Source organism: Ochotona curzoniae, unplaced genomic scaffold, assembly GCF_017591425.1.
Source record: "Ochotona curzoniae isolate NIBS_2020 unplaced genomic scaffold, NIBS_Ocur_1.0 contig_2699, whole genome shotgun sequence".
NCBI lineage: Eukaryota > Metazoa > Chordata > Mammalia > Lagomorpha > Ochotonidae > Ochotona > Ochotona curzoniae.
Window position 1 is genome coordinate 10,286,892 of NW_024465561.1, and position 144,179 is coordinate 10,431,070.

The window sequence follows — 144,179 nt, forward strand, 5'->3', positions numbered from 1 at the left end:
TCTCATGAATGTCAGGTGGGTTCCTGCCAGGTGAGGTCTGGGGTCTAGCCTGACTCAGCCTGTCACTACTCCCCCGGCCCCCAGCTCTCTACATAGAACAGCAGGTATTGCAGTCCAACAGAGGCAAGCCCACAAATTCCCTACAGAATCTGCCTCCGGATCTGGTTCTCTCATTCTTGTGAGTGCCATGACCCAGTCTGATGGGACCCACCCCCAGCTCCAGCACTTGTGGGAGAATACTGCAGCCTACCCCAGCGAGGTATGCCCGCCCCACCCCTCCCCCCACCAACAGAACTATGCATGCACCAGCTGGTGGCAGGTGATGCCACTTAACCCAGCTCAGCTGTCCCATGTGGGATGGTGCCTTGGCCTGACCCAGACATGCCCTCCAGTTTCATCCCACTAAACCATTGTCTCAGCTCCCTTGCCTATCTGAAAGTGTAGTGGCCCAGTCCATGGAAGACCCCAAAAGTCTTGCTCCCCCATGCCCTTAATCTCTCTTACTCCAGTGTGACTCCAGACCACATACCTGAACAATTTGCCATCCCCTCATCTGCAGACTGGAGTGGCATGTCCTAGCCTGGCATTCCCCATCTTTCCCACATACCTTCCAAAAAAAAAAAAGGATAGGCAACTATGCTGGCATGCTAGGTAGTATAGGTAACACAAATTTGGCAGAATGTCTGCCAGCTATTGGCTGCTTTTCTCCCAGCAGCATACCACTTGCCCTAGCTACAAGACAACTTAGACAGTTGCCTTCAGCTGAGATATTTTAGCTTTTTAAAAAGATGCATTTATTTCTGTTGGAAAGGCGGAGTCACTGAGAGAGAAAGAGAGACAGAGAAATCAATCTTCTATCCACTGCTTCACTCCCTAAATGATCACGATGGTTGGAGACGGATCAGTCCAAAGCTGGGTGCCAGGAGTTTCTTCTGGGTCTTCCACATGGGTGCTGGGGCCCAAGGACTTGGGTCAGGCTCCACTGCTTTCCCAGGCCATAAGTAGGGAGTGGAATTGAAAGTAGAGCAACCAGGATTTGAACCAGCACCCATATAGAATGTCAGTGCTGCAGGTGTATGCTTGGTTTACTACACCATTTGTCCCTAATCTTTCCCCTTTTAAAACAATGTTCTGTCTTTTAAATCCAAAAAAAAAAAAATGTAACTCACAAAATTCCAAAGAATTGGCCTTTTAAAACACAAACTTAAAACAGCACAGAACTTAATACCATGGTTTTTCTAAAAAATGTCAGTAGTTACTAATCTATTTCCACAAAAACTATGCAAGAAAATGCAAATGTAGAATGGCTGTCATCTCTGAAATAATCCCATTTTTCCAACTTTTTTTTAAAAAAGATTGGTTTATTTTTATTGAAAAGACAGATTTAGAGACAGAAAGATCTTCCATCCATTGGCTTACTCCTCAAGTGACCACAATGACCAAAGCTGAGCTGATCCAAAGCTAGGAGCAAGGAGCTTCTTCTGGGTCGCCCACATGTATGCAGGGTCCCAAGACTTTGAGTTGTCCTTGAGTGCTTTCTCAGGCCACAAGCAGAGAGCTGGATGGGAAGTGGGGCAGCAGGGACACAAACCAGCGTCCATATGGGATCCTGGCTCATGTGCAAGGAGAGAGGATTTAACCACTAGGCTATTATGCCGGGCCCTGCCACTAGTGCTTCTTACAGAAAAAGCTGCACACATTTGGATCAAATAAGTTTTCTCTCTATAACTGCCTTCTCTGAATATTATAAGCAACTAAAAATTATAATAACTAAGAACTGATTGAACCGATTAACAAAAGTTTATGAGGTCAAACAAATTATTTTCTTGGATACTTAAATTTACTTACCTGTGTATTGGTTGAGGGAGGGATTCTCTCGCTCTTTTTGGATGTGTGAGCACTACTGGCTAATAACCCACATATATTCCTCAAACACACGTTGATACCCTCAGCAAACACAGAGCTGGAACTTGAATGGCAGCCCTGTGGGGTACTGCAACTTTACTTGCTGGGCACACTGCCAAGCTTGGCTGGGGCCTCACTCCTGGTCTCTACTGCTGCTGCCACCAGGAATAGCAGAAGAATCTTCATCTTAATTGAGCCAGCTGCTTTGGCCACCCTCAGATGCACTGCAGCCGAAACAAAATTTTTAAAACAGATAAAGACAGAAATGAATTAGGTGAACTTTGTGTTGGAGCAAGGCACCTTCGTCTGTGCTGTAAAATACGTTGTTGCCAGTGATACTGGCTTACGCCTTAACCAGTTAGGTCTGAATTTTGGTGACACTTGCTGTTTACCTGGAATCTTTTTATGAAGAGTGTGTGGATTTCATGCTTCTGGCACCAAAATAAACATATGCTGTAGTCACATTTTCCATGAACTTTTTGAGGTGCTTTAGTATTTCCTTGGTTTCTCTTGTCTCATTTACTTGCATGATTTAGCAATACCCAGTAGGGCAGAGAGTCCATATCAGTGTAGACCTTTCTGCTGAGCCCTGGGCCACTAAACTCAATTTCTCACAGAATCTGGACCTTCTGGGAATACTTCAGACATTTATTTTACACAACCTAATTTATCACAGAAGCTATGAGTTATTTCAACCCTAAAATTTTAATACTATGACTCTTTGTCTTTATTATTATTTTTTTTTTTGCTTGCACCCCCATTCTCAGGAAATTCAATTTACATAGCACAATGGACAGGGTCCTTTGGAATTGGTCAGCCTTGCCAGCCCAGTTTCTTTCTAGTCCCTCTCCTCCTTTTCTTATGCTCTGTACTCCTGGACCACTGGGATCCTCCACATCTGCAACAGTGGGCCTGTTTTTCCTCTTTCTGGCTCAGTTTAACTGGATCTTGACTTTCTAGGGTGAATGCCATTTCTTCCCAAAGTATTTTCAGAACTTCTAGAACCATGCCTTCTGGCCTGATTATGTGATGCCAGCGTGAGTGGCTTGGGTTTCATCTTTTGCACTGAAACATGTTTTAATGAGGAAAGTCACACTGCCCAGGGGATTCTTATCACCCTGCACAGAGAGCTGGGAAGACTGCAGTGTGGAGTGGAGAAGCTCCCTGAAGCCATTCATACTCGGTGATGTGTTGTAGAAACTGAATTCTGTTATAATCTTAATAAGAATGCTGAGTTTGTTTGTACCAGGCGATTAGATTATTGGCAGACCAACTTGAGTTATTGGAGACTTGGTTTATGCTTGGTTTAGAGTAGGGCTATTTCCACCCCTTACCCCTTTAGACCTGGAAAGAATCCCTGAGTTTTGGTGAGTTATTTCCATCGCTGATTTGCTGGGACATGAACTCTGGTCTACTCTACCATGCTCTGGATGGGAAACAACCTCTCTGGGAAGTCTTTGCACCGTCTCCATTTTCTTCCTGTTTAGGAATAAGCCAGGGAGCCTGAGGAGGAGTTCGTAGACAGAGCTGGTGGCTCCTCTGCTGCTACTTCCTGTTGAATATTGTCCTCTCCAAGTCTCAGCTACCCCACAGTTCCGGACTTCCTTCTCTCCATGTCAGGTCAACATGATCCCAGTTTTCAGCCTGGACCTCAGTGCTGCAGTTGTGAAATATGGGTCTCACTCTCAGTAATTTTTCTGTTCCAAAACCAGTTCTCTTAAATGGCCACACTTCACCTGTGTCTTTCCTTCCAGCATAAATAATTGCTATCTGTGGGGATCCCACTACTCCTAGGACTGGAAGTCTTAAAACATTAATGAAAAGCATATAGATCATAAGAAGCTGAGTGTTTAAATTTTGTGTTATCGAAAGTGACATAAGAAAATTCTGACCTACCAATCACTTATTCTAATTCCCATTCTGTGATTTTTATCTGTGAATTTTCTATGTAGAGAATAACTCAATCTGGTACCCCTCATGAATTCATACTCGATAATGAAGGCATTCTAGGTGTGATAGATCAGCAGCTTCCCTTTCTAAAAGTATCTGATGTAATGGCAAACTTTACAGAGGAATTGCTGATTTGTCTCTGAAACTGTTGATCTACACATTGGACACAAAGAAGTCAATTACCAATTTCCTCATCTCTTGATCTGCTTGTCATGTTAGACTGTTTTTACTTATTGTTATTCTAGTTTGAAGACTTCTTTCTGCACTCCCTGCCCCTACCATTTTGCTTCGTTCCAGAAAGCCAGACTCCTCTGGCTGGTTGGTATTTGCTTCTGGTGGTGCTGTTTTCTCCTGCTTTTCTTGGTCCCTACACATGAACTGTCCCCAGGCTAAGTATTTATACATGTACTTTTTCTACCAACATTCTCTCTTTCCATGATAATGTGTAGTCTCGTGTCTTTCAATGCCATCTGTATGATGACATTTCCAAATTGCATCTCTAGCTCAGATTTCTCTCTGTGGAGGTGTACACCACCTGCTTGCCTTCTTGATCATCTAGGTGCCTAACAGCTATCTCAACCCATCTGTCTAAAGGAACTTCCATTGCTCCTGCCACCACCTTCCGTACTCTGCTGCCTTTCCTCTGGTGATAACTCCATGTCTTTCTCAGGCTCATCCTTGACTACTCTCTGGCAGCAGCCCTCATTTAGTCTTCAGCCAAACTTGTCAGCTTTAGAAACCTAAGTATTTCCTAGCCATCATACACTCTAATCCACATTCCTGAAGAAGTCTCCTAATTGAGAACTCCCAATTTCTACCTTTCCCCTCTGTATTTTTGTTCAGAAATGATTGTTTCGAAATGGAAGTTATATTATGACCTCCTCTATCCAAAATACCAATTGCTTCTCATCCATCAAAGTAAAACTGAAGTCTTTGCAGTATCTCAGGGCCTACAAGTTCTGTTCATGTTGCCTGCTTACCACATCCCTTCTCACGCATTTTGTGCCATGTTGGTGTTCCTGAAGAGGCTAGGCACACGTCTGCTCAGTGCCTTTGCAATGTCCGGAATGCTCTTTTACATATCCACATGGTTCACTTCCTCATTTGCTTTAGATTTCTTTTTCAAATCAGTAGCAAGATTGCCATTTTACTGGATGTCTCTCCCCAAGATGCATCATCAGCTGGCATCTTCTATATTTTACTTCTCTGCTTATTGTCAGTGTCCAATGACTAGACTGTAAAATCCACAAAAAGGGGTTTTTTTTCCTTGTATGTCTGCTTTAATTATTCTAATTCTGGAATATAAATATGGATTTAGCACATAGCATTATTCAATGGAAACTTTTTTATGAATGGACTAATAACGATGTGACAACAGAAACTCTATGGTTTTTAGGTACATAGAACTGGGTACCAGAAGAGATAATTCCTGACAATTGTGTTATAATTTACCATAAAACAGGAGCCAAGGAAGCTGAACTTCAACCAAATTGACTGTCAGCTTCCTTGTCAGTTTCTCTTCTGTCTTGGTAGTTTTACGGAATGTGTTAAGTCAGTGCGTTTACTTATGACTGCATTTCACTCTCCCATGTGCGCAGTAGAGATCCAAGCACTTGGGCTAGCATCTGCTGCCTCCTTAGATGCCTTAGCCAGAAGCTGCGTCAGAAGTAGCAGGGGCTAGGATTGGCATTCTGATATGGAATGTCAGTGACTTAACCCACTGCTCCACAACATACTAGCCCTCAGAGAATTTTCTTGTGTGGCTGGGCCACCCATTGCAGGACTTGGTTCCCCTGACAATTACTTTGCATTTGTCACCCTGGCATGTAGTGCTTCTCAGAATCCCAGCAGCCCCATCATGGAACAGTTGGGCTGCTCTGTGTGAGAGCCTTCTGGCTTCTGTTGGGCGAATCTGGACTTGGCTTCCATGCCACAAAACACTGACTTCGTATGGTTAATTGCAGGCAGCAGTTGGGAGTGGTTATGCATTTGCCTCTTGTGCAGGGTGATTTTGGTTTTCAGAAATGATTTGAAAGTAGCTGTTGTAGAGAAAATTTTGTAGTTATCCAGTAATTTTATAAAATAGTTGTATTGTTACAACATTTGGGTTGATTTGGGGTTGAAGACCACTAGTTTTTAATCTCTTCAGATTGAGGATGCTATAGCGCTTCCCAGATCTTTCCTACACATTTTGTAAGCTTATGATGCACTGTGTTTGAACTACCCCTTGAATGTGATTATTTTACATGGTTTTGTATATTAAAATTGACCAAGACGTCTCAAAGACTTGATTTAGTCTTCAAACATGATTAAACCTGTGTTTTAATGTTAACTTAAGATACTAGTGTAAAACCACCAACTCTGTGTTCACTTTGTTACTGAAAAATTTGTCCTAAAGCTGTTCATTTCCTCTTGAAGTCCTTCAGTTTCCAGAGCGTTGGCCCCTGAGCTTTTTCTAATGCTAATCCCCCACTTGCTCCCCACTTTTTAAAGATGATGCAGTATTTTGTGACCCCTGGTGAAGCACTTCTGTGCCCTCTGAATCAGAGATCACCCTAGTGACTGTCCCCTCCTCTTTGTCCTCCTCTGGGTGGGGTTCAGGAGAGGCCTGAAATTTGCTCCATTGTGACCTCACTCCCACGCTGGCCTGAGCTTGGCAGGTGCTTCGTTTCTGTGTCTAAGTCTTTTCTCTGAGAACACTTCAATCCCTCCAAGTAATCGAGGCATAATTATAACTATCACGATGCCACCTCCAAGGACTGGGGTGAAAATTAATGAAGTGCTTCTCACATACTCTCAAGCACCTTCAGGATAACTTGCTACTTTCTCACAAAGTGGTATTCATCCCCCGCCAGGTGGAAATTAGAGGAATAATAGGGCAAGGCTTCTCTGAGTGGCTGGTCAACCAGCAACCATCTGCTTCAAAATCATTTGCAGGGATTGGGAGGGGGCATCCTTGTTGAAACACAGATTCCCAGCTGAATGCAATTCAGTCCTGAGCGAGGTGGGGCTTGGGACCTGGCTGGAATTCCGCCTCCTCCCACCCAGGTGATGCAAATGCTAATTGACATTCAATGAAGAGGAAAGAGGAGTTTTGGTGCAGGAAAATTGAGGGGAGGCCTCAGGCTTTGAAAGGAAGGAGTGTGCCAGGCTGGTTAAGGACAAACACAGTGAAAGCAGTGAACTTAGCTTGTGTTTAGCACTGCTGACAGTGGAGGAGTCAGCCAACTTGCTTCCCTGGGCTTTGTCTGCCTCCCAGCTGGACATTTTAAAGGGAGAATAAGGCAGGGGGAGGTGGAGGCTGAGGAGAGTCCCAGAAGGGAAGGAGCACACAGGGCTGGCCGGTGCCAAGGCCATTAGCAGCTGGGCCTTCCCCAAAGTGGGGTTCTGTCCTTCCTGGAGCCTAGTTGCTGGTGGCTGTTTGGCCTTCATAATGACTACTTTTCAAAGGAGGGGCTCCCCTGAGATCCAAGAGAGCCAGAGTCTCCAAGAAGCCAGCCCATTGTAGTAAGTACTGGGAGGAAGAAGCTAAGGGGCCGGTGCCAGGTGCTGACCGGAACAGGAAAGGAGCTTCCAGGCACTGTAGCCCTTCCTTGGACATGACTGCTAGTGTGATCTTAGGCAGCTAGTTCAGGGTCATGAGCTTGAAAGCCACACCTCCCTCACCTATGTGGTCCTTTCTGCCCACCTGTGAAGCTTACCTCCTCATCTGGAACCTGAGAGGGGGCAGTGTTGCGTTGTTGTGTAACCATTCCCCTCACAAGACCCCAAAAAAGGCCCATGACAAGGTCACGTGGTTCTATCGCTCTTGCACTCTGACTCTTGGCCCACCCAGTACTTGCTTGCTCTCTGGTTTTCCATGGACAGACTCCAGGGACAGGTATCCCCTGATCATGACCCCTGTGTGTCTGCATTTTTCACCCTCTGTTGGCTGCTTGGGCACATCGGTGAAGATGTGAATGCTAAGATGCTTTGTATTTTTAATTGGTGTACTTTCAATAGTTCTAGGAGAGGTAAGGCCTAACAGTAATGGAATATTGACAAAGAAGCCAGGAAAAGGTGGATAAGTTATAGCTTTGTAAGTATGTCTAGGTTGTTCACTGCATACCTCTTAGGATAATTTCTATTTGGGGGAAGCTGGAACATAGGTCCTCAGTTAACAGATAAACTTCACTTGTTCCTCTCAGGGTTTTCATTCAGATTGGATTGCCGCATGGACTTGTCATTTGCTAATTTCTATTGGGCCCTGCCGTCACCAAACTCAGTTGATACAGCATACACTTGTCTGGTATGATCTCTCTCGCACACCACAATAGCTGGGTCATCCTGGGAAGGATTAATAGTTCTGTGTGGTTCTCGTCTTTGAGTCTGAAAATCACTTATTAAGGTGCCCAGCGGGAGAGTCTAGAAGTTGGGTGGACTAGAATGCTATGAGATGGCGAGGTGAGGCCGAGGAGGCTTACCATAGCTCTGCAAGCCTCAGTTTCCCCCTTACACCACAGAGACAAATGACTGCAGGTACATCCTCCCCCACCTCCCCTGAAGCCTGACATGATTGGCATGCTGGGTGGAACAGACCAACGGGATAGAGAATGCTGCTGGCTCTGCCAGGGCTGAATGAGACAGGAAGCAAGTAAGGGTTGAGAGAATTCTGCAGCCAACAGACTCACAAGATGATCAAGTAGGGGCTGAAACTTTCTGAGAGGTAAAGCAACCCCAAGCCCTGTGTTAGCCTGCATGCTGCTGTAGAATACCCAGGACTGGGTACCTTAGGAACAGTAGCAGTTGGTTTGTGTCATGGCTGGTTCTGGGGGCTGGCAAGTCCAAGGGTGTAGATCCGGAGCCTTGTACAACCCATCCCGTGGTACAAAGGCAAGGCGGTGAGTGAGAGACAGCAGGAGGAACTCATCAGACTGTTTCTAACTGCTCTCATGCCACATCCAGAGCAGTGTGCTTGTGACAGCAGAACTCTCTTGATCTGAACTTTGTCCCAGTGTGGTCACATGGCAACTGAATTTTGGCACGAGTTCTAAAGAGAAGGAATATTCAAGTATAGTCCTACAGAACTTCCAGAATTAGTTGAAGGAATTACTCTAGAAACTCCCCAAAGCCAATTCCACTGGGTAGTGAAAGAAAATAGGAGTTTATTTGTAATAAACAGAGCCCTGAGTCAGCAGCTACCACTCCATCCATCTCCAGTCTCACCGAGGGATTGAAGGCAGTGTTAGTAGGTTACACTGAGGGTGGAAGGGGTCAGGCTACAAAGGGACTGGCCTTTTATGAAATAGTGTGTTGCTTTGGATGTGGCAAAACGGGGCTCTGGTCTGTGGGTTTCAGGGTGGATAGGGTACAACCTTCATCAGGGCTTGTGAGTTTCTACATTGGGAGCGTCTTGGGTCTTTGTGATCCAGAGTTTTGGCTCTGGCTTGGCCCTGGTGTAATTCCCTTAACTGATGAGTTACTTTTCACAGAGGAACTGCAAGTGGAGTGAGGGTTAAGGTAAAGTTTCTTTTTCTTTTTATTTATTTATTTAAAAGATTTATTTATTTATTGGAAAGTCAGATATACAGAGAGGAGGAGAGACAGAGAGGAAGATCTTCCTTCCGATGATTCACTCCCCAAGTGAGCACAACGGCCGATGCTATGCCGATCCGAAGCCAGGATCCAGGAACCTCCTCTGGGTAACTCACACGGGCGCAGGGTCCCAAGGCTTTGGGCTGTCCTCTACTGCTTTCCCAGGCCACAACCAGGGAGCTGGATGGGAAGTGGAGCTGTCGGGGTTAGAACTGTCATCCATATGGGATCCTGGTGCATTCAAGGCGAGGACTTTAGCCGCTGGCCATGCTGCCGGGCCCTAAGGTAAAGTTTCCATTGAAGGTATCTGGTGGGGCTTGGCTACAACAGCAAGCCACCATGGCAGGAAGCAGCAGAGCAACGGGATTGTTCCCCTGCTAGAGCACCCTCTCTGTTGCCCTCTTAGTTGTGGCCATGAAGGCTATTGGAACAGGGAGGACCTTTCATGCCACAGACTTCAAGGCCACAAAAAGCTTGGGGTGAGGGGGGCCCTGGAGGAGAGGCTTTGATGTCCCCTAGTGGGGCCACAGTGGTGCTTGTTCTCCCTGGTTCAGTCCTGCTGGTTGGCTGTGAAACATAGGGAAACTCTCTTGGTTTCCAGGGAAAAAACAGCTGCTGCTGCCCCACAGTGACAGTCGGCCCTAAGGCACTGGCTCTGAGCCTGACGCTGAGCGTGGGCCATCTCCCGTGGGTGGGGGAGCGTGTGCTCTGCATGTGGAAGGACAGCAGACTGATCATGTGTGTCCGGGAGAGGGCTAAACCCAAATGTTCACTGCCCTCTCTGGGGAGAGTGCAGTCTTGCACACTCCGGGAATGCTTGGCTTTGGCCGATGAAATGTGAGTGAAGGGCTGGCCGGATTTCAGGGCAGACACTTTAAATACTGAATCACAGCATGCTGTGGATCTTTTCCCTCTGCCAGTATGCTGCTGGCAGAGACCCCACAGGGTTGTCCCTGCAGCCTTGGCCAGCGTGAGGAAGGAGCAAGATGGAGGTAGAGAGGAGAGAGAGAGAGAAAGGGAGAGAGAGAGAGACAGAGAGAGAATATAGAATGGTAACCTCCACAGGTTCAAACCCTTGCTGTCCTGTGCCAGCACTGCAAACTTTTGTAAGGGCTGACAGAAAATTCCTTACGGTTTATGCAACCTATGGATTCTGCAAGCTCTGCGACTTAGCTTTGCATCCAGAGATACTAAATGAACACACGGTCATGGCTGGCTGTTTGGTGAGATTTGATTTCCACAGCAGGCAGGGAGCTGAGTTGAGCCCTGCTCTAAACTGCCGACATGTGGGGCTTCTGTGTAACCCCTACCGCAGGGATCTCAAAGTTAACACACACCAGATCACCTGTGTGGCTTAGTAGGTGAGGTTGCTGGGCCCTGCCTCGAGGTAGCCTCATGTAGGGACAAATGATACATATTCCTTTCCATTCATTTATTAATATAGTTCTAAAATTTATTTATTTATTCTGAAAAAAAAGTTTTATATAAAGAGGGAAGGCAGAGAGAGGTCTTCATAGATGGCCACAATGACCAGCACTGGGCTGGCTTAATACCAGGAGCTAGGCGCTTCATCCAGGTCTCCCTGAATGAGAACTTGGGCCATCTTCTGCTGCTTTCCCCAGACCAGTAACAGAGAGCTGGATTAGAAATGGAACAGCTGAGATTTGAACTGTTACCCTTGTGGGATGCTAGCATGGCAGGCAGTCACTTTCCCAACTACACGATAATGTGGGCACTAAGGGGGCACAGTTCTAACTTGTTCTCAGAAGATGCTGATGGCTCTGATTGTTACAGCCCTGGCCTTCCTTGATTGATGTATCACATGTAAATGGCAGTAGCATCAGAACAGACCTCAGTGGGTTGTTGTCCTAATTAAGCGGGATAACCCATGGACTTGTAAGTTCTCAATTGACAATGATCATTGATGGGTGTATATGGATGTAGTCACAAACACAACAGGTTTGCTTTGTTGTCACAAGATGAGGAAAATTAAATGAAAAGATGGGCAATGTTTTAGATGGAAGTTCTTCATTTCAACCAAAATGCAGGGCAGAACTGATTTAAATTGTGCATAACTGTGACTATTCACTAGGAGAGGGGCTGCCATGCAGAACGAAGGAGCTCTGCCCTGTTGCTGAGAAGGTGCTCACTAGTTATCTGGCTTCTTTGCGGGCAAGAGAATCAGCATGCTTTGATTTGTTCAGCTAAGCATCAGAAGCAAAGCTCCACCTGTGGTCAGGATGGCTCGAACTGCTAAGACAGTTCAGCCCTGAGGCCCAGGGCATGTGCGTTGGGTGCGTATGACAGCATGCTCCAGAATCCAGCGGAGACCTCAAACTGGCCTGGACACGTATGTGTGACCTGGGCTGACCTGGAATGAAATGACTGTGTGAAGGATGAATGAAAGGAAATGCTGTGTGTCCAGGAGGATGCCTCGACTTTGGGGTGTCAGCAGGTATGCTGTTTAGGTAAGTAGCTTCTAATTAGCTTCTGGCGCCCGTGTGTGGCGTGCATGTTTCTTGGCCTCTGCATGAATTGCTTACTTCTTTGTCAAAGAAGTGAAACTGAGCGTTCTCCCTGAAGCTGGACATCCTGCAAGGGGTGAAAGAGTTCAGATGATTGGAAGCAGTTGTGCTCCTGTGTGAGTGATCATGACCTTGGTGAAGGAGATTGCCCTGTACAGGGCCCCCTTCACATGCCTGGGGCTTGCCCTGCTTTTACAGTCCTTCCCATCATGCTTTATTGCTCCCTCTTGATAGGTGAAGAAGCTGAGTCCTGCAGGTGGTGAGAACACAGAGGTCATTGTCTCAGTCACATGCCACACTGTTTGGCACATGGCACAAGAGTGCTTGTTTTGTCACCATCCATCCACCATCCTCAGCTCCCAGGAGGCAGTTGCTTCGCTGCTGTCTTCTTGAGGGTGTTGATTGGATGGAAGGAAATGTCAATCATTGACTGATTGCTGGAGTGCTGGAGTGCTGCTCCAGTTCCTACGTTCCTGGCTTGGGCCCACCATCCTGGGGGCAGGGATAGTAATTCTGGGGGCTTTTATCTGCTCTCCCTGAGCTGGGCCTGTTGGCCACCTCAGGCAGGTTGCAGGCACACCTCTGCCCTGCTGAGGCAATATCTGTATTTCTTCCAGAACAGCTTCTGGGAAGCCTCCCCCACCCAATCCTCACAAGAATCTGGCTTGTGGGTTACAGAGGAATGGACAGATCCAGTCCTTAAAGCGAGGCTAAGAGAGGGAAGAAAAGCTGCTTACCTCATGGGTGGCTGGGGGCTTCCCCTCAGGAAGCCAAGGATGAGGAGTCTGCCATGCACGGTCCCAATCTGAAGACTGCTCAAAAGCAAGGGAAAGAGGATCTTTCATTGGGAGGGGGCAGGCAATTTATGTTAGTGATTTTATGATTGCCAAGAATATTACAGCCATATTAGGATAAGATGCATCATTTAGCTTCTTCATTTATTTATAAGTCACTGTTGATAACCCTGTCTTTGAAGCAGCCTGAAGTGCAAGCTGTAAATTGGCAAAGGATATCCTAGCTTCAAATGGCATAGTGGCATTTACAAACCCTTTGCCTTCGATCCACATTTGCTTTAGATGCAATGAGAACTAGGGAAGCTTTGGAAAAGCCATCTGGTCGACTCTCAGTGGCTTATGTTTCTCATTTGGCCTGAAGCTGGGACTTGGGAGGGGGTGTGGGAGTGTGGTGGGCAGTTCTGCTTCTAACCCCATTCTATCCATATGCTATGGGAACCGACCTCCTCCCTGACCTGTCTCATGGCTTCCTTGAGGCTCTGAGTCAGGCCATGTGCCTGTGGAATATCTGCTGCTCCCCAGCCCCCCAAACTGTCATCCATCTTGTGAGTGCTGAGCACAACCCACTGCTCCTTTTCTGTTTTTTCCATCTCCAATATACTTCAACATATGCATTCATTCATCTATTCCAAAATTTCTGTTGGCAGCCTGCAGCTGTGGAACACAGTCCAGGCTCAGGACTGACTTGAGGTTCCCGGACTTCACTGTAACTTTTCTGTCTTTTCTTCCCCTGAAGTAGCATTTGTGTTGCCCTCTCCATATCCCTTTGTCCTGACCACCTCAATGTACTCTCTCATCAGCATCCAGTCCCTTACCTCTCTGCCTAGGGGTTTTCTCTGTTCCTGGAGCCCATGTTTTAGTCTATAGCAAGTGCTAAGGAATTCTCATCTCTGCCCTGCAAGCAGCAGACCTCAGGTCACAGGGATAAACACTACAGTTCCCTCGCCTTGCATTTGCAGTTCTACACTAACTTTTGATGTTTGCTTGGAAGCGTTAAGCTCAGTTGCCTACAGAAGTCCTGGCTTGTTATATAACATTTACCTGTTGCCTTCCCTTTCCTGCCACTCTATCCTAATGCCCTACTAACAACATCTCCTGGAATCCACTCGTCAAATCTACTTGGTCCTGGATCTTTGTGTCTGGGTTGGCTTCTGGAAAAACTCAAGCTAAAACAAAGTGCCAGATGCTGGTAGCTTCAGGAAGCAGGTGCTTTTGGCTCACAGTTCTAGAAGTGAGATCAAATTACCAACTGTTCTGCTGATGGCTCTGGGAAGAATCCCGCCTTGCCTCTGCTACCCGCTGGCATTTACTAGCAATCTTTGGCATCAGTTGTGTCATGGGGGAGGTCACTCCTCTCATGGCCATCTTTTTCTTATGATTCTTCACTTTATTTTCCCCGTGTGTCTGTCTGTCTTGGTGTCCACATTTTTTTCCTCTGGGTAAGGATTAGGGTAGACCCCAAAGATTTCATTGTAACTTATTTTCTACATGAAGGCAATTTTCAAGTGAGGTCACATAGGTCGAGGTACTAGGCCCAGGATTTCCACATGTCTGTATTCAACCCTCCTCTTCTGTTTGCGTCTATGCTGTTAACATCTGCCTCTGTTGTTTCACCATTCCAATGTAATAACATTGTTCTCACAACTCCCTCTAAGAGACATGGACAAGCCAGCTTCTTCCACACCTCCACGGCACACGGAGAAGCTTCTCAACAGAACCTTACCTATCTGGGGCTGCATGTGTGCATCATGGTGCTGAGAGCATGTCCAGAGATGACACACCTGTGCCCACGGTAATGACAGGTACAGGGCATCCTGAAAGTGCTTGTTGCATGTGGTCATTGAACTCAATGTAAGAAAATGCTCAGGGAATGGATTATCTTAAACTAGTTTTGCAATTAACTTGGGCATTAACTTCCTTTTTGAAAATTATTGGCATTCTTTCTAGAAGATGCAATTCTACGTTTTTGTCTTGGGAAATTTCAAGTTCAGATCTTTCGTGATGTTCTGGACTAATGAGTGTGGTTCTTACTCTGCAGGTAGCAAATACAGGGGCAGCTGCCTGGGAGTGTCTGGGGAGGGAAAGACTCCACATGCCTGGTTTTTCAGGCCTTGTATCACTGACATTGTTCCCTGTTAGCTCTATCTTTTTTTTTTTTTTAAATTTCAGTGTTAGAGGAAGGTGATTGTGGTACCTGATCATGGAATGAAGCTCTGGGACATAGTTTTGGGTCACTCCAGGATGACATCTCAGAATAAACATGCACAGCAAGTGTGAGCATTCTTACAAAAAGTTCATGGGAAATGCACAGTTTCTAAGCTGTTAAAACTTATTTGCAAATAATTTATTTGCAAATAAGAGAGAAGGCACACACACACACACACTCTCTCTCATCTGTAGGTTAACTCCCTAAATATACACAACACTGAGGCCAAAGCAAGGATGTAGAAACTCCTTTTGGATCTGTCACGTAGATGGGACTCAACCACTTGGACCATCATCTGCCATTTCGCAGGCACATTGGCAGGAGCTGAAAGTGTGAAATAGCCTAGGCTCGGAACAGCAGTCTGATAAAGATACAAAAAGTGGCTGAACCAATTATTCATAACATCCTCCTCAAATAAAGTAAATTTTTTCTTTCTTCAAGTCAAATATGTTTTTTGCTCAAGTTTTCCATTAAGTGACTCTGAACAATTCTGCAAACTTGACCATTGTTTGTTGGAATGCTTAAAGGCAAGTATCACTTACTTGAGTGTTTAGTGGAAGAGTTTTTCTGTGCTTTGTTTTAAAATTTTTTATTTATTTTAATATTTATTATTTTAGTATTTAATTAATATTGTCCACTGAGAGACATGGACAAGATGGCTCCTCCCACTTGGTTGTAAGAGGGCACACATGGGCTCACTTGGCACAGCCCCAGAGCTGACAACGTTTGTATCCAATTTTGCAGAGTGTAATGACAGAAGAAGAAGAAGAAAGAGGAGAAGAGGAAAAACATGTCTTTCTCCTGAACAGACTGTTGAAAGAATGGACGTCTTCTTCATCCTAACAAACCTGGGTTTCTGGCAGTGAGAAAGGCTCCTGGATCTTATGTGGGTATGTGCGTGGCAGATATTGAGAGTTGCTCTATACTAGTGACACTCATATTCCTGTAAAGGACTCGACAGGGTAGACATTACTCTCCCATTTTAGCTAGGAGAGAACTCATGCCCCTGTGGTTCAGTGGCATGTTTGGCACTGCATGGAGAATGAAGGTGGCAAATGCAGCAGAAGTAGGTGGCAGCAGTGTCTGAGGGAAGGGGCAGACTACACAGCAGACCTCAGCACAGGCTGCCTGGCCTCTCAGCCCCTGTTGAATACATTCACTGCCTGATTCAGGCAGCTATCCACAGAGTTGTGCTGGACCCACATGCAAAGCTCTCATTTGAATTCCATAGCTGATGTCCTCAACAGCAAGCAAATTTCATAAGCCCATGGCTACCAGCAGAGAGCACATGAAATCAAGAAGGAGCAGTCAAATCGGGGATGCAGAAACTTGCAGTCCTCACACTGCCTCATCTCAGGGAATATAAATGACATCCAGAAAACAGTATCTTCTCTGTGTCTCTCCTTCCATCACCTGGTGCTCTGCCTGGGATAAATAATTTACTCTCCAGCAAAGAGAATCAAATTTGATTTATAAGCCATAGCTTAGAAATATAAGACAAACTTACAAAAATATGCCAATATAAATCCCGGGCATCCCAGGGGTGTTTATCGTTTTATGCATATGGAGAAAACGGAAACAGAAAGTGAAGCCTTTTTAATCTGTGTTCATTGGAAAGTGCTTTTGAACTACTGGCATTCAGGACCCCGTGGGGAGGCGGGAATAGCTCTGAGCCACAGACGGCCAAGTTTCCTTCAAATTTTTTTCTGCCTCCATGCATTTTCCTGGTCTTTCTTGTGCTTCCATCTGTCCTGAGCCTTTCTTTGTTTACTTCCTATGTAATCCTTCAAAGCCTGGGTCAGTTGCCACCCCTGGGTTACTAATGGGTCTTTCAGATTCAACACTCTGCTCACTGTCCTTGGAATCCACCTCCTTGTCCTGTACCTGGCACGCACCATGCGGTCTCCACTGTGGATTTGAAGCCACGTAGCCTCAACACTCTGCCTTTCTGGCGTGTTCAGAGAAGGCCGCCTGCCCAGCTCTAGCTGGCTCAGCCACAAGGCTGGCACCTTTGCTGACTCTGACTCACCTGCTGAGTTAGATAACAATCGCCAGTCGGGGAGGAGAGAGATCAAGCATTGTTCCAGGAGTCCCTCGGTGGGGAAGAGGGCAGTGACCAATCAGATATGTGGAAATAAATAAAGACCATCCAAATGAGAATAAACCAAGGCTATTTATTCTGAGCTTGTTATAGCAAGGGAGTCAGCCACTGTCACTTGTGTTTTGGCAGAGATTCAAAGGCAGGAGAGGAAAAGCTTTTTATACTGGAAAAAGGGAAGACTTCAGGTATACCCTGACTAGAGGCTGGTAGCAGGGAGTGGTGTGTTCTGTGTGATTGATCAGGGTGCATTTTGGGCTTTTTATCGAGTAGATCCTAAATTGGAAGTGGGGACAAAAAATGAGAAGAGCTGTCAATTATTGATCAAATCCTGCTTTTGGGGCCATTTATTATGGGGGTTATTGTTGATTTTCTGGATTGGATGTCACGAACAGTGTCTGACTTCTTTCAGGTCTGGCCGACAGGACACTGGCTTCCTGGGGTGCTTTCTGAATGGGATGTGGGGATTTCTTGAACCAGCGGCTACCCACTGGGGGACAGTGTTCTCTTTTGTATGTGTTCTGGTCATTGTCTGTTTGCAAATCTAGTCTCTCAGATCAATGCTTAATCCATTTCCTTTGTGCTAGGACATTAGGGTGGGCCAATGGAGCCCAGACTCATAGGAGAACATTGGTCCATCTAAGGACCAATGTGCAGGTTATTGCATAGATCACAAAGGACACGGGCAGCGGGCAGCATGGGCAATAAATAAGCTAGAGCCTGGAAAGTGATGCTATTGGTCCAGCCCAGGGAGAGAAGAGGAGTCATCCCACAATGCCAAGGAGAGCACTTTCACAAACTCTTACCCATCTCTCAATGCATCTCTTGGCCAACTTCCCTGCTAGCATGCAGGGAGGACACTGGCAGTGCTGCTTCCCTTCTGTGTATCTCCTTCCTTTGAAGGCAATGCTGCAGGGAGCGGTCCTAAGAGAGGACAAGAAGGGTAGTGGTTCTTATGTTGTGCTGGATTTTGAAATCCCCAGAAAATCATCGAGTCTGAAGTTGGTGCTAAGGCATAAAGGTGGTTTATTCAGGTTAACCTAGGTCTCCCAGCCACCTCCCCCAGCCCAGGGCAGGCTGCTACAGGATCCGCAGGGAGAGCAAAAAAGAAGGAGAGAGAGAGCGAGAGCCCCCCAGTTGAATAGCCCAGTGTACTTATACATTTTAGGCTATTAATTATACAGTCATGATTAGCAGGCTTCTATTGGTGGATTTGAAGCAAGCAACTTTCAAAAAGTGCAAATTAATGAGCTATAGGGCAGCGAATCTTATCAAACACCAGGAACGGCCTTCCTGAGGAGTGGTCTGCCTACGTGACCTGCCAGGTGTCCTGTTGGGTGTCATGTAGACTATCAGGCCTATAGTTCACACAGCCCCCAGCCAAGCCATTAAGGCAGGAACTATAAAAGGCAGAAAGCATCTAGGTTCTTCACTCATACTGGTAGTGGGTTCAGACCACTTTTATCCTGCAAACGGCCTTGTATTTGAGTGGATACCCATTATTATTACTGTCCAGCATCCATTCCCTTCTCTTTTGGAAACAGAATCCATTTTTTTTCCTTCAGTCTGAGAAGAGGGATGGAGGACATGAAGGAAGAAGAGAGAAAGTGAGTGAATAAGAGGGGAATGGGGAGAAAGACTGAGCTACATTTCAGTATTTTTAGGCGAGTGAGAAATGCAGACTTGTCCAATCTGTGTTTCGTACTCTTGGCCACAGTGACTGGCTCAGAGACTGCATGTGACTGAAAGCAATCCAACCACAACAGAGCCTGGGAAATGGGCAGGAATAGCTAGGCAAGATGACTTTCCACCATTGACATTATAACCTAGCAATATTTAAACCTGATGCTCCTGGAAGCCACCAACCACAAGAGGAAGCTGAGTCAGCACATAGGCAGTCCATGGTGTTCTTGTGAGAGCTCTTGGGTCCTCCTTTATCTGAGAGCCCCTTGTCCTGACTTTTTAGTTTGGAGAAGCAAAGTATATTCTATTCAGAACAGGACATTTCCAGTTGAGGTTTTACAGTTTTCTACTATAAGAACCCTGACTCATACACCTGTGTTTGGGTAAAACAATGGCACAGAATTCTATCCTTATCTCATCTGAGGCTGTACCTTCCTTGAAGACCCTGCCACCCTTCTCTTACTCTTTCCTTTTCTGTCCTACAGGCATTGCTGGTGAGCAGTGGGTACCCATCACTGGGAGAGGCTATGTGAGGACTTGATCGCTTCCTGGCAGGGATGTGATGTGGAAAGACGGTTTTATGAACTCCAGTTTTTCTTCCCCCTGAATCTTAACCTTTGTATCAATATCTATGTGGACCTCCTCTGTCTCTCAGGTGCAGTAACAGTGACCAATCCTAAGTGCTGAAAGTCAACATTTTATCCTGTATCAAGTATCGTTCTAAGCACTTCCATTTTTTTTGTGTTGGGAGGCGGTGGCTTCCATCCTCTGCTTCTAGAGGATTAGTGACTTCCTCAAGGCTACACAGCTTGGAGGCAGTGATGCACCTTCTGGGCTGTGTGCGTCTGAGCTCTGATGCACCACACTTGCTCTCATTGGCTTTCACTCCCCATGCATACATCTGCCTGATATCTGTGCCCCTTGGATCCTCTGCCCACTCAGTCCTCAACCCCTATGTCTTGTTGGCTGGAAACTGGGCCTTAATGGAAGAAGACAGTGAGGCCTGAGGAGGAAGACCAGTGGTATATGAAACAGCAGCAAGGAGGGTGAGGGCTGAGTATAGGGGCAAGAGAGAGAAGGTCTTTCTCCTGAAGGGGAGATCCTGAAGGTTTGGGACCTTGAGAGACGCAGGAGAGGAGGTGGGTCATGTGGGAGCAGGAAGTCTGTGTGTTTCCTGGGCTGGATTCACAGGGGAGAAGAATTTAAATTGTTGTTATAAGTTAGCTTTTGACAAAGACTGGGACTGTATAGAGTGGGCCGCATGGATCAGGAAGATAAAGGATCTAAAATCTGTTTATTTCATCCACTACCCTCCCCTCACACTTACCTCTCCACCCACCCATCTATCCATCCATTAACTCACTCATTAACTTATTTAGCCATATTCCACCCACTCATCCACTTAATTATCTATCCATCCACCTGCCCATTAATCCGTGCCTCCCTCCATCCTTACCTCCCTTCCTCTCCAGGCTGTAGGGTTCCACCTCTGTAAGTTAATGTGAGCATTTTACCAGTAAAAAAGTGATAACATTGCAAGGGTAATAAAAATGGAGGCAGAGGAGGAGAACATGTGTGGCTCAGTAAGCCCCGATAGAATGTCTTGGCCTCCAAATATTCTCTCCAACTTGTGAGGGGCCAACTTTGGGGGAAAGAACTGGAAATCTCTCTTGGCTCTTGGTCATTTCCCAGTCTGGCTGGAATCAGGGTCTTTCCTAATTGTGTGCTATGCAATGCTGAGGGCTGCCCCAGCTAGAGGAGACATTAGTTATTTATAGAAGCTTCTATCAGGAAGCTGAGTTTCCTACATTCAGAGATGATGCCCTGTGCTTTCCAGGAGCAATTACACTAATGGAATGAGAGGCCTCTTTCACTGGATAAAACCAACTCCACGGTTAGAGCCAGGGGTCAGTTCCTTTTCTATCTGCTGGATGTGAAGGGAGATGGCTTCATGCTCATGGTCAGAGAAGCAATAGGCTTCCAAATGGGCCTGTCTGCACAGGCTCATTGCTTTCAGAGAGACAGTCTTGGCTGCAAGTTCCCGAGAATGATAGATTTGTGGCAGGGCCAGTCACAGTCAAGCTGGTTTCATAGCACTTAGTGAGTGCTAAGTAAATTCTTGATGTCTTGAACCAAAGGAACTTCTCTGATTTGGTTCCTTGAAATGATATTTAAATAAGTGATCTCCAAGGTGAAGCAACAAAAGCTGATTGTGAAAATGGCTCTGATACAGGCTACTAGAAAGTTACAACTCAGAGAGATCTGGAGAGTCTACGGTTCTAAGCAAAACTCTTCCTCTCCATGAACTATGTTCTTAGATGTAAAGTGGGACAGTAAGAACTTCCTTTATGTGGCTTTGGCGGAAGTGTGCAAGACCATGTGCTGAGTTAGGCACGCAGCTTTCTGTGTCTAGTTCTGATGCCAGGACTTCCCATGTAAGGCTTGTGTTCCAGCATGCTTGTATACAAACCCACTGATGGCTTTACCTAATTGCTAGTGAGGTAAACAAAACCTAACAGCCTCCAGGCAAAGCAATCTTGTGTCATTTGGATCAAGTTTTCTGTGCTGCCCTGCTCATCTCTAAATGCCTGTATTATTCCTGCCTAGTACTCAGTATTCAGAATTCAGCCTCCTCTCATGCTGTTCTCACTTCTCTGTTCATCAGCATGCCATGGCCCACACACATAAGCAGCACCTATCATAGCCCAAAGTCCTTCCAGGCACTTGTGAAGGTACAGTGTGGTTCCCAACGTCAGAGGAGCTGTTGCCCACTGCTGATTGCTTGTCCTGTGTGATCTGGTCAGACACGGATCTCGGTGGCTGTGAAATGTAGCACAGGGGGTTCAGAACCTGGAAGCAAGGCTCCTCAGCTCTGCATTGTCACAGCCAGGCCCAGGGCCCCTAGGAAGGCCTGCCTTTGTTCTGGCCACTAGAATTGAAGGAATCTGATGGACTAGATTGTTCTTGGAGGTGCGGGCTTCATAAGATGGGGACAGAATAAAATACCAGGGTTCTGTTTCAAAGGGGAAGGTAGGAGCACTGTGCATGCCCTGAGCATGGAGCTGCGAAGATCCATGCAGGGAGGGAAGATGGCTGTGCTGACATCCTTTGTTGACTAGTGTCGACAGGTAACTGTGGAGAAGATCAAAGGGCTGAAGGAGGACTGTGCAGTGCATCAGATAAAAGCAAAGGAAGGTAAGAAGGCTAGCCTCATGTAGCAGACATTGCGACAGGTTCAATGCACTCACAAAGATCTCAAGATTGGCCCGGCATGGTAGCCTAGTAGCTAAAGTCCGTGTCTTGCATGTGCCAGTATTCCGTATGGATGTTGGTTCATATCCCAGCTGTTCCCCTTCCCTTCAGCTCCCTGCTTGTGGCCTGGGAAAGCAGTCAAGGACAGTCCAAAGCCTTGGGACCCTGCACCTATGTGGGAGACTTGGAAGAAGCTCCTGGCTCCTGGCTTCAGATCAGCTTAGCTCCGGCCATTGTGGCTACTTGGGGAGTGAACCAGCAGACAGAAGATCCTTCTCTCTGTCTCTCCTTTTGTGTAAATCTAACTTTCCAAGAAAAATAAACAAATCTTTTTAAAAACAAAAGGATCTCAGGATTGTCCTGGTAGCAGTTGTTATACACACGAGGACCTGAAAGCTCTGGGAGGTGTACTTGGTGCTTGAGATCAGCCATCCAGACTCTTAACCCTGAGTCCCTGGCTCCAAGGTGGCATCTTCACTGTCCACTGGCCTCCTTCTGTTTTTCCTGGAGGTGAGGCCTGAGCTTCTGCAAACTCTGATTTCCACAGGGCCAGTTGCATTTCTGTCTATGTGGACTATTCCCTCAAAGGTGTCCCCAGCCTGGAAGAGACTGCTGGCTGCTAGTGCATCTTCCAATTATGCCAGTACATCTCTCCTAAATCCCCCTCAGTGGAAGGGGGCCATGTTTTCTTTGTTTGGATCTAAATCCTGCTGCTCTATTGATTACTATAATTCAGCCCTAATTGGAGTTCTGCAAAGCACATGCACAGATGACAGCAAGCCTCCAGGCAGCACAGCATCCATTATTAATACGATGGAGCTGCCCTTCACCCCGCTCTCTGCCTTTACCTCGGGGAGCTCAGACCTGTCCAGAGTGTGCTTTCCCTATGAATTTGTCTCTTCAAAATATTTGTTTCCTCTCAGAGCAGAAAAGAGATGTGAATCACACACCTAGCATACCTTCCTTCCCTTGCTTCTCTGCTGGCCCAGGGAGCCCTCATGCAGTCCATTTTCTGGTTTTGACTATCAGGAGAACTCTTATGCCCCCGTCACACCAAGAGACTGGACTTGGTGAATGGCAGGACTAGAGCGGAGCCCAGACAAGGTTAGGAACTGCCCAGGCTTCAGAGAAGCAGGTGGGACAGGGATCCAGAGTTTATACTTGGTCATTGATGACAGTGGCCTAGAAAGAAGCAGTCATGTTGGGCCAAATACTTGTGACAGTGAAGTTGTGATAAGGAATGGAGCTATGTTTATAGGCTGAAACACAATGGTTTCAGGTTATAAGGACGTGCATGGGTAGTCTCGCTGCCTAAGAGCTGGGAGACAAGCAAATGGTTTCACAGCCAGCTGCAGAGGGAAAATGTCAGTGCACACATCCCACCACTGCAGTTGGGAGCTTGCTTGGAGGGCAGTCATTCTGGTTGTTGAGTCTGGACCAACTGAATATCTTTCTATGTGGGAGTGAGCCCTCAGGGTATTGGAGTCAGGAGGAGCCCTACAATGGCCATGTCCAGCCAGTCCACTTTGAGTGGGACAAAATGAAGTCTCAATGAGGGAAAGATGTAGCCCTGACTCACACTTTATTCTTCCTACTCAGATAGAGGAACTCAGGAGGCCACTATGGATTTGACCCAACAACAATGGGATAACTATAGGAGCTGCTCATTCCTGAAAGAGGACAGGGATAGACTGGACCTGGATGTGGACTGAGCCAAGCGCCTTCCCTGGGGGCTGATTTTTCCAAAGCTGAGTAGCTCACTCTTATTAACAGTGGTTGGTGGGAGAACACATGCCCACTTGCCATGCTGCTTTCAAGCTCTCTGTGAATGGAGAAACTTTAGTTATTGGCACGCTCTGGCAGCATTGAGGACCTAAGTGAGGTGAGATGGACAAAGCCCCTGCCTCCTGTAGCTCACATCAGAGAGGGGAAGACATACCATGAAGTCAGCACAGGCAGACAAGGTTTCAGAGAGCCTGCAAATGGGGATACATACAGCCATGCTGGGACACATGGCAGGGAATGCCATGGAGGAGGGGCTCCGCTGAGACTTCTGTGCATGTTGGGAACATTAACATCCCCTGTGTTGTCAGCTGTCTTCTGGAAGGGGTTGGCTGCAAGGGCCAGCGCAGAGCTCATGATTTGGAATCAAGGATTAGACATGTCCACCAGCCAGTTGTATTAGGTATTTCTCTCCTCTTTGTCCTTCCCTCTCTCTTTTCCTGTCTGATTTTCTCTCACCCTATTTCAGAACTTCTTCTGCAGAGGACACAAGTGACCTGGAGAAGCAGGGACCAATACTTGTGCCTGTCTTCTGTCCTCAGAGACTGTGTTGTGGGGGAAGATGTGATGGAGGGAAGGAGATATAAGTGCTGGTGCCAAGAGGAACAAGGACTGAGACCCACCCCTGTGCAACACTGAAAATAGCTATCCTCAGGGACCTTCCTGGGGGACTGTGAGCTGCTACGTGCCTACTGCGACAAGCAGCTCATCATGCCCATCTGTTCCCTGTCTTCTGCTAGGAGACAGGGTGGCTGTCTTCTAAATCTGCTCTTTCAGGCCCCTGGTTGCTGAAGGAGGACCTGGAAGGAGCTGGCTTTCTCTCTACATTTGTCTCCTCTTTTGTCCAAGCTCCTCCATAGTGCAAAGCTGCCAGGGCCTAGGATCAAAGTTGAAAGGTGGGTTCCAATCTCAGGGCAAAATGGTGTGAATGGTGGGACCTGAACCAACCTGGGCCTGTGGGTGGCCATGTGGGTGGTGTACACATGAACTATGCAGCCGTTCATCTGCCTCATGCATGCCCGTACCTTGCTTCCAGTGGTGTGGAAGGCAGGGCCTGAACCAGTCTGGGCATGTAGGTGGCCATGTGGGTGGTGTACGCATGAATTATGCAGCCCTTCGTCTACCTCCCATGCATGCCTGCAACTAGCTTCAGTGATGTGGATCCTCATGGAGACTGACCCTGTGCTCCCATCCATTCTTCCGGTACAACATTTCAACCATTTGTTCAAACGTTGAGCCTCTTCTCCCTCCTAATGTGATTCTCTCAGGGAGTGGCAGAGCTGTGGGTGGAGAGAGCAGTGAGGACTGTGTCAGTGTCACTCACCGTGATGCCTCACCTCCCTTCTGCAGATGGAAAGCCTCACTTTTCCTGCTCCTCCACACATTCTGGACCAGGACCACAGACCTGTCAGCTCTACTTTCTAAAGGCCTCCTGGATTCTGGTCAGGTCATTGAGCCACAGTTCCTGGCTTAACACACAGCCAGTCACAGCTCCCTGTGTCTCCTTGGGTAGTTTCTATTAGCATTTTTGTGCCTCCATTTACCCAACTGAAAAATAGGGTCATCTATGTATGCCTTTGTTGTGGGGAGGATGGTGAAGGCAGGTGAAGTCTACAGGATAGTGTCTGGCAGTGTGTGCAGCTGTGTGTCAGCTGATGTCATCACACGCCCTCTCGTTTCTGTTGTTGCTGCCCCTGCCTTCTCTTCTTTTACTTGGATTATTGCAATAGCCTCTCAGTAGGCCACCCTCCCATTCCATGTCTGTCACTTCCCTGCAGCTCATCATTCTCGTTGCCTCCAGAGACTCCAGATTCTCACCCTACTGTATTTGCTCTATATGTCTTCAGGACAAAACCCATATCTGGATCCTTGCACATCTCTCCCACTCCAGTACCAACTCATCATGTGCTCACTGTCCTGGTCTGGTGGCTGTGCCCTTGGGGACATAAGGAATCCATGTTCTACTTCAACATCATCTGGCCCTTGAGTCAGAATCTTCACTTAAGACCAATATAAGTGGGTGTTGGTCTGATGAGCACAAGGCACTTTCATTTAAGCATTCCAGGACGAAAGAACTTGACAAAATAAGAGTTTGAAAGAAAATGTACCCCATTTTTATTCTTGAAAGGACTTTTATGCTGTATCAGTTAGAAAACATCTTGGAACTAACTGACCGTTGATTCTTCTCACAGTGGCTTGCACTTCCACAATCTGTCCTTCCTCTTGTGGGTCCCCTTGTTCAGGGCATCCTTCCCTTGTTGGCAGGTGACTATCTAGGCATGCGTAAGGGCAGACTCAATGTCACGTCCTCTCTAAAGTCTGTTCTTGTTACCATGAGACAGCATAGAAGGCTAGGAATAACACTACATGTGAAAAAGCTTTCAAGGATTAAACACCATTTAAATAGATGTATTATTTGAGAGAGGGAGCGAGTGAGAGAGAGAGAAAATATCTTCCATTTGCTAATTTGCTCTCCAAAGAGCTGCAACAGCTGTAGCTGGGCCAGGCCAGAGCTAGGAGTCAGAACTCTGAGCAGGTCTCCCACCCAGGTGAGAAAGGCCCAAGCATTTGGGTTAACTTCCACTGTCTTCCTCGAAGTATTAACAGGGAACTGGATATTGGAAGCAGAGCAACTGGGACTCGAGCCGGCATCAGATATGGGATACTGGTATGACAAGTGGTGACTTACCCCATTGAGCTACAATACCAACTCTGGTTAAAGATCACTTGAAATCAATTTGTTTCAATTAAAAGCTAGGCTCTTATAACTATGATTTGTGTGTCCTTAGAGTAGTTAATGTCCCTGGTTCCTCATCTGCATAATGGAAATAGCAACAAACAAATTTCTTTTTTTTTTTCCTTCCTTCATCTTTATTGGGGTATGATAAAAACTGTGTGAGTTGAAGGTATACAATATAAGGTTTTGACATAAATATACATTGTGAAACAATCACTGCAATCTCATTAATGAACATAGTCATTACCTCACGTAGCTACCTTGTGGTAGGGGAGCACTTAACATGTATCCTCTTGTCAGATCTCACACCTACAGGATGCCATAGTCACACTCTGCACTTGCTCATCGTGCAGACTGGAACTTTGTACCCTTTGCCCAATCACGTCTTTCCATTTCCTCATCTTCCCTACTCATGGTAGTCACCATCATGCTCTCTGCTTCTGTGAGTCTGGCTTTAGCAGATTCCATACATGAGGGATATTAATATAGTATTTGTCTTTCTTTTTGAAGATTTATTTTTATGTATTTGAAAGGCAGAGTTACAGAGACAGGAAGAGAGAGAGAGAGAGCAAGCCAGTCTTTCGTTCACTGCTTCACTCCTCAGATGGCCTCAGTGGCTGGGGCTGAGCGAGACAGGAGCAGGAGCTTGGAACTTCTGTCTCCCACAAGGGTGCAAGGGACCCCTTGTGCTATCCTTCCATTTCTTACCCAGGTGCGTTGGCAGGGAGCTAGATCAGAAGTAGAGCATCAGATCTAGAATGGCACCTATGTGGCATCTGAGGTTTCACTTGTATTTAACTGAGGTTTAACTATATGTCAGGCTGAGGTTTAACTTGCTACACCACAATGCCAGCCCCCAGTAGCTTGCCCTGTTTCACTTAGCATATTGCCCTGTCCATCCATGTTGTCTCAAATGTCAGAATTTCTTTATTATATATGGCCATATGACATGGTGCCATGTATAAGCTACATTTGCTTTTTCTATTATCTACTGATGGACATGTGGCTTGTTTCCGTTTCTTGGCTATTGTAAATACTGTTCAATGAACATGGGAGTGTAGATAGCTCATCAACATCCTCGCTTCATTTCCTTTGGCTATAAACCCAGAAGCGCAATCGCTGGATCAAAAGGTATTTCTATTGTTCATTTTTTCAGGACCTCAATACTCTTTGCTATAATGGCTGTAGCAATTTGCATTCCTATCCACACTCTGCAAGGATTCCCTTTTCTCCACAAACTCATCAACACTGCTATATTTTTTCTTTGGATAATAGTCTTTCTAACAAATGTGAGGTGATACTTCATTGTGGTTTCCATTTGCATTACTCTGATGACTAATGATGTCGAGCAGTTTTTCATACAACTTTTAGCCATTTTGTATGTCTTCTTTTGAGAAATGTCAATTCAGGCCCTTTGCCCATTTTAAAATTGGATTTAAAAACCTTTTATGCTATTGAGTTGTATGAATTCCTTATATACTTTGGATGTGAACCCATTACCAGACAGATGGTTTGCAAATGTTCCCTACTGTTCCATAGGGTGCCTGTTCATGCTGTTGATTGTGCTTTTTATTTATCATTATTATTATTATCATCATTTTATGATACAGTTCCTTAGGTCCTGAGATTTCCCCTATCCTCTTCCCAAAGCCCCACCCCCCCCACACTAAGTTCTCCCATATCATTACAACAGCACAGTTCTTCATAAACAGCCATTAAGTCCATCATTGCAGGCATGGACAACGGCAGAGTCCAGAATCCTATTGTCAAGACACGTCCGACAGCTTCACTGTGAGTCCATCCTCGACGTAGAGGATGTAGAGATGCACACTGCACTGCATCCTCACATCTGGACATGTCAGTCTCCATTACACAGTCACTATACATCCCCTCAACTAAAAAGCCACAGCAAAATCAACAACAGGAAGAAAAAAAATCACAATGTCATGAAGTTAAACAACATGCCACTAGATATGATAGTTTCCATTACACAGTTAGTATATATCCCCTTAGACAAAAAGCCACAGAACAAAATAAACAACAGAAAGAGAAAAAAAATTTACAACCATGAAGTTAAATAACATGCTAGTGAATGACTAATGTATTGCTGAAGAAATGAAAAAGAAAATCAAGAACCTTCTTGAAAAAAAATGATGCTACTGTATGATCTATGAGTCATTGAAGAATTTATTGAGAAAAAAGTGTTTTGAAGAAATGAAACTAAAAACAAAAACATCAAAATCTATGCAATACAGTTTCCATTGAAACTGTATTGGTGAAATATATCTGTATATTTATATATATAACTGTATTGGTGAAATATATCCTCTGATCGGAAAAAATAGTTGGATTTTGTGGTTTTAATCCTCTACTAGTCTATGATGTTTCACTGGTGAGTTTAAGCCATTTACATTCAGGGTTATTATAAATAGGTGGTAATTTGGTCTTGTCTTTTAATTTTTATTAGTATTCTTATTATTTTTTAAATTGTTGATGATCTTTACATACTTGATTAGGGTACAAAGGGTTAAGTTCTTGAGGAAAGTCTGTAAGAACATTGTTTCCACATTCTCTTTTTTCATTGTTATATCTGTGGGAAGAGAGGAGATAGAGGGAAAAGCCACACCCTGACTCCCAACCATCCCAGGGTCCCCAATGTGGGGCACGCTCTGAGAGCACTGCTCAAGTGGTTTTGATAGTCCAACAGTTCTGAATTGCTGCCATTCTCACCACTCCAAGCACAATGAAATCTCTCCAGAATCCACTGGCTGAGAGTCCATTTTAGAGTCTCCATTTGCCCAGTTATTCACTGCCAACACTTGGCTGGAATAGTTGATTAATTTGTTCTGTCTTCCATCCTCTGTTATGGTACCAGGTGTCCTCTGCAGGTTCTAATGCACTGTTGATTCCTCCATGTGCAACTGACTGTGCTGTCCACTGTTTTGTCTAAGCCACTGAGGAGGCCCAGCTCTGACTCATGCACGCCACGATTGGACCATGGACCCTGCAATTTTCTCCATGGTCAGAGTTCTGAGTCCAGCGGTTCAGTTGCAGGATCCCTAAAGAAACTTCATCTGAGGAGATCCCAGACCTCATTCTTCTGTGTGCTTGCCAATACAGGGTCCAGCATAGTCTGTCACCCTAATCAGCTTACACACACACTGGTGGCTGCACATGCCGAGTCAGTTCTGTCTCCAGCCCTGTCCTCTACACAAACCAATGGGTGTTGCAGCCCAGCCCAGTCCCACTCACTACACACCTGGCCATGTAGATCAGTGGGAACTGCATCCTAGTTGGGGCAATCTGCAATAACCTCCACCAGACTCACCCCCTGCTCTGGTTCCTGTGCTAGCCAATAGGTAGAGCAGACTGGTCTAGTCTGTCTCACATCCCATTCAGTTCTCATAGATGTCAATGGGCATTGAAGCTTAGTTAAGCCCAACCAGTCTCAATATCCAGCCCACACATATGCCAGTGAGTGCCACTCTGTCTGGCCTTGCCTGTCCCAGTCCTGGTTCTGATGCTCCAGTCAGAGTGGCAACCTAAGAGGGAGGTGCCCACTGTTTCTCTACTGGGCCCACTCCCACTGCCGGATCTTGCACTATCCATGTGGTTTTGCAGTTCAGCTGGACAGAGTTTGTCCTCAGTGCTAGCATCTGCCAGCTGATGCTGTGGCAAAGCCCAACCAACCCATACCTACTCTGACTTATGCATGCACCAGTAGGAACAGTCAACCCAGCCTGGCTTTCCTCTAATCTAGCTCACATGAGGCCAACAGGCATTGTAGCCCTGTGCAGGTTGGTCTGCCCCTAATCCTAGCTCTCAGGCTCAGCAGTGAGCCCCATGCAGCCCCCTTACTGTATTTGCTTCCTTACTCCCCAAGTCTCACATGTGCTGATTGAGTGCTGAGGTCCATTCTGGCATGGACCAACTCACCTTGGCATTTGACTGCTGGGTGCTGTAGCCCGGCCTGTCCTCCTGCTGCCGCAGTTCCAACATACACTGATGAGGGCTACAGCCTAGCCCAGCCCAGCCCAGCCCAGCCCAGGCAGCCCCCAGTTCTAGCTCTAATGTAAACTGGCTGGTATTGTGGCCCAACCTGGCCTGACCAATACACCATTCTGGCTCTCAGATTTGCCAGTGGGGGATATGAACTGGCCTAGCCTGACTTTCCCTAGATCTGAGCCAAATATATGCTGTTAGGTACCATTTCCTGGCCTGGTCTGAGCTGCTCCATGTCTTGGTTCTTGCACTCATCTCCAGGGACTGTGTCCCAACAGGGGAGTTGCCAAGTTCCTCCATCAGAACCTCTCCCAAATGTCAGACCTCATGCATACCAGTTGGGCCAGCCTTACTTAGTCCTCCTTCTGTCCTATCAGGAACACTGGCCTTTCCTGATTGGACTTTACTCTGTCTGGTTTTTACTGTTGGGTTTTATAGCTTAGCCAAGGCTGGTCCACACCCAGACACAGCTCATGCATGGCTCAGCAGGGACAGAGACCTAGCCCAGCCCATTCTACACCCATCCTGGTTCTCACAAGCTCCAGTGGGCTCCGAAGTCCAGCCTAGTTTTGCATACCCCAGAATTAGTCCACAGCCATGACAAGAGAGACTGCAGCCATGTCAAGACCAGACCGCAGCCTACACTCTGGCCTTTGCACTCACCAGTCGGAAGCACAACCCAGCCAGCCTGTCCCCTTAGTTCCCCAACCAGGCCTGTTCCCAGCCACTGATCTTGCATGTGCCAGTGGTTGCTCTGACCCAGCTTGGCATAACCCCCTACCTGTCTTGGCCTTTGCCTTTGGATGCTACAGCCTGGACCTGTTCAGTCTGCTCCTATCCCTGAATGTTGCAAACCAGCAGGTGTGGTAGCCTAGTTCAGAATGAGTTGCATTCTAACTTGGTTTATGCACTTGACAGTGGGCTAAAGTCTGCTCAGTCCTGTGTGGCCTGCCTTCTTCCAAAACAAGCCCAGGAGTTTCCCAGATTCCCCCACTTGCCTCATTCCCAGACCCATATCTCATATATCCCATCACAGCCTGCCCCCTCTGTTACTACCTTTGTATAAACTGGTGGATGATGTAACCTGGCCAGCTCTGCACCCTGTTCTAGGGTGTGCATGTGGGTTCTGTAGCCCGTATCTGTCCAACCTTTTCCCAGCCCCAGTACCTCTAAGTGTTGGCAGATTCCATGGTCTCACCTAGCTCAGTCCCTGACCACCCCAATTCTTAAGCTATGCAGCAGGACTTGTATTTTTCATGAGGTAAGGTCCACATATCCCCTACAGAATCTAGGTTCTCATGCATGCTGGTTGGTGTCATGGCCCTGCATAATATGACCCATCCACTGTTCCGACAGTCATGTACCAGGATCTAGCCCTGCCAGACAGTCCCCCAGCCCTAGCATTCATGTTAGCTGGCATGTGGTAGTCAGCAATGTTCCATGCTAACAAGTTCAGCTCAGAACTCCCATGTAGGCTGGAGCATCGGTTTGACTCATAAAAGTCTCCAGTTTCTCCCAAGGATGAGATTTTTTTTCCAGGGATGCTGCTCAGCAGTAATTCCTCACCTGGGCATGAATCCACACGTCATCGCTCTTCCTCACTTGTCTGATACCCCAATCTCCCTGAAAATCCTCAAGTCCCAGTTCCCAGAGCATGCCACCAGGTGGCCCAAGGGTTGAACCTAGTGCTATTGACACTGGAGCTGTCCAGCACAGAGCCATCCCTGCTGCCACACCAGCTGGGTGGAAGCAAAAGGAATCCTTAGCAGGGCCCATGAGGAAAATGTGGGATCCAGGTGACCCCAGGCCGACTCATCCCAGAGTTACCCCTGCCTCTGGCGCCAGCTGGGTAGGGGTTCATGCTGTTGATTGTTTATTTTGCTGGTCTCAGCATTTTGTAATAATGATTTATTTATTTATTTATGCAAAGTAGACCATGGGACTGAGAGTGAGAGAATCTTCTACCCACTGACTTGCAGTAGCCAGGGCTGGTCCAGGCTGAAGGCAGGAGTCGAGGACACCACTGGGGTTTCCCATATGGGTGGCAGGAACCCAAGCACTTCTTCAGACACATTGGCAGGAAACTGAATAGAAACTGTGAAGTGGCCAGGACTGCAAGTAGACATTCCAACATGAGCTGTGCCATGACGCCTGACCTGGGCACAGACTTTTAGTCCAAAGCACTTCTGTTATTGATGATTTCAGTGTGCTACCGGAAATCATTGCCAAGACAGAATGTCAAGGTTTCCCCTACATTTTATTCTTTTAGTTTTATAATTCTGGGTCACACATCTGTCTTTATTTTGAGTTGATTTTTGTATATGGGGTAAAATTAGGTCCATTTTATTTGTCAGTGTGTGAGTTTCCAATGTACATATCATCACCACCATTCCTTTGAAAAAATAATATTTATTTAAAAAGCAGAGCTGAGAGAGGAAAAGACAGAAAGACCTTCCATTCTTTAAATGATCATGACGGTGAAGGCTGGGCCAGGCCTAAGGAAGCTGCCTGAAACTCCAGGCTTCTCACATATATAGCTGGCAGCCAAATAACTGGTCTATCTTCTGCCGCTTTCCCAGGAGCATAGGCAGGGAGTTGGATCAGAATTGCAGCATTCCACGGGCCCGGCAGTGTGGCCTACCGGCTAAAGTCCTCGCCTTGAACGCCCCGGGATCCCATATGGGTGCCAGTTCTAATCCCGCAGCTCCACTTCCCATCCAGTTCCCTGCTTGTGGCCTGGGAAAGCAGTCAAGGACAGCCCAAAGCTTTGGGACCCTGCACCTGTGTGGGATACCTGGAAGAAGTTCCTGGTACCCAGCTTCAGATCGGCATAGCACTGGCCGTTGCACTCACTTGGGGAGTGAATCATTGGACGGAAGATCTTCCTCTCTGTCTCTCCTCTCTGTATATCTGACTTTGTAATAAAAATAAATAAATCTTAAAAAAAAAAGAGAATTGCAGCATTCCAGATTTGAACTAACACTCAAGTGGGATGCTGGCATTGCTACCTGTTGTCCCACAATACTGATCTCATCCACTGCCCTTTTTGAAAAGATTACCCTTTGCTGCTTGTGTGTTTTTGGCAACTTTGTCAAAGGTAATTGGACTGGGGTTAATGTGCTGGCTCAACTGACTTATCCTCCACCAGCAAGTGCAGGCATCCCATACGGGTGATTGTTCATGCCCTGGCTGCCTCACTTCCCATCCAACCACTTGCTTGTGACCTGGGAAAGCAGAGGAGGATGACTCAAGGCTTTGGGGCCCTGCACCCATGTGGGAGACCTGGAAGAAGTTCCTGGCTTCGGATCAGCTCAGCTCCAGCTGTTGTAGCCATTTGGGGAGTGAAAAGTGGATAGAAAATCATTCTCTCTACTTCTTCTTCTCTATATAAATCTGCAAAAATAACTAAATCTTTTTTTAAGGCAAGTGGAATATCACTATGGGCTTATTTCAGAGCTCCATTCATTGTCCTACATGTCTATTTCTATGACATCACCATCATCTTTAGATTACACTAATGTGTATGTGTGTGTATATTTCCTGATTTTATATATATATAAAACACACATATATAAACATATAAAAGCATGTATATTATATATATAGAAACATATATAAAACATGTAATACCTCCAGCTTTGTTCTTGCTCATGATTTTATGAACTTAGTGACTCTGAATGAATTTTAGGATTTTTTTTTCTATTTCTGTAAAGAAAACAAGTATGATTTTTATAAGCATTATTTCATGGAATCTGTAGACCATATGGAGTAGTATGAATCTTTTGACAATTTTAATTCTCCCAATCCGTAAGCATAGGGTGCCTTTCTATTAATCTGTATTTTTCTTTAATATCTGTATTAAATCATTAGTTTGGTTTAGTCCTAAATATTTTACTGTTTTTGATGCTAATGTAAATGGGATTGTTTTCCTCATTGCCTTTACATGTACTTTGTTGTTTGTGCCACTGATTCTTTATTGATTTTTACGATTAATCAGTTGATGTTTTTGTCCTAGAATATTTTGATGGAGTGTTTGGGTTTCCTACACATAGAATCATGCCGTATATAAACCTTCCTGACTCAGATGGCTTTTATTTTTCTTGCTGGTGTGTTTGTTGATCAACAATTCTCAGTACCAGACTGAAGAGCAGCGGCGAGAGAAGGAAGCCTTTCCTTATACTGGGTCGTGGAGGAAAGGCCTTCAGGGCCTTCTCGGCAGTTAGGCTGTTAGTAACGGGGTTCTCACATGTGGTCAACGTTCGTTCCTGTCCATGGGTGATTGCCGAATTCTGCTTCATCCTCATCTACTGAGATGGGCAAGTGGTTTTTATTTTTCATTCTGTTAGCATGTATATCATATTCACAGTTGAATATGAAACTACAGATTCCCATTGTGTTCATTATTTTCTATCTGCCTCACCTGTTATTTTTTCCTATTTCCCTCTTTTGCTCTGTTCTTTCTCTAATGAATTTTTACAGTTTGTTTTCTCTCTGTCTTTATGTTTGTTTCGGTGGTTACCTCAACATTTGTGGGAAATGCAATAGATCACTTTACGTTGATAACAATTGCATACGCCATTCCTCTGCAAACACTAGACTCTTTTATTCTCCCTCCATACCTTGTGTTCCTGCAATCAATGGATGCTTCTCTCTCTTTTCAAGGCTTGTTTAATTCTCTGAAAGGCAGAGTGGAAGAGAGAATGAGAGAGGGAAAGAGTAGCCATAGTAATCTTAGGCCCAAGTGAGGAGCTGAGAACTCCATCCTGCTCTCCCACATGGGGCGGGGGACAGGTGCCCAAGTACTTGAACCATCATCTGCCATCTTCCCAGGTGTATTAGCAGGGAACTGGATTGAAAGCAGAGCATCTGGGACATGAACCAGCACTGCTGTGTGGGATATCATGGGTCACTGGTGTGAAAAGTATAGGCTTAACCTGACATGCCATAATGCCAGACCCAGAGTTTTTCTGTTTGTATTGCATATCCATTGATGTTTTTATTTTTTAACTTTTTTTTAAAAAAAGATTTATTTATTTATTGGAAAGTCAGATATACAGAGAGGAGGAGAGACAGAGAGGAAGATCTTCCTTCCAATGATTCACTCCCCAAGTGAGCGCAACAGCCAGTGCTATGCCAATCCGAAGCCAGGATCCAGGAACTTCTTCCAGGTATTCCACATGGGTGCAGGGTCCCAAAGCTTTGGGCCGTCCTCGACTGCTTTCCCAGGCCACAAGCAGGGAGCTGGATGGGAAGTGGGACTGCCGGGGTTAGAACTGGCACCCATATGGGATCCCGGGGCGTGTTCAAGGCGAGGACTTTAGCTGCTAGGCCACACTGCCGGGCCCTATTTTTTAACTTTTAAAACAAGATTTGTAGATGTTTGCAAGGAAAAAAAATCTCAACTGAATTTGATCTGTGGTAATGAAACAAGATGGAAGAATCCACCATGGGGGGGGAGCGGGCTTTGGCGGGGAGGGGGAAATCCAGGTGCCTGTAAAACTGTGTCACATGATGCAATGTAATAAAAAAAAAAAAAACAAGATTTATTTAAGGGCCTGGCTCCATGGCCTAGTGGCTAAAGTCCTTGCCTTGAATGTGCTGGGATTCCATATGGGTGCTGGTTCTAATCCTGGCAGCTCTACTTCCCATCCAGCTCCCTGCTTGTGGCCTGGGAAAACAGTTGAGAATAGCCCAAAGCCTTGGGACCCTGCACCTATGTGGGCGACCTGGAAGAGCTCCTGGCTTCGGATTGGCACAGCACAAGCCATAGTGGTCACTTGGTGAGTTAATCATTGGACGGAAGATATTTCTCTTTGTCTCTCCTCCTCTCTCTATATCTCTGACTTTGCAATAAAAATAAATAAATCTTTTTTAAAAAGATATGCTTATTCACTTGTCTATTTATTTGAATGAGCAGCAGCAGAAAGAGTAAGAGAAAGCATACTTCCCTCTACTGGTTCACCTTCCCAATGGCTGCAATGGCTGAGGCTGAGCCAGGCCAAATTCAGGAGCCAGAAACCCCATCAAGGTCTTCCATGTAGGTGGCGTGGCCTCACGTACGTGGGCCATTTTTCCCTGCTTCCCAGGCACATTAACAGGGAACTGGATTGCAAATGGAGCAGCTAGGACTCAAACTGTGGCATTGGGTGTGGGCATCCCAAGTGTAACATAATCTGATGTACCGCAATACCATCTTTTAACTCTTATTATTTAATAGTATATAGGCACTGCCATTACACTATTACAGTACTTTGTATATTTGTTCTTACCAGTGTCGGTGAGATTTATGACTTCATATGTGTTCACATAGCTGTTTGGCAAATTTCGTTTCATTTTGAAGAACTTCTTGTAAGGAAACCCCAGCCATGACAAAAACAATCAAATTTTGTTTATAAAAATTTTATTTCTCCTTTAAATAAAAATTATTTGAAGGGTAGAGTGACAGGGAGATGGAAGACTGAGTTATTTTGAATTCATTCACCGAATGCCTCCACAGGCAGGGATAGGGCAGGCCAACGAGGAGCCTGGGGCCAGGAACTCCAAGGCCTTGTGTTTGTGGCATGGACTCAAGCACTTGGACCATTATCTGCTGCCTCCCAGAAAGATTAGTAGGACAGTGGGTGGGAAGCATCCAGAGATTCTGGGTCCCAGCCACCCTGTATGGAGGCAGGTGTCCAAAGCGGTGCTTACCCCACTATGCCACAATGCCTGCCACATGTTCTTTACTTTTCAAGAATAATATTTCCATGGATCACAATCTTAGGTGACAGGCTTTTATCTTCCTCTTAGTACTTCAAGGGTTTTGCTGGAGAAATATACTACCATCTGTAACAGCCAGGGCTGGAGCCAGCTCAAGCCAGCATCCAGGTGTTTTATACACATTCCCCCACAGGCATAGCAGGGGCCCATGTGTTAGGGTCATCTGCTACTTTTTTCAAGATAGGGAGTTGGATTGGAAGTGGCGCCAGAGCTCGAAAGGGCATCCATCTCGGATGCTGGCATTGCAATTGGTGGTTTCACCTTCTACAGTACAACACCGTCCAAGACTTAAAATTCCTTGATGTTTGTTTCTCTCTTCATGCTTTGGGGAGTTTTTTTGTCATCTTTTTCAATGCAAGTTTTCTACACCTTCTGTTGCTCTGTTCCTCCTAAGAAATGCAGTATGTGTATGTTGGTTATTTTGAAGTTAAGTCCCATTATCTTCCTTCAGTTTTTAGAAATTTACTCCTCTAACTGGATACTTTAAATGACATAACTTCAACTTCTCTATTATTTTTCTTGGTGTGCAGCTGCACTTGCTGTTGAAGTTATTGCCTTTGCCATTATGTTTGTTGTCTTTTTCTGCTCCAGAAGTTCTATTTGCTTTTCTCTCTCTCTCTCTCTCTCTCTTAATGATTTGTTGAAGCCCTCATTTTCTTTTCCTGATTTCACTGGCATGTCTGCCGTGTTCTCTTTTATCTTGGCAAGTTTCTTTAAAATGATGATTTTTTAATTCATTGTTTGGAAATCCAGTTTTCTTGGGGTTTATTATTGAAATTGCATTGTGTTCCTCTGGTGGTGGCATGTTTCCTTGCTTTTTCCACATTGTTTGTTGCCTTGCATGGATTGGTTTCTGAGAACTGCAGAAAGCAGATGTCTCTTTAATACTCTGGTTTCAATGGAGAAAAGATCTATGGTGAGTAAGCATGAACGTGGGTGAGTTGTGAGGTGGTACTGGGTCCAGTGGCTGTGAGGAAGCCACAGCTCTGGTAGAGGCATAGGGGAGCTGCAGATCTTGAGCTGTGCTGTGGTACTGGGCTTTGTGGCAGTACCAGCTCTGGGAGCATGGGCGTGAATGTGGGGCTGGAGGGGAGAAGCGTGGGTGCTAGAGCTCTGGGGTGGTGAAGGTGGTGGACTCTGCACGGCTCTGCCAGCAAAAATGATGAGAAGACTGGGCACCAAGTCTGCGGGATCCTCCTGCTCTCCTTTCCCCCATGTGGGAAGCTGTTGCTGAGTCACTGAGCTGTGCCAACCTGGAATATGGGGCACTGCAATGACAAGGATGCATCCTCCTTTCCTGCTGCCATCTTTGGTTTTGTGCTTCTTGGGGCTGCTTCTTGGTTGTCCTTGCAGGCTCTCCGGAGCCGTTTGGGTCTCTGGGTAGTTACTAACTCACTTCAGTGCAGGAAGGAATATTGAGAACTCCTAGTCAGCCACCTTGCTGTCACTCACAGGGTTTCTGAGAAGACTAAATGTGTTAATATATATAAGACACTTAGCTCTGTTCCCGGCACTGTAGTGAGACTTAAGTGCTTTCCATATTATATTATTTAATTAATGTTCTTCTGGTCCTGTCTCTGCTTCCAGAAAATTGAATGACCACGTCTCCTTGGCAGTCAGTGCCCTTTTTCCTGAGTCCCAGCATGAGGTCTGCTCATAGCAGAGGTGTGGGCAGCGGTTGTTGGAAAGATGCAGACAAGGGCCTCAGCAGCCTGCCCTTCATCCCCAGGCTCAGGGCCACCTGTGTCTAGGTGAGCCTCTGCCAGGAGTTGTTCTTTCCGCCCCATGTTTGTCTTCTAAGTGTACAGAGAGCATAAGAAAAAGTGCCTAGAACCTACACTTCTACCCTAGAAGGAGGGCCCACATATTTTCCTTTAAGTTTTAGTTAGGAAGTTTTCCTCACATAGCCCAGGACCCGTTGGGACCTCCATTACCTTTATAGTAAAGCCTCTTAGGATTTTGCTGTAGGCTTGCTTGAACTCCGGGACTGCAAAGTTCCTTTCTCCCTGTAGGGACCTCTACCCATTGCAGCGAGCTTTTCTGAAGGGTACCACAACTCCACTCAGAGGGAGGACAAACCCTGCTCCTACAGGGTCCCTGACACTTCCTGCTGAGCAACTCATTCAGCTAGTCTCGGCAGCCTGAGTGATCACACCTCGAGGTACTGCTGTCAACTCAGTGCCCACTGCAAGGGAGAAAGTGTGTAAATGCCTAGAAAGAGCCCGCTTTGGACCACACAGAAGATAGGGAGTGAGTCTGGAGTCAGCAGAGCAAGCAGCACCTGTGATTCAGGGTGTGGTCTAGGTGCTCAGTGAAGGGGAAGCCTGTCTAGGCTGTTCAAGAGCCAAGGGGATTCAAGAGAGGCAAGGAGCTACAGCAGTGGCTCACCAGCCCTGGAGGGGAAGCTAGAGCGGCAGAGGCCACCCCGAGCCCACCTCTCCTTGCTCCCTACAGCTTTCTCCAGTGCACATCACCCCTGTTGTCCTGGAGACCCTACTTCAAACACCCCTTGCCCCGACTACCTTAGATTCACTCTAGGAACCCTTACCCTCCATCACTGCTCACCCCTGTGCCTCTTTACCCTCAGCACTGCTTTGAGACCTATGGGATGGAGCTGCTCTGGAGGAATTTGCCCGTCCAGAGTCATCTTTGGAGGCAATAGAAGGTGGTGGGATGTTGCAGTGTGGGTGCAGTCGACATCGTGGGGAGAGTGGAGGACCCATGAGGAGAGACATTGGACTAGAAGATGTGTGGGAATCATCTGGAGGGCTTGGGTATGTCAGCCTCTTTCTGGAGAGGAGGCATGAGTGAAGAATGTAGAATACCATGAAAGCCAAGAGAGAAGATGAGGAAGGTAACAGAAAGGGGAGAGGAGGTGGGAGGAAGACAGGAGAGAAGAGACCTCAGGTCTTGCAATAACCTTGTGTAAAGGAATCTTTCTAAAGGAATGTTAACATTTTATTTATTTTTGAGGATGAAGGAAAGTGAGAGATCCTCCATCTGTTGGTTCACTCCCGCAATGCTGGCAACAGAAAGGGTTGTTAAGTCAAAATCAGGAACTTGGAACTCGTTCAAGATCTCCCACGTGGTTGGCAGGGACTCAAGCTCTTGCTAATTGCTTCCCAGGATGCAAATTAGTAGGAAACTGGATTGGAAGTGGAATTTAGAACCAAATCTGGAGACTTGGATATGGGATAAGGGTGTCCAAGCATTGGATGTCATTAAATGACCAGATCCTTATTCTGATGAAAATGGAATTCTACTTTGAAAAGATTCCTGAAACCAATTCTACTTGCAGCCTAGGACTTGGTAGAAAGAATCTGTTTTTCCTTTTGCGTTTGCAAACTTGTGTAGAGAGACATCAAACATGTCCCTTTTGAGGCCACACAAATATTTCAATAACATAAGCACTGTGTGGATGCTGCTCCTTGACTCACTAATCTGTGAGATTCAGGGTAATATATAGACAGGAATATCACACTGCTGTGTTGCAGAAGACCTGACCCAGCAAGAATTCTCTGCTTATAACCTCCCTCTCGGAATTTGGGTAGTAGCATTCCTGGAGATCTTGAAGTCAGAAAAGCAACTGTTTCTTCCCACCTTCATTTTGGCACATTAGGAAGCTGTGACAAAGGTCCAATTTCTCTAAAGCAGAGCAGGAATATAGACGAGTGTTTCTAATGAGAGTTAACACATAGCTCTGACAGTAGGGCAGCAGGACAGCAAGCTCCTGTAGCAGGATGCTGTGCCTCCTGGGGGACCTGCAAAGTGAAGATGGCAGGAGAATCTGGGTTGCAGTTTTATTCCAGTATCAAGTAAGTTGGCGCAGCTGAGGTCCTTAATCTGCGGCTGGCACATCTTTTCCCTGGCTGTTGTACAACTTGTCTGGGAACTCAACACAGAAACCTTTCCAAGTACAGCCTCTGTCCAAAAACTGGAGCTGGGTATTGTGCTAGACCCTGGGTAGAAGAGCAATGGACACAAACCGTATGGTAGTCTGATGACAACAACAGTTATAACCCTACAGAGATTCTAAATGATCAGCTCTAGATTGGCACTGACATTCCACCAGTTGGAGTAGGAATGTGTCTTTCATCTGAGGTTATATCTGCTAAAAGGAGGACCATAGGGATAGGAGAGAAGAGAAGAGCATTTTTATAGGATAGGCCCTATAATGTCAGAGCCATGCTGATGAACCATTGAAAGAACTCAAATGTGTCCGGACAATCACCATGCAAGTTGATCTACAGGGGATGAGGAGACACTCGGGATTTTTGTTCACTTGAATCCTCAAACATTTTTTGGCTAATGCAGTAAAACACCTTGGGAGATTAGATGAAATGCAGGCTATTGGGGCACAGAGGGTTAAGCAACTGCTTGTGAAGAATGCATCTTATGTCAGCAAGCCCTTAGGAGTCCCAGCTACCTCACTTGCACTCTAACTCCCTGCTAATGTGTGTGGGAAGTACCAGTGGTAACTCCAGTAGCTGAGCCATTTATGTTGGAGACCAGCATAGGCCTGGTTCAGCCCCAGCTTATGTTGGCCATTTGGGGAATGAAACAATGGATAAAAGTTTTCTCCCTCTTTCCCTCTTTCTCTGTCAGTCTGCCTTACAAACAAACACATTCTAAAAAGCAAAAGCAAAGAATGGATGATTGTACAAAATTAAGCAACAAAATAAAAAAATCAAAAGAGAAAACTTGCTTTGGCTAAAGATGAAGACGGTAATAGTAATTCTGATGAGGAACCTGATGACGAATCTCTGGATAAGAAATCAGTGTGAGATAGATGCATAAAAATTGAATCAAAATGTGATAAAATCAGAAACATCAACATCAAGATGGAAAGATCAAGAATCTAATTGTGTAGAAGATGTTAAAGCAAAAATGCAAATGAATATAGAAAAAGGTGGTTCTCTTCCAAAGTGGAAGCAAAATTCACTAACTACGTGAGAAATTCTTACTGCATGACTGGCCAGGAGGCTCTTCAAGACCTCTGGTAGTGGAAAATGTCTCTTTAAGAAAATGGTTTAAACTGTTTAAATTTTCCATCTTATTTAATTTCTGTAATAGTTGATTTGTACTTGCCCTTTCTATAATGCAGGAAACTTTCCCTACCATGTTGCTAATTGTTGTCAAGGTTTCGTTGCCATAAGCATGTTGTCCAAAGTGCCTGTTTTGTTCTGGAAGATGGAACTCTACCCTTTGCTTTGAAGTAGGTGTAGAATGTTAGGGTAGCACACAGAAAATAACAGTGGTCAGACTCAGAAATGATTGGGAGAAAAAACATGTGTTTTACTAAAGGAAAAAAAAACAGTAATTCTTTAAGATCCCCCTTTAGTTTCAGCAGTTTCCTTCCCTTGCATTCCTTGAATATCTTTCTCTGAATATCTTTCTCCTTCCCTGGGTTTTCTTCTCCCTCCTTGCTTTCATCCTGTATCTTTCCCTTCATTACAGTGCAACATTGCAAGCAGATCTACATTTCCCTTGCTAACGCTGACATTTATTGGGGCAAAAATTGTGGTGTTTCAGATGAAGCCATCACTTGATATGCCAGAATCCAATATGAGCCCCAGTTTGAGTTCTGCCTGTTCTACTTCCAACCCAGATCCCTGCTCCTGCGCGTGGAAAAGCAATGGAAGACAGTCCAAGTGCTTGGACCCCTGTCACTCATGATGGAGACCCAAGAGGGTTCCAAATTCTGATTTCAGGCTGGCTTATTACCTGCCTGTTGTGGCCATCTAGAGAGTGAACCAGTCAGTGGAAAAATCTCTGTCTCCCTCTCTGTAGCTCTTTCAAATAAATCGATCTTTCAAAAAATGAATTTGGAATTGTTTAATTCATTTATTTTTCTTCCGAAAGACTCCTGCAATCAAGAGTGGGATAGGACAGAATGAAGGGGTGAAATGAACCTGGAATTCCTTTTTTACCACTGAAATGGAGGGAAAGTACAGAACCCCTGGTCTCTCCCAGCCTTCCTTCCTCCAGTGGAATGTCACCTTTGACCTTGACAATCATTGGAATGAATAGTTGCCATTGATTATGGGAGCTATCACTTGGGGCTCCTTCACATGGTTCAATACTGATGGAATTTCAGTATGACCCTGGCAGTCTTTCTACCCTCCTCTCCTACACTTGAGTTCCTTCCATGGGTCTTCCAGGTCTCTAGTATCAAGTAGATCCTGGTGTCTGCCGGGTCCTTCCCAAGGCTGCTGCCCATGGAGATGCACAAGGTTTCCACCTTGGGCCTCTTCCCTTTGCTGAGTTCCCAGTCCTGAGCAAGCTTCCTTTGCTTTGATGTGCGAGCAAGAGAATGGAGATGAATAGGGGTAAGTGAGGGTGAGATGCACATCTCAAGAATCTGCCTTGCAAGAAATTTTATGGTTTATCTCTAAAAAGAAAATCAATAAAACATTAATGCTACCTTTAGAGAAGATGAAAAAATGAACAAAGTCTGCTTTCACTATCTTATTATTTGGGTCATGCTTTACAGAACCGATTACTTGCTCCAAGCTGTGTGGACCAAAGGGAGAGCTTGGCCAGTCACTGCACTTGGCAACCTTGCCAACTCTCCCAAGGAGGCCAAGGATTGATCCTCTTGGCTGGTGGGCAGTGGCCACCACTCCAGTCTGGTTCCTAGGAAGTTAGCCAAGTCATCTTTCTGTGCGTGGACTCTGGTTTAGCTGTGACAGTCATTGGCTTTCTTCTGGACAAGTGGCAAGAGTTGAGGCTTGGAAGGTCACTCAGTTCTTGGCCTCTAATAAAATACAGGTGTTGTCAGATTAGGTAGATATGATAATAGTCTTGTGTTCTAAGAAACCGAATTCTAAGCCGCAATAGCAGGTGCGCTGCATTTGTAGTTGCCTCCACAGTTCACTAAGCACAAACATACTCATGATCTCATTTGTGTGTATCACAGGCAGCTAAAGCAGAGGGTATCAACCCCACTCCTCAGACAAGGAAACTAGAGTAGAGATGAAGCAACTTGCCTGTGGCCTTCTAGCAAATTACAGTCATCCATTATTCTTACATATCTTGGGGGAAGACATGAGGGATTGGTTCCAGAATGCCATCCAAACTCCTATGCCAAAACCCGTGAATGCCCAAGTTCCTTATATAAAATATGCAGTACTGGCACATAACTGTACAATCTTCCATGTACTCTAAATCATCTCTAGATAACTTACACTTAATGCAATGTAAATGTTCTTGAAATATTTGTTAATCCGCATTCTTTAGAAAATAATGACAAGAAAACTAGTGTGTAAGTATTCAGTACAGATGTAACCGTTGTAGGCCTAATTGAAATTCTTTGTTCTGAATGTTTTTCCCATCTGTGGTTGAACCCACAGATGCAGAAACTGTGAATGCAGAGGGCCAACTTTACTGATAAATGTAAGAGTCAAACTCAGATCCCTGGCTCTTAGGCTAGTGAATTTTATATTAACCTCATAAATTTTGTTTGGTCAATGGTAAGTATAAGAAATTCATGAAGAGGAATTAATCTTTAAAGTAATACATTAACATTGATGAATAATCTCCCGGCATAAACACTAAATGATACACCCTAGTTCTTGAAACAAATCAGCAATGAAACAAGCAATACCAAAAAGATAAGTACATCTATGTGAATTGTCATGGGTACAAAAAGATGGATGTGGTCCATTAAGATTGCTCTCCTTGGGGCCAGCATTATGGCATCGCATGTTAATCCATTGCCTGCCTTCTGGTTGAACACTTTAAAAAAAAAGATTTATTTTATTTTTATTGGAAAGGCAGATATACAGAGAGGAGGAGAGACAGAGAGGAAGATCTTCCGTCCATTGATTCACTCCCCAAGTGACTGCAATGGCTGGAGCTGTGCCGATCTGAAGCCAGGAGCCAGGAGCCTCTTCTGGGTCTCCCACATGGATACAGCATCCCAAGACATTGGGTCATGTTTGACTGCTTTCCCAGGCCACAAGCAGGGAGCCAGATGGGAAGTGGGGCCACCAGGATTAGAGCTGGTGCCCATACGGGATCCCAGTGAATGCAAGGTGTGGACTTTAGCTACTAGGTTACCATGCCAGGCCCAAAGAGTGCTCATTTTACCTTACATTTGTTCTTACAGAAGCACCATTCCCACTGTATTTTGCTTTTGGTAAGTTAGTGCTTTGAAGTGGAAGATTAAAAGTAACACATACAATGAAAACTTTCTCAATCTGTTCTCCAGCTATTCAGTACCCTGTTTCTATCCCAGTAACTAGCCAACGTCACTTGTTTTAAATGTCCTTGAAGAGAAAACAGATATACATGCAAATCTTTGTTCATGATCCCCTTTTGTGCAGCGCATGTCAGCATACTACTGTACTTACTGCCTTTGTTTTGGATTTCACTCACTGTACTTGAGACTGTTCCCTGGCAGTGCATAATGGGTGCCTCTATTCCTCACTATGGTTACAGCATGCCCTGGTGATGAACCTTTACAATATTTTCAGTCTGTTGCTATTGTAAGCAGTGTTTCAATGAATAAACTTGGGTGCTATTATTCATACAAGTGGGAATTTTGGGATACCTGGCACATGCATTTATGATTTTGAAAGATACAAATTGCCCCTAGTAGAGGTTGTGCCAATACATACCCAGGGCAGCAATTACTTCCCACGCTCTCAGCTCAGCTCCTTCTAAATCCTGTTGCTGGGTGCTACCTGCATCATCTTAATAAAACTGGAGCAGAATGGACAACAATATTACTTTAGCTCCTGGGAAGCTGAGATGGTGAGCGACTCTCATAAGGGTCACTAACGACCCTAATGTTGCAAATCTATGAAGCTCTCAGTTGCTCTTAGCATTGTGGACACTGATGTTTCTATTTCACTTAGTGGATAGTTTATTTTTCCTCTTCCTGGCTATTAAATGGTTGCTTATAACCTTGGCTGCATAACAGAATAACTTGCATTTAAAAATTTGGTGCACAGCCCTAGACAATTTACCATCTAGGCAGAGCCCAGTTCTCAGCAGTCTGAAGCCTTCCACATGGCTCTGACGTGCCACACCCTTCACCCTACTGTGTGGCCCAGGAGGACTAGGATCCTCTTGGACACTTCCTCTTGCCTCCTTGATGCAGCCATCATTCTGACTATATGGAAAGCTCCTGACTGGTCTGTGTGCTGATGCTGTTCCCATCTTCTAGCCCAACACACGGCAGCTGGAGTGGTTGCTCCAAAGGCACCTACATTTATAGCATCACTCTTGCTCCCTCCTGACTGGATGAACTCCTGGTTCCTGCCTGGCTCTTGTGTTTCTTTGCAGCCTCCATCTCACCATGTTCTCCCTCACACTTTATTTTCTAAGTTCCCTCATGTATGTTACTCTTCTTTCCTGCTCCCAAGGTACTTCTAGTCTTGTAGATCTTATAAGTGGTAGCTCAGTCAACTTTTGCTGACCATGAAGGCTGGGCCAAGGCAGACCTCCCTTTGGCAAACTCCTAGTGAACCAGCTGTCTTTTGTTGTTGTTGTTGTTGATGGTGGCTACACATTTATGATTTCACACTGTCTCGTGTAAACTTTGGATTAAAGTTTCCATTTGGTTTTGGACCATTAGATTTGGGAAGACAGGAATTATATATATATATATATTGCCATTGTATCCCCAGGGCATTGTAAAATCTCCAGCATTAGGTAGGAGATGCTAACACATGCTAAAAAACAAAACAAAACAAAACAAAACAAAACAAAAACCCAAATGAACGGTTGGGATAATCTCTAGAAGGAAACATGAGGAGTTACATTATCAGATGAGTTCAGAGTGGTCCTTGACTGCCTTCAGTTCAGGAAGAGGATTCCAGAAGCAGCTCCATGGATCTAACCCTGGAGGGGATATTTGCTCTCCTAGCATCACCAGCTCAAATCAGCTGGCAGCTCCTTCAGAATGAGAATTATCAATGAAAATCATTTGCTTTTAATAACTTCTAACAGCACTACATAAATACTTGAGAAAATATGGAGGAGTGTTTACAGTAGCTGCATCTCCTAAGGGAGATTTACAGGACTATTAAAAATTATTAGACTTCTCCTGCAACAGAGCAGCTCTCACAAGCAGCACTGCACGGCTTCAGACCCAGGCTCTGCAGAATGTTTATTTTTCATGTTTTCAAAATACTATATTTCTTCCACCATTAAATTTTATCTCAGTGGCGTTGTTATAAAGCCCCAATTTCCCCAGCTCTTCTGATCTTGCAATTCAACTCCAAAATATGCTGCTTTAGAAATCCTCCAGAGACCATTCAGATTCAGGGCATGGCCGCAGGGTCTGCAATACCATGTGAGACTTCTGAGGTTTGTGGGGGCAGACGTGTGTGTGTGTGTGTGTGTGTGTGTGTGTCATGGATTTCCTTATCTACCACTGACTGGGGCTTCCGAGGCATGAGAACAAGGAAGGAGGGGAGGGAACCAAGACCCTAAGGAGCATCTGAGCCTAGTGTGGCCCTGCAGATACAAACCTGCTAGTTTTTCCCCTCCTTGAGGGATTACCGATGTGTGCAGAATGTGTACTTGCATCTTTCTGCAACACTGCCTGCCTATTTGTCCACTTCCCCTGCACACCCCAGCCTTGTTAAGGACAGATGGTGGTTTTGCTCTTGAAGGGTTGACTCCTAATGAAGCTCTGGTGAAAGGGTGAATCATTGTGTGGTGATGGTCTAGACTTTCCTGCAGAGAAGGGGCTGCTTGAATCAAGTCAGAAGAGGAAGCCAGCAGTGTGTTGAACTATGCCCAGGAAGAAGGCTTGGCGATGTCTTTGTTACCAGGATTTCACGTTCGCTTGGTCAGCTCCTGTGAAAGTTCCCCAGGCTTTGTCACCCACATGTTTGGTTTTTGCTGTTCCCTCTGCCTGCACTGCCTTCACCAGGCCTTCAGTCCAGCTGAGGACATCAAGCACCAACGCCACTCCTCTGACTGCTGAGAGGGGCTCTTCCTCCCAGGGTGTCCCTTCTTCTCAGATGTGAGAGGCTGCATGTGCCTTCCTGCAACCTCCAGGCTCTCTGAGAACACCTCAAGCACAGCCTCATCATTTAGAGGGTGAGAGTCAAGGCCAGCATTGTGGCATAGTGAGTTAAACCAACACCTGTAATACCAGAATCCCACTTGCGTGCCAATTCATGCCCTGGCTGCTCTGTTCTGATCCAGCTTCCTGCTACTGCTCCTGGAAAAGCAGCAGGAGATGGTCCAAGTGTTTGGGTCCACGCACCATGTGGGATACCTGGATGAAGCTTCTGCATCCTGAGTTCTGCATGATTTAGCCCTGGCTGTTGTGGTCATTTAGGGAACAAACCAGTGATGGAAGAGCTCTTTCTTGGTGTCTCCCTCTCCTTGTATAGCTCTGCCAGTCAAATAAATAAGTAAATCTTTAAAAAATATAAAATAAAAGACAGTAAAACTCCCTGACTGAGGTGTCTGCAGAGGCCAGGCTGGTGGAAGTAGAAAATGACAACAGTTCTGAAAGGCTGGATGAGCCAGGCACCTTGTTTCCTCGAATCCCTTACCACCATGAAGAACACGAAGGGATGTTAATCATATTTTCATATTTTCCAAGTGAAAGAGTAAGCCAGATTCTTTCCCATGTTACCCAAAAATTTAAAACCTTGCAGTCCAAAACAAGAAACAAAAAACAACCTACATAAAGCTGGTGATTAGATCTTACAGCCTTTGGACCTTTGGACTCATTTTCCCCTGCCCCAGATATTTATACTATCACCAGAGTCCTGTTTTAGAGGCTTGGGATCCCAAAGCCAACCTCAGGCTGAACTAGCATCAGAGTCAGGGAAAGGCTGGGAGGTGAAGGAGGGAACAAGGAAGCTGGTAATGGGCATGGGTGCTGGGGTCTGGGTTTCTGCAGTTTCTGGAGTGATCCTCCCTTCCAGTCTCTTCATTGGGTTCTCTCAGTCACTCTGTGATAATCATTTATGCTATTTAGAAGCCCTTCCCGATATGGATAAGGATCTGGGAAGAGATGAGATGATGCACTGGGACTGGGTCTAGGAGGTTGGGTTCTCTGTGCTTCCATCTCCCGTTTCCTAATGGAGGAGCTGACAGTTGGTTTGCCAAACCCATTACCAGCCATAGTTCAGAAGTTTCTGGAAAGTCCAGTGACATGCACCTTTGCTGGCCTGCTGCTCTAATCTCTGTCCCCCAAGTATGGAGAGCATTCTGGGCTACCCTGGCGGCCATCAGCACCCACCCCACTAATTTGTTAAACCCCACGAGGGGCAGGAATATCTCTCATAAATTGCAAGCATCAACAGGGAATAGGCTCTCAATGGCAAATCAAGAGGAGGGAAATGGTTTATTTAGTGTAATCCTCCTTAAACCAGACACATTTTCTACATATCCCTCTGGTCCCATTTACAGAGGAAGTGAATGTGACTGGAATAGATGAGAAGGGATTCCGTTGCCTAGAAGCCTGTGTGGGGAGTAGTGCTTAGAGCCTGTGTCTATGGCTCTGTGGAGGTTCTTCAAGGGCTCTTCTCAGACTAGGTCCCCTTCGAGAACACTTAGCAAAGCCTATAGAGAGTGGATGGGGAACTCACCTTGCTGTCCTCAACACCCTGGAGGCCTGATGGTAGAAAGGTGCCTCTGGGAAATGTGAAAAGGGTTTTAGCCACTAGGGTATGAAAGAGGTTGGCAAATACATCTATACAGGGAAGGCAGTTTTCCTTGAGACAAAAAGTCCCAATTCCATGGCTGAGATTTCTGGGAGAATCTTTTGGCTGGGGAACAGATTTGAGGGTAAGGAGATAGTCTACAGTGCAAAACCACCTCCTATAAACACAAGGCTGCTCTCAACTCCGCCAGTCATTTTTGGAGTGCCCAGAGCAGCTGGACCACAGCACAGACTTGTCCTGTCCTTCTCCATGTTTTCAGGATGTTCTCCAGGCCCTATCAGACCTGCATCCTGACATCATCTCTGCTCCCCTGTCTGACCTCCACACTGGGACAGGACGTGTATCCTGGAGCTGCTGCACTCACCTCTTGGTCAGGTTGCACTGTTCCCCACAGCCAGCTGCCTTCTCCTCTCTGAGATCTATGTTCATATGTTCTCACCTCAGAAGGGCTTTCCCTGAGCCACAAACTCCCATTTTATTGCAATCAACCAATACTACCCACAAGCTGTGCAACCACAGATTTTATCAACTGTGGATCAAAAGTTGAAAGAAATTGATCCCATATTGAACATGCACAGATTCTGGAAGGCAGTTATGCTTACCACTATACCACCAACGCAGCACAAACATGCACAGATTCTGTTTCTCTTCATTCCATAAGCAGTACACATTTACATTATATTAAACATAATCTGAGACAACTGAAAGTCTACACAAGGATCCGGAGTATGTGTGTAATACTACTTTACATAAAGGATTTTATGATCCTCAGATTTTAGTGTCCGTTAGGGATTCTAGAACCACCCACCATGGATAATGAAGGAGTGCTGTATTTTCCACATGATCACATTCCAGCTCAAAAATCTGATTTAATTTCTACTGTGTGTTCCTCCTCTGTGATAACATGGACCTCATGTTTTGATAATGTGCAAAAACTTCCGTGTGTGGTTCAGTACCCGACACTTAGTGGCCACTTACAAGATAGCTACTAAATGGAAAAGTGAGTGATTTCAGGAGTGTGTGGCCTCCAGGCAGTGGGCTCCTGGACTTGTGCTTAGGTAGGAAGTGCCTTCTCTAGTAGGTGGAAATTTTACTCTCATGCTTCCTTGAGATGGTAATCTCCAACCATCAGATTTCTCCTCCTATTGCAGGGCTGACTCAAAGGCTACTCTGTGTCTTCCATGTCTTTTACAATGCGATTCCACAGCCCAGCTGTGCAGGTAGCTGTGTATGACTTTAGTTTGACTGCTTCTCCATCCTCCGACTCAGCCCAGCTTCTGTAACATCAGCTCAGGTGCTCAGGATGGGTGTGGGGAGTCAAGAGCTTAAAGTGATAGAGAGAAAGAATGATTAATCCATGTGCATTCAGGGCTGACAATGAGTGAGTACATCTCACTTACTGAATAAGTTTTATAAAAAAACCCTGCTTATTCATGTCTTCAGGGAGGGGAGTAGTACACAAGAAGCTTAGGGACATTTTTGAACCTGGAAAACATAGTTCTCACATTTTATCTACTGAGATTCCTACATTTTAGCTCAATCTTGCCCATGGTTTCTCCAGATGGAGCATGGTTTTTTTTTAAGATTTATTTTATTTTTATTGGAAAGGCAGATTTTACAGAGAGAAGGAGAAACAGAAAGATCTGTCTGCTGGTCCACACCCCAAGTGGCCACAATGACCAGAGGTGAGCCGATCCAAAGCCAGAAGCTTCCTCTGCGTCTCCCACAGGGATGCACGGTCCCAATGCTTTAGGCCATTTTCAACTGCTTTCCCAGGCCACAAACAGGGAGCTGGATGGGGTGGAGCAGCCAGGATACAAACTGGCTGCCGTGTGGAATCCTATGGGTACACGCAAAGTGAGGGTTTTAGCCACTAGGCTACCATGCCAGTCCTGGAGCATAGCTTTTCTTCAAGAACTTTCCTTCTGAAAATTCACATCCCATGTCATATTCTGTGGCAGTTTAAGTGCTTTCTGAGGATGACTTTTTAAATATATATATATATTTAATTTTGATAATCTTGCATAGTTAATGAGGGCACAAAGGGTCAAGGGTTACAGGAAAGTGGGTAAGACAATTGTTTCCACACTAATATCATTTTCCCCCTGTATCTGGGGTCAGGGGAGAAACAAAGGGAGAGGTCCCACCTAACCTACCCATACCAGGTCCCAGAGTTGGGGCATGCTCCAGGGGTCCTGCTCAAACAGTTTTGATAATTCAACAGTTCTGAAATGCTGCCAATCTCGCTGTTCCAAGCACGATGGAATCTATTCAGAATCCACTGGCTGACATAGTCCCTTCATGGTTGGGGTTCTGAGATCAGCAGTTCAGTTGGAGGGATCTTCAAAGAAAATTCATCTGAGGTGATCTCAGACCTGATTCTTGCGTGAGTTTGCCAGTACAGTATCTGATACCGTCTGTCGCCGCATTCAGCTTATAACATGCTGGTGGTTGCAATTGCTGGGTCAGTTCTGTTTCTAGCCCTGCTTTTCACATGACCCATTGGTTGTTACAGTCCAGCCTGATCCTGCCAACTTCATACTTGGCCCTCATACAAATCAGTGGGAGCTGCAGCCTAGTTGGGGCGACTCCCCAGAACCCCCACCAGGCCTGCCCCCTACCCTGGTTCCCATGCATGCCAACATGTACCGCAGGCTTGTTCAGTCTCTCCCACATCCCATTTAGCTCTTACACATGTCAATGGGCATTGAAGCCTAGTTCAACCCAACCAACCCTACTATCCAGCCCACACACATACTGGCAAGTGCCTTTCTGTCTAGCCACCCCTGCCTCTGTCCTGGTTTTCATGCTCTCCAGTGGGAGTGGTAACCCACGAGGAAGGTGCCCACTCTCTCCCTACTAGACCACTCCCACTCCCGGATTATGCACTCTTCAGGTAGTTATGCAGTTTAACATGACAGAATTAGCTCTCAGTGCCAGCCTCTGCCAACTGATGCTGTGGCAAAGCCCTACCAACCCTCACCCACTCTAATTTATGCTGATAGTAGGAACTATCAGTAGGAACTATGAGCCCAGCCTGGCTTTTCCCTGATCTAGCTCACCTGAGGCCCACGGGTGTTGTAGCCCTGCCTGGTCTGGTCTGCCCTATCCCAACTCGAGTTCTCCAGTGTGAGTGGCTGTCCAGCAGGGGAGCCACATTCCCCTGGCAGCTTTGCCCCCTCCCTCCCTTGTTCTCATGTGTGCTGGTTGGGCATTGCAGCCACATCTGGTACGGCTCGCCTCACCTTGGCTTTCTATAATGCGCAGTGGTTTGTGTTGCGACCAAGCCTGGCCCAATCCACACTCTATGCTGGCACTCAGATTCGCCAGTGGTTGATGTGAATGAGTTCAGCCTGGTCTGCCCCCAACCTATGCCAAATGTCTGATGGTAGGTATCTTTCTCTGGCCTGGTCTGGCTTGTCCCCTATCGTGGTTCTTGCACTCACCTGTAGGGATTATGTCCCAATAGAGGAGTTTCCTGAGCTCCTTCATCAGAATCTCTCCCTATGCCAGATCTTATACATACCGGTGGATCCACGGGCCAGCCCTACTTAGTCCACTTCCTGTCCTGTCAGGAACAGAGGCCTTTCCTTGTTGGCCTTCAGTCTATTATGGTTCTTACTGTTGGATGTTTCAGTCCTGTCAAGGCTTGTCCATACCCAGACACTGTTCACACATGGCTCAGCAGGGGCAAGAGACCTAGCCTAGTCCATCCTACATCTACCCAGGTTCTTCAGAGCACCAGATGGTGCCAGAGTCTAGCCCAGTTATGTGCACCTAGCCCCAGTCCACATTTGTGCTAAGGGAGATTGCAGTTATATCCAGACCAGAGCACAGCCGCTACTCCAGCTCTCACACTCACCAGGGGGAACCCCAACCCAGCAAGGGTGTGCTTTCACAGCTCCACAACTGGAACTATTCCTAGCCCTAGATTATGCACATGCCAGGGGTTGTGATGATCCAGTTGGCTTAGCCTTTCCCAGCCTTTGTCTTCGATGCTGTGGCCTAGTATCCCTGGGTCACGCAGACCAGTTGGTGTTAGAACCTAGCTTGGTATGACCTGTGCTCCATCCTGAATTCTGTTCTTCCTTGTGAGTTAAGATTTGCTTGGCCCTGCCCAGTCCGCCCCCTTCCAGGTGCAACTCGGCCCATCCCACATCCCGTCTTAGGATGCACATTTGGGTGCTGCTGCCTTGACTTGCCCAGACTGTTGTCAGTTCCTTTACCCATAAGTCATGGCAGGTTCCATAGTCACATCTAACAGCCCATCACCACCCCAAGTTGTGAGATCACCAGTGGGACTGGTATTTCCACAGGGTTGGGCCCACACTTCCCCCATAGAATCTACACCTGGATCTGGTTCTCTTACGTGCCAATTAGTGTTTTGACCCAAGTGTGACCCATCTCCTGTTCCACCACTCAGTCAGGTACTGGTACCTAGTCCTGCCAGGCAGGCCCCCAGCCTTAGCTTTCTTGTGGACTGGTGTTTGGCAGTCAGTGATGCTCTACACTAACAGCCCATCTCAGGATCCCCATGTGGGCTGGTGAATCAATCTGGCCCAAATAGATCTTATGGACACTCCCCTCCAAACCATCAGATCTCAGTACCCACACTTGCCAGAAAGTTCCATGACCCCATCACTGGGAATTACCCAGGATTCATCCCTTACCTACACTCACACTGGGCTTATCCATGCATGTCCCCAGGCAACAATTACATACCCTGAAAACCCCAGAACTCGCCACCAGGTAGCCAGCAGGCAGAATCTGGCATCACATAGGCACATTGGTCACCCAAAGCCTAGGATTTGGTCACTGTGTGGTAGCAGTGACCATGTCCTGAGTCCGCAGCATTGGATCCGGCTTGGCTGGGGTACCCCCTGCAGCAGCTACACTGCAGGAAGCTCCTTTCACCCCAGCCCCACAGCCGAACTGAGGATGACTTTTGAGTGCTGAGGAGATAAGGATGTTTGGTGAAGAAAAGAGCTCCATTTACATGTCCACAGAAAAGCCTTGAGTCTTCAGGTGGAAACCTTGGTTATATACCAAGTGAGTATTGCTGACAGTGGTTTGGAGGGGCTTATGGAAAGACAAGAGGTGCAGCAAGAAATGGTCACCCCTGGGGATGCAGTGTGAGCCTGCCAGCTGCTGGGGAGGCTCTGTCAGGGCCTCAGTGAATATTTGTAGTCTTACATCCAGACCTACTTCACCCACCACCTGATCCGTGAAGCTGTGGAGCAGGTGATGTTTTACATACAAACACCAGATGAAGATTCACAAAGGATACCTACCTCTGTAAGTGGATGTGGAATTTGACAAGATTTGTATAGGGACTGCCCTTCTCACAGCAAGACCTGCTTGGGTTAGTCATCCTCTAAGATAGAATCAATAATACTAGGTAGGAAAGAGGACTATTGTGTTTTGTTACAGAGCCAAAGTTATGTTAGCAACGGGAGTTGTTGAGCTCTGACAGGTCTGAGATTATACCTTATTTACAAGATACAGAGTCAGCTTGCCACAATTTCGCAGGAGGCACAAGGCTCCTAGGCCAGAGACAAGGAACTTTATAACTCAATGGAGGGAGCAGTTTCTTGTATTCATTTCCTCAGCTCCAATTCTCACCTGGTAATGTGAGGGAGCCAGGTGACAGCTGCTTGCTCAGTGCATGTGTTGTTAAAGAGAAGCTCTCAGCTGAGAGAACCTGGATCTTTCGTCATGGGCAGTAAGCCAGCCTATCCTGGCTCCATAGGGTGCTAGGCATTTTCTTTATCTTCCAGAAAAAAGGCAGCCAGTGCCTCTGTTCATCAGACATGCAGAAGCGTGGGAGACCTAATGAGGATCTAATCTCCTATGTCAAGCCAATGAAGACTTTTGCAGGTTGTCTTGTGAAACATAAAATGTGACTCATTTTATGGTGTGTGGGGGGCTGGTAAACAGGCAAAATACACTAGACTAGTCCAGACTCAAAAGCGTCTCATGCCTTTTCTAGCCAGCAGTGGGAAAAGGCAGAGGAAATCGGCCACACCTGGAGTTGTGTGTCTACCAGCCATGAAGAAACAGCAGACAAGGGGAGGAGAGAGAAGGAGCTGTTCAGATAGCACCGAGGCACACTTCCTGAGGACAGCAGCATCTAAGCCCATTGACACCTGGAGAGCTCAGCCGGCTCTGGAAGCAGATGCAGTGCTTGCTCTCTGCATGATCATTTCGAGAGAGCCACAGAATCCCAGGAGAGACTGGGGCTTCTTCATCTCCAGAGCTGGTAAGGCAGAGAAACACTGGCAAATGCCCATCCAAAATTCCACATTTGATAGCCTCCACCATCTGTTTTGTTTATTTTTGGAAGGCATTTTTCACAGTCTGACATAGAGCTGGCTGTATGGTTTATGAATCCTGCTCTTGGGGTCCTATGACATTAAATGGCATTTACCAAGGGCCATTGCCCCAGCTCAGATAAAGGAAAGGGGTACAGGATGCTGAGTGGCCTCAGCAAGGGAACTGCTGGTCACACTCAGCTTGTAGCTGCATGGGGAGCCCCAGCTCAGCAGCAAGCAGCGTGTACTCCCATCCTGCTGCAAGCAGTGTGGCATGCCGGTAGAGTGACATTTCTTGTCAAGCTGCTTTATAATAATCCTTAATAACAAACAGCCCGGGCGTTGCAAGTGGTGCCAAATGGGCTCTGAAGTGGAAACAGTCTCCATTTCTGAGCATGGCAGCTTGCTTCCTTCCTCTTCCCAGGCCACCAAGAGGATGGCAAATGGATGAACATTCTTAATTGCTTTGCCTGTAGGGCAAATGTTGTTAGTAAAAACTGAGTTATTTCCATTTGGTGTTTTGGAGCTGGTGTTTGCTATCAGTAGCGTTGTAGGCATGAGTTCCGGGAGGAGTGAAGGGACCAGCAAGGGTAAAGACACAAGGCAAGCCTTTGGCTAGCACAGGAGGGCAGCCCTGCGGTCAGGCGATGCTGTGGCTACAAGGGGCTTCAGTTTGTTGCTCTTGGCAGGCTTTAGCTGAGAATTTTCTGATTTTGTGTCCAGAGAACTTTTATTTACGTGACACAGAGACTAAGGCGACTGGGTTTCCACACTGCCGTGTCTCTATTTTTTTTTTAAGATTTATTTATTTTCATTGGAAAGTCAGATATACAGAGAGGAAGATATTCCTTCCAATGATTCACTCTCTAAGCAGCTGCAATGGCTGGAGCTGGGCTGATCCGAAGCCAGGAGCCTGGAGCCTCATCCGGGTCCCCCAAGCGGGTGCAGGGTCCCAAGGCTTTGGGCCATCCTCCACTGCTTTCCCAGGCCACAGCCAGGGAGTTGAATGGGAAGCAAGGCTGCTGGGATTAGAACCGGCACCTGGTGCATACAAGGTGAGGACTTTAGCTGCTTGGCTACCATGCTGGACCCTTGCTGGACAATTTATGAGAATGATTCAATGCATAGCAGCCTCTTTGAAACTGTCCTCATTTGCCCTATGGGGAATAGGACCTGCTCGGAGCCATCCAGGCAGCTGGGGCAGTGCTGAGGTCTCCGTCAGCAGACCCTAGGATCTGTGCCTTTGAGACTAATGTCAACATTTGGGCACCCGGTAGATAATCAGTGCTCCCGTTTGATGGAGAATCAGATGGAAACATCCATGTGCTCACGGTTTCTCTGGATATGCTGAATTTCTCCGTTCCCTGGAGCCCATGACCTGCCTTGTCTGAGACTGATCCCTCTGCAGCGTGCCCTCCGTGGACCAGGCAACAGGGACTGTGTTGTGGACTAAAATCTATCGAGGCCTCAGAATGCATAAATCTGAGGGGCGTATCTCCCAACGCAGGAGACTGTATAAATGAGGAGAATGTCTTGAGGCCATGTTTAGAAACAGGAAAACTGTTCCCCTGTTTCTGTACTTGGGGAGTCAATACTTTTGTTCCTTTTTTTCTTGCTTGTTATCAAGAGCGTTTTGCTCATCAAGGTAGTATTTTCCTTCTCATCAAAACAGGAGAGGAGCTATCCAGAAATCTATTTAATTTCACAGTGCAGGAAAAACAAACACTATTTATTTATTAGCATAATTAGGAGAACAGACAAAACACACCTCACATGTGTTTGAACATTTTATTGCTGCAGATATTGTCTTTCAAAATAGTTTAAAACGAAGACATGAGGCTGAATTCATGTCCTCCAATTACCACCTGTACTGGTTTCCCTGGAAAGGTGAGGGATGGGAGAAGCTGCCACATCTGGGTCATATGCACTTTATTCGTGAAGCTGTAATAGGAATTTTACCAGTTTCCATAAAAGTGCCATTTCAGAGCCCAACAACAAATGAGCCAAGGCTCCAACAGGTGTGAAGTTCGGTGGCAGCATATGCATGACAGAGCAGAGTCGCACCTCAAATATTTAAGATGAAACTCTTTGATAATGGCATGCAAGCAAAGCAGGTGTTAAATTACTGCAGGATTTGTGCTGTCATCTGTGAATGCTCTTGTGTGCTACTATGACATTTCTTCCACAGCAGACTGAGTGGTGATACAATCCTGTTAAGTCCAGCTGGGCAGGCCCTGAGGCCTAGAGGCTAGAGGACAACAGAAAAGTGGGTGTAAAAAGAGCCCCTTCTTGAGGAGTAGAAGTGATGAGCATGCCCCTGGCCATTCAACCTCCAGGTGTACCAAGGGGAGAGCACGAGCTGCAAAGGCCAGGGATGGTTTCTATGATGCGTGTTGATCTTGGGTGAAATCCATGCCTTCTTCCAGTAGAAGGCGCACTGGTAGCCTTTGGGATATTTTCTCTGTTCTTCATGAAGGCAAGCTGTGATGATCAAGTGGGCACCTGCCATGCTCCCTGCTTGAGGGGAGGGGCCCAGGTGGTTTCTGTCTTGGGTCTTGACTCTTAGGAGTTGTGAGGCAGGACGGGACAGAATGATTGGGTGATGATCTGCCAGCTATCTCTGATCGCCTCGGTCCCTGGGATGGTCTTGTTCTTGTTTTCTTTTTCGCATATTTATTCATATGTCCCCTTGACTGGGGAGTTACTTAATATGTTCCCATTAAATTCTACCGTTTGTTTAAGTCAGGAAGAGTTGATTTCCTCTGCTTGCAATTAGAGAACCTTGACTGATACAAAAATAACAACAGCAGCAGAAACAGTTGCAGATGTTGTTTATGGAATGCTAAGAGCTTTACAGATGTTACCTCATCTGATGTTCACAACGACAATCTAAAGTAGATGTTATGTTTTGCTTATATTATGGGATTTGCAGAGTCATAGGCAGCCCGGGCCAAAAGAGTCTTTAAAACTATGCTTCTGACCTCAGTGAAGCTCCACATATTAGTTAAGTTTCTTTACAAAAGCATGACCAATAAGGTACATAGATTTAGGTCAGATATAAGTAGGCATGGAGTCAGGTATACATGCAGATTCCTCATGAGAATGGATTCCTGTGATTATGATGGCCAGGAAGTTCTGCAGTATGCTGTCTTGCAGTTGGATAACAAGGAGAGCTGATGAGATAATTCAAGTTTGAAGACTTGAGAGTGTGGGGAGATTTTGGTGTTACTGCAGGTCACAGATTGAAGGCTAGAGAAATGGGGCTGCTGGAGTGAATTTCAAAGTTTGAAGACTCAACAACCAGAAGCTAAATGCCCAAGGACATCTCAGCTCAAGAGCAGATTCATTCTTCCTTCACATTTTGTTCTATCCAGACCCACAGTGAACTGATTGTTGCCAACTTCCATTGCTGAAGGTTGGACCTGTTAATCTGGTCCACTGATTCAAATGCTAATCTCTCTTTAGAAACACCCTCATATCTGGGCAAACCTTAGCTGAATCAAATTCACACACAAAATTAGCTATCATGACATCTTTTGGGGATTCTGACTTGATCTGCATAGTCTTGTTTGGTAGGTTTACTACTTGGCTCAAGTCCCAGGCTCAGGTCAAAAGCAGCCTACAAATTAGTTGTACGTTTGGAAACAGATGGATCTAGAATCCTGGAAACCAGTTGGGTATCCAAGGCCCTATGGGAATGGCCAGGTTCAGAGGGTACAAACTCAACTGTCTATAGTAGTCATGTAATAATACAGAATGAAGTGAATCAGGAGAGAGAACATAAGATTTGTACCATAGGGAAGAGTGATTGATTGTCTCCAGGACCAATAGCATTTCAAGTCCTCAGAAATTGGGGACGTATGGGATCCTTCCATTTAAAATGAAAAGAGAAATATTTTTCATAGAAACATTAGGAAGGTACTCCATTTCCTAGCAGGTAAGCTGTACTTTATTTCCTATTTCTAAGTAATTGTTTTGGTAGACAACAGTTGTAATTTGGGCATTTAATATAAAAGTCTGAGTTTTTCCTTTGTATTTGTCTATTACATCAAATTAGCTCAGATCTGCTAGTAGGTAGGTTAGAGTGAGGTCCCTTAAAGGTGTGGAGACATGCGATAGTTCCTGGAGCAGCAAGAGAAGAGATGAGAATGAAAACACATCAGCAACTTCCCTGCTTTGTTGGACTTGCCATCCACACAGCATGCTCACTTTATCCAGGCGATGACCATGACTTAGAATGGCCTGTCCATGGAGTCACCTGGACCCTCAGCAGCAATTTTAGCTGTTTAGATGAACCAGAGGATGCCTTTCTCATAGGCAAGACAGTGTTTCTTTCCGCTGCCCCACGCCTGCCAGATGACCTCATTTTATCTCAAAGGCAGCTTGTAACCCCAAGAGATGATACTCCACTTCCACTCTAGGGGCGATGATGGTGTGCTGTCATCCCTGCCCCAAGAGCCAAATAGCCTCAATTATTTTGGGCGGTCTGTATTAAATAAAAGATTCTAATCTAATAGTTGTTCTATGTAAATTATTTTTGGAGTCATTTCATTTGAATAACATTTGCATTCACATTTAAATTCTTGCCTTGGTCTGCTTTGTGTTGCTATAACCATATACCACAGATCAGATAATTTAAGCAACAAAATTTGTTTCTTGCAGTTCTGGAGGCTGGGGAGTTGAAGGTCAAGGAGCTTACATCTTGGTGGGGGGCTTCTTGGCTGTTTCATCCTCTTATAGAAGGGCAAGTAGGCACAGCATATCTGTGTGTTTATAGATGCATATATGTGCATGTATGCAAGGGGAACAGGGTACCAAAGTCATCCTTTGGTCAGAAATCCACTTCCACAGGAATTACCCCCATTGTCATGATAACAGCATTAATCCTCTCTTGAGAGCTCAACCTTCATGCCACATCACCACTTAAAAGCCCTACCTTCCCAACCTGCTGCTTCAGGGCCTGTGAATCTTGGGGGGACACATTCAAATATTCAGCACACAGCAATTTCCAATTTTCTGAACAAGAAGTTATTATCAAACAAAGTGAGCTTTCTTCACTTTCCTAGCCATTGCCACTTTTTTCCATTCCCAGCTAAGTGGTCTAAGGCTACATTGGTGCATGCAATTCTAAGGTAAAAATTAGTTGTGTTATGGATTAAATAAGGACTTGACTATCCAAGCTTGGGCAGATATTTAAAACTCAGACTCATGTTGGGACCATTTTTGTAGCACATCAGGTTAAATTGGCAATTGTGATGTTGGCATCTTATATTCAAGAGCTGATTTGAGTTCTGGCAGCTCCACTTATGATCTAGTTCCCTTCTAATGTGCCAAAAATAGGAGTGGAAGACCTAAGTGCTTGAACCTTGGCTACACATGTGGAAGACACAGCTGAAGCTCTAGGTTCCTGTCTTTGTTCTGGTCTAGCTTGGCCTAATGTGGGCTTTGGAGGAGTGAACTAGCAGATGGAAGATCTCTTTCTTTCTGCATGTGTTATCACTCTGCCTTTTAGGTAAAATAGTAGTTCAAAAGATTTATAGTTTAAAACCTAGATCAAAGATTAATAGTAATTATTGATGGACTGGCATGGAGACTTGATCTTATGATTGTGGCTAGGAGGAGGGGACAGTGGCAAGCCTTTGGGTCGTGGATGGCTTACCCTCAGAAGACAGTTATTGTGAGCATGTTCGTAACTTAATCCGTATTTGGCCTAGTTTTTCTGTGTTTCCTTTGTTCCTCTGTATTTGGTGTGCCATTGCCAACCTCCACCAGATGCCAAATTAGTAAAGGCTTTCTGATCCTGAACTGTGAACTAAGCCCAGACAAATCCTATTCCTTCCCAAAAAGCTCCTCTCAGATATTTTAGTTGGCTTAATGAAAAACTGACTGATACCAAAAATGGGCATCCAGAAGAGAGGTCGTTATTATTAAGTGCACTAGTGGGGGTGCCTGGAGAATTCACTGATCAGTAAAGGTTGGGAGAGTTTGGACTAGTAGGCTGGAGAAAACCTAGATGCTAAAGGTAAAGTGTTGGAGTGATCTTGTTGAGGACTCAGAAGAATGGAATGGACATGTGGATGGTAAAGGCAATGCTGATAAATTTTCATATGGAACTGAGAATTCCCCTGGGACTTGGACTAAAGGTCACCCAGGTGACATGATGGCAAAGAACTTGACATTTTTTTTTTTTTTTGTCTCTCTCCTGAGACTGAGGATGGCTAGCCTTAACAATGGTGGAGTGGTTGGCTTGGCAGAGTGAATCTGAAGGCAGCAAAGTGTTCAAGCTACGGCATGATTGTTCCTGGCAGAGGGGAGCATGCAGAACAATTTGGAAAATTCACAGCCTGGCCCAGGACAGAAAGAAGAAAAAATATACCCATGGCAGAAGGCAAAGCTGAAAGCTAGAGAGGTCAGTTCTGGCATGTTAAAGTGCAAGATAAGGAGACTCTTCCTCCAGGTAATCCAGAGATCTTCCATGCAAGTACTGCCATCAATGACCCATCAGAAGTTTAGATATGCAGCTTTGTTTCAAAGATCTCTCCAGGGGAGAATTTCTCTGGGAAAGAATCCTGGGATACCCTCTGGCTTAGGAACAGTTCTTGCTACTTCAGGCTTGTGGAGGCCAGGTTTGACTCCTGCTGGAGGCAGACCTTGACATTGTCCACATGATGCGGATTTGTAGGTAGGCAGAATGTAAGAGCTATGGGTTATGGCTGCTTCTACAGACATTTCGGAGGAAAGCCTGGGAGGCTAGGAAGAAATGATTGGAGCACCTGTGTAGCGCCATGCATAGTGAAGCCATGAGAAAGTGCCAGCAACATAAGCCACCTGTTAAACAAAGCTGCAAGAACTGGGCCAGGCCAACCTTGGAAAGTCACAAACAATAGCCTTTAACTTCTGAGAGAACTCACGCAGACCTCACTATCCCATTGGGCTTCAGATTTCAAAATGTAAATTAGCGGCAGACATAAGCATTCAGTCAGAGGTAAACCAGCGGCATATGCTTTGTTTAGGAGGTAAGGTGAGGGTCCCACCTGGAATTTCAAGCGTCTGCATCTTTTCAAAAAAACTGATGTTTTTCTTTTTTCTCTGTGAAATGACTAAAGCGCAAATTTCAGTTTTAGACACATACCACTGCAGGTTGTATTTGGATCTTGTATGATGTGTGGTCTGGACCCGCCCATTGTGACCAGTGGTTATTCTTTGAACCATCTGCATTATCAGCAGGGCAGGATTCTTGATCTGAGATGGAAACACCTTTATAAGACACTTTTGAGGCAAACAATCTTTCAATTGTGTTTATATTAAGCAACAACTGTTTCAATGGCAGTGGTTTCTAAATAGGTTATGCCAGCTGCAAGCAGCAATGGGTAGGGTTATCTGATGTAGAAGATCTTTAACTTGGGCGTTTAGGAGGCTTTAGTCTGTATACTGGGCCCATTATGCCATAAAATAGTTGGAGCCATTTTGAGCCATAATTTGATGCTGTTAGAATTCCACAAAGGCCCTAGTTTTCCATCACAAGAAAAACCAGCATGAGTGATTGTGCAGGCCATGCTTGTGCCTGACCTCAATTGCCCCTGAGTATTATCCTAAGGGGACCTTTGTTTCAAGAAGCTCTTGGGGCTCCTAGGAGGAAAGGACAGTTGATTCGGTAGCATGCACTTTAGGAAGCTGGGCATAAGAATTTGTCACACTGTTAGATGCATTTTATAGCTCTCTAAATGCTAAGACTTTCTTGAGCTTTTATGTAGGCTATGGGCACACCATAATTTTGAGTTCTTAAAACAGAGTTGCAAATGATAAGGGCTGTATACTGAGAGGGAAAGCCAGCATGTATTCACCTTGCTAATGGCTGAGACCTAATGCTGTGGAATAGTGTTTATGCAGAGTGCTGAGGGTGAAATTGGCACTGTACTATAAGGGCAGGAGCTTCTCTGTGGAGTTTCTGTGGAGGCCCATTTACAGGAGGTGAAGACAAGGACGAAGATGAAGAAATTTCTCTGTATTCATGTAGTGAGCTCTCTGTGGAACCAAAAGGGACCATTTAAACTCAGCCCCCAGCTTTGTTTTTCTTTTAACTAGAAAACTGAAATTAATGTAAAGAAAAAAAATTACGTGAATGGATAAGGCTGAAGAAATTCCACACATTTAAAGTCACCACTGACTTATAGCTAATCACAATTATGACTATTTCAGTGTGTGATCTCCAGAGTTTTCATGTGCATCTGCATAGCAATGATGACCTCCTACACAGCTCTGTATTTGGCTTATTCTTCCCAGAAGCTCCTTCTGTCATTGCACATTTGTGCAGTTGTGGTTGGACTTTCTTCTATGTGTTGGGATAAAATTGGACTTATCCCTGTCTTGCTGGAAATGTTGATGCCTCTCAGCTTTCAGAGACACAAATAACTCTACCATGGTAATCCTCAGTCATGGCTCACTGCCCCTTTCTGATATTCTCTGTGGAATAAGTTCCTGCTACCAGAACTGATAAGGCCAGGGACATGCAGTTCTGCGTATACTTGGCACTGCTCTGGGGGCAGTGCTGGCAGGCTGGCCATGATGAGAGGCAGGACCAGAATCCTTGGCCTCCAGACACCGATAACTTAGGGAACTAACTGCTCATGTAAAGAAGTCTTAGCTGTTGGCAAAGAGGCATCTGTGACTTCTGGCATCTGCTGCCTGCCCAGCTACCTGTCTTTCTCCCATGTCTACTCCTTCTGAGCGCTGCAACAGGCAGGAGCTCCGCATGTGTCTTCAGGCTGATCACATGTGTTCATAAATGATTTGTCGTCTCCAAACCAAGGGAAGGACACAGAAATCCAGTTGTATATTGGCTTTCTACTGTTGCATAACAAATTGCTACAAACTTGGCAGCTGAATACAGCCTACATGCAAGCCTCATCTGTGTTGTAGCTCCAGCCTGGGCCCAGATCCTCCCTTGCAAGCCTGTCTGTGGAAGGTTGTTGCAAGAATTCAATTCCTTGAGGGCTGTTGCACTGAGGACCTCAGTTCCCAGCCAGCCTTTGGTTGGAGGTCACTCTCCTTTCCTTGTGACGTGGGCCTCTCCCACACAGCAGGTTGAGATTAAGTGAAATTCTTGAGTAAAATTCAAAAAGAAAGCAGAGTCTGTGGGTAGCCCGGAAGTCAATTTCTGTGATCTAATTGCAGCATGTACATCTCACCACTGTCACCTTGGATTTTTTTTTTTTTTGTGGTAGAAGTGGCACGCAGGTCCTGTCCACTCCAAGGGGAGGGGATTACACAAAAGTATGCACACAGGAGGTTGAGACCACTATGGGCCAACCCAGGGGAGTCTGGCACCCATTGATGAGAACTCCAGCTGAGCAGCTTCTCCCCCTGGAACTGGCTGCCTCACTATAGGCTGCCATAGCTCCTTTGATTTCATTGTTCTCCCAGTTGCTTCAGGAACTCTTTGAGGGCAAAGTCTGTGTCTTGCTCTCCATGACAATTCCTAGTATATTGCCTCTCAGGTGCCAAATACAATTGGCAGATGATAAACAACTGGAGAGATGAGATTAGAGCAGAGGTATTGTACCTGGTGCAATGTCTCAATGGCTAAATCCTCATCTTGTGAGTGCCAGGTTCTCATATGGGTGCTGGTTCATGTCCTGGCTGCTCCACTTTTCATCCAGATCCCTGCTTATGGCTGGGAAAGCAATAGAGGATAATTGAGGTTCCTGGGCCCCTGCACCCATGTGGAGACCCAAAAGAAACTCCTGGCTTCTGATTAGCTCAGTTATGGCTGTTGTGGCCATTTAGGGAGTGAGCCAGAGATGGAAAATCTTTTACTCTGTCTCTTCTCTCTGTATATCTGATCTGCTTTCCAATATATATGTATCTTTTAACTGAACAGAGATATGCCCACTGCCTGTGACCCAGCGTGGTGAGGGCAGGAGCTGATGGTGTAGAGGACAAACAATGCCAGGGTGTGCTATAGGCTGTGGTCTCTATGTTCTGGGTGCTTCTTCACGGCCCATTTCTGTCCCCTAGGAAAACCTGGCTGCATTTACCCAACCCTGCTTCGAATGTTTTCTCAACCAGTCATTGGGGATTTTTTTGTTTGATGCTACTAGCTTTTCAGCCTTTGCGTTACAGCTTAGGCTCAGAATCAGGTAGTCTTTTTGTTTCTAATATTTATTTTATTTATTCATATAAGAGAGACAGAGAGAGAGAGAGAGAGAGAGAGAGAGAGAGAGAGAAAGCTCTTCTGATTGCTGGTTCACTTCACAAATGAGCACAACAGGCTGTCAGGAGCTAAAAACTTCCTCCAGGTCTTCCACAGGGCTGGTAGGGGGTTGGGTACTTTCTCAAGGCATACATCCATTGCTTCCTCAGACACACTAGCAGGATACTGGATCTGAAGTAGAACAGCCAGGACTTGAACTAACATTGCAATTTGGGATGTCAGCATGGCAGGCATTGGCTTAACCCATTGTACCACAGCACTATCCCTAGTTTTCTCTCCTTGAATAATTAGCCACCCATTCTTTCCATTGCCCCAAGCTTCCACAGCAGAATGCCTCAGGTTCTTGCCTCAGTGGAAACTGTCTGGCACTCACCACCCACAGGCTGTCTGCTATCCTATTTTTTTCCAAGAAAAATTTTAAAATATAAGCTTCTGTGCATAGCTTTCCATTTACAAAATGTGTGGAGACACAGCCCACCCTAGCATGGCCTGTGGGGCTCAGTGTCTGACTCCAGGATTCTTGGGTGTTTACATGAGCTTTATTGTTCTGGGGACAACTGAGACTGGTTGCTGTGCCCGCCCACATGTGTCGCTCGTGCACACTCAGCAAGTGGTCACTAGCCAAGATGCTCTTTGGCTAGGAGTCAAGGCGCTAGCATGAGAATGGGCTGCTGTGGTTGGTGCCATTTGAATTGAGCGTAGACGGAGGTGCTTCCTGGGTAGTGAGGTGGGGGAGGTCTTTGGCCTCACCTTGGTTGATGTCAGGAACGGCTTCATTTTCAGCAAAGCAAACAAAGCAGCAAGAAGGTGGTTTCAGAACTGTCTGAGGGGCTGCACGGAAACAGCACTAAAGGGTTTATTTATGTCCATTCTCACAAACAAATCAAAATGCATGTGGATAATGCAAACTCCAAAATGAGTTTAAAATAGTGCCGGAGGACAAACCCATCATGGAAAGTCCATTAGCAGCTGATCCACATTAATGACCTCCAGTGAGCCAGACTGCTGACAGCAGGCGTTGGAGGCAGGGAGCAGCCAGAAGCCACCTCTGCACAGTTCCTCTGTGCCAGTGTGGTCTTGCAAATATGTGACCACATCACTGTCATTAGAGTCAACAGCACCTGCTACCAGCCTCTCACTGTGTCTGAGCAGAGACACCCCCTTGGAACAAGCCTCTGGGATCTTGGGACATTCTGCTTTGTGTGTTGGCATTGCTCTGGCATGGGGAGGCACTTTTCTGGCAGGAATAGAAAATAAGACCCTGGAGGCTTCAGCGCCCTTAGACAACTTAATGCCTCCCAACCTAACAGAAAGGGAGGATCAGGCCTTGGTGTTCCCATCAGTCATGCACCCAATACTTAGGCAGACAACAGTCAAGCTGGAATCATGAGCAGAATGAAGTTTTAAGGAGGAATATCAACCAGGCCTGGTGTGATAGCCTAGTGGTTAAAATCCTTGCATTGCAGGGCCAGGATCCCAAATGGATGCCAATTTGTGTTCTAGCTGCTCCACTTCCCATTCACTTCCATGCTTGTGGCCTGGGAAAGCAACAGAGGATGGCACAAAACCTCGGGACCCTGTACCTGCCTGCAAGACCCGGAAGAAGCTCCTGGGTCCTGGGTCCTAGCTTTGGACTGGCTCAGCTCTGGTGATTGTTTTCATACCAATGGTCAGAGGATCTTTCTCTCTGTCTCTCCTTTTCTCTGTAAATCTGACTTTCCAATAAAAACAAATCATTGTTTTTTTAAAAAGAATTTAAAAAGAGTATTATAAACCAATTTGTTATTATTACATGCTAAATTGCTATTGAGGTTTGAAATACTTGTAATATCTAGATTCTGTCATGATCATACCTAGACAGTCCCAAGCCAAAAGTGTAAGACAATAGAAAAACAGAAAATGACCAGGATAACACTGCTTGCCCATGAGCTACTGTGAGAACCACCAGTACCACTGCATGCAGGCCCTGGACTCCAGGTGCCTTTTACCTCACTAAATGACCATCCTGACATTCTTGACACTTCCAGCTTTTTCAAAAAAGTTTATTTCATTATGGGAGAGAGAGAGGGAAAGAGAGAGAAAGAGAGAGAGAGAGTGAGAGAGAGAGAGAGAGAGAGAGAGAGAGAGAGAGAGAGAGAGAGAAGGGCTGCTGGTTCATGTTGACAGCCAAGGCTGGGCCAGGCTGAAATCAAGTACCAGCAAATCCATCTGTGTCTCCCACGTCAGTGGCAGGACATTTTCCACCATTTTCCAGGCACTTTAGCAGGGAGCTGGATTGCAAGTGGAGCACTCAGGACTTGAGCTGAGGCACTGAAATGGGACACTGGCTTTGCGTTTCCGGTCTACAGAAGGCGGAGTCAAGGCCTCAGGGTGAAACTGAGATGTGAAATCTGGGGAGAGTGAAAGGGCTGGCATGGATCATGGTAATGACTCGGTGGTGATTTCATTTACATTTCCTCCTGGTGGTGGAGTGGGTGTTTCATGTAGCAGGTGAGACACCACTTGGAACACTCTTTTCTCCTATGTGAGTGTAAGAGTTCAAGTCCTGGCAGCTTTTACAGCCTCCTGCTAGTACATCGCCTAAGAGGGAATGGCAGTGGCTCAAGTGATTGTTCTCTGCCACACCTGTGTGAGATCTTGATTGAGTTCCAGGCACATGGGGAGAGAACTGGCGGATAGAAAGCTCTCTGTGTGTCTCTCTGCTCTTTAAACATCTTTTTTAGAATGAAAACTTAACCTTTTTTAAAAAATAAATTTTTGGTTCCATGACCTGTGCTTGGCCATTTGTACTAAGTATTTTGTCCTAGGCAGGCTCTTTCCAGATTAAACATTAATGTAAATATTTGTCTGATGTAAATGTGCTATGTTGGGTGAGGTGTGAATAATTCATATGGGTTTTATCCCAGGTCTTAGGGACCAGTAAACAGCTCTCACCTTCTATGATGTGTTGTGTCACCAAGCAGTACCAATACATATTAAAAGACCAAAGAGAAGCAGGAAGATGAACAGAAGGCAAAGTGGAGGCTGTCATAGTCCCAGGGGCCAGAGCCAGGACCTCCTCCTTGCAATGGGCCACTCTTTAGTGCCCGTGTCTACCTATCCTGCAGGCTGGGCTGTGTTCTTCAGGGCCACGGACCTGTCTTCCTGGCAGCTCTTGGGGCTCCTGCTTGCTCTGACGTCTCTCTCCTCTCCCTATTTGTCCCCGTCTCTGTCTGTCTGTCTCTGTTTCTGTCTCTCTTTACTTCCACTTTTTTTTTAAAGATTTATTTTTATTATTTTTTTATTGGAAAGGCGGATATACAGAGAGGAGAGACAGAGAGAAGATCTTCCGTCCGATGATTCACTCCCCAAGTGAGCACAACGGCCGATGCTATGCCGATCCGAAGCCAGGAGCCTCTTCCGGGTCTCCCACGCAGGTGCAGGGTCCCAAAGCTTTGGGCCATCCTCGACTGCTTTCCCAGGCCACTGGCAGGGAGCTGGAAGGGAAGCGGAGCTGCTGGGATAGAACCGGTGCCCATATGGGATCCTGGCGTGCAAGGCGAGGACCTTAACCATTGCGCCACTGCGCCGGGCCCTACTTCCACTTTTTATAATTGTTTTTGTCTCTGTTACTTTTCCCTTCAGCTTTCAGTTTATCCCTGTCTTTATCTCTTTCTTTCTGCTCATTTCTGCCTTGTTTCATCTCTGAAACTCTTTTTCATCTTCTGTGCATCTCTGCCTCTCTCTTTCTCCCACTGTTCATTCTCTCACCTTGTACTCCTCATAGGTGCTCTGCTTTTGGCTTCTTTCCGCAGATGTTTCCAAGGTTCCTGACTCCAGGTGGGTCCCTGAAAGCATGGTCAGTCAGGCACAGCTTTTGGGAAGTGGGGCCAGATGACAAGAGCCAGGGAGAGAGGGGAAAGAGAAAATGCCATCCAGCATGAATTCTGGAGCTTGGTACCACTGTGGGCACCTGGGTCCAAACTCAGGGAGGCTTCTCTGAAAATCCATCTGTTCTATGCCAGCACATACTCTGTAGCATAGGGACCAGATTGTGTGGCCCTCACAGAATTGTGAGCTTCACTGTATTTCTAGCCGAGGGAGCTCTGCAGAGTCGCAAAAAGGCCTGGAACAGACAAGTATAGAAAATTCAGCAAGTGCTTGAGGCAGGGTGCTGGCCATAGACAGGAGAGCTGCTCATCATATATGTGGCTAAAATCTAAGTTGTGTTTAGGGGGTGGGACACACAAACACCTGCTGTAGGGTGACATTGTGCTGCAACTGGTTAAGCCTGCATTAATGGTGCTGGCATCCCAAATCAGAGTTCAAATCCTGGAAGTTCTGCTACTAATACAGTTCCTTGTTAACAAGCCTGAGAAACAGTGGAAGATGGTCTCAGTATTTGTGTTCCTCCTATCTGGGGGGGAGCTCCTGGATCCTTAGCCATTGCAGCCATTTTAGGGAGTGATCAAGCTGCTGGAAATCCGTCTCTGCCTCTGCCTCTCTCTCTCTCTCCCTCTCTCTCTCTCTGTGTCTAGGTTGCTGTTCCTCCCAATAAAGAAGGGATAAACAAATGTTATCTGATCCCTTTAGTGTGGATTCAAGGCTGCCATGACTTGTGTTAGTTGGCCATCTGACACTTAGCAAGGATCCTCACCCCTCGTGCTCCTTCATACCTGGGAGATCCTCACACGCACCCGTCCCAAAGCTTCTTAGCCATGTCCATCCTCTGGTGCCTTGGGCTTTGTTCCTTTCCCTCTGCATCCATTGAATTCCTGTGGGTTCCCAGCTCAACAACAAACCGTTTCAGGCCTCTGTAATCCAGCAGAGGGTCTTTGATTTCCTCTCATTGTCCAAACTGCCAAGCCAAAATTTATGAGACCTAATTTCTATAGCCCTTTTTCAAATGCTGGTCTTTAGTAAATTCCATGACCCAGTACTTTCAAGTCCTTTCAGTTTGTCCAAGACATTTGCTTCCAGATCAATGCCTTGGAGACACTGCCCCTGCTTCTCTGGCTTGGAGGACACAGGGATATTTGCATACTTATAGACTTGAGTTCTTTCTTTAACCTTCTATTTGATGGTAACTGGTATTGTGGCACAACATATAAAGCCACTGCCTGCAATGCTGACATTCTACATGCTCTGCTTCTGATCCAGCTTCCTACTAATATGCCTGGGAAAGCAATGGAAGATGGCTTGTGTTATTGGGCCCCTGGATCCATGTGGTAGACTCAGAAGAGGCTCCTGGCTTAAGACTGGTCTGACCTAGCTTTGTGGCCATTTGGGGAGTGAATCAGCAGGTGAAAAATCACTCTCTCTCTTGATCTTGCTCTCGCTCTATCTCTCCTATTTTCAAATAGATATTTAAAAATATTCATTTGAAAGGTAAAACATTGGGAAAGAAAGGGAGAGGAAAAGAGACAGAGACAGAAAGAAAAAAAAAATCCTCCAACCATTGGTTCACTCCCCAAATCGCTTCAGAGGTCATGGTTGGATCAGGTATAAAGCAAGATCCTGTAACTCCATATGGGTCTCCCTGGATGGCAAGAACCCAAACATTTGGAACATCTTTCTCTGTTTTCCCAGGCAGCAAAAGCTGTAGGGCCCAGCAGTGTGGCCTAGTGGCTAAAGTCCTTACCTTGAACACCCCGGGATCTCATATGGACACTGGTTCTAACCCTGGCAGCTCCACTTCCCGCCCAGCTCCCTGGTTGTGGCCTGGGAAAGCAGTTGAGGATGGCCCAAAGCTTTGGGATCCTGCACCCTTGTGGGAGACCTAGAAGAGGTTCCTGGCTCCTGGCTTCGGATCGGCACAGCACTGGCCATTGTGCTCACTTGGGGAGTGAATCATCGGACAGCAGATCTTCCTCTCTATCTCTCCTCCTCTCTGTATACCTGACTTTGTAATAAAAATAAATAAATGTTAAAAAAATAAAAGCTGTGTCAGAAGCAGAGCAGCCAGGATTTGAACTCGCACTTGGGTATGGAATGTCAGAGTCTCAAGGGCCAGAGGATCCTGCTATGGGGCCACCTAGCAGGACTTCTTTAGGGTGAGACATCCTGTAGTGTTCTAGAACCCAAAAGCGGCCAGCCCATGGAAGGCCTTGTTCTTAGCTCTCATTTTCATTGTTTCTGTTCTTAGTGTGCTCCTTCTTCCTTTTCAGTCTTAACCCTTGGAGTGAAGTGATAACTGCTTTGCCAAACCTCCTTCCTTCACTTCTATGGCCTTAGGAACTGATAAACTGTTAGCTTTTGCTGCAAAAGTCCTCTCTGTGGCAGGCGAAGTGCTAACATGTGTGCCAACGGCCCCTAGATAGAGTCTGCAATGGAGATAAACAGATGACATTCTAGAGGGAAGAATCTGTCATTCAGGGCCAGTGAACTAGTTCTAAACACCCCTGAGGCACAACTGGGCTTCAAATGACCCCTTTTCTTACTGTGAGCATACCCAGGTGCTGCCCCCAGGGAGTCCTGGCCCTGGACAGGGATGCTGACCCTCGTTCTGATTTCTACATTGTGGTCTCCTGGACCGAGGTCTAAAACAGGTGCTGGCACAGGGTTGTTCTAGGAATAGCTTTCTGTCAGTCCTCAGGACAGGCCTCTAATCAACTAATAAAGGCTTGAGCTGATGGGGCAAGGTTTGTGTGTGGGTGCTTTTAATTTTAAGAGTGCTTCCATTGCGCAATAAGTCCTGTTCTTTTATTATACACCAATTCTTTGCCAATTGTCTCACAGCTGGTGGCCTTGTGTTTAAAGATTTATTTTTATTTCAAAGACCAATTTCACTGAGAGAGAAGGACAGACAAAGTCTTCCCTCTGCTGATTCACTCCTCAAATGGCTGTAATGGCTGGGACTGAGCCGATCTGAAGTCAGGGGCTTCTTCTGGGTCTCTCATGTGGGTACAGCTACCCAAGTACTTAGCCACATTCTGCTGCTTTTCCCAGACTTTAAGCTGGGAGCTGGATTGAAAGTGGAGCAGCTGGAACAGGAATTGATGTCATACAGGATGCTGGTACTATAAACAGAGGATTAGCCTGCCCCAGCCCCAATCTTGTGTTTTTAACTGTTCTGCAATGTCTTTTGATGAGAAATTTGAATCTTAATTGTATACATAAATGTAATGAAAGCTGTCTTATCCTATTGCGCTGGTTTCAATGAACTCACTTACTTGTCTTTTTTCTGTCTTGGTAAGCAGTTACTCTTTTCTCTTTCCATGCACATGCACTTCTTATTTACGTGAAATAGATTTCTCGCGACATCCTTAAAGTAGCTGCTGATAGGTGCGCTTCCACTTTCTGTATTATCATGTGTGTTGGATTAACATATAGACTTCAGGAAACAGATGTATTCAAAAGCAGAACTACTAATGACTCAGCTAAGAGTAAGCAGTAGTCTAGGAATTTCAGTATTAACTGATTCACCCATTAAGGCTGGCAAGACTATTCAGCAGGTTCCTGAGGAAATGAACTTAAAAGTATGAGTTTATTTGGGTGCAGTATCTTTTGAGAGTTATGCATAGATTTTTCATAATATTAGTTTTTCATGTATTATAAAAAATGTTTTTTGCACCAAAGCTTTGTTTGACCCTCATACTTTTGATTCTATTTTCTATGAATATGTTGAAACACCTTTATAATGCTATTGTCTCCAGCTGTACAAGTGAGAGAGATGAACAAAAAAGTAGGAGAGGGCTCGGCACATTAGCTTAGTGGCAAAAGTCTTTGCCTTGCACATGCTGGGATCCCATATGGGTGCCAGTTTGTGTTCCTGCAGCCCTGCTTCCCATCCAGATCCCTTTGCGGTCTGGAAAAACAGTCGGGAACAGGCCAAAGCTGCATTGGAGACCCAGAAGAAGCTCCTGGCTCCTGACTTTGGATGGGCTAAGTTCTGGCCATGGTGGCCATTTGGGGAGTTAACCAACCAAGACAATATGCAAGTCACTCTTGAATGAAAATTACATTAAAGTCACTATCCTATGTATAGCACGGTATGGAACATATGAGTAACTGAAGCTAAAAAAATAATGATGAATGCACTTAACAAATAAGATACAACATTCATGTGGAAAACATTGTCAAGATCTGAACAAATGGGCCCAACACAGCAACCTAGTGGCTAAAGTCCTCACCAAGATCCAAGTTTGTGTCCTGAAGACCCCACTTCTCATCTAGCTCCATGCTTGTGGCCTGGGAGAACAATTGAAGATGGCCTAAAGCCTCGGGGGCCCTGCACCTGCATGAGCGACCTGGAAGAAGCTCCTGGATCTTGGCTTTGGCTGGTTTAGCTCCAGCCATTGCGGGCACTTGGGGAGTGAATCAGCGGATGGATGATCTTCCTTTCTGTCTCTCTTCTTCTCTGTATGTCAGACTTTCCAATAAAAAATAAGCAAATCTTAAAAACCAAAAGTAAGAGAAATATTTGTGGCCTCCCCTTCTCTGCAAAGAAGTCACTGCCTTAGGAAACAGGTAGGTTTATAGAGTCTTTGAAAGTCAGAGTCTAATGAAGCTGGTGTCAGCTCTTTCTCCTACAACATAAAAATGTGAAGAAAGCTGGCCACTTATAGTGACTGAAGAAAAGCCTGTTTGCCATGTGAAAATTTAATTCAAAGGCCCTGGAATACCTTCACATGGCAACTTCCCTAAAGCTTATACAAGTCACCATGCACCCAACTCCCCATCTGGGGTAAGGACTGGAGTCCACCACAGCTCTCTGCAGCAGATGCCAGCACTAGACCCCTCTCTCTGACCGCTTTGCTCCGGGTAGGAATCTGACCAAGCCTTTAGCCCAAGGATAATTAGATGGATTTGTGCTTAATGCGTTTTCCAATCAATACAACTTGACAATTAATTTATAAACATTGAATATGGTGACAAAATGCTGCATTAAAACCCTACTTATCTTGATGGATTAAAAGTTAGTGTTGGGGGTAGATTTACAACTGGACAGGGAACCCACAAAACAATTGGTAGACAGCCCTCCTGTCCCATAGAGAAGCAATAATACTGTCCCTAAGGGTGTGATATGGTTTGAATGTGGTTTGTCACCTCTAAAATGCATGTTGGAGTTTAATCCCCATTATGGAATATTAACAGGTAGAACCAGGTGAAACTTTAAAAAAGTGACTAGGCCTTTGTATCCAGGAATGGGCTAATCCATTTAAGTGGATTAACTGATATAAAAGCTGGTTTTGCTGGATCTTGTACACACTCCTTGTGGATACCATGAAATGCTCTGTGTCTTCAATAACTCTCCAGCAAGAAAACCATTTGTTAGATGGTCTTTTGCTCTCGGAGCAGAGCCATGGTTCCATGTTATTAGCAAGAGATTGGACTCAGAGTGGAAGGAGGGCTTGTAATCTTAGGACTCTTCCCAGGAGCAGGCACCTCCTTCTTTCAATGTCTTCCCTGTAAAGGCTTTACTTTCTATGTTCCATCCCCAAGACAGAGCATAGCTTCTTTAGTCCCTTAAATTTACCCTTCCTCAGTAAATGTGATTTGAAGATGTGTCTGAGCTAACTTCCAAACAAGACAGTTCTTCAGAGCAGGGCTCCTTACAAGGAATAGAATGGTTAGTGGTTTCCATTTCTTTTTGTAAGATTTGCTTATTTATTTAAAAAGCAGAGATGGGTAGGGATGGAGAGAGATAGAAAGATAGAGAGATAGAGAGATAGATAGATAGATAGATAGATAGATAGATAGATAGAGAGAGAGAGAGAGAAATCTTTTACCCATTGGTTTACTGCCTCAATGACTGCAATGGCTGGGCATGGGTCAAGAGCCTTGAACTCCATGGTAGGGATCCAGGAACTTAAACCATCTTTTGCTGCTTTTCCATAAGCATCAGCAAGGAGCGAATTAGAAGCAGGACATCTGGGACTCAAACTGGTGGTGCTATGTGATGTTGGCCTTGCAGTCAGCCCAGTCCACATTCCTTCTAGATTTCCTCTGGGCAGAAGGAGATGTTGCATCTAACTAAGCATCCATACCCACGCATTGATTGCTGAGAAGTGCTACAGATCTGTATTTTGCTCTTATGATAGTCTTTAAAGAATTAACAAAATTCCATACTCATGTATTGATTAAAAAACAAAAGCAAAAGCCATTTGGAAAGCTGCTCATCAGAGGAAAGGGGGAAGGATGTTCACTTGATCGCGTTTCATTTCTGCAAGACCAGGAAGATTGTAATAGGAGAAAGTAGGAGAGTGCGGGTAAAGTGAGAGGCGGCATCTGGCAGAGGAACCACTCCCTGTAGGACATGGGTGCAAATGCTTCTTGACAATTCTAATCAAGGAGCCTTCTCGTTAGCATTCAAGATGGCTGCAACGATAAATTATATGAATAATTTTGCTTCTTTGTCAAGACTTGGATGATATCTTCCTGTGACACATCTGTAGCTGTGCATATTTAATTAGCACCTAAAGAACAGACAGGAGGCATGAAGTGCAGGCATTTCCCTTATGCTACAGAAATGATACATGAGACGGCAAGTTTCCCAGCTAGGACCTTCTTGGAACTCTAGTGGGAGGGAGGAAGTGGCCTGTCAGCTAGCTTGGAAGCAAGAGGCAGGACTTTAGATGAACAGGGCTGGGTCACAGCAGTGGCCAGACCCCGTCATACCAACTTTGCATTCCTGATTTCAGAAAAGTAACACATGAAGATTACAACAAATTTTGAACTTTTAAAACGTGTGCTGTTAGTTTTGCCTTCAGACCAGGGAAGGCCCCCCCAAGAAGCCGTTAAAGGTTATCAGGACAATAAGATGTTGGACTCTATGCTGGGTATGTGCTTGCAATGAAGGAATCTCAACTGAACTTGAACTGTGGTTATGCATCATGGGAGGAGGGTTGTGGGAGGAGCAGGGGAAATCCAAGCACCTATAAAACTGTATCACATAATACAATGTTATTAGCAATAAAAAAATAATGATATAAAAAAATAAATAAAATAAAAAAAAGAACACTTAAAAAAAGTGTGCTGCTTTATGCAGTCCTTAAGGTCACTGATACGATCAACACAAGAACTTAAAAAGTAATTCACTGCAAACCACATGTTCTACTAATGGGAGGGGGGATTGGTCATTATTACCTGACAGTTTCTCCTTTGAAAAGCTGCAACATGAAGGTATTTAGACCTTACCTCTATCTGAACATCTGCCTGTCTCCTCCCTGGATCACCTGACCCAGCTTTCTTCCATCAGATCCCTGTTCTCTGGTGACTATTGTAAAGGTCCGGCTATAAAATACCAACAAGCTTACAGTAAATTAGGTATCCTGGAGAAGATTTTTATGAAATTAATGAGTGTCATGTGGAAGGACTGTCCAAATTCATACTAACTCATTGATAAATATATATATCAGCCAGATTCTCATTCATCATAAAATATCATATATGTACATATATGATATATATATATATATATGAACAGCTTGAAAGTTAAAGCATGATGAGATATGCAAAAAATGAATGAAGTCCTTTTTTGAGACATCATCTTTTTAAGGGTACTAAGAATATGAAATAAAGGATGATATTATCTTGCTGTCATACTCACTAGCAGCTTAGTGGACTCCTAAACACGGACATTACATGGAGAGTGGAGTGATTTTCAACCTGAGCTGTGACCTGCAAGCTGGGCTGAAATCAGCACTCTCATTCGTGCCCTTTCTCCCACTCTGGAGTGCTGGTTCTAGGCCTGGCTTTGCTGCTTTCAATCTAGCTCATACTAATGCACCTGCTAAACAGCAGATTGGTGGCTTGAGTGCTGAGTTCCTGCTGCCATGAGAGAAATCTCACAGGCTCCTGCTTTCAGATTAGCTCAGCCCTGCTATTGTCACCATTTCAGGAGTGAATCAATGGAGGGAAGCTGTCTCTCTCTGCTTCTTTCTCTCCATGGCACTCTACCTTTCAAACAAACAAGCAAATTTTATAAAAGAAAAAGCAATGTCTAATGGACTTCCTGTGCCTGTGGCTTTATCTCTTGATGGTTCTGATCATTGATCATTTAGTAATGGCATGGCAGGAGGTAGCCTGTGGGTGTGCTTGAGTGTAGGAATGAGATCACATGGTTTCGTGTTGTGCTATTATGATTTGAATGTTTGTACCTAGGATTCATGTGTTGGAAACCTAATCCCCAAAGCCATATAGTAATGGTATTTGGAAGTGAAACCTTTGAAAGGTGATAGGGGCATTGAAACTGCCTTCTTGAGTGGATTTCTTTGTGGGTTAATGGGTTAATACAGAATCAAAGGAATGAATTAGCTGTTCCGAGGGTGCTCCTTTTTTTTTAAAAATAAGATTTCTTTATTTTTATTGGAAAGGCTGATATACAGAGAGGAGGAGAGACAGAGAGGAAGATCTTCCGTCCGATGATTCACTCCTTAAGTGGCCACAATGGCTGGAGCTGAGTCAATCCGAAGCCAGGAGCCAGGAGCTTCTTCCATGTCTCCCACGCAGGTGCAAGGTCCCAAAGCTTTGGACTGTGCTCAACTGCATTCCCAGGCCACAGACATGGCGCTGGATGGGAAGTGGTACCCAAGTGGGATTAGAACCGGCGCCCATATGGGTTCCTGGCACATTCAAGGTGAATACTTTAACCGCTATACTATGTGCTGGGCCTGAGGGTACATTTGTTATAAAAGCCAGTGTGGTCCTCTCTCATGAGCTTCCTCACCACAGCAGACCCTGTGCTGCCTCGGGATTCTGTAGGGTGTCTCCACCAACAAGAAGGTGCTCCCTAGAGGCACTCCCTTGACCTTGGGCTTCCTGGTCCCAGAATTGTAACAAATATCTTCTTTCAAGTATCTGACCCTAACCCAGTCTCAGGTATTCAGCAGAAAGTGGACTAAGACATTTACAGTAAGAAGAAGCATTGGCTTGACTGCCAAGGCCAAGCGCAGACTGTTCATGTTGCTTTCTCCTGAACTTTCCAAGTCTTTCTTCAGGAAAGCGCCTGGATTGGCCACTACTGACAGAACATCAGAGAAATGTATTCCACACACTCTGCATTCCTAAGCCCAACAGTGGCTGCTCCCTTCCACAGGGTCTGGCTGAGTTCTGGCTATGAGCAAGGCCGTGTGTGTGTGTGTGTGTGTGTGTGTGTGTGTGTGTGTAACAGGGACTGGAGGAAAGCAACACAAACAGGAGTCCCTCTACCACCCCCTTGCTGTTCTTTCTCTCTCTTTCTTTCCTCCCTACAGAACTATCTCTTCCCTTACTAGGCATACCTGCCAGTACAGGACACAGGCCACACAGGCTCCCAGATCAGTAGGTAGTGCTTGTGATCTGCTCTGGTTAGGGCTGCGTTTGCTAAAAAAAAACCCAACTTGGGTGAGGAGGGGCTGAATCGCTCCAAGAGTACTCCATTCTAGAGCAGCTGGTTGTTGGGGGCACTGACAATTTCCTGCCCTGTGATTGGCCCTTTGCCCTGATCAGTGTGCCTTGGTGATCTTTAAGCTGATTGGGTAGGTTTGACAGATAAGCGGGGGGGCTTGGTGGGGGAGGGGGCTTCAGCGTAACGGAATTAAGGGACATAACAGTTTTTAACGGAAGATCGGAATAAAGCGCCTCTGAGACTCTCTCCAGTGTCGGGTGATTTCTTCGGCGGGACGGGAGAGCCCAATAGCTGGTGGTTGGAGAGACTCTGTATGGGAGACAAACTGGAAGGAGGGGACAGTGTGGGCATGGTAAGAAGCAGTTCCTGGTGTAACGAGAGTGTGCAGAGGCGAACAGGAGGTGAGCTGCAAAGGTAACGGAGCTCAGACCCTGCCCAGCGTCCTTCAATGCCTTTTTTGGATGATTGAATTTTGTTGTTTCCCCTGTGAGTCACCTACTATTCCTGAGGGGAAAAAAATTACATAGCCAGCCTGTGGGCTGTTGGGACCAGACAGGAAAGGGTGCAGGAGTGTAAGTCTGATTAAAGACACTTTTGCATAGCCAGATCCTGAGCCAAGAATTACTGAAGCTCTGGAGGGAGAGAATAGTCAGATGGGTAGAAGGAGAGCCAGAGAAATTCTCAGGCTGGTGCTTGCTGCTGGGTGAGAGGCTGAGGATGGGCCCCGGGGTGAGCCCCACTAATGCAGGCATAAGCCCAGTCAGAGTGCCATTCTCCCACTGTGATCAAACCTGCAGACCCAAACCACCTGTGCTTGCGGCTGGCCTGGGCACACATCTGAGAGCTTCAGAAGCCTATAGGGAAGACTCCATGTGCTCTCTAGCAAGAAAGCAGGAGTTGGTCCCTGGAGAGTGATTTATTTATTATTTTTTTTTATTTTTTTAATTTTTTTTTATTGTTGCTTACATTGTATTATGTAGTACAGTTTTATAGGCACTGGGGATTCCCCCCACCCCTCCCATATCCCTCCCCCCATGGTGGATTCCTCCACCTTGTTGCATAACCATAGTTCAAGTTCAGTTGAGATTCATTGCTTGCAAACACATGCCTAGCATAAAGTTCAGCGTCTTATTGTCCAGATAAGTTCAGTGGCCTCTTGGGGAGACCTTCTATGGTCTGAAGATAGGTCTAACAGAGTAAAGATCCGGTCAGTTAAAAGCCCCAACAAGGCCTCAGTATCAATATACAACATTATGGAATTAATTGACATAGTATTGGGTAAACAATATGTTAAAAATAATGCAAGTTCCCTTCTTCGAAACATCTGGGTTGAGACAGTATCAATGACAGGTTCAATGATTTATTTTATGGGCAGGAAGAAGTGTGACTGGTGGACTCCCTGACAATGGGGACAGCTGAGGATGCAAATGCCTGGTGAAGTGTGGCCTTGCTTTTCTTCCAGCGTGAGGAGAACCCGAGCTTAGGTCTCATCAGAGCAGCCTAGAATCAGATTTCTGGTCTTATGTTGGGATCAGGAGAGACCTCAGGCCCTGCAACCCAAACCAGTAAGAATAGGCTCCAACTTTATACTGCAGCTTAGGGAACTGACACATGGGAAATATTTGGTACAGTGCTTCTGGCACAGTAGGCATTCAACATTTATTTCTATCATTGTTATTTTATCAAAAGACAGAGGAAAAAAAGTTTTCTATGTATGTAAATTCTTAAATGTCCAGGGAGTTGACGGAAACCGTGATACATTAGCCCTGAAGGCATGTGCAGAGAGATCACACAGCACTCGGGCGACACTGCTCCTTAGCTTTGTCCCTAATTGTGTCCGACTCTCATCAAGGGCACGAATGCGTCTAGCTGCCTCAAGTCAAATCAAGGGAGCTGTGAATACCATCGTCCTCCCCATGTGGACAGAAAGGTTATCCGTTGATTTAGCAAAGCTCAAAGAACTGTCTTAATTCTTGTGCATCGTGAGGAGAAGAATAATGTAATATCACAGAGCATCAGTCGGGCTAGCCGGGTGAAAAGCCCATCTCCATAAGGCCTTGCTATAAGTTCCTGGGCAGGTTGCTTGGCTTATCTGAATTTCAGTTTCCATTATATCACAAAATAGGACTTTTGATCACATGTGTTTGGAAAGTGCTTAGCACATGAGGTCGGTTAATTAAATTGAGCTGTTATATACTTGCTACATGTATGTGAGGATATTTTCTTTGTGTGAGATCATATATTAAAATTCATACATATTTGACCTTAACTTAAAATATAAGCATATGGGATCAACACTGTGGTACAGCACATTAAGCCACTGTTGGTGATGTTGACATCCCATATGAGCGCTGGTTCAAGTTCCAGCTGTTCCATTTCTGATCCAGCTCCCTGTTAATACACTTAGGATGGCAGTAGAAGATGGTCCAAGTGATTGACTGAACCTCTGCCACCCATGTGAGAGATCTGGATGGAATTCCAGCCTCTGACTTTGGCCTGGCATAGCTGTGGTCACCAGTGGCTACTTGGAGAGTAAAGCAGCAGATGGATAATCTGTCTTTCCTTCTATAAAGGTAGCTTTTCACCTCTCTCTCTCTCTCTCTCTCCCTCTCTCTCTCTATATATATATATAAACATAAATATATATATATACATACATCTATGTAATTTAGCAGTTAATGTCACCATCTTTTTAAAATTTTATTTTTGATAATGTTTACATAATTGACGAGGATGGGAAGGATCCAGGGTTAGGGGAAGGGGGTGAGACCATTGCTTCCAAATTGCTTTTTCTCCTTCCTGTATAAGGGAAGTGGGGAGACAAGGGGAGAAGCCACACTCAACCTCCCAACCACTTCAGTACCCAGGCATGGGGATTGCCTCCTTATGTAATCCCAGAGTCCGCAGCATGAAGTATGTTCTAAGGGTTCTGTTCAAGTGGTTTTGATAGTTCTGACATGCTGTTGATCTCATACATGTAAGGATGAGGAAACCCTTCTTTGGCTGACATAGTTCACTTTAGAGTCTCCATTTATCCAGAAATTTGCTGCCACACTTCTCTGGGGTAGGTGACCACCTTGTCCTGCCCTTCTTTCTCTGCTATGGTGCCAGATGTCCTCTGCAGGCCCCAGTGGACTGCCAAATCCTTCTTGTACATCTAGCTATGCTGTCCACTGCACCATCTTCAGTAATTGAGGAGGCCCCACTCAAACACATGCAATCCACTGTCAGATCACAGGCCCTGCCACTCTTCCCAGTGGTTGGAATTCCGAATTCAACAGTTTAGTTGGGGGATCCCCCAAAGCAATCTCATCTGATGTGATCCCAGACCTGACTCCTGTATATGTCCACCAGTACAGGGTCTGACTCATTCTGTTACTACACACACTGATTATTGCTATTGCTGGGTCAGATCTATTTCCTTCTCCGTCTCTTATGCAAACCAATGGGTGTTGTGGCCTAGCCCTACCCTGCCAACCACACACTCAGCCTTAACGTACACCACTAGTAGCTGTAGGCCAGAGTGACCCCCAGCAACCTCTGCTGGTGCGGCCCATAGACCTGGTTCCTATGCCTGCTAGCATGTGCAGTGGGCTGGTCCATTCTGTTCTACATTCCACTTAGGTCTTGTAAACATCATTGGGCATTGAAGTCTAAATCAACCCAGCCGACTCCAGTCCTCACTTACACCAGCAGGTGCCACCACCTTTCTATCTAGGCCCGCTCGAAGTACCGGTTCTCATGCTCACCAGTGGGAGTTGCAGCCTGTCAGAGAAGCACCCACAGTTTCCCTATTGGACCCATTCCCTATCCTGCATCTCACACTCTCCAGGTTGTTCTGTGTCTAGCTTGACAAGACTTAGCCTCAGTCCTAGGACTTGCCAGCTGATACTGCAGCAAAGCATGATCAGTCCTCCCTTACTCTAGCTCATGCCTATATCAGTGGATACAATTGGTTAACCCAGTCAGTCTTTCTGCCTAACCCAGCTCACATGCAGGCCAACAGGTGTTACAGCCCTGCTCAGCCTGGTTTTCCCCCAATCCCAGCTCTCACCAGCAGGAGCAGTGGTCCAGCAGGGGAGTCCCTGTATCTCCCCTACCAAGCTTGCATTCCCTTTCTCCCCACCGGGTCTTGCATTTGCTGGTGGGTGTTGTGACCCAGTCAGGTGTGGCCCATCTCACCTTGACATATGCTGGTGGGTGCTGCAGCTTGGCCCAGCCAGGTCTGCTCCCAGTTCCAGCTCATGCTGGCAGGTATTCCTGCCCAACCTGGCCTAGTTAGTCCCCTGTTCCTGCCCTACTATGAGTTAGCTGTTGTTGCAGCCTGACCAGGCCAGTCCTGCACCCTGTTCTGGTGCTGAGATCTGCCAGTGGCTTACCATGGCCTACTCCAGGCCTGACTCACACATATGCCAGCTGGCCTGATCTGGGCTGGTCCTTGCCTTGGTTCTTACTCTCACCTGCAGAGACTTTAACCTGGCAAAGGAATTCCCTAAGTTCCTCTATCAGGTCTCCTCTTAGTGGTAGATCTCATGCACACAGGTAGGTCCTTGGACCAGCTTGTCTTAGTCAGTAGCCTATCCTGGCAGGAATAGGGCTCACATACCTTTCTGCACAGACTTGACCCCTAGACCTGGTTATCTCACATTTTGATTAGCATCATGGCCCAACCTAACATTACCCATGCCTTGTCCCAACTCTCACTGGTGAGTACAGTGATCTAGCTCTACCAGGTAGGTCCTAAGTCCTGGCTTTAGTGTGTGCCAGTGAGTTATATTTGGCAGTGGTTGATGTTAAGTACTCCAGCTCAGGTCTCCCGCATATGCTGATGCTTTGGTCTGACCCTTAAATGTCCTCCTGTTTCCCCACCAATCCACCTGATCTCAGCCCCCTCATTCACCTGTAAGTGCAGTGGATCTATTGATGAAAGTCTCTTAGAAGTCATTCCTTACCTGGACGTGAACCCTTACATCCCTGCGTGCTCCTCTATGCCATCCCCCAGGTCCCTGTCAAGCCCACACCCCAGAGTGCACTGCCGGGCAGTCCAAGGCCTCAAAATGGTGTGATCTTAAAGCATGCAGATTGTATGGTGAGCCAAGTCTACATTTGGTATCTGAGCAAAGGTTCAATCTTTTGAGACTGCGTCTGGCCCATCCACAAATATTTTTCTAAGCTTTTGTCAAGAAGTTTTGCATATGTGTCTAACCTTTTTCTGTACTTCACTTGTTACTCAACTATGGATAAACACTTGGGGGAAATTTCATGCCTGGATTCAATAGGATTTTGATGTTTGAATCTGCCCTAGATACTAGGGTCCCTACTGCCACCTTGGTGGGTCCTGGGACAATTCAGCACACCAAGAAGAGGAGCAGGTACACAAGTGGAGCAGAGACCACCCTTTGTTCCCTCTTCATTTTGAGCTATCTCAGGAGATGAGCATTTTAATGCAACTCTTGCTGGGTGGTCATTTGCATGCCAGCTTGTCCATGCAGGAAGGTTGTACAAACATGTACCTTTCTGAATGAGCTGGATGAAAAGCAGTCGAATGTTGTATAACAGCTTCTAGCTGCAACGGAAGTATATGCTAGAGCAGTTAGGGTTAGATAAATCATCATAGAGAAATGAGATGATAAAGACGGCTAATCTCATTTTCTTATCTTAGAGTTCAGAAAATGGAGACCCAGAGAAAAGCAGATTTCTCAAGGTCACAACCTGTTCCTGGATGCAACCGGGAACACTGTGTGAGCAGCTCAGACAGTAATTCGCTCTGCAGTTTAATTTTTGCAATTTATATGAAATGCTGCTTTATTGCCAATGGGAAATTTTCTCAGGGACTCTTAGAAGTGAAGAAGGTCAAATGGCTACAATTTAAACGAAACCTTAAACTGTGGGTTCAACAACTCATAAAATGAAAACATGGGTCAAATGGGGGGTCGGGGGAAAATATATGTAGCCCAGCTCTGTCCAGGGACCATCCACCACTTAACACCAGTGATTTTTGTTGTAAAGCGCTCACACATAGAGCATGTTTATAATATTTCCATGTTTTATTGTTGTTCTGATTTTTAAAGAGAAGCTAGAAATCTAAAATTTTATGTGACGCCCTTAGTGTATTGGCAACTCAACAAACCAAGCAATTCATATCAGAGATAGCCCTTCCTTCACTTGCAGTCTGTGGTCGGCGTGAGCACCAGGCTGGTGAGTGGACTGCTGCTGTGTTTCAAGAGGTGAGTGGCTGTCATTGCTTCTTCATGCTGTCTGTGTGGCATGCACAGCTTCCTCCAGCAAGGTGAAGATGGATGATCCAATATCAATATCCCTTTTGCATATTGTCTTATGTCATCAAAGATGACACTTTTCCCATTGCTTTTGAAAACAGAACTTTCAATCACAATGAAAAATTCAGGGCCTTAAAGTGAGAATGGAAAATCATGTTCACTGTCTACAATGGCGAAATATTCTGGAAAAACTTTGCGTTTGTTACTGTTCATGCAACTATCTCCCGGTCTCACCCATGCTTTGTTCCTCAGCCTTGCAGCCTTGATGGAATTCTGGGCAGGTGTGACTCAGAGCTGGAGAAGATGTGGATGTTGAAGCAGAGTTCAGGTTGTCTTTCCTTTGTTCTTGGTTTTGAGCTGTATCAACTACATAGTATGAATATTACCCTACAGATTGTCTTGGCTAACATCAAATTCAGAATTTCCGTGGGAGGGGGAGAAGGAAGGGAGGGAGAGACACAGAGAAGGCCCCATGCTTTGTCTCATGTTGCATGTATAGGTAGTCCACGCCCTGTAGTTGCTGAGTTAAGTGCCAGTGTCGTGATTTACCAGTTTGTTCACCTGTCGATACGCTTTGTAATGTTTCGGATTTTGAGTTATTGGTGGATCAAGCTGGATCATTTTAGTAGGAGTTTTTGTGTGTGTATGTGGACACATTTCATTTATTTGGATTGATGTACAAGATTTGGAATGGCTAAGTCATATATAAATTTAACATTCTAAGAAACCACTGAGTAGTTTTCTAGAAGTTGTACTGTTTACACACATTCAAGCAATGACAGCAAAAGAAGTCCTGTTTGTTCCATATCTAACTTTGTTTCATTTTTTTCACTTGTTTCATTTCATTGTCTAACTTGTTTCATTTTTTTCACTGTAGTGGATTTATAGTGAGGTTTCACAGTGGTTTTAGAGCATGCATGTTTTAATCATGTTTGGTTTTTCAAGATGTTTTTTAAGATTCACAGCAAAATTGAGCACAGACTTCTCATCAACCTCAGCTTCCAATGTGTTCTGTCCCCCATTATCAATCCCCACCACCAGAGTGGTACATTTGTTATGGAAGTGGAACCTACACGGACATATCACTGTCATTCAAAGTTCATAGCTTACGTTAGGGTTCCTACCAGTGTTCAGCGTTTAAAGTCAGGACACTGTGTAACGGCATACATCCACCATTGTAACACTGTACTGCATGGTTTGACAGTCCTGAAATCGCCCACTCCATCTGCTGCCTGTTCAGCCTTTCCGCTAAGGCTCAGCAACCAAAGACTCTTTCACTGTCCTTGTGGCTTGCCTTTCCCATGGTTTCATGTAGCTTGAGTCACACACCCTGTTGCCTTTTCAGATTGCCTTCTTTTACTTAGTCAGGTGCATGAAAGCTTCTTCAATTTTTTCACAACTTGATGGTTTCTTTGATTCTTTTGTGTTTAAATGAAAGTATAGAAAATTGATATGTATTTACAGCATATAAATGGCATTTTGATGCATGTATGTATCGTTAAATACAGTGGTTAAATCAAGTTAATTTGTACATAAATGTATTTTTAGCATTTTTGTTGTGAGAACATGTAAGGTACACTCTTTTAGCAGTTTTCAGGTACCTGACACATTATTTGCCATAGTCGCAATGCAGTATGATAGATTACCTGAACTTAAAAAATTTTCTGGCCCCTTTATCCCTTACACCATAGCAATCACCATTTTATTTTCTACTTCTTCAAGTCTGATTTCTTCTTTTTTTTTAAACCTTTTAGCCTAATGTCTTCCAGGTTCATACTTCTCACAAATCGCATAATAATTTTTCCTGAGGTTGAATAAAATTTTAGTGTACCATATGTATGTACATATATAAGACTCTAACTCATTTACATCAATACTAAGGAGTGAAAGTCTTGGTTGTACAGTGAGGATGTGCTCAGTTGTGTGAGAGACCGTTCGACTGTCTCCAAAGGGTTGCACCTTTCGCTTCTCCCTGAGGGATGAGTGGATGTTGCTATTGCTTCACAGCCCCACCGGCATTTCCTGACATTGAGTGGTTTGATTTTTGTCCATTCTAATGAATGCATGGTGTTATCTTGCTTTAGTTTGTGATTCTCAAATGATGTAATCTTGGGCATCTTTTCATATGCTTTTTTCCAATCTGTATTTCTTTTATGAGGAGGTGTCTGTTCAGATTTTTAGTCCATGTGTTTTTTAGATCATTTGATCTTATGGTTGTCTTTTCAGATTTCTATGAATCTTTTGGATACCATTCCTTCATCACCAGGTTTGTCTTTTGCAAATATTTTCTCCCAGACTATGTGTAGTTTGTCTTCTTATTTTGGCAGTGGCTTTCACAGAAGTCTCTTCGGATTTTAATGATATCCAGCTTATCACATTTCTTTCATAGACGGAACCTTAATATTCTATCTGAAAGTCATTGCTCAACTCAAGTTCGTAGAAATTTTCCCTCATGTTACCTCCTAGGACTTTCATTAGTTTTGTATTTAATCTTTAGGCATATATTCAACTTTTGTGAAGGAGGCAGTTTTGCTCTAGATTTTTCTTTTTGTGTTGTTTGGTCTTCTTGACTTTGTGTGGCTTTTCTCTGCTCCACTCACTCGGGAAGCACTGACATCTTTTTGTTTTTAATTTTTTTTTTATTACATTGCATCATGAGACACAGTTTTACAGGCACTGGGATTCCCTCCTCCCCTCCCCAAAACCCGCTTCCCCCGCTCCCCCCATGGTGGATTCTTCCATCTTGTTGCATTACCACAGATCAAATTCAGTTGAGATTTTTTTTTCCTTGCAAGCATTTACAAAGCATAGAGTCTAGCATCTTATTGTGCAGATAAGTTCAACAGTTTCATGGGGAGACAGTCTCTGATCTGAAGGTACAGCCGAAAGAGAATCATCCCAATCAATTGAAAGCCCCGACATTACATCAGTAACAATTTATAACGTAATGGAATTAGTTGACATGATATTGTGTAACCAGCATGTTCAAAGAGAGAGAGAGAAAACAACAACAACAACAACAAAAAGAGTGCAAGTTCTAAACCACATCCTATGACTTCTACATTGACATTACAATTATTAGTTTATATACAGCTGGGTTCTATCCACCTTAAAATGGCTATAGATTACTATTCAGCTGTCTCATGTCTATTTTAATTTTAGTATTTAGCAGTTCATAGTGTTGAAGCATGATTTTTGCAGAACCTGGCTGTTTTTCGGGTAGTCTAGCTCTATAACTGTAACAAGACATATGTCAACAGTTTAGGTGAACGGTTTTAGGAGGGGTGTGCAGAGAAATCCTCAATACCCTAGTGAGGAGCAACCAATCTTTGTGTCCCACCCAGTGAGTTATAAGTGCATCCCCACTGCCCATTTCCTGTTTCTAAGCTTTCCTTGCTGTTCTCCATCTATTCTAGGTTTTTTTTTTGTTGTTGTTTATTTGTTTATTGGTTAGTTTGTTTTGAGGGGTTTCTGGAGCAATCCTGATGGTCATTATGAGAGAGAGTGGGGACCCAAAGTTAGAACCAGGCAAGAACCAGAGAAAGCTCCTCTCCCTAGTCCCGAAGGAAGTTTACTGTTTTGTTTCTGCGGACTGCTCAGTGCTCCTGGTTGTTGTTCTGATGACCTTGGATCCTGCAAGGTGGGGTATGGGTTTCTTCCATCCCATGTGTGAGTCCCAAATGGAAATGGGTGACCTCAGAGTTCTCGGCCTCCGAAGGCACTCCAATTCCCCGTGGTCTCCTTGGCGATTGGGATGTAGTCCTCGGAGCTCGTACTGATAGTCCTTGGTGAGGATCTAGGAGTCTTCAGAGTTGGGATACAAGCTTCCTCCTGTCTGCCTGCTCCACTCTGGGGTCCCCCCTGCTCTGTGCATATGACCTCCTGTTAAGAGGTTGTTGGGATTGCTCCTGATTCCCCCCATATGCCTTCGTAGTTTTGCTATTGTCTAATGCTGATTTGAGTCTGTTGTCTATGAGTTACCAGTTATGATCCTGATAGGTTATACTTCCCGTCTTCCTCACACCTTCTTGGGTGATGTAAGATTTCTCTGCTCTCCCTCCCCCTTTCCGAGTAGCATAGAACTGTAAAACCTAATATACTTGTAAGGCTCTATGCTAAGCACTGACATCTTAACGCTGTTGGGTCTTTTTGTCCATGAACATGGAATTTCTGCATGTTTGTTTAGATTTGATCTTTTAAATCAAATTCCATCATTTTTTTCATGTAGACCTATACATATCTTGTTAAATTTATGCTTACATAATTTTTGAGGGTGCTAATGTGAACGGTGATAAGTCTTTAGTTTTCATTCTGCTTGTTCCTTGTTGGCACATAACAAAGCCACTGATTTTTGCATTTGTTAGTATTTCTGAAATCTTCCTTTAACTTCTGATTCATTTTTAGTCAGTTCTTACAGGTTTTCTACGTAGATAATCATGTCATTTACAACAAAGAGCTTTATTCTTTTCTTCCCAATCTCTAACTTTTATTAACTTTCCTTGTCTTATTAAATTACTTAGGATTTCCATTACTATGTTAAAAAGAGTGGTGAGAAGGAACAGTCTTTTATTTTCCTTCTGATCTTAGTAGAAAATCAGCTGGTTTATTACCATGGAGTATGACATTAGCTTGTTAGCTGGAGGTATCTTGCATACATTATATAATAAAGTTTGCTTTTATTTCCAATTTGCTAAAACTTACTACTAATGAGTGTTGAATCTTGTTGGATGTTTTCTCTGTGTCTATCAATACAGTCATATGGCTTATTTTATTTAACTGGTTGGTGTGATGGATTACATCATTTCAATGTTGAATGTTGAAGCTGTTTTATATCCATGGATATGTCTCACGTGACCAAAGTATGCAATTCTTTTTATACATTATTGGATTAAATTTGCTAATATTTTGTTGAGAACTCTTTTCATCTTTCTTCACGAAAGTTATTGGTGTTTAGTTTTTCTTATTGTAAAGTGCTTGTCTCATTTGATATTAGGGTAATACTGAAGAAAGAGTTAGACAATATTCCCTTTACTTCCATCAATATAACCTTCCTTAAATATTTGATGGAATTCACCAATGAACCCATTTAATACTTTTCTTTTTTTGAAAGAATTATTCATTTTTACTTGAAACTCAGAATTAGAGACAGAAAGAGAGATCTTCCAACTGCTGTTCAGTCCCCAAAGGGCTGCCAGAGTCAGAGCTGGGCCAGTCTAAAGCTGGAAACCTGGAGCTTTCGCTGGCTCTTCCACGTGGGTGCAATGGCTCGAGGGTTTGGTCCATCCCCCACTGCTTTCTGAGGCCATGAGCAGGGAGTCGGATCAGAATTGGAGCAGTTGGGATTTGAACAGGCATACAGATGGAGAATTAGTCTTTATACTGTTGTAACAGTTTCTCATTTAGTACTTTCTATTTTGAAAGATTATTAATTATCAATCTAATTTATTTAATAGATAAAGGTCTTGTCAAATTGCTGTTCTTGAGAGTTTTGAAAAATTGTATGTGTTGGGGAATTCATCTGTGTTACAAAATCTGTAGGCATAAAGTTACACATAGAATTTATTATGCTTTTCATGTGTATGAGATCTAGAGTGACAGCCTTTTCTCATTCTTGATAACAGTAGTTTATGCTTTCTGTCTCTCATTTTAGTCTGTTCTGCTTTAGTGAACCTTTGTTTTATTGATCTTTTCAAAGAATTAGCCTTTGGCTTTGTTGATTCTCACTGTGTTTTTTTCTGCTTTGAATTTAATTGATCTCTGATCCGTTTTTTCACCTTTGCTTTTATTCTGGATTTAATTTGTTTGAGTCTCTAGTCTTTTTTTTTTTTAAGATGGGAACTTAGATACTGATTATAAGCCTTCTTTTCTAATGTGCACATTCAATGCTAATATTTAGTATAAGCTTTGATTTTGTCACACCTCACAAATTTTCATTTTTGTTTAGTTCAAATTGTTTGAATTGCTCTTGAGACTTCTTTTTTGACTCAAGTGTTAACTCAGAAGGTATTGTTTAATCTCTAACGATTTTTGGCCTTAAGCAATTGATTTCTGGTTTAATTCCACTGAATTCTGAGAGCAGACATTATATAATTCATGTTCTCTTAAATTTGTTAAAGTGTGTTTCATTACCCAGAATGTGGTCTAAGTGAATGCCCCATGTGCACTTGAGAAGAGTGTGCATTTTGTTGATATCAGTTGATTTATGATGCTGTTTAGACGTCTATATTTATTGTCTGCTTGCTGAGTCTACCTGTTGCTGGTAGAAAGGTGTTGAAGTCTCCAGCCACAAGACTGAATTTATCTATTACTTCTAATTTGGTCACATTTTACTTTATAGGCATGTACATGTTTAAGATTATTATGTCCTTATGAAAAAATGCTCAAGCTCCCTGGCAATAAGGGAAATACGAATACAAATTAAGACATCACCTATTGCTAGAAGAATGGCTCACATATGAAAAACCAACAACAACACTTGCTGGTGAGGATGGGGGGAAAAGGGAACCCTACTCCATTGCTGGTAGGGCTGCAGGTTGGTACAGCCTCTATGGCAATCAGTCTGGAGAACACTCAAACAACTCAAAATCTGCATACCATATGACCCAGCAGTAACACTTCTAGGATTATATCCGAAACACCTATTACATGAGGAACCAACATGCACCCCTATGTTCATAGCAGCACAATCAATAATTGCAAAAACTTGGAAGCAACCAAAATGCCCATCAAGACTAGATAAGAAAACTATGGTTCATCTACTCCATGGAATACTACTTAGCTCTAAAAAATACAAAACGCATTTCTTCATGGCCAAATGGGCCCAAATGGAAACCATAATGCTAAGGGAAATGAGCCAATCCCAAAAGGTTAGATACCATTTGTTTGCCTTAATTTAAGATGAAACAATGTCAATCCTAAAAATAGTACCTGTAAATTATAACATTATTACACCCTTAAACAGCTTGTATCGTACGCAATAAGATATTGTGATGTAACCAATGAACCAATAATCAATGAGAGACAGACTGCCTATGAAATCAAAGAGCTGAAAATCTTGATATGCTTTTAACATCCCATGTTATTCCACAATGGGTCAGGAGAGCAGAGAAACCTCCCACCTTCTTAGAGTGTGTGAGGAAGATGCTAAGTATAATCTATCAAGATTGTAACAGTTAACTTACAGACAGCATACTCAAATCTGCATTAGTCATTAGCAAAAGCAATAAAGACATACAGTGGGAATCAAGAGCGATACTGACAGCCTCTTAACCAGAGGTCATATGGACAGAGCAGGGGGTACCCCAAAGTGGTTCAGGAGGACAGGAGGAGGCTTGTATCCCAACACTGGAAATTCCTGGATCCTCACTAAGGACTATCAGCATGGGCACCAAGGACTATAACCCAACTGCCAAGAATATCACAGGGAATTGGAGTGCCCTCATAGGTTGAGAACTCTGAGGTCAACCATTCCCTATCGGATCTCCCACACGGGATGGAAGAAGTCCAGAACCCTCCTCACAGAGTCTACTGACATTGGAACAACAGCCAGGAGCCCCTAGCAGTCCTCAGAAATAGAAGAGCAGTCAACTTCTTCAGGACTCAAGAGAGGAGCCTTCTCTGGTCTTACTTAGCTCCAAATTTGACTTCCTACCCTCTCTTGCAAAGACCATCAGTGTCTCTCTAGTGCCCCCCAAATTAGATAGACAGAGAGAGACCAATAAGGAAAGTTTAGAACAGACAAGAAAAAGTCAGCTTGGACTCCCATATACCTTACTAAGCAGGACACAAAGATCAGTTACTTCTTACTAAGATACTGAAGATTTCTCTGCCACACCCCTCCTAAAATTGTTTTGCTCCTCAGTCATTAACATATGGTTTGTTAGAGTTATAAGCCTGTTTGGACTATCCTTTAATTCATGAAGCTCAATAAAAATCATACTTGAATATTATAAGCTGCTAAATATAAATAGGAAGAAAAAAAAAAAGGAAAAAAGACACCAGACAGCTGAATAGTACCCGATAACCATTTTAAGGTTTATAGCAGTTGATTATGTACAAACTAAAATTGAGGTATCAATGAAATAGGATGTGGTTAAGAACTTGCATTTTCTAACACATTGGGCACTCAGTGCCATGTCAATTAACTTCATGATGTTGTAAATTTCCATGTTTATTACTGTGTTGATTTTGTGTTGTGGCTTTTCATTGGAGGGGATGATATTCTGTCAGCTCTTCTTTCAGATCAAGGATGGTCTCCCAATGAAACTGTTGATTTTAGCTAGACAATAAGATGCTAGACTCCCTGAATGGTCCATGCCCGCAGTGATGGAATTATGACTGGTTATGAGCTGTACTGCTGTAATAATATGGAGGAAATCAGTATGGGGGGAGGACTTGGGAGAATCCCAGAGCCTATGGGACTGTGTCGTAAAATGAAAAAAAAAAAAAAAAGATTGCTCTTTCCTGTTGTATAACTGAGCCCTTCATTTTTATACTCTCTATCTGTGTTAATTTTTCTTACTTAGTATAGTTCTTATCTACTCTTTGTGAAATTAATGTAGCTTCTTTTGATTTCTTTTGGCTAATGCTAGCATGATATGTCTTTATCCATCTAGTTTGAATCCATATGTTATATATTTAAATTGGGTTTCTTGTGGACATAATAGAATTTTGGTTTTTGATCCATTCTGACCATCTGTGTCTTTATATTTAAACCAATGATGTTAGAAATAATTTGGCTGCCTATATAGCAGGTAAAGCCGCTGCCTGCAATGCGGGCATCTCTTATCCTGGTGGACATTCTCTGAGCTTCCTGGATGTGTGATTGCTTGCTAACACTGAATTCTCAGTCATTACTGTTTCAAATATTTTTTCTGTCCCTTCATGACATGCATGTCACATTTCACTTAGTTGCCCCTTAGAGAGCCTACCCCACATTGTTTCTATCGATTTCTTTGCTTTTCCATTTGGAAGTTTCCATTGGCATTTCCTCAAGCTCAGACATTCTTTTCTCATCTGTATTTGATCCACTAATGAACCAAATAAAGTAGAATTTTTTTCATTTACTTAGAGGGTTATTGATCTCTGGCTTTTAAAAAATTTCTTTATATTTCACATCTTTGCTTTACATTGCCCATCTATTCCTATATTATGTGTAATTTATTGCTTAGAGTTTTAGTGTATTCATTCATAGTTTAAAATTTTAAGTTTGATGCTCCTCCCCTTATGCCTCTGAGTCTCTTCTCATTTTTATTCTGTCTCCTTAAATTATCTTTTTCCTTTTGATATGCCTTGATTTTTTTTTTTTTCTTGATGGTCAGATATGAGGCACTGAGTGAAAGGAACTGAGACAAACAGTCCTTGGTCTTGTTGGTAAGGGGTGGCAGGATGGAAGGAGGCAGTCTAAGATCCTCTGACTGTGTTCCAGCTCTTCAGTGAGCCTGGGACTCTGGGCTGTGAGCTTCCTAAGTGCTCATCAGTGTCCACCCACCCCTCAGGTAGGACAGGATGCCTAGAGGAGGCAGTAAGTGAACAGCTAGAGCTCACAGCAGTTGGGTGTTTTCTTTGCTGTCTGAGAAAAGCTGAAGAAGATTGAATTTGGGTATTTTCCTGTTTCCAGACTGGCTTTGAAAACCTCCACTAGTTTAGGCTCTGGTGATCTAGTTTCTCTTGAGGGGTAAGCACGATAAGAAGGAAAGGATGCACTGGTATATTTCAAAATGACTGCTCTACCTCTCCCTCTTTTGGAAGCACTGGCACCAGTGTGTTTTTCTCTGATATTCATGGTGAGAGCTTGGTTGAGGTAAAATTCCTAAATGTGTGAGGGCTCCCCTAAGACTGGGACCCCTTGAATTTTAAACTTGTATGCATTGAGTCTCTAGCAATTTGTCAGTGACATTTTAGATTTCCTGACCTGACATCGGTTCCCTTGGAGGTTTTGCTTAGAGATTTCTGCTTCAGTAAGTTGTGATTCTCTGAATCTACTTGTCTGTTTCTTCAATTTTGGGGCAGTGGTTTGCCCCATGACCTCAGTTTTCTGACAGATGTAAGAAGATTGATTTTTTTTTCTGTTTGTTCAACTCTTTACTTTTTAAACCGGAGTGACAACTTCCAACCTTTATACATGTGGGGTCAGAAACCAGAAGTAAGAATGTGCCTATTTTAAAAATTGTTTTAACCAACTCATAAAACTTTATGCTGAGAGTTACAACTATATAAAATTTACATCTGGACAAATGTGTAACTGTTTAAATAATTCTTGAAAAAAAGATAAATAATCCAAAATTTAATTTTGAAAAGTACAAAATATCTACATTTCTAGATGTTCATTACAGGATTTGAGCATTAAAAATTGAATGCAGCAGTAATATTTTTATGATGGCAGGGACATTAGGTGAAGTCCAGCAGTTGGGGAAAAATAATTTAAGAAGTTGAAAAAGGTCCCTTGGATATTGCTGCTCTTCTCATCACAGATCAGAAAAATGCTTTGGAAAAAGATATTCTCTGTGGGATGACCATGCACATTTTCTGAAAGTGAAGGAAAACATAGATCCTTGTGTCATATGAGTCCACAGCAAAAGAAATGTTGAATTACAGGAAGAATTAGATGACAAAGTCTGGGAGCAAAGATGGGAATGGGAGTAAAGAGGAGATCCAGTTCTGTGACAATGATGGCAGTATCCTTTGCTGAAGGACCATATGGGAAAGATACAATCACTTAATCCATTTGGAAAAACATTGATGATTAAATAGACTATGATTTAGGTGCTAGTGACATTTCTTCAATGTTAACAATACTATCAATCAATCCATCCATGTTACATGTTTGGCTTTCTATTTTCTAAAGTTCTTGTTCTACAGAATTCATTTCATTTTGAGCAGTAAATTGTCCTTTCACTGATTGCCTCTATACTTGGTTTTCACAGTTACTCATTATAAAGCCTGTAATTAAAAAAAAATGTACTTATTCATTTGAATGGTTAAGTGACAGGGAGAAGAGAGAGAGAGAGAGATGTTCCATCTTCTAGTTCAGTCCCTGGATGGCCACAGTGGCCTAGACTAGACCAGCAGCCTGGAACGCCCTTGGGTCACCACATGGGTGGTATCCTCTGCTGCTTTTCTAGGAGCATTAGCAGGGAGCTGAGACTCAACCCATTGTTCTGATACAAGATGCCAGTTTCAATGCCTTAACTCACTGTGCTAGAATATTGGCCCTAAAGACTGGCATCTTTTGTTGAGGACTTAAAGTCATCCATCTTTGTATTAGTGCAGCAATTCAAAATAAAGTTATTTAAGTTCCTTCCTTAAACTGTGTGTGTTTGGGCGGGGGGGGGGTTGCGTTTTGAAGCAAAGTATAAAGTTCCTCTCCAGACCTAGCTAGTTGTGGCCACATTTTCTGGTCATGTCTTGACCTCCTACGGAAAGCCACACACATCACAGACTGACATTTCTCAGCACCTGTCATTACAACCCCAAAGAGCTTCTCCAGGAAGAGCCCAACATAAAACTCAGCAGTCTGCTGGCTCTTGATGAGTTCCAGAATCCACCACCAAGAGGCCTCTGGGGTTGCCCTGCTCAGCTTAGCCGCAGGCTTCCACACACACCCTCCCTGCTCTGCCACCTTGTTCATTTCTCCTCAGATCAGACCTGTGCTTGTTTGCTCTCTCTTTCTGTAGAATAGAGTTACCTTTTAATATACCTTTTTTTTTCAGTCTGAAAAATTCCCTTCACATATTTTGAAGTTCAGGTTTGTTGGTGAGGGACTGTCTCTGCTTTTGTGCATTTGAATGTGTGTGTATTTTGATTGTTTTTGGAAGGAAAGTTGCTGGATAGGATTCTTGACTGAAAGATATTTTTTACCCTTCGGAATTTAAAGATGGTGTCTTATTTCTGTTATTTCTGATGAGACATCAACTATCATTTTTCTCATTTTCCTTTCATATGTAATGTGACTACTTCTTGTGAATTTTTAATATGGGAGTCTCAGGAGTGAGAAAATAATGAGCCCAGGTATAATTTTCTTTGCTGTTACTTTTTCTGGGTTTTGTTGAGCTTCAACCTATGGGTTGACAGAGGTCATCAAACTTTCAAAAATTTGGCCGTCATTTTTCCAAATACCTCTTCTTTTCTAGTTAATCTTTTGTTTCCCTCTGCTACTTATTATAACTATTTTCTATCATTTGACATTTTCAATATAAAATTTCATATGCCTTATTTGGATTTTATTCCTCTTCAATGCCTTTTCTCTATTTACCTCTGTTTTTAGGTTATTTTGTTGATCTATTTTATATTTTATAATCTTATACCTACTGTGTCCTTTATACCAGCTCTATGTAATGTATATGTATATATATATATAGTAGTATATATATAGTATGTCATGTATATGATACATAAATCTCACAGTTGTGGTTTATTATTGTTTTAAAAAACATATTGCTAAATTTAACTTCCTAAAATTTTACAAACTATATTTGCCTTTATGCTTATGAGAGATACTGAACTGTAGGCTGGCTTCTTTCCTTCCTTCCTTCCTTCCTTCCTTCCTTCCTTCTTTCCTTCTTTCCTTCTTTCCTTCTTTCCTTCTTTCCTTTCCTTATTTGTGGAAATGTCCTTTTCCAGTTCTAGTATCAGGGAAATGCTGGTCTTAAAAAATGACCTAAAAATGTTCCTTTTACTGTTTGTTCTGAAATAATTGTGTAGAATTGACACGATTTCTTAAACATTAGGCAGAATTCAGCAGTGAAACTCTTGAGGCCCCTGTTGGCTTTGTGGAAAGATTATCAAACTGTGTATTTTATTTCAGGTTCTCTATTTCTTCCCAAAATGAGCTTTGGTAGTTGTAGTCAATTGGTTATTGTATCTTTTCCCTTTAGTGTGCTATGTACATATGTGCTGCTTCTTTTCCCATTTTTCCTTCCTTTCATTAGAGATGGGTCTAGTCTGAGTGCCTTCTCACACTGTCAGGGCTGCCAGATGGAGACAGAACTCCTCTCTTTGACCCTATATCCAGAACCCCTGGAGAATGTGCACAAGGCGTTGTCTTCCCAATTCAGAGATGTTTTTCTAACACCTGGATGGTTTGGCAGAGGAAACAGGAGGGTGTGATTAGTTCCTTATCCATGACAGTAACTGAACGCAATTTAGAGCATCACTTTTCAAGATTGGTGTGTGTGTGTGTGTGTGTGTGTGTGTGTGTGTGTGTGTGTGTATTATCGGTGGCTGAGGAAATGAGACAACCTTTGCAGACTTTTTTAGTCTGAGGAATATGTCAGGCTTGGGACAAGCAGCCACGTTTTCTAGAGAGTATGGAAGATGATTACAAGGGGGAAGGGTTCATGCTGTGAACCCTAAGTATTTTAATTTTCATTTCCAGAGTAGCTCTTCTAGGTATTACCGTCCAGACTGACAGATGAGGAAACCAAGGACCTGAAAGAAGAGTAACCAAGCATTGGTTCCCACATACATTCATCCCTCACCCAGCTTTACATCTCGGGAGGCTGACCCCTGTTAACCTCTACTAAGATGATGAGAATCCCTTGCTATGTCCCTTCACCCCACTCACATCTCTTGTCTGTGTACCCGTTACCACATTGGAGTCTGCTCAGCTGCACCACAGAATTCTAACTGGTGTGTGTGATTAGCATCATGCCCTTCATTAGTCAGCTAAACGTAATTGTGGTTGAGAAATGCTGTCCCTATGGGGTGGCTTATGAGGTCACAGAGAAGGCCTATCCCTGTCTACTGCTCTCACAGCCGGCAGAGATGAAGAGTCAGCTCCAGCTTTGCCAGAATGTTCTAGAAGGAATGGACACTAGGGTTTGGACTTGAGTGCTGGAGAGTCTGATCTTCGTCTAGTCTGAGAGCTCAGCAACCTTGAACTCTTCCTTTCTGGGTTCCCCAGTCCTCAGATTTCAAGGGCCACTCCTGCTGCCCCTTGGGATTTCCATGCTAACCTAATTCGCAAATCGTTCTGAGAAACATAAAGCAAGACAAATAAAGTAGCTCTATTTTCATCAACAATGGAGACTTCAGGTTGTGGTGTTAACTCTAGCTCTGTTTATTCTAATGCTGAACTTTGAATGGGATGAGAAAATTTGAGGGAATTTTGATGTCCATGCCATGAAGGCTCCTACTTCTCTGCCATGCTGGCTGTTGGGAAGGAAGTGGATTCAACATGATGCGGCCATACAGGGTCCTTATCTAGGATTGTCCAGGTCCTGCTGGGCAGAAAGTGGATTCCTAGCTTTTAAGAAGAGAACAAATTAAGTCTGCAGTAGCAATGAGCTTACCTTGGCATTTTTCACGATTTTCTACAGTGTTAAAAACTTGTGCCAATGTTTGCACTTAATAGCTTCTACCTTGATGAAATTATCGAGGTTCCCAACTGTGATTTCAATAGTGTTGGAGTAGCAGGGTATTTGTAAATTGCTGCCAGAAATTAATAGCAGTGTATGAGACAGAGAAAAAAAATAACCAAATAAGACAAGTGAATACAATGAGAGGAAGAAATACATACCGGTAGATTCAATATATGGGATTATTTTTTTAAAGTTTGTGAAAAATTAAACTAAAATATGATCTTATTTGGTGAAAAATCTGGTTCACAGCATATAGAAAATTCTTATTATGAAAAAATGCAGACTTTGAGTTTATTTTTGTACAGAGTAAACTCATACTTTTAATCCTGTTTTCCAAGAACCTTTTAAAATACTCCCCTATATGTATGTATATTTTAATTGCATTTTTTGTTTATCTGATGTAGGTAGATGAAGCTCCTGGCTCCTGGCTTTGGATTAGCTCATTCTGCCTTCCATTGCACCCATTTGGGGAGTGAACCAGCAGCTCTAAGATCTCTCTTTATCTTTCTGTGTCTCTTCTTATCTCTCTAACTCTGCCTTTAAATAAAAATAAATCTTTTCACAATCCAGGGTGTGTTTCTCATTGGCTATCATGCTTATTTTTAACTTTAAAAATAAAATAAAGGTTTTATTTCATTTCAACGAAGAGAGACAGAGATCTTCCATTCACGTTTGCTTTATAACTGCAACATCCTGGCGTGGATCAAGCTAAAGATGAGTCTGAAAGGCAGTCTCCATCTCCCAAATGGGCAGCAGAGTCCCAAGTACTGAGTCATCGTTTTCCGCCTTCCAGGGTACACGTTTCTAGGCAGTTGCGTTGAATTCAAAGCATTCAGAATCTGAACCAGGCGCTCTAACATACAATGGTGGGCTTACCCAGCAGCATCTTAACTGTCAACCCATATATCTGCCTCTGAATATCATATGTATATACACCTTGTTTGTGTAGCCATAGAACATTTCAACACCCCAGAGAGCTCCTGCACACTTTTCCCACCCATGCTCACTTCTCTGTTGAGGACATCTTAAAGGGAGAGGCATGGGGTAGCGAGCCTCTCTGAGTGAGAAGGGGAGAGACTTTGAAGGGAGCTGAGGTTGTGCATCAAGACCTGTGCTATCTGACATATACCCTGGGATGTTGAGAGTGGAGTGACTAAGACAGTCGTTGGGCAGAAAGTGCCAAGAATTCTAGGCTGGTCCTAGTGTGGCAATAGAAGAGTTTATAGTTTGGAGTCCACAGGAAGCAGCACAGGTAGGTAGAAAGCTCAGAAAGTCACTGCTTCTAGGACTGAAAACTTCAGAAGCGTCCAGACCTCCTAAAATCCTGAGGGTGAGGAGAGGCCTTCCAAAGCACTGTGGAGATTTGATAATGTACCACCAACAGAAGGTAAGAGGGTAGCTAGAAGGCATTGAAAGAGCCAAATTTATTTATATAGGATGAACAGACATGTAGTGCTCCTATGTCAGCAAGAAAAACCAGATGTGTTATGCAGTTACTTCGCTTGGATTTTTAATCAGCAGAGCCCATCTTGTCAGACTGCACTGGCAGGCTTTCTGGTTCAGCCAGGTCCTGCTTCAAAGAGGTTGCTCAAACGATGCAAGTTTGTTGCATTTCAGTCCAAAGGTTAAGTTGTTAACAGATTTATGGGGGAGGGCCCCCCACTTTCCCCCCTACTCCCTGCCACAGGTCTTAGCAGGTCTTGGAGGCCCTTGTAGCAGCATACAAGCTGAGGCTTTGGGGAGAAGCCCGGGGCAGAGGAGGAAGACAGACTCTGGGCTGAATCTGCTTCTTAATCCAAGAGGGAGCTGGCTGGCATTCCTTGCTGGTGAGAAGAGATGCAAATGCCTGTGAAGTCAGCATGGCATTGAAGGCTCAATTTTCACCTGGTGAGTTGTTGCAATGTATTAATGAGGCCATTGAACCGTCTTCTGAGTGTGGGCTTTGTTTCCACAAGTGTTAGTGGCTCCTGTTGAAACTCTTGCTGCCTTCCTCTTCTCTGCACCCCCAAGGAACAGATTTAGGGACTTGTTTTTACATTCGAGGCAACTGAGCACAAAGACTGTGCTTGGTGTGCTATTCCACCTTTCATCCCGTTAATTACGATGCCTGAAAGGAGCTACTTAGGTTGCAAGGAGATTTAATTTGGAGTATGGTTTGTTGAGGATGCAGTCCAAGACTAGGTAGCTCAGTGGTTCAGGTGTGTAGTGAAGCTAGATGATGATGGAGGGATAATCACATGGTGAGCCAGGAAGGAGAGAGAAGCGAGACCAAGCTTGGTTTAAATAATCAGCCTTTTTGCAAGAGTTGCTTTCGTAGGGTGAACCAGCCCTGCCTTGCCACCACTAATAACTTACAGGCCTCCCAGTGAGTCCATCTGAAGGATACCATAATTAGATGAAGTCTCTTGGTCCATTAAGTGTTAACATCAATCCATTAACTATTAACACAAAAATTTGGGGTTAAAATGTCTGCCCAGGGACTCAAATGTTTTTCAAATCATGGGACCAGGTCACAGGGATGCCCCAACATGTCTTTTGGCCTGGCCGGGTTGTATGGAGACCTTCCCTTCTGCCTCTTTCTTTTTTTGCAATTTTTACTTATTTATTTTTTAAATAATTTTATTTAATTGATTAGGGTACACAGGAAAGTGGGTAAGACCATTGTTTCCACACTAATATATATATATTTTTCCTGTATCAGGTATCAGGGGAGAAACAAAGCGAAAATCCCCACCCAGCCTCCCACCCATCCCAAGTCCCTCATTTGAGGCACGCTTGAGGGTCCTGCTCAAACAGTTTTGATAATTCAACAGGTCTGAATTGCTGCCAATCTCGCTGTTCTAATCACGAAGAAACCTATTCAGAATCGACTGGCTGACATAGTCTCTTCATGGCTGGGGTTCTGAGCTCAGCAGTTCAGTTGGAGGGATCTCCAAGCAAACTTCATCTGAGATGATCCCAGACCTGATTCTTGTATAAGTGCTTGCAAGTAGAGGGTTTGGCACAATCTGTAGTCCCAATTAGCTTATGCACATACTGGTCATTGCAATTGCTGGGTCAGTTCTGTTTCCAGTCCTGTCTTCCACTTGAAGACAGGGTGTTGTAGTCCAGCTCGATCCTACCCACTTCATACTGGGTCCTCACACAAACCAGTGGGAGCTGCAGCCTAGTTGGGGCGACTCCCCAGAACCCCCACCAAGCCTGCCCCCTACCCTGGTTCCCATGCATGCCAGTATGTACTGTAGGTGTGTTCAGTCTGTCCCACATCTCATTTAGCTCTGGTACTTGTCAATGGGCATTGAAGCCTAGTTCAACCCAACCAACCCTACTATCCAGCCCATACACATACTGGCAAGTGCCTTTCTGTCTAGCCACCCCTGCCCCTGTCCTGGTTTTCGTGCTCTCCAGTGGGAGTGGTTACCCATGAGGGAGGTGCCCACTCTCTCCCTACTAGGCCTCTCCAACTTCCAGAATATGCACTCTCCAGGTGGTTCTGGCATTTAACTTAACAGAATTGGCCCCCAGTGCTAGCCTCTGCCGACGGATGCTGTGGCAAAGCCCTACTAACCCTCACCCACTCTAATTTTGCTTGCACCAGTTGGAACGGTCAGCCCAATCTGGTCTTTCCCCAGTCCAGCTCACATGAGGTGCACAGGTGTTGTAGCCCTGCCTGGTCTTATACTCCCAACTTATACTCTCCAGTGGGAGTGGTTGTCCAGCAGCGGAGTCTACATTCCCTTGCCGGCTTTCTCTCCTATCCCCCGGTTCTCATGTGTGCTGGTTGGGCGCTGCAATCACATCTGGTACGGTTCACCTCACCTTGGCATTCCTTAATGTGCACTGATATGTGTTGTGACCGAAACTGGCCTGACCCACACTCTATTCTGGCGCTCGGATTTGCCCTTGCTTGATGTGAACAGGTTCAGCCTTGTCTGTCCCTGACCTATGCCAAATGTATGCTGGTAGGTATCTTTCTCTTGCCTGGTCTGGGTTGCTCCATATTGTGGTTCTTGCGTTCATCTGTAGGGGCTGTGTTCTGACAGAGGAGTTTCCTGAGCTCCTCCTTCAGAACCTCTCCCTGTGCCAGGTGTTGCGCATACTGGTGGTTCCATGGGCCAGCCCTAATTGCTGGCCTTCCATCCACTTCCAGTTCTTGGTGTTGGCTGTTTCACTCCAGCCAAGTCTTGTCCATACCCAGACACTGTTCACACATGGCTCAGTAGGGGTAGAGGCCTAGCTTAGTCCTCCTACATCTACCCAGGTTCTCCACAGCGCCAGATGTTGCTGGCGTCTAGTCCAGCTTGGTGAGCCCAGCCCCAGTCCACATTTGTGCCTAGGGAGATTGCTGCTATATCCAGACCAGAACACAGGCCCCACTCCAGCCCCCACACCCTCCTGTGGGAATCCCAACCCAACAAGGGTGTACTCTCACAGCTCTCCAACCGAGTCTATTCCCAACTCTAGATTGCGGGTGTGTCAGTGGGTGCTTTGACTCAGTTGGCTTAGCCCCTCACCTGTTAGCCTTTGCCTTCGATGCTATGCCATAGTATCTCTGCCTCATGAACACCAGTTGAGGTTAGAACCTAGGTAGGAATGACATGTGCTCCATCCTGATTTCTTTTCTTTTTTTGTGAGTTGAAGTTTGCTTGGCCCTGCACGGTCTGTCCCCTTCCATTTGCAGCTCGGCCCTCCCACACCTATTTTAGGGTACACCTTTGGGTGGTGCTGCCTTGACCTGCCCAGATTGCCATTGGTTCCTTTATCTGTAAGTGATGGCCGGTGCCACGGTCACTCCTAGCTTAGCCCATTGCCACCCCAGCTCATAAGCTAACCTCCAAGACTTGTATTTCCACAGGGTTGGGCCCACACTTCCTCCACAGAATTTACCCCCAGACCAAGTTTTCTCACATGCTGGTTAGTGTCTTGACCATGCCAAATGTGACCAGTCCACTGTTCCACCACCCAGTCAAGTTAATAGTATCTAGCCCTACCAGACAGACTCCATCCATAGCTTTGGTATGGACTGGTGTGTGGCAGTCAGTGATGCCCCATGCTAACATCCCACCTTAGGATTGCTAATTTAGCTAGTGAATCAGTCTGGCCCAAATAGATTTAATGCACAGTCCCCTCCAAACCATTAGGTCTTAGTCCCCACGCTTGCCCGAAAGTTTCATGACCCTGTTACTGGGAATCACCCAGAATTCATCTCTCACCTACACTAAAGCTAGCCTAATTCATGGATGTCCCCAAGCAGCAATATCATATTCTAAAAACCCCAGAGCTTGCCACTGGGTGGCCAGCAGGCAGAGCCTGGCATCATTTGGTGCACTGGCCACTCAAAGCCAAGTTTTTGTTCACTGCCATTTGGCAGTGGCTTTGGCCTGATTCCCCAGCATTGGGTCTGGCCTGGCAGGGGCACCCCCACAGTAGCCACACTGCAGGGGGCTGCTTTTGCCCCTAACCCCAAGGCTTGGACCCCTCCTAGACTTGTCCTGCCACAAGATTTTGGCAGCAGGGCAGAGCTAGGACTTAAATCCAGTTCCTAAGGTTCCCTCATGGTGTCCTCACCCTGAGGGAAGATTCCTCTTGGGCCTGGAGAAAGCCAAGGACTCGTTCACTGCCTTTCGGCATTGGCTTTGGCCTGAGTCCCCAGCCTTGGATCCAGCCCGGCATGGGCACTCCCCACAGCCACCACACTGCAGGGAGCTGCAAGCTGCCCCCAACCCTAAGGCCCACACCCCTCCCAGACTCGTCCTACTGCTAGGTTTTGGCGGCAGGTTCTGCCTCCTTCTGATTTCCACCTAATGGGGTATAATCTTATTTAAAGGAGGGGATGAGGATGGCCAAAAACAGGTACAGCAATTGTTACACTCACAGCTTTAATGTCAGGTGTGATGGTGGTGGGCTTCTTGGTCAAAATGCACATTATACTAATGGTGGCCATTACTGCTGTTGAAACACTGGATGCACAGAACTAGCTCTTTATAGCCAGGATCTCATCGGGTTTGTTCATAGTCATATTTCCTTTAACAGATGAGAAAACAGCTTTGAAGATGCTAAATAACCCAGTGACTTTAAACTCAGACTTTGAATCCAGATCTCTTACATTCTGATTCCACGTGTTAAAGTTTACCATGACCCATAGACACAAATGCATACTAGGGTGAGAACTGGGAAAATAATTTCTGAGGCTGATACCAAACAAATTTGCAAGATCCTTGTTCAGAAATATAGAAAAACATTAAATCAAGACCTTTCTACTTGTGGGTCATATGAGATAATCCAGGTCACCTGACAATATAGCTGGTACTGGATAAGGCAGACTGAATGCAATACACATACACACACACGCAGACAGACAGAGAGAGAGAGAAGCAAGCAAAATGCTAGGGGTTTTGTGATATACTATCTAAAGGAACTTACAGAAACGAATCTCCATTGATTGAGAATCACAGAGCTTGCAGTACCAGATCTCAGGCCACAAAAACTAAGCAAAAATTTGACTTTTTGTGAAAAATTGGTTAATGTTTTAACAGTTTTATCAAGGCATAATACACTCAAATTAAAAGCTGCATTTCTTGGACTCCATGGGAGGTGGCCATGTGACATCATCCTGGCCACTGAGACATAAGCCAAGGTCTGATGGATCTTTTGGTCTTTTGGTCTTTCTTGTTCAAATTTCTCTTTCTGTTTCTTAGTCAAGGCAAAGTAGCCAGGAGCCACCTGTGACAGTGAGGTGATTCTCAGGATGAAATTTAACTGGAGAATGCTCAGATTGAAAGCCCTGAAGCCCAGGGAAAGGATAGCATTTTGGAGTTACAGCCGTGGCCTGGAACCACCTCCCTCAGGTTTCCTGTCCCATGGAAGGAAGAACCCCCAACTGGGCAGCTGTATTGATTGGATTTCTCTTCCAGGCAGCAGCAATGTTTAACAGAGCTGACAGTTGAAATTATTTTAAAACCCATGGAAAAATCCAAATAAGCACAGTCATGAACTACATTTGTCTCAATGTTGTACAGTAAGGGTCTTGAGTAGGTATCAGGAGGACATACCCTTTCCTTTTCTTGAGCCTCTGGTCCCACCGATCTTTTAAATGATTGAGGTTGCCTTTTACAGCTGTCACATTTCATATTCTGGTGGACAACAGCAGGACTGCCTACACCTGATCCCTCTCCTGACACTTTTGCAGTTGGGAGTTCACTTCTGGCTAATTGATGGGAGTCAAGTCTGGGCTGAAAATCAGAGGAAGGTGCAGGCTCATGTGAGTGAGTTTTCCCTGCAAGCAGTAACTGATGAGGCCTTGAGCAAAGAGGGTGGATTCACAAGATCGCAGCGTCCTGGATCATCAACTCTCTGTGTGAGGCCACAAAGAACTGCTGGAACACACCAGGCGTAGGAAATAAATGGGGTTTACAGCACTGGTATTCTAAGGTCATTGACTATCCCAGCTTAGCCTGGTTTAACCTAATTAATTCACCTTCTACACAAGTTGCAAAATACACCTGAATGTGAAGGACTTAGAGCTTGGGCCACAATATTTACTTCCAGATATACTCCTTACTTGCATGGTCAGAGTGGTAAGCGTATGAGCAGCATGACGGGGTAAGTTGAGGGCTTGCGAGCAGGTGAAATGCCATCAAATAGTTTTTATGTTACAGGTAATAACATGCTAAGGGTACCAAAGAATGAGCTCTGGATTTAGTGAAATGTGGCCTAACTCTACACTCATGCCCACACAAAGCTTGTTACCTGTACACACAAACTCATTTGCCCTAACCATATTTCACAGAACAAGGTCTTATTGAACCTTACTGTGGATACAAAGGGGGTGGTGAACTGGCTCAGAAACCAAGAAGTTCTGTGTTTCTGATGTGACTGAATGCAGTTGCTGAAATCATGTCGTAAATTGCAGCTCACATTTCACTATTGTCTTTCAGCTTTGCTACTTTCTGGGTTGATGTCACTGTTAAGCGTGCTGTAGCTATGTAGCAGCTATGAGCAGCTCTAGGCTGCATCTGGCCAATCTTGGAGTTGGTATGCCTTCCTCACACACCTTCGCTCTAAGAATCCTACCAGTAAGGTAGGACACCACTGCCTAGGCAGGAGCCTGGGGGAGCTCATAGCAACCAGCACATGAATTTCCCTGTGCTCAGGAGCATTCGGATGTTTCCAAGCCTTAGGATGCTGTCTTGCCCCCCACCAATCTGCCACCCTATTCCCTAAATACCTCCTGGTATTTTTGTGGTTCCACCTTCTATAGCTTTTTGCTAGATAAAGGGAGATGAATGTGACTAGTAACTGTGATGCCTGGCATAACCTCTTATGCGCTGTCTTGGAGGCTGATTGCTATCTGTGCCTTTGTAGAGCAGTCTCAGACTGTTTGGTCTGAGCTTGGAGAAAAGTTCTTGAAGCCAGATGGATTGGGCTCCTACCTTAGTATCCTGGAGAGGTTGCCATGGGGTCCAGGGGCATGACTTAGAGGAGGACTGCCTGCACTACAGCTGAGGGATGTTCATAGTCTCTGGGATGGCGCTCCTTGTGTACACCTGTTTGTATGTGTGTATCTCTGCTTCCAGATGATGTGCATTGTTTATACTCATTCAGTGTTGGTGTTTCGTGAGTACTCTACCATAGTAATGGCAGCACTCACTGCTTAGACACACATCATTCAGACAGTGCTCTATTTAGTATCAAGTAGTAGTACCTTATATTAGGTTTCAAGGATCCCCAGAAAATAATTCTTGTGAAAATGATTTAGTAGGAGCTGTTCCAAAGAAAATTTATTAGGGATGTGCAAAGTGGGATGGGCAAGGAAGGAGACCAAACCAAAAAAAAAAATGCAGTATTCAGATCCGTAGGGGGTGACTTTGGAGGCAGTGAGCATCAGATTAAAGTGCTTTCTAAGTTAAGGGCAAGAGGTACAGTCCATTTACACCTGTTTATTGACTTACACGGTCCGGAGTTGTCTAAGGACTGAATAGGGTTGCCATGTAGACATGGCCATTTCAGATATTGTTGATTCTTTCCTCTTGAGGACACATAAAATAGATTCTGGAAGCCTGAGCAAAGTTAGCCCAACCCAAACCAAGAAACCCATGTTTAATGTTTGTTGTTCTCATTGTGTATATGGGGAACCCGAGACTTCAAACAGTGATGTGACAAGGTTGCACAGATGATAAGTAAAATAGTACTTGAACTCAGGCTCTCTAATGCCTGACTCTTTCTACAGGTAAGTCTGCAGGAACATAGGGGAGCCACTGGAACAAACTTAGTGAAGAGTGGAATGAACAAGACTCATGTTCCATTGAAAATACAAGCGTCACTCCAGCAGACAGAGGACTCTCAGGGTGTGATCCTGCTTTGGTTACAACATCCAACTAGGGTCCCATTGCTGTTCCTAGACAGGCCTTTGGGAGTGGCGAATAGTTGTAAGGAGCATCTGACTACTGAGAACAAAGCCCAGTGAGAGAGTTCAGTCTGTCACTCGCATAGGAATCATCCTGGACTGAGAACAAGGCTGCCACCCCTAGGAAATATGTAACATGAAATTCTCCTATTGGAGGAACAAAACCAGAGGCTATGGAGGTAACATAATCACAGAGTTCTAGAGGATGATTACATACTTTTAATCATATCTCAAGAATAAATAGTTTCCTAAAGCCAGTTTCCACCACATCTGTGAGGATCTCGGTCAGGAGAAGACTGAAACTTATCTGCAGGTGTTCTGAGCAACTCTCCTTGTATGAAGGGCTGGGCTAACCCATATGGCTGGAGGTCCAGTACTCAAACATTCTTGCCAATTGTACTTCCAGTCTCCTGCTGGTTTCATTTTCTTCTGAGAATGCCTCAACCTTGAGCAAAATTACCTCTATTTATGGCCAGACTGGCTCCCAACAGCCTTAGGTTTGCTGCAGGTTAACTATCCCAGTGGAAAGAAGGCACATTTCCCAAGGGCTCCGGAGAAATTTCCAAGCAGATTGAGTCAGACTGATCACGTGTCCATTTTAGAGCCAGAGTCTTGATCGTGATTGGTTTAGGGGTAGGTCAAATAGCCTCCCTGGATGCACATGTGAATAATGGTGTGCATGTGTGTGTAAGTATTTCATACTGAGGGAAAGAGGAGACAGTTCCCCAGAGGGAATGGCCTATGTCTAGAAGGGAACATGGCTGCTGGGGCTGTCAGCAACTGCAGAGGACCCCATGGAGTGAAGACAAGCAAGCCTGTGATTCTTTGGTCCTCAGAGCTACTGGGTATCCTGGGCTTTTGGAAGTTGTGCTTGCAGTGAGAACTCCTTTGCCAATGAGTTTTTTTTATTGCATTTAATTTTATAACAACGTTTCATAGGCTCTGATGTTCCCCCTTCCCCTCCCCTTTCCTTCCTCCTATGGTGGATTGCTCCACCTTATTGCAGTATTACAGTTCAATTCTAGTCTTGTTTTTTTCAATGCAAGCATGTTCCTTGCATAGTGTCCATTATCTTATTGCCCAGATGAGTTCAACAGTTTCTTGAGGAGACTAACTCTGGTCTGGAGACATAGCTGGCAGATTATTGTTAAACGGGTACCTGTGAAATGTAGCATTGTTAATTAACCCATAATGTTGGAAACGGTTGTTGATGTTATGTTATGGCCAATGAGTTTTTTAACAAAGGGCTCACCTGTAAACAAGAGATTGAAAGGGGCAAGGGAAGGAGAGAGAGGAGTCATCCAGGGAAAGGCAAAGTGTAGCCCTTGAGGCTGTTGGTGCTCAGCCCAGCTTCTTTTAGGAGCTGGTGTGCTGAGTGGGAGCTGTTAGTGACTCACGGTTCTCTGGAGAATTGCCCTAGGTTGATAGAATTTACAGCACCTGGAAATTGGGCCTATAGCCAAGGATTGATTGATGAATAGATATAAAATACAAACCCCTGGCTCTAGGTGGGATAACTAGATGATGATATTCTCTCCTTCCTCCAGGGTGCCCTGGAGGATGAGGCTAAAAACACACTGCAGCTGAACCCGTCTCCTTGCCTGACTCCTTCCCTGGATCCTCTCTGCTTCCCCCACTTCCCTGCAGGTTTCCTCTGCAAGCACTCCTCAATTTCCAAGGATCCTCCGCTTGTGTTCCACTTCAAGGCATCCAGTCCTGACACAGACATGGCTGTAAGCATCCAATTTCCAGCCACGTCCTAGACAGCCTGGAGTATTTTACCTGCATTTATCCCACTCCAGGGCCAAGGAACTGGGCTTTACACTTTTATGTTAGTTACTGGCTACACTTCTCTCTGAGCAGGGAGTAGGGAGATAACTTCCAGGTATTCTTGGCTATTTGTATGGGTAAGATAGCTCCAATACATCATAGAAAATGCCAGAAAGTCATTACAGATGGGAGCTTTTTGTGGTAACATCTGTGCAAGTAAAAAGAAAATCATAGGATGGAGAAGGTTACCAACACTGTCTACCTTGTAAGGGAAAAGCATCAGGCTACGAAAACTTTGAGATCAATATTATCAAATTGGTATCAGCTTAACTGTTGACAGCCATAAAGGTACTCTAATTAGCTAACAACAGGTTGCTGTTTATCAGTTTGTTGCTACTTATATAACAACAAGTACAGAATACAGTACTTATAAATCTCAGTAATGAAATATTTTTCCTTTATTGAGGCTGTGTTTATATAGATGCACATTAGTTTAAACTTTTTGACCTCATTTGCATTCTAAAATTACAGCTCCATGATTTCGTTTTCCCAAATGCATTCACTCTTAATTAATCCTAACCACTCTCAAGCTTTTCTGATTTCTATTATCACTATTTAAAGTTGAGAAGACTTTTAATGGATCTAAATCGCATATTCAAATGAGTTTCTTTTCCTAAAGTTTAATGACTTGAAATTTTATTTGATTTAGGCCTAAAGTATTACCTGAAAAGTAATTTGATTGTTTTACAATTTAAATCATCTGTGTGGAATAAAATTCATTAACCTTATTTACATGTGTGTGAAAATTATGACACTCTAACCAATTAACATTTTATAAAGCTTGCAATATTTTACAGTATAAAATTTTGACTTGTGTTGAAGCTCTGTCATCTATCTTCCTGAACCTGCACAGCTCTAGAAATTTACAGCATGGATTTCTGGTTTTGGCTGAAACCATTCATTTAGTTGTCTTCTTGGTAATTGTCATTTGTAGAAACTGAGTCTCCTCCTGGGCCCATGGTACAGTGGCCTAGTAAGGCTGAACTTCCCTGGGAAGGCACAGTTTCTTCCAGAGGACCCTGGGGGGGGGGCGGGCCGGGGGGGCTTGTAGGGAGCTTGAGGCTTTAGGCTGAGTGGCAAGCATAGTGCACAGAATCCTTGCTCTCAGAATTCCCTGCTTGGAGAAGCACAAACACACCCTTCTCTGCACACCCTTCCCTGCCGCTGTGCTGCAGAGCCCTTCTGGAGCAGGTCACGAGGGATGGACATGGGACATGGGACATGGCACCCATGAGGCTGAGTGCAGTGGACCTGCTCAGTCTGGATTGAAGCCAGGCATGGCCACTTGATACTTGTGTGACATTCTTTTCCAAGTCTCCTGCTACCTGGACTATGGACACAGTCTCTTTGAGAGTGTTTGTACAAATATAGCCTCTTCCTTTCACATTTCCTTTACTTCTTGGATAATCAACGAGGCCAGCTGCACTAACACGTACTCAATAAGCTTTCTGTGGCTGCCATTGCCATCTGTATAGACCCAGTTTTATCTTGGCCAGCAGTCAGCTTGGCCCTGACTGCAGCATGTGCTGTTCCTGTGGGTGGAGCAGACTGTATGCCCTGTTTGTCAGCTTATCTCAGCCTCATCATCCCTGTCTCAACGCGAGGGCCACTTTAAGTTCCTTGACTGGGTAAAATCTCTTATTGCTGGCTCACAGCATGGACTTCCTAGAGAGGAAAGTAGAGATCTTCCTTTCTCTCAAGGCCCTGACCACACTCATGGTTTTCCTTTTGAGTTACGATTGCATAAATCACCTTTGCTTTTACTTAAATCTTCTATACCCACTATATAGCTCAATGTCTTGCTCCTTACATAATTTATGTTGAATTAATCATGAATAAGTGTAATAAATTAGTTTGGTTTTTTACTTTAACTATGAAGAGAAGCTTTTCTTTTTAAAGATTTATTTTTATTGGAAAGGCAGATAAGATTTACAAAGAGAAGGAGAGAAAGATCAAAGAGAGAAAGATATCCCACCTGCTGGTTCACTCCTCCAAATGGTGGTAATGGTGGGAGCTGAGCTGATCTGAAGCCAGGAGCCAGGAGCTTCTTCTGGGTCTTCTACGTGGGTGCAGGGTCCCAAGGCTTTGGGCCATCCTCCACTGCTTTCCCAGGCCACAAGCAGGGAGCTGGATGGGAAGTGGAACAGCTGGAATGTGAACTGGCAGCTATATGGGCTCCTGGCATATGCAAGCCGAGGATTAGACACTGTACCATTGTGCCATTGTGCCATTGTGCCAGGTCCAAAGAAGAGTTTTATGGAAAAGAAACGATTTTAGCTCACAGTGATGGCTGCAGAATTGGGTGAGTTCACAAGTCAGTGTCTGGTGGAGAGTCTGGCTACGGCAGGTACAGTGATAGCAGATACAGGGTTAGCCAGAAGCACAGAGAGCATGTAGAGTGAACTCTAATGCAAATAACCAAAGACTCTCAGGAGAACCAAGCTCTGAGGTCATGTCCACAGAGACCCGAAGTCCTCCCAACAGCCCATATCCCAGATGGCATTACAGACCAATCTCCACCTAGGTAGTCAACCACTATCAAAGGGTAGTGGAGTTTACACAGCTGCCAGAGTTTTGGGGAATGGAATCCTGCTGTGCTCATCACCTAACTTCACAGTTGCCTTGCCTTAAGATGGAGAGCACTCGATTCACAATATTCCTGTGAGGTTAGTGTTAAATGAGAAAATGCCTGTAAATGTCTGTGCTGTAGGTAAGGTCCCCAGTGGAGGCCCTGGGAATATTTAGGCCTCTGAGGAAGAATCAGCAGTGGGCACAGGACAAGATTCTAGTTAGGGATCTAGGTGTGTTCATCCAACCACACAGAAAAGAGCAAGGAAACTATACCACCTTGCCCCTGATATGCATCTCTGTCTCTGATTGTCCATTTCTAACACTTGAATTGCATTAGGAGTAAATAATGAAGAGAATGAAAATGGCTCATTGTTCTGGGAAGCTGTGTCATGAATTCTGGATTCCCGCTAAGCTTAGAAGCATCCACTTAAAATGACACTCTCCTTCTACCAGGTGCTGACTCTGAGAACTGGCCTTTCTTTGGGGTTCAGACGAAGCTGAGCCCCCAGCCTCTGTGAGCTTGACTGATGATGTCATTTGCTCATATATGTCACTGGGAAGGAATTTCTGTGGCTATTTCCTTGGCTTGGCTGAGCTGGAAATTTGGCTAGGCTGACTATGCGAGATGGTCAGCGAGTCCTTAGAAAAACCTGCAGTCAGCCTCAAATTCCCACTCATGACAGGAAAAAGCAGTAATTGGCTCATCTGCCCAAGGTTTCTGAAGGACAGACAGAAAACTTGGAACTAATACACTCAATCTGGGGACTCCTTAGGCTGGGCATGGAATACTAACCTTCACAGTGAAGATGCAGCTCTGTGGAGTGACAGTCCTAGCCTGATTCTGCTGCTGGCCAACTTTGTAACCTTGAACCATCCCCTCCCATCTCTTGGCATTGGGTTTTTCTTTTCTAAAGCAAATGTGATTGTCATGGATAGATATCTGAACTCCCTCTGCCAACTCCCATTCTCCAGTGTTTTCTGACCCTATTCATTTCCATAGTAGTTCGGATGTTCTAGGCCTTTGGTCACCAACTCTACTGCTGTATTGTGTGGGTAAAGGCTGAGAGCTTTTTATTCTCAGCCTCAAGGCACGATGGTGCTATTTCTGCAAGCAGGCAAGTTCTCTATTCTTTTTTCTTTTTTCCAATGGACCCAAAGCAGTTCTGTTTCCCAGAGCATCCTTTCCTTGTTCACTGCCATAGCTGGGAAGGAGTGAAAGTAAGCCCAAGGCTGTTCCACCCAGTGCCCAGTACATGTGAATTTACACCGCCTCATTGAGAAGGGTATTCTGCAGTGACCCTCTTGTGTCTTCTTGTGCCATTAACTCGCTGCTAATGACTTGAGGCCCTGCTCCTTTTTCAGTTTGATTTCCTTTTGTGTGACTGAGCAGAAATTATGACTCTGAGATCTCACTGGCATTTCTAGGTTTGAAATAGTCCTGAGAACATGCCTGCCTTGTGACTCAATGCAACAAGAAAAAGGGAAGTTACTAAACAATAATAATTCAGCCTTGGCAGATCACGTGAAGGAACTTGGCTCTCTAAAAAATTTCTTTTTAGCATTTTGGAAAATGCCTACAGAGTGCCTCATGGTGACCTAGAAATAGCTGTGTATGTTTGGAGAACTGAATAGTGTTCCCCAAAATACATGTCCGCCAAGAACTTCAAAATGTGACTATACTTGGAAATAGGGACTTTGCAGATGTAGTGAAGTTTAGATGAGGTCCTGCTGGATTAGAAGGGCTCCAAATGCAATGACTGGTGCCCTTGTCAGAAGAGGGCAAACACAGAAAGACATGCACAAAAGACCAGTATGAAGAAAAGGATATAGATGGGACTGATGCTACTACAAGCCCAAGATTATGTGAGGCCATCAGACTCTCTGGAGGCAGGAAGGATTCTCCCTGAGGATGTGGATTTTGGACTTCTGACCTTTAGAAGAAGAAAAATTTATACTGTCTGAAGCTGTTGGTTGTGATTTTTCACAACAGCCTGAAGAGGCAGGCACAGTGGCTTCCTGTGAGTGCTGCTGCTTTGTGTTGTCCCACAAGTGTACTAGAGGGGGTACCATGCCCCTCCTGTTGCTGTTCCTAGTGGCCCTTGGACTGCGCTCTAGTCAGACCTATCTGGCTATAAGTAAAGACTCCTAGAATAACAGTGGCTGGAACCATTTTACATTCTATTACGAGAATCAATACAGAAGTAGGACACTAGAGGGTTTTCTGTAGCTCAGTGGCCTCTGGGTTCACTTCTCACACATGGCTCTTTTGATCTTTACCTGACATTATAAAACAGCTGCTCAAGATCTGGGTCTCCTGTCCTCACTCAAGGATATCTGCAAGTAGGAAGGAGTACAGGACTCATCTCCTGCATTCTCTCTTTTAATCAGAGGAGAAAATGTTTTCCTAGTCCCTAAGCAATTCACCAAGTCCCTTTGGCCAGAACTTGCTTACATGTTCTTGTCCTTTTTGTAGAGACTTGTGAAGAGAATTTCTTTGATTTAGAGACTCTCTTGTAAAGGTGAAATGCTTAAGCAGAAAGGTTGGGGGAATGGTTTGGTAGTAGGAGATGGGTTGTTGCCTCGTGTTGCCTTACCCACCTCCCTAGGATCAGGTGTAGCTGCACTACTGGGGGCCAATCTGGGCTAGGCTGTGCTGTGGTCCAGGAAGGACTAGGGTGAAACCTCTTGCTCACATTCTGAGATAAACCGTGATAGTCTGAATAAAGGCCTCCTAAAAAGCTCACATCCTAACCCCTGGAACCTGTGGATATTTAACTTAATATGGTAGAAAAGTTAAGGGTCTTGAGATGAAAGATTATTATGTTGGGTCCTATCAAAACATTACTGGAGGCAAAAAAAAAAAGAGAGGAGATATGAAGGTGGGAACAGAGGTCAGAATGAGTGACCATGAGCCCTTAGAGGCTTGGAATGCAGAAAGCTTCTAGAATTTGGAGAAGGCAAAGACACGAGTCTCCTTTAGAGCCTGCAAATGGGATATAACTCTGTAGGTACCTTGAATTAAGCTCTAGGACACACATTCAGGACTTAGGAATACTAAAGGGGAGCATTGGTATTGCTCCCATTCACCACATGTGTTGGGATTTATCACAGGGATTTATTCAGGATTACAGGGTGCTCAGTTGGGGCTTTGCTGAGGTAGTCCTGTGGACCACTTCACACTCCCTACTTGTGGCCATCTGGCCTCTTTTCCTCTATACATTGAAAGTTTCTCCTTGATGTGACTCTCCCACCTGTAGCCTGCAGCTGGGAGGTCTGTTCCAGGACAATGAGGGTAAAAGCTGCTCCAGGTGAAGGCAGCTGGCCAGGTTTCCATCTCCATCACATCCTCTGCATGGGTTTGTCCCAATCCTGTTGAATACTAGTTGTTACTCAGTTGCTGCGATGCTGAGGGAGGCAACTGAGAGACACTGGCTCTGGCTCTGAGTATGGGCTGGGATTGCTTTAGGGGAGCAACGCAGAGATGGTTGTCTCAAGCTCTTCTGGCCTCATTCCCTGGGGATCTGTAGCTCTGTATAATCAGGGATCTCCTGACTGGAAGAGACTGATGCCTGTCTTGGTTGTCTAAGGCTTGCATCTGTTTCCTCGACAGCTCTGTTCCATGGGGGTCTGTGTCTCATTAGCAAATCCTTCTCCCAGTTCTCTCACTCAGGCTGGCTGGGCTCTTCTCTTTGAACTCTGGATTCACCTTTTCTCTTTGCAGGCCAGGATCCAGTCTTTCCTTTGCTTACTCCTGGGCAGAATTGTGTTCAGTACTGGATCCTTCTATGCATGTTCTGATGCAGGTCTCGCTATCAACTGACTCAGCTTCTATTGATGCAGCTCATGGTCCAGTCAGGTCCTTGTTCAACACTGAGTCTGTCTCATGGCCAGGACAGCATGAACCCACTGGGGTGTGCAAGTAAAGCAGAATTTTGAGAATAGTTTTTGCTGAGAGCTTTTGTCCTCAATATCCATCCAGGGGCCCAGTGTGATAGCTCAGTGGCTAAAACCCTCAATACCCATCCAATATGAGAATTTCTCACTATAGTATACCCAGAAGAAAGGTGAAATGCCCAGAAAATTGGGCGGGTATCACCCATGCTAAGAAGATTGGGGGATTTTTCTGACTCAGTATCAGATATATTACCAATGAAGTACAATGGAATAATGTGAAAGGTGCTTGGGCAAGGCAATACTTGAGAACATCCATTCTTTTTTAAGCTGGTAAGCTCTTTCTCCTTTTTTCTCCCAAATTCCTCCCTGCACAAAAGTTTATCTCACATGATTTAGCTTAAGCTGCATGTGGTCTCTGTCATAGAGACTTTCTGAACATCCTGCCAGAGACCTAGAGTTCATTCCAGGGGGTAAGGCCTAGGAAAATGAAGTGGACTCTGCAGCGAGTAACTCGGAAACCTTTCAGCATGAGGCACATGTTATTATGTTGCCGTTGCTAGGAGGCAGCCAGAAGATGAGTCTTGGCCATCCCTCTTTGCGAAATCTCCCAGGAAAACAGGTGACATGTCTTTCCCAGCACAGGCTTCATCCAATGAAAGGGGAGAGTTACAGCCACTCTCCCCAACTGGGTACATCTCTGTAGAGCCATCACACCTCCAGAGCTGCCCTCAGGACTGGCTGGCATCTTTGTTCCTCCCGCATCTGCAGTCCCAGCTCTTGCTTCATTTAACCCTGCTTCTTTTTGCCCCATTACCTCCCATCTCTCCTGCCTGCTCCTCTCCACCTGAGTCTGTGCCATAACTCTCTGGGGTCTGAAGCCAGGCTTGTGCCATGGACGTCATACCCATGTTCTGGTCAGCTTCGTTCCAGACACCTCTGGGCTGAGAGGTGGGGAAGGAAATCCTGCCACAAGTCCCAGAGGCTTGCTCTTTGTCTGGCTTACGTGGGTCTCTTTCAGAAAGCCATAAGGAAGACTGATCGGAGAAAGTGTGGCCAGAGGGGCTGGCAGCCTAGGAACTCCGGCAGACATCCAGGTGTGCAAGTTTGTGCAGAGTCCCAAGATAAGGCTGTAATGTTCAACTCCACAGCTGTCTGGGGGAAGATGGTGGTGGTTGATGGTTAGTCAGCTTTGTGTAGAAAACTTGGAGAGTGGGGCTCTGCCCTCTGCTATGGAATGATCCTAGGCCAGAAGGTTAGCTCTCCAGCTGATTTTTCCAACTGCTTGATTGGACAGGTGAAGAACTCCACACCAAGAGCCTTGGAAGGGAACTCTGGAGGGACCTTAGGAATTGGGGGTGTTTTATGGAGCGAATCCTAGCCTCTATACTCTGGGCTTCAAAACTAAACTTCTTCCTGCTTGTTTCCTTTCTCCACCCTCCAATGAATAAATAGGAGAGAAAAGAAAAAAGATGATAAAAGCTCAGAAAGAATTTTCCACTCATTCTGCAAGATTTGCAAAACTGAGTAAGGGCCACCAAGGGTCTTCGTTATTTTTATGCGGCATCGATAACTGCTGTGTGCTCCCTCCCATCACCCTCCCAAGCTTGCAGTTCTTTCTGCACAGAGAAGCAACTTTCCTGAAGTTCATTCTTTTATTATAAACTGAAGCATTAAAACCACTCCCAGCTGGCTTTGGTCTTTAAATGGCAGTCTTCAGATCCTCCACTTCTTCCCTTATTTCTCTTATCTGGTAGGGCCATTAGGGGATGCCACACTGGAAATGAATCTTAACTGACTGTCATTTCCAAAGAGTTTTTTTACCATTCTCCAAACCTAAGAGTGCTGAGCCCACATGAGATTGTAGGCACTCGTCGTTCTGGACCTGGTGGCCCTCACTGAGGTGTGAAGTGGGATTCCACCAGGCTGGGATCTTTGTGGAACGCAGCACCCAGTGGCCCATCTCAGTGATGCAGTCACCGTCCTGCTCCTGGTGGACACCTTTGTTTTGGGGAGTTGTCTTTCAGAGAAAAAGAACCAATAGGAGCCATACAGATATAGAAGGATTTACTATAATGAATGGCTTATGTGACAAGTAAATCCTTGGATTTCAAGCCCAAGATCTACAGTCCAAGTTCAGAAAGCCAAGACAGCCACTGGTGCAGCTCCAGCCTGAGCCCAAATCCAAATCCAAATCCAAAAGGAAAAGACCTATGTCCCAACTTGAATATAGTCAGAAGGAGAGAAAGAATTCTTTTTCAGTCTTCTCTTTAGGCCTTCTCTTTTGGGGTTGGGTGCAATCTACTGCATGACTCCATCTGCCAATTTTAATGTTAATCTCATCCAGACACATACAGAAAAATGTTTATCCAAACATATTGGTATTTCATTGACTTACTCAACACATGAAATTAACCGTTATTAGGGAGGAAGACACTAGAGACACATATTGTGGCACAGCAACTTAAGTCACCATGTAGGATTTCTATTTCCAATATGACAGCACTCTATCTAGTCCCGGCTACTCCACTGTATATTTTAATTTTAATTATGAGACACAGAAAAAATAACATCAAGCCATGAAGAAAATCTTCTGGCTGAGCAATTACATTATGAAATAGCAGAGGTGAATCCTCCTTAGTAGTTTCTAGAATCAGAACAGAAACCCACCTCATTTCTCTCTAGTTGCTTCTCTTTCCATACTGACTTTGGCTTCATTCTACTAAAGTTGCCTTTTCCACGTATCAGAGGTCAAGAAATACACACAGTGTCACATCCTTACAACACCACAGCCAGAGCAGAGAGGACTTCTTGCCACCGGCTGCAGCATCAGCAATACCCTTAGTGGTCCAGCTCAGTCACATAGCCATCCTTTGCCTAATCACTATGGACAAGATGCAAAGTCATGTAATAGGACTTTTGTCTTCGGCTTCCATGCTAGGTCAGTGTTTAGGAAGGGAAGCCAGAAGGGAGTAGGAAGAAGGCAGTGGGGCACAACCATGACTTCTCAAGGCTTCCATGTTTAGATGGGCAGCCACCCGGGTCCTGTGTACTCTGCCTTCCTGGCTCAATTGTGTGTCTGTTCTCCCAGTGACTCATTTTTCTTTGCCTGGCTCTGTTCTGGGTAGCAGGGGACGTGGTTTCTATAGGCTGCTTCCCTATGCTTCATCTCAGCTTCCAGCTGGCGACAGTTAATCAGATGTGGGTGAAGACTGGGGGAGGGGCAAGCTCAGGGTGTTTATTTTTCTTCTTCTCTGCCTGTGGCAGCTTCACTGGCAGCAGCTGGTCTCCTTCAAGGCTCGTGCTCTGGCCAAGTGAGGTGCTAGAAATGTGACCTTGGTCTCACTCTGCCTCCTTTGTTGGTCTCGTTGGCCTAGGGGAAGCAGCGACTTTCTGCCCTTGATAATCTCTGGGTCTACATCATTTATGCAATGCTTGGCTGCATTAAATTTCCCCTGTTGTGAAAAAGGGAGCTGTTTTCCTGCTTAAATCTGATTTATGTACTTTCTTTCTTCATACACACTCCTCCACTTCCAGTCAGCTTTTGCATTGGACACTTTTTTTTTTGTGTAAGCTGTGAATAAAAGGTTGTATCTCCTGTAAATGAATTTTAGACTTCAGTGAGCAGTTGCAGGAAGAATATTCTTAAGGGGAGGGTGGGTGGTGGGTACTCCACTCCCTAGAGGCAGTCACCTATCTGGGAGTCTCAGGATGTGCAACCAGTTCTCAATCAGCTGTGAGAGGGTGAGCCTGGAGAATCCTTGCCAAGACCTTCATTTCCTGCCTGTCTGTACCTGCCTGTCAGCAGGGATGAAGACTTCTTAATGTGAGCAGACAGAAAATCAAAAGCAGAAAGTAAACCAATAGGAAAACAGCCAGTCTGTAAGATTCATAGCCAAGTGGTCCAGAGTCTCATGAGTGACCTGCACTCTCTGTTACACAGCCTATTGAGAGTTGACACAATAATGAATTTTTACATTTGATTGCATACGCTCTGGGGTGTCAATCCAAGAAAAGGTCACAGTTTTGTTATGCTAACTGGAGAAGAAGTACTAAACCACTTTCTCTAGCATTCCATTTTGGGAAATGGAAATGGTTTTCCTTCTAAAATACCACTGCATGGAAAGTTACTTATTTTTCTCAACACCAAACTTCCAACCACTTTAAATTACATTCCTTGTCATCTTCATCTCTCCTACTGTAATGGAGAATTTCTGAGCCAGTTAGATAATCCAGTTTCTGGTTATTGTAGTACCTTCCTAAATTCACAGATACTCTTATTAATGAAGACTCATTTCTCACTTGTAAACCACATTCACTGAGAGTTTTGCTCCATGTGTCCTCGCTGCTGGCTACTGTGGCAGAGGGAAGTGACTAGCTTTATTCTCATCCCATGTTAAAGTTATGGAAAGTGGCTTAGTGACACCCAGCTTCCATGACCAGTTTCATTTCCCCAAACGTGTTGCTCTAGCTCAGATTTAACTGAAATCTCTGCTTTGCTTTCTTATTTCAGGTGTAATGACTTTCCGTATTTCTAATTTCCCACCTTCAGTCTCAGTAAATGAGCCCACTGTCCACTCAGTTGTCAGAAATTTAGACAACATCCCTATTTCTCTCCTCCTTTCTGTTACCACACCAGCCGATATGAAAGTCTTACCGAGTCTACCTTCAAAATAGCTTTAGGATTAGCCTATCTCGCCCTCTATCAACTGTATGGGTTTCCCCCCAGAAAAGAGCAGCCTGACCTAAGAATGAAAATGCAAATATTTTATCTGGATAATGCCTGGTAGGTAGTGGAGATTGACACAGTATATAGAAGATAAGACAGCAGAGGAGGTCATTCCTAAGCCATGTCCAACTGTGGCTAACTAGGGAAATGATGTAAAACATTTTGAATTATCCATTGGAATGCAGGGCGGGTACATTATCAATAGCGAGCTAATCCTAGGAGGCAATTATTCTTTCAACTTCTAGACTGCTGTATGCAGGCAAATGGGCTTCACGTAACTTTGGAGAAAAGGCACAGACATTAGACATTTGAAGTTGACTGACTCCCTGAAGGAGAGTCTGGGTACCAGCAGCATCCACTGCAGTCTATCCCTGGCCCCATCAAACTCGCTTGTGATCCACATTTACAGCAGCTACTCTTCAAAGTGATGGCAAGTCACCCCTCATCAATCATCCAATCAAAGAGCCCACTAATCTATCAGCAGCAAAGTCCATGGGATAAACTTTAATTGGTCAGTTGGTTCTGAGATTAGCTCTTGCTATTTGATATCTCTCCCCTTTACTACCACTTCTAAATCCTTTGCTATTTACCAGCATTTCAAGTAGTATTGGCTGCCTGCCTTGTAACTTGGACTTTCATGCTAGAAGGACCTGAGAATCTGTCATTTCTTTGTCAAGTCACAATTTTGAAGTTACCCACTTGCAGCCAACAGCTACAGGGAATTAAGAGTTGCCACCCTAGCAAATTTCCTGACTTCCAGACAAATTCCTTAGGATTTCCAACATACAGTAGCAGCCCTACCATTTATGATCAGAGCAAATTACCCCAGCAGGTTAGTAATTTCTTTCTTTGCATGAATATACCAGATAACATAATGGAAGAACACTTCCTAATGGAAGTGTTTCTTCTAGGATTTCGAGCCAGCAGAGCAGGAGGTTATAGGGACAGTAAGCATACATCCATTCAGTGAGCCACTGACTTTAATAGGAAAAAAATTCCTACCTATCTTCACTCAATGGTGTTTTGTTAGAAAAATGTATTTTGTCTTGTGATTATCATCTCTAAGCCCACCAAGGACCACCATCAGTTTGGTCCCTAAGTTTTCCTTGATTTGGACATTAATACATTCTTAGAGTGCTGGCAGCTTGAGGTAACATAATATATTATTATAATACTGTGTTCAGTAGTGTTTTGGTAAGCTGGTTTGCATAGATGTAGACAGAAATTCTGATTTGTACAGCTTTTCTGAGTTTTGTTATGTAAGTAATTTTACTATGGCCAATTTCAACCTACTAGTATTTTAAAGACATTTTCTAAATTCTGGGCTAACAAATGGTAACAGTAACTGGAGCCCTTGATCAAGTGGTTACCTGTCACAATGTTGCATTTGTAAATAATAAATTTATGATTCATTACAAATGTGCTTCTTTCATAGGAAGTAACATTACATGAAATCCTCTGGAGAATCTGATGCTGTGAGGCTCTGCAGGCAGAAAAGGCAAAAAATCTTCCCAGGAATAAATACTGTCATAGGTAGGGGTGACACATGACTCTTCATGGTGCAGAGTGCCGTGTGTAACAACTTGGTGTGTATAGCTAGGCAGTGGCTGTGACAACCGTGCACTAGCTTGCTGCTTATTATTTGTGGCTTCAGAATTTGCCTGTGGCTTCAAGTTGAATCCATAAACTCCCTGGCCATTGGTCCTGCACAGCATTCCTGAATAGAAATCTTTTTTTTTTTCTTCTCCCTTGAGTCGGTGGGGCCTGTCATCTCCTTGCATTTTGGACTGAATTTCTTCCTACACAGTCCTTGCTTCTACCCTGCCTTCTCACTGGTGTCAGACCTGCATCAGTTAGTAGACTCTCCCTGCTTGCTTTGCTCTCTCCTCCCTTTATCATTCACAGGTACAGTCCTCAATGTATTCCCAATTCTGTGTTGGCATCTTCCTCCAAGAATACCCATTGAAATGGTATTCTTGAGAGATGCTGCTCTGCTAAGGGTCCAGTGTGGAATCCATTACTAATCAGTCAGACACTCAGTAATGGTAGTGGCAGGGTTAACCCTGGTAAGAGCCCCAGCTGTTAGGATTGTACACAGCCCTCACAATTGCTGCCTTGTCTATTCTGCTCATGGGCTGTTGTGCAGTCACCGGAGTGTGCCAAGATGAATTTTCTGGGCTGCTCAGTACAGCAGTGTCTCTTCTGTAACCTGTGGTCGCTTGAAGGATAGACTTTGGTGGCCCTCGTATAGACCCATCTGCATGCTTCCCCCAAGATTTTGTTTCCTGTCTTCAAATTCCCTAAATACACTTAAAGTTCTTGAAAGATCAGCTATGCAGTATTCACTAGCCAAAACCTCTTAATATTATCTCAGATGACAATTTTTCTCCTCACCACCTCTGAAATGATAGTGTAACAGTCATACTATTGGTACTACATGGCATGTGCCAACACACTGTGCTATTTCATCGATGAATCAAATATATTTCCTCCTTCTTAAAGCAGTTATAGTGAATACTCATAAAAACCTACATACGGGGCCCAGCGCGGTGGCGCAGTAGTTAAGGTCCTCACCTTGCACGCCCGGGATCCCTTATGGGCGCCGGTTCTATCCCGGCGGCCCCACTTTCCTTCCAGCTCCCTGCCTGTGGCCCGGGAAAGCAGTCGAGGACGGCCCAAAGCTTTGGGACCCTGCACCCGCGTGGGAGACCCGGAAGAGGCTCCTTGTTTCGGATTGGCATAGCATTGGCCGTTGCGCTCACTTGGGGAGTGAATCATTGGACGGAAGATCTTCCTTTCTGTCTCTCCTCTCTGTATATCCGCCTTTCCAATTAAAAAATAATAAAAATAAATCTTAAAAAAAAAAAAACCTACATACGGGCCCCACGTGGTAGCCTAGTGGCTGGGGTTCTTGCCTTGCGTGCACCAGATATTTATGAGCACCAGTTCCAGTCTCAGCTGCCCTGTTTCCATTCAGCTCCCTGTTTGTGGTCTCGGAAAGCAGTGCAGGATGGCCCAAAGCCTTGGGACCCTGCACCCACATGGGAGATCTGGAGGAAGCTTCAGACTCTTGGCTTTAGGTTGGCTCAGCTCTGGCATTGTGGCTACTTGGGGAGTGAATCAGCAGATGGAAGATCTTCCTTTCTGTCTCTCCTCCTTTCTATATATCTGACTTTCCAATAAAAATAAGATAATTCTTAAAAAAACTACATATGAAATGAAGGAGACTCAGCTTCTTAACAGACAGGGGCCACGAGGGGCTGGGGCAAGTAAGTATCTGGATCTGTTTAGTCTCATGTGTTTGCTTTGCACCATCGTGAGATGAAATGATGTTATACCTGGTGACCTTATAAATTAACGGCTCTGACAATACTCAGCTCAGGAGGTATATCTCAAACCATGCTGGGGACCAAAAAGATATCTGGTCTCTGCTAGGGCCCAGTTTAATAGCAGGAGCTGCTCTTCCAATGTGGATGATTTCCTGCTGCAGACATATGAAGGATTGAATTATGCCATGCTCAGATTTATGGGTTGTAGCACCATGTAACTAAATTTAGAAAGCAGGTAATTAAGGTTAGATGAGTACATAAGGGCAAGTGCTGTCCAAAAGGGCTTATATCTCTATGAGAGGAGTGTACCTGAAAATTCTCTCTCTCTCAATGTGCACCAAGGAAAGTTCATGTGAAGACAGTGTATCTGCAAGCTGAGAAGAGAACTCTTACCAGAAACCAACCTAAAAACACATTGGTTTCTGACTCCCAACCATCATAATGATGGGGAAATAAATGTTTAGCTATCCAGCCTATGACAGTTTGTCATAGCAGCCCTACAAATTAATACAAATAGACTTGCTGCAAAGTGCTTGAGGTTTTTGCTGAGTCTCTCCTATTAGTACTTTCTTGAGATGCAACGACTCCTCACTATGGGCATCTCCAGTGCCCTGCCATGTGGTGCACTGGCAGAACTGATGGCAGCCTGAATCTGTTCTAGTGCTATTTCTTGCTCTCAGTTCTGCTCCAGACATCCTTCCGAGTTATTCAATGAACAGTTGGAGCAGTTTTCCCAATGTGATATGTGCTGCTTCCAAACATAACAGCCTTAGTAACTGGTGTGCCTGGTAGGAGCTACAAGGTTAAATATTTTCCAGCGTTCCACAAATCGCTTTGAATCTAGATAGGGTTTATCTCCTAACCTCTGGTCTACCCAGAGTATTGCCACTTCGTACTACTCAGGTTCAATTATCTTTATTGTTGGTATTGTAGACTAGCTGATATTCTGTGGAATGCTAATACAGCAGAGTTTAACTGAATTGTAATATCACAGAAAGCAAGTGAGTTAATCCAGACTCCTGCCAAGCATGTGAATGTAGGTTGGTTCCCATTCAAATGTGTTTTCATTGCCTTTGTGATATGAATTGGAAAGAATATGTTCAACCTACCAGTAGCTGTTATTTGTGCCAGAGGTTGGGTTGGTCTATTTTGGTAAATGGGCAGTATCTGCTGCAACCACTGGAGTTGGGGCTACACGTTAATAAAGCTTTTGGTAGCTGTCTTAACTCTTGTGGCTGCTGCAACAAATTAAGACAAACTTGGTGACTTAAAACAACCTGCATTTATTCTCTTACGGTCTTGCAGGTCACAAGTTCCAGTTTCATTGTGTTGAATCCATGGTGAAGGCAGAGCTGTGCTGCCTGCAGAGGTATCAGAAGCAAGCAGGTTTCCTTGCCTTTTCTGGCGTCTGCATGTCTTAGCGCGTGACTCCTTTCTTCTTCAAGGGAGCAGCATTTGCTTCAATTGTATCAGTGCTGCCTTCTCCTGTGGTCTAATTTTCCTCTGTTCCATCTTATTAGGACACTTGTGATTGCATTCTGGGCTCACTTGGATAATTCAGGATAATCTCTTCATCTCAAGAGCTTTTACTTAATCACATCTGCAAATTCACTTTGCTATGCAAAGGTGATGTTCACAGATTTCAGAGATTAGGAGCTGGATATCTTTGGGAGTTATTTTCAGCCTTCCATAATAGTCTTTCTGATACACCATGGCCATGTTCCCTTTGTTTTTTTGCTTCACTCTAGGGATGAGCTGGTGAACTGAAATTTAGGAATATGACAATAACTACACATCCCGTGTTGTTCAATCTTGAAGGGCAGTCCTAAGCCTTAAAATTTTACTAAGAATACAACGTTGCTGCTTATTTACTAGCTTGACAGAAGCAGCAGTGTCAGGAATTTGGCCCTGTTTTTTCTTGTTATATCCCCGCTTTTTTTGTGATCTTGATCCTGAGGCCATGTTTTGCTGATAGTATTTTTTTATTATTATTAAATTTTCACCCAGGTTTTAATACACTCAAGGCATATTTTTTCTAGTAGAGAAACTACCAAGAAATAATATTTGTTTTTGTTCTTCAGTTGTTCTCTTTTCTCTCTGTATTTTACCAAATCCAGGGCAGAAGGAAGATATCCATTGGTGTGCTGTACATACTATCTGAAAATTGTAGCCATATCTATAGGTTCATTGGGTCTGTTTCCTGTTCACACAGGCATAGGTCCATCTCTTCTGTCAGGCTCCCACTGGTTTCCTTAGGGAGTTTTTGATCACCAGCAGCCTTCTCTGGAAGCCACTTCTCCAGCATCCGTCTGTCCCCTCACCCCAAATTTAATGTCACATTTTTTAGGTTTCTGTTAAAACATCATTCCATGTCTGATACAACATTTAATACTTTCAGGTAGCTTTTATGAATATTGCACAATAAACTGTCCCAAAATTTACTACCTGAAAACATCAATTTGTTCTCCCAATTATATGAATTGTCTGAACTGCTCCTCTGCTAACATCCAAGGGGACCGCTCAAGCAAGTGAATCGTTGGGATAGTAGGCTGACCCAGTCCATTCATGCTACTCCAATATGTCACAGACTGAGTCATCTAAAAACAACAGAAAGGTATTCCTCGGAGTTCCAGAGGATGCGAGGTCTAAGATGCAGGTGCCAGCAGGATCTGATGGCTGGTGAAGAGCCATTTTGGTTCCCTTTGTTGTGCTTTCATGTGGAAGGACCCAGATCCCCCTGAGACAACCAACTTCATAAAGGGAAAGGATTCAAGAAACCTGCAGTTTTGGAGGCCAAAAATCTGAACGGATTGATGGACCCTCTGGCCAAAGCCCATGACTGCTGAAGAAGGATTACATGATGAACCAGAAAGTGGAGCAAGAGGTTGAGGCTTTTGTGACAACCATCCTTTAAGAACTTGCTTCTGAAGGCACATCTCTGGTGACCTAAGGGCCCTCCCAACAGGACCGCCTTCTGAAAGTGACACCTCAGGGTGGGGGTGCAGGGTGGTGGGGAGAAAGCCTTTAACACTATAACTCAGGGCCTTTGGAAGATATTCAGTACCAAGATTCCTATGGAGACCACAGCATTCCTAAACCCCTCAAGCTCTTTAAAAGGACCCTAATCCTGCCTGTTGGGTTGTAGCCCTCAGGGGCTAATCACCTAAAGACCACACCTCTTCATTCTTTAATGCATTAAGTCTCAACAGTGGTTTAAAAGGGAACACAAACCTTTAACCCCATCCCCATCCCCAACAGTTCTCATGTCTTGCTATTCATACTTTTCTCTAATCCTGTTTTCTGGAATGTGGGCTGTGCTAGCAACTTGTGATCTGCTTCAAAACCACAGAACAGGAACAGGTGAAGAAGAGCCACTTTCATGATTAGGTTACAAGAGGTTGTGATCTCCCTCTTGCCAGCTGACTTTCTCCATTGCTTCCCTTCCCTGCTGGCTTTGATGGAGCGTGTTTTCATGCCGGGTGGGACCTGGCTACAGAGTAAAGGGAAGGTGTCATTGTCTTCAATGCCCTCATCATCCCCAACAACAACACAGTTTGGACTTTGTAAACTGGACTTTTGGTGGGGTGTTCTCAATCACTGACAAGATGTAGAAGCAAGATCCACATCCTTAACACAGTCTCCCACCAACTTGCTTCTACTGATATAAATTATCCAATTCATGAAAATAATCTCTGAACTCAGCGGCTAGCCCTGGTGGCTTCCTAGAATTCTGCCTGATCATCTAATAGATCTGACCTGAAGTGTATTTCCCAGTTACTGCTTTCCCCTTTTTGGCAGAAGGAGGTGTCTAATATGCAGTTTACAGTCCAGCAATAAGCTTAGCAGGAAAAACAAGGTCATGGGGGCCCGGTGTGGTGGCCTAGCAGCTAAAGTCCTCGCCTTGAACGCCCCGGGATCCCATATGGGCACTGGTTCTATTCCCGGCAGCTCCACTTCCCATCCAGCTCTCTGCTTGTGGCCTGGGAAAGCAGTTGAGGACGGCTGAAAGCCTTGGGGCCCTGCACCCGTGTGGGAGACCTGGAAGAGGTTCCTGGCTCCTAGCTTCAGATTGGCGCAGCACTGGCCAATGTGCTCACTTGGGGAATGAATCATCAGACAGAAGATCTTCCTTTCTGTCTCTCCTCCTCTCTGTATATCTGACTTTGCAATACAAACAAATAAATCTTTAAAAAAAAAAAAGGAAAACAAGGTCATGCTCTAAGGGATCCTGACTCCTGGCCTTTCTATGAGCTTCTCCTGCAAATGCTTGGCATCTGTTTGCTGTGGCCAATTGGCCCAGCTAGCTCCTGGCATACGTTATTTATTGAGCAGCCCTGCCTCAGAGGGGAGGCTGGGGCTCTGAGATCTGATCTCTCCTGTCCTGAAGAGGGTGCAGCATAGCAGGACCTGTTTGGAACAGACATGTCCCTTCCTTCCTCCAGCTCTGGGGCTTGAAAGCCTAGTGAGTGGGATGGGGAGATGTTTGGCTCAGAGTCAGGAAACAGGGTCCTAGGGTTGTGTGTGGTAGCAGGATTTTGTACCCTTGATGCTCAAAGAGCCCCCCTTGAGCTGGCTATAAAGACATCCTGGGGAGGGGAAACTGCTCCTCACTTCCTTAAGAGGAAATTTCTCTTTATAAATCCTACCATATCTCAGTCTCCAAGCACTCCCACCCCCCGTCTCTCTCTTTCCATGCATTACATCAGCCAAAAATATGGGAGAAAAATAGCTGGTTTTGTGAAAGAGACAAGAAAGTATGCCAGGAGCTAGAAACAACGGTGGGCCAGAGCCGGAAGAATGATGAGTGGAGAACGAATGTGATACGGCCACCACAAAGGCCTTGCTGGAGAATCGTCAGAGGTAAAACTCAGGGCTGGTTGAATTTAGGAATAATTCAAATCCATATTTCCATTTGTTAAAGGAAGCCTTGGGTTGCTAAGACATTATTAATCAAACTGATATAACTAACAGAAATTTAGAAATCTAGTTTAAAAATTCATGAATTACTGATTTTCTGTGGTATAAAGGTTGCAATTTTCTTAGCCTAACATTTTTTTATAACTAAACAACTTTGCATGCATTGGTCTGACATTCAGAACTCAGGGAAAAGAAAATTGCTAAATGCTGAATTTTCAACAGGGTTCCCCAGACCATCTTACTGAAAGCCGTTATCAGGAGCATGCCCCTACTCTGTGCTAGGGAGCATTGGTTCCTGTGCTTGAACTAAAAATCTGCATTAGGGCTGGCATCTAGGAGCCACTTACTACATGTTCTTGAATGAAGCAACCTTGATGAAATGGTCCATCTTTAAATTACATAGGTGAGGACACTGGGAATCAGAGAGGTGTAGCTTTGCTACTGGGTACACAACAAGGGTCAAGAGCAGCACTGGATGCAATGCTGGGAGGATGCTCCTGCTTCCCAAAGCTGAAGCCAAGCCTTCTATGCCCTGTAAAACCCGAGATGCTCCTTTGCCAACAGCAGGAATCTCTCCGGAGAACTCTAAGGAGTGAAAGAAATCTATCTGTACGCTGAAGCTGGATGGTAGGCGGCACCCTCGAGTGCTGCTGTTTCAACAAGGCTGGTGCTGAAAGGCTAGTGATGTCAGTATGGCAAGTCTGAAAAGGAAGCAGAGCGTAACAAGGACCAGCATCCTAGAGAAGACTGTCAGAGGTGGAGAAATGTTGGACCCTTCTGACAGCTTTGTACTCTGATATTAGAATCTGACCAAGCTATCCTCCAGAGTGTCTGCTCCTGCATATTCCAAGCTCATGGTCACCAGCTTCCCCTTGCTGCTCCTGCAGTTGCCGCTCACCTTTGTCCTGCTCTATTGCAGCTCTGACACGCACGAGCGACTCTGCAAGAAGACCTGCCATGACTTCTCTGGGCAGCTTGGCTCACTGGCAGCACAGGGCCCATTTACGCTCTGAATCATTCCCTCCTGCAACGTACTACAGATTCACCCAGTTGTTTCCTTTGTTGAGAAGAAGCTCTCATGTCACAGTTTTTCTGCTTGTCATTCTGTGTGCTTCCTGGCTTTTATGGGTTTGCTTTTCTTCACTGGTCTGGAAAACACTTTGGTGTCCTTTTTAAGTTCTAAGGCCTGCTCAGGGGAAGAGTTTTCTACTGAGCTACCTGCTCAGAACGAGGATACCTAACACATATTAAGCTGAAACATCTGATGAATCCATTGTGGAAGGTGAGAGAATAAACCTCTCTTCATTGGTATGTTTGGGCAATGTGTCTATCTGTAAATGCCAGGTAGACCAGCTGGCTTAGATGATAGCTACTATTGGCAACTGACATCCTCTGCATTCTTTATTTTCTGTAAAAATAGACCTAACAAAGGCACCCCTATAGAGGAGTGCTGATACTCTGTCTGCTATGCTGGCTGGCAGATACTGAGTGAGAGATGGGAGTCAGACTTGGACTTGTAGCATCCTGTGGCAGGATTGGTTGGCACGCTCCTGTCAGGCAACAAACTCCACCCATGCCACGATATTTTGGGAGGAGTCTATACTGCATGGAAAGGCCGCTCTTGAGCAGGAGAAAGGGGCCAAGTAACACTGCTCTGTGGAATGAGATGATCCTGCTCTGAAAGCCACACAAACATGCTTGATTTAAGGATAAGAGTTGTTTCTGGGAAATTTCTTGAATGATTTTGTCATGTGTGTGCATCTTGGAGCGCAGTGTTACAAACCAGGATGACTGCAATGCCAATTGGTGATATAACATTATGGGACTACCATTGTGAATGCGGCTTGTCATTGAAAGAAATGTTGATATGCAGCACATGAGGTTAATGTTTGATTTAAAATACCCCTCAGTGCTACAGGTAAGCAGTCAGGGATCAGAGAAAGAGCCAGAGGAAATATGTCATCACACTTCCCCAGGGCTGCCTTAACACTCTTATGGACGACAACTTGACTTTGCTATTGTAACAAAGCTGCCACCCAAAACAGGCACAGCCAGAAATATCCAACATGAATGCTGTGTGCCTACAGTGACCCATGGCTTGTTATGATACTCCCCCAACTCACCTGACACCATGATACTTCCGAGACTTCCCGAAAAGGCCAGAAATTCAGCAGCCACCAAATTCCTGGAAATCCCTGACCCTTCTGGAAAACTCGAAGTCAACCAGCCCCGTGCCTCCAGATTACATAAACAGGATGACTCAGCCTCCTGGTTGCAGTTCCCTCAGAGCCAGCCTACACTTCTCTGAGTGTGCACTTTCACATCGCTTATAAATCTCCTCTACTAACTTTTGTCTCTATCTTCTCCCTGATTTTTTTATGTTGGAGACACCTTCAACTCTTCAGCATCTATTTCCCACTGTTCTCACTTATTCCTGCAACTAATCAGGAGATACAAAAAGAAGAGAGTATTTATCCCATTTTATAGATGAAGACACTGAGTCTTAGCAAGACTGTGTTCAGCATACATGGGACCGAATCTGAGATGCCCGCCTCCAGCAGCAGTATCTGAGTAGAAATAGCCCTGCAGAAGACACCCTGATTGAGTCACACCTGTGACTTCCCGCATCAGGCTCCAGGAAGTCCTTGACAACAATGAATTGCACTTGCAAACTCATTGTGGAGTCTGGGCTGCAACGATTCCGATTTCTAATCTGGCATGCTGTGCTCAGTAACAGGCTGGCTTGCAGGGTGGAGATACACCAGGTGGTCCCTCCCTGGGTTTTATTTGCGAGACGCCACTGGCTCTCAGAAGCTAGAGTTGCCATATTTAGCAAATAGAAACAAAATGTTCAGTTAAATTTGAATTTCAGATGAATAAGGAATAGTTATTTTTTTCAAAGTGTGTCCCAAATATTTTGCTGGACATACTCATACTAAAAAAAAAAAAAAAGAATTCATGTCACATTAAGCTCAAATTTAACTAGGCATCTTGTGTGGTGTTTGGTGACCTTCCCAGCAGGTTAAGATCCTTGAAAAATCCTGTTTTCGCAATTTCCCAGTGCCCTATGTGTGAATCGTCTCCAGCAGGGGCAGGCAGAATAGGCATATTTTTGTTTGGGCTTGATTACTGTAGAATTCTAATGTTGCTTACATGTTGACAAAGACCCTCTGCAGACAGGATGGTTTGCTTTTGTAAGATTCCAGGCCACATTCTCTCAGTCCACTTGGGCTTTAGGGAACCTGAATTCACATCAAAGCTGTTGCCATGGCCCAGCTGGCTTCTGCCGGAGGACTCACGGACTGACCAGGCAGGGTTGGGATCAAGCAGGTCCTGGCTGTTTCTCACTCCTGAAGCCACTGAATGGACTGTTCCTAAAAATGTGCAGTTTAGAACACCCAACCCTTGGCCATGGGCAGCTGCATGAATGCATTCAATCTAGCTCGGCACATACACATCTCCTAATGCTTTTGCTAACCCACAGCAGTCGCTCACCCTAGAGTACCCAGCCGGCAACTCAGCCTCATATGAGACCCACTTTCCATTTACAGATTTAATTTAGATTAACATGAAAAAAATCGCCGACTACTTTTCTGCAAGCTAAATGACTACTGCTTAATTTCAAGAGGAGATAAGGATATGTGAACGTATATTCCCAGGAAAGGAGGTAGCTGATGGGCTTCTGGGATGAATTCTGGGATCCTGGGAGCACTGCCCCACACCCTGCTGTGCTCATCAGAATGAGGGTTTCTGAGGATGTGGGCAGGCTGGCCCCTGGGGATTGGCCAGTCATGGTTCTCTCTGGCACATTCCTTCTGTAAAGCTTGGGAACTCAGGTGAATAACGGTTAGCTTTCTAGTGCCAGGGCTGAACCAACTTCCAAACTCTTGACCCTTTTCTCCAACCTCCTCTGACTCCACAGCCAGGGCAGGTGTGGTTGGGTCTGGGTCAAGGATTATCAGAGGAGACAGAGAGCGTTGCAGCATTCAGGGCAGAAAGACCTGCCTTAAGCAGAAACCACAGTGCTGCCTCCTGCCTGCATGGCTGAAGGCGGCATATGTCAGTGCAGGACTCCTCCTCCCTCTGCTGGGGATGTCTCTAGACTCTGAGCCTAGAGTTCCAGACAGCAGTAGGCAGTGGTACCAGCCTCAAAGTCCCCTGGGCTCCTTAGCACGGTAGTCAGTACTCACAGTCTTGGTTTTTGATGTTATAAAGTCATTCCTGCTCTCTCTGTGCCGAAAGGGGGTGGATTTGAAAGATGAATGGCTTGTGCCAGCACAGGCCACGCCTCCTCCAAGCCTCCAAGCCCATTTCCATTCTGATCAGTGCAGTTTTGAAATGCAGCTGGGTTTTTGCTTCTATCCTGTAATCTTTGTTCCACCCAGATTCAATTTAGATGAGGAAGAACAAAGGCCTGGCGTGTTTGTCCTCTGCTCCATCAATGGCGCCTGCAGTTCAGCTGTCAGCCCCCAGCCCTCCTGTGCCTCGGAGCCCCTCTCTCTGGAAGGGAGTGGCAAAGGGGAGGTAGTGCTAGCCTGGATGGAGTGGGCGGCTCTGGCAGTCACTCAACCTAAGACTAATCCTTTCCTTGGGGTCCCTCTCCCCCGTGAACTGGTATTTACCATCTGTCTTTTCCTATTTTGGGCTGGAGGCTGCTACGAGAGGGATTTCAAGATCCTTGTCTCCATGGTCTGAGTTAGGCTGTAGGGGTGTCTTGACAGGTTGCCACTATCTGGTTCTCAGATATATGAACCCGTGCAGGATAGACTTGCTTGGTGAAGGAGTCACAGTTTCCTCATCCCTTCTTGCCACCGTCACTGCTGTACCACCACCTAAAACCTACCCTTTTCTCTATCCTCATACCTGTATTCTGCCCTGGACCTTGGCTCTATTGCAGCCATGGTGGTGGATAGCTGGCTCAGTGCCTGGAACTAGACACCTAGTTGGGTCAGGGCTATGTGTCTCTTAACTCCTCACTCACAAACTGCAACCTCCTGAATCTCTTGACCCTCTGGGTTTGCTTTTCTTGTCCATCAGCTATGAAGCCTGTTCAGGTGCTCTTCAGGTGCCCCGAGTGGCCTCGCTGCTGTTTGAGCTGCCAGCTATGTGACTGCAGTTCCCTTCCCCACTGTGAGAGCTGAGCATAAGTGATGTCCTCGCATCAGGTACACGCTAGTCAGGTCTTGTTTCCCAATCAGGCTGAGCTCATGAAAGGCCTAGTAGGAGCCTTGAGTGCCCCTACTCTTGCTTTCCCGGTCCCACATGCCACAGAGGATCTGAAGTACACTTGCACAAATTCAGTTAGCAGAGGAGCTTGCTGTTGTTGACTCTTGCGGACAGCTCCCCTGATTCCAGGCTGTGGATCGGAACACAGAGGCACATCCCTGTGGGGCCCCGGCAGCCAGTGCTGCTTCTGCCCTAGGACTCTGGCGCCCTGCCTTGCACAGTCAAGATTTTAGTCACTCCAGCACCTGGGGCTCATGATGGATTAATGATCATGGCTGGTCTGCAGGGAATGAAATTATGAATAATCTATTCCTGAGAGAACAAGGCTTTGCCTCCCCCTTCCCGGTCCCGTCAGTGGCTGGGGAAGGCCGGGGAGTGCCCCATTCATCAAACTGCTCTGAGGTTGTTGCCCGCTCGATAGTCACAGAACTGAATATATTGCTCCAAAAACATGTGAGGGATTGTTACAACACAGACACTATGAAGGCATTATTTTCATTGTCAGGCTGCTTGATGGTTTCATAATTTTAATACAAGAATAAGGCTTTAGGCGCGAAGGAGTGATTAATAAAGCAGTACACAGACGTGCGGTGATGGCTGAAGGGCTGTTTCTGCTGGGCTGTGGAGCTGTATCCATGCTCACCTGCCTCTTCCATGGAGGGAGACCCGTGTGTAGCATTCAGTGGCTAAGCTCCTCTCCTCACCCAGGGACACTGTCCCATGGCATTCCTGCACCCTTTCAATATAGAAAAAAAACACCAAACATTTTTTGGCCACTTCCAGCAGTCAAAGACAGGAACCCTACTCTGATTTCAGGAAAATAAAAATAATTTAAAAGAAAAAAGAAATAGAGAAAAAGTGGAGGGCATGGGGGAAGTGGATTAGCTTAAAGGACTATAAAAACTAGGAGGGCAGATGTTTTTTCGGGTATGGCTGAACCCAGGGGCTCCAATGAAATCCTTAGACCTTCAGCCCTTCCCTTTCATCTCTGCCCATCTCTTGGCCCAACTCTTCTCCTGTCCTGGCTTTGTTCTCAGGCTACCCGACCCCAGCGGAGCACTCTTGCAGCCTTGCCTCCTCTGTGTCTCCACTCTGCCTATGGTGAGAGTCCTGCTCACCACTCTGTCGAAAGCAGGGAATTTGGTTGAGTTCATTGGCTCATCTCCGAAGCCTGTCCAAATTCTTTTTGTGCAAATAAATGAACTCTAGGAAGTTAATGTGTGTATTATCCTCATCTTCCAGATGGGGAGGTTGAGATTTGTAGAGGACTGATGTCACAGTTCTCATGTGTCGGAGTGGCGCAGTGCAGGTGGAGGCAGGGATTGTATGCCCCATGTGGGCTGACAACGGGAGGTCCAGGGGCCATTGGGGAAGAGAGAGGAAGCAGCCACAAGAGGGCAGCTGCTCTAGAGAGAGACCTGAACTCTGGCGCTGCCACACTGGGATCTGTTAGAGGAAAATCTGACATCATTAGCAAAACATAATTTCTGAACAGTCTCCATTTCTGTGAGTCCTGCCTGATCACTTACACCAGGGATTAACTCATTTTCTACTTACCTGATTAGGAGCCAGCAGTGGGCCATCTGCTTTTCTCCAACCTGTAGCTAATAGCTGAAGATTGGAGCGGAGCAGGAAAACAGTCCCAGAAGGCAGTAAACCCCAGGCTCGCATCGCTCCAACTGCTCAAGGTGCTGATTAAGAGCACTGTGCTCTGGAGTGTAGAGGACTGGAGCTAAATCCCAACTCCACCGTTGCGTCTGTGTCTTAAGGCTGGTGATTGAAACATTCTACTTGCTAGCTTCTTCCTGTGCAGAATGAGTGAGAAATAAATGAGTTAACATGCAAATTCCTAGCAGAGGGATCCTAAGTGGTCACTGAGCACTTCTCTTGCCAGTGGATCCGCCACACACTTCACAGACCTGTGACTGGAGGAATGTACTTGAGAGCAGGTCAGATGCGAAGGATCTGCGACTAAGGCTGCAGCTGTGGCTGAAGAGGGGCAGGGCACACACTCAAAGTTCACGAGCTCTCCCTCCCTGCTGAAATGCAGCCACAGAATAGGCAGGCTCATTCTATAGCTGTCAACTGCACATAATAGGGGCTGCTGTGAAGCCTATTAGTTAATTATAAAGCACTCACAAATACCCCAAAGGGAACATTGTGTTTGATTTATTTTAATTATTTAGACATCTTTGTTCTCTTGATTGGGATGTGGGTCTTCAAGCATGGCAAGGATGGTTGCTCCCATTTTTAGGGTCTTGATGGTGAGTCAGGTTGGAAGTTTTAGGGGTTGTGTACCAACACTATGAGATGGGTAAGGAGCTGGCCCATGAGTCAGCTCCCACAGAGTGCCCTGGGATTCCAGCATGAACCTTCCTTGAGGGTTGCTGAACAGGTGCTCAGGGTAGTATGGCAAGGGGCTGGAGTTCATATGTGAAGAGGAAGTTCCGGGCATATGGTAGCCAGTTCGGCCAGCAGAGCCTTTTGTGTAGCTACCCCTATCCAGTCCACCCAGAGCCCCAGGTGTAGTTCCTGGAAACACTTCCTCTGTGAGAATTTTAGGACTGCTGTGACAAAGTGCAGGGGCAAGGAGGCCTAAAACCACAGGAGTGCTTATTTCCATGTCTTGGGGACTGTATTTGCCCCAAGGTCACCAATGGCTGGGGATGGCTACGTGCCCAGTGTCCTGGAAGTGGCATCAGGTGATTGGAGGGTGGGTGCGGTTCTGCAAAGAGCATGCTAAGCTCGTGTTGAGGCTCTCAGGGAAACTTCTTTTTAGTGCTGGCATCTGTTAATGATGGAAGGAGCCACGCTCTTCCTGGTGAGCGTTAGCAGGCCTATTATGGACTGTTGCTTCAGGTGAAGTGTGGAGTAATTATTTTCTTATGACTGTTTGTAGATATAATTGTGTGCTCGCTACTCAGGAATTTATGTTCAGAAAATAATTAGTATTGGATTAACTGCATTGACAATCTCTTAATTCTACTATCAACACTGTTTGCATTTAAGCTGAGCTTCCTCCTTGCCAATCTGATGTGTCTGTTACAATAAGCGTTTCAACTCAATTATCGTCTCAGTAACAATCAAATTATCTTTAATATGATGTAATTACCTTTTTTTTTTATTAAGCTAAACCGGGTTTCCTGAGCTGTGAATGTCTAGTGGAGCTTTGAGAAGTGATTAAAACAAACCCACAGGCCTCTCTAAGATGGGTATGTTTTCCAACAGTCATCTGAAACACAGATCATTTATTAGGGTCTGAGAACATATCATTGGTACTAACTTCACTTCCTTGACATTGTCACTTTGCCTGTTTGTGACATAACTTTGTGGCCTCCTAGCCTTTAAATTTGGGATTTGTGTTTTTCTGCTTTGGCTACTAGCTGGCTTTGTGTACCACAAGGCTTACCACTGCTAATGCAATGGATGCTTGTCAAGTCCCTTCTAAGAAAGAATATCACCTTATTTGGAGATAGAGCCTTAGAGAGGTTTAAGGCTGAGTTAGAGCAGGGTTCTAAAAGTGGGTCCTAATCCAGTAGGATCAGAGCTCCCAAGGAAGGAAGGCATGCACACAGATGTGCATGGAGGAAATGCGGTGTGAAGGCGCAGAGAGATGACCAGTGATGGGCCAAGCTGATAGGCCTGGACGGAGGTCCCCGTGGGCCTCAGGCCATCTGACCTCCGGTGTCATAGCACTGTGAGATGCTTAATCACGGAAGCGCTAGTCCCAGGGAGAAAGAGCTCAGCCAGGTAACAGAGAGAGGTTGAGTTCCAGCCCTAGGATTTATTTGATTAGCAGCAGGCTGTTTAGCTACATGCCTGTTTTCCCAAGTGAAGGTGGAGGTGAGGGCAATAGCCAGTCAAATGAAGAGCTTTACCCAGTGGGATGTGATGGGACTACTTGTGTGTTTGTTCTTTCTCGGTGACAGACGCTCTGCTGAATGCTCTTCCTTACTCGAATCATGCTCACATTCTCCACCATCCTAGAAGCACGGTTCATTATTATTATTCTTTTTTTTTTTTTTTTTTTTTTGGTGAGGAAACCAAATCAGAATGAGGTTAATGTCTTCTAGGGGGTAGAGATGAATTGTACATGATATCTGTATCGCCAGTCCAGGTTGCAGCAGGCTGGCCTACAGGACACCAAGTCTGCGGATGAGTGGCTATTGCATCTTCTCTTTTTTAGTTAGTGCCCCCCCCCCTTTTTTTAGTTTGACTTTTAAAATTACTTTTAGTTCAAGCAACACATGAATCCAACCTCATAAAAAATTCAAATACAGATAAAGAAGTCAAATAGACAAATCCCCCTCCAAGAAGTGATTGCATTTTTTTTCTTCCTGCATGGCTAGTATTATGAATTATGATTTTAAAAACACGTAACGTAAAATTTGATCCCTACCAGAAAACATAGGGTGCACATTCTGTACTTAAGCAATACCATTTGGATATGACCCTCAAAACAAACAGAATAAAAGCAAAGGTAACAGTTAATGCCACCGGCTCAGCCAGCACTTTGAGACAATGCTAGCATCCCCCATCAGAGCCCTGGGTTGAGACCTGCCTTCTCTGCTTCCATTGCAGCTTACTGGGAAGCAGGTGGTGAGCCAGACGCCTGGGACTCTCCACCCATGTTAGTGACCGGATGGAGCTCTTGGGACTCTCCACCCATGTTAGTGACCGAATGGAGCTCTTGGCTGCTGGATTTGCCAGGCTCAGCTTTAGCCATTGTATCCATTTGGGAAGTGATCCCATGACAAAGATCTCTCTCTCTGTGTCTCTGTTGCTCTGCCTTTCAAGTAGGTGAGTAACAACAACACATTTTTTAGAATGTATTCTTTTTATAAAATTTTATTTTGACATTCTTTACATAGTTAATTAGGGTAAGAAGGTTCAAGGGCTACAGGAAAGTGGATAATACTAGTATGTTTTCCATATTGTTACCTTCATGTTTAAAGCGGGGTATTTAAGGGAGAAGGCCCACCCAATTTCCCACCCTACCCAGGTCCCGGATGTAGGGCATGCTCTGAGGTTCTTGCTCAAGTGGTTTTGATATTGCAACAGTTATGAATTGCTGTCAATCTTGCCACTCCAAGCACTATGAGGTCTTTGAAAAATCCACTGATTGACATAGTCCATCATAGCCGAGATAGTTGATTGACCTGTTCTGTCTTCTCTCTTTTCTTCATTAGGGTTCTGAGTCCAGCATTTAGATTAGGAAGATCTCCAAAGAAACTTCTTGTATGTGCTAACAAGTACAGGGCCTGGCACTGTCCATTGCCCCAATCAGCTGGTGGTTGCAATTGCTGGGTTGGTTCTGTTTTCACTCCAGACTTCCACTGGAACCAATGGGCGTTGCAGTCCAGCCTGGTTCTGCCCAGCACATACTTGGCCCTCACATAAACCAGTGGGAGCTGCAGCCTAGTTGGAGCGACCCACAATAACCCCCACCAGGCCCACCCCCTACCCTGGTTTGCCAGTAAGTGTAGCAGTAATCCAGTAATCCAGTCTGTCCCACACCCCATTCCACCCCACCTCCTGTGGAAGTGGTAACCCAAGAGGGATGAGCCCACTATTTCCCTCCCAGTCCTTTCCCACTCCCAGATTCCAGCTGATGCTCTGTCTAAGCCCAAACAACCCTCGCCCACTTTAATTTTGTTTGCACCAGTAGGAATAATCCGCCCTGCCCGGCTTTTCCCTGTAGAATGTATTTTTCAATGAATAAGCAAATTATCTGAGTAGACGTTTCTGAGAAGAAGAAATATAAACAAGTAACAGATATATAAAAAGGTGTCTCATATCACTAGTTTTTAGGGAAATCAAAATCAAAATCACTATGACATATCATTGCATTCCAGTTAGAATGCTTGTTGTCAAAAAAGGAGAAAAAGAATGACAAGCACTAGTGAATGGCGGAGAAAAAAGGAAATGGGGGCGATGGGGAGGACAAATTGTTAACAATCATTACAGAAAACAGAAACTTAAGACAGATGTACCTGATGATCCACTTCTCAGTAGATATCTAAAAGAAAGGCCGTCAGCTCAGGTGTACAGTAGCTGTGCTCCCATGTTCACTACAGCACTCTTTATAACAACCAGGATGTGGAAGCTACCTAGGTGATATATACAGATGCAATGGATTATTATTCAGCTATACAAAATGAAACTCTGAGTTTTGCAGCAAAATGGATGACAATGGTTTTAAGTGAAAGAAGCTAGCCACAAACATACAAATACTGTATGTTCTTTTGTTTGTGGAAGCTTAAAAAAATTAACCTGAATTGATATAAATGACGAGGCTGAGAGGGGAGAGTGGGGACTGCGGGTGTTTGGATAATGGACAACAAAACCACCCTAGTCTGACAGAAGGAATGAGTTCTGGTGTCTCACAACACAATGAGGTGAATGCAATTCACATTTATGTGAATGTACTGCACCAAGGACTGCAAGAGAAGAGCTGCTAGGCTCTGAAAACCCAGTTAAGAAGATGAAAGGTTAACTGCCTGGTGTAAATGGTTAGAGTGTGGATAGGGGTTGAAATGTTACACTGTACTCCATAAAATGTGCAAGTCTTAACAAAAATTTAAATAATAAAGCGATAGAATATTTTTTAAAAAAATTCCCCAACCATTTTAAAATGTACAGTTGTTAGATGGGTATAGAATTTCAGTTTGATAAGATGAACCGATTCTAGAGATTTTGTTGGCTTTTACTGCATTTGAGGCTTTATATTGCCTTGATTGTAAAGCCTGTAAGACTCTTCATGTGGCTATTTCCTGGGCTCAGATCCAAACAAGGGCAAATGCTATGGTTCATCACTTTCTCCTAGATTCTGGGACTTTACCAGCTGAGCAATCTGGCTGCCTCGAGGTCCTTGCTAGTCTCCAGTTCATAGCTCCATCTTCCTGTGTATGGCAGGTAGGGCTGAGAACGAGGCCATCTGGGTTCAACACTAAGACCTGGCATCAAGCAAAAGATCTGGGAAGGGCTTCCTCTTTGTGCTGTGTTGTCTAGTGCCACCAGTCTCAGTTTTTAACCTTATAATCAGAGTTCTGCATCATGTTTTAATTTTTGTATTTGCTTTAAGCAAGAAAAATATCTCATAAGGAGAATGCAATTTCTGGCTACAAAGACTCCAGCTCCTCTTCCCACATGCTCACTTGCAGTATGGCATGGAGTGAACCTCTCGTAAGATGTGCCTGCTGGCTTCTTTATCTTGCCCTGTCCATCATGGTTTCCATTGATCATATGTGGCTATCCAAAGTTAAATTAATTAACTAAAATGAGGCATTTAATTTTTTTTATTCCCACCTACCAAATTTCAAATGCTCAGTCGCAACATGTGGCTAGTAGCTATCACGGATGTAGCATCATCTCAGACAACTGCTGCCTAGTTGAGAGTATCACAAGGCTTTGACGTGAATGGGCAAGTTCCCTGCTCCCAAGACAGAACTGCAGTGTGGAGACTTCCCTGTGTAGTGGGAGAGAGCTTTTGGGTGCTGGAGAAGGTAGAATGATGCTACCTGAGCAGGAAAATCATAAACTGATGTTGGGAAACTTCATGCAGAACAGGAAACTTGAACAGACATGAGCTGCTTCAAAGTGCTGAGACAGGAAAGAAAACGAATCTCATGTGGATAAGGCAGTGAGTAGCTAGCCCTGAGGGATGGAATGAGGACAGTTTAGGACAGCTGATGGACAGCTAATTAGGCGTGTGTGTGTGTGGTTTTTAAGATATGGTGACGCAAGAATAATGTTACTTGGGAATAAGAGATATTCCACAGGGAGTTTCACTTGGCCATCAAGTTTCATAAACCCATCAACCAGGAAATAACTGATGTTTTCAGGAATGCACATTATTAATTAACATAATGCCCACATTAGCAAAACATTTAGCACCTGTG